We start from the raw sequence: 114,352 nt of genomic DNA on the forward strand, positions 1-114,352 counted from the left end.
CTGTCTATGACCAGGTGTTTTATGGAGAAAAATATTTTCATACATTAAAGTTTTACGGAAAAGACAACAAGAATAGGAGTAGCCAACAGAAACTATGTGTCCTTGGTTCTTGGAGTCTTGTGACTTATGGAGAGTTACTAAAGGAAAAGGTACGCCATCTTGTTAAGTTTGTGTGCATTAGGTGTGACAGAGACCAACAAACATTGAAAGAGAGCGAACGAGGTGCCGGTGAAATATCTGGCAACACTTACAGGCATCCCGCAAGAGTAGGTGGCTCCGCTTTAATATTGCAAAGACGATTCATTTCTCAAATGGTCGGGCAAAAAATAGATATAAATGCATGTACGATTATGTACGACATGTGCCTGGCTATTTAGGTGCTAGGATCCTGTTTGCCACCCTGTCTACGGAGCACACTCCGCTCCGCTCCTGTTAACTGAAACTAAACAGTACAAGCACGGCTGTCAACAACTGTAACATTTACCGCATGTCGTCCAGCTCGGCGCTGCATGACAGGACATGTTGTGGCTACTCGGGGCACCACACACAACTGGCATCCTTCGTCTCTCCTGCCTCGGTCCTCGTTTCATGGCAGTGATAATGCGTGTGTTCGTATGGTCGTATGGCCCTTTCCCTGGCCCTGGCCCTGGCCTGACTCAACTCCCAAAAAGGAGGACATACAGCAACACCGCTTGTCTAGCTTAATTGTTTAAATGCATTCTAAATTAGTTTGGGCTAAAATAAATGCTGGACCCTCCAAGACGTACTTGAAGTACACAACAGCCCAGAGGTCTAGTGGAGGATAATGAAGAGATTGCCATTTGATGGTTAACAAATTTTAATATTAATTTTTGAATGGAAAGTAAATTTCCATATCTCATTCCCACAGGAAAGTGGCAGCGCGAAGGTTTTGAAAAAGTCTGAAAAAGGCGGAAATTTCTGCAATCTGTTCCGAGATAACTAAGGTAAGTTCTCTTCATCTCCAGTGAAAGTATTCTTGACTTTTCTTTCAGTATTCCAGTATTCGCATAAGGGCTATGCGTGCAGCCTGGAGCAGTGGCGGAACGCTATCTGTGGCCGTCGCAAAGAAAGATGGAGCAAACGGAGGACAGGGCCAGAGTCTCGACTACCGTTACCGCTCTCGTTAGTTACTACACTACAAGCGAGCGTTGAACTCTAGAAGAGACAAGCAAGCCTCTTGTTTAACGACCCGTCCAGTGAGTGAGGGCACATACAAAATACACACATTTAGACACTCAGATATTGCTGTTGTTGCTGTAGCCAGTCAGAAGCAGATACATACAAACATACATACACACATATCTTCTTGTAATCGTGGAGCAGTTGCAATCAGTTGTGCTAAAACTCTTCATATCAATACATACATAGATGCAAGCTGATCTAATTATTTATTTCTGCTCTCCAGGAGAGAACGCTGAATGGTTGATTATATCGAACTTAATTATATTCTCTTGTCTTGAATGTCTGCTTTTGGAATGGACATGTTTGTTCTAGTGCAGTAGTATATAAATCTGATATCTTCTAATATTTTGCTAAACTCCTCCGAAATGGCTCGACCAATTTTCGTGAAATTTGGTGTGCTTATCGGTTAGGTGTGCGCATCGGCCAACATCTATTTTTTATCCCGATCAGACCACTCTTCGGGTACCTATGTCCTTTTTTTTTGGGAGGTCTTTGTTGCTAAACTCATCCGAAATTGCTATGCGCCAATCTGAGCCAATAAAACTTTTTATTACCCAAATGAAATCCCAGTAGGCCGAAACAAAAAACCAGTCCTGGCGCTCTAGCTCTAGCTCTCATAGTCTCTGAGATCTAGGCGCTAATGTTTTACGTTAAGCAAAGCCGGCTATGCTACGTGTGTGTTAGAGAGAGACACGGCGAGAAAAAATGAAATTTTTTTCTTGATGCTGGCTGTATTAATGATACGATCCAATTCAGATTCTGCAGTCTAAAAGATTCTCTACGATTCTGCGTTTTTGGTTTTCTCGCATCTGTAAAATTGAGGATTTTCGTTCTTTGTGGGGGCGAAAATGGGCGGGGCGAAGTTTTGAAATATTTTTGTATCAGTGCCATATCACAGAAGTCTGGATCCATAACATCGTTGCTCTAGTCCGTATAGTCTTTGAGCACTAGGCGCTAATAGGGACGGACAGACGGACGGACGGACAGACAGACAGAGCTCAATCGACTCGGCTATTGATGCTGATCAAGAATGTATATACTTTATGGGGTCGGAAACGATGAATTCTGGACGTTACACACATCCACTTTAACCACAAATCTAATATACCCCAATACTTATTTTGAGTATCGGGTATAATTATCTTTGAATAATTTTGTAAAATAAACGCAGTTCATGCTTTCACGTACGTTTGTGTAAGATATTAAAAATACACTGTATTCCTAACCTATGGCTAACGAAAGCCAAAATTACTATACACATTTCGAATTTTTAAGTCTTGCTCTATACTGAATATACTTCAGAGTGTGAAACAATCATCAACCAGACAGCCAGGGTTCGTTCGAACACTGATTGCTTGATTGACCACTTGAGGGAGTGGCAAACCTCAAACCACACAGAGATATATATGTATAAGAGATAATCGAAGTATAGTTCTCTTGTAGAGCCAGTTTGGAGTCGATACGGCTCTATGGTCACGGCTTTGGTTAGTAAGGTTCTATGCCCTTATAGCAGCGGCTTTTCTTTAAAAATTGGCCACGCCACCATCACTGAGAGCTTCCAATCTCCCAGTCCTAGCACCTCGTCGGGAGGTATACGTTCGCTCTTATCTCGATTCATAAATTAGAATTTGCATGCGATTGCAACATATGAATATGTGTATGTATTTGCTTGCTCTCTCGGTGTCGGTATATCAGTCTTTCTCTCTCCACTTGCGCCGGTTCTGCCGCTTTGAGCACGCAATTTATGGGATCAAAAAAATAACCGAAAATAGAAGAACAAAATATGTTTTTACCAATTTCTGGACGATTATCAAGAAAAATGAAAAAGTATGTTGGCCCAATTTTCAAAGTTTCTCTTCGTCGTTTTTGACCAATAAATTCTATAATTTATTGGCAGCAAATATCCTTATTTGCGATAGCAGCTGCAGCAAATATTTAATCAAAACGCTTCAGTTTAAAGGGAGCAAAAATGTTCGCTGGAAAACAAACAGAAAATTATTTGACAAACGACAGCCCCGACAGTACGCGGCTCCAGAAAAAGTGTGTGCCCTTAGGGGGCGCGGGGCGGACAGTGAAGTGTATTATCACCTCAAATATATGTAATAAAGTGCCGGAGAGGCCTCTGACACAAAGCAGATACTCCGCGCCCTCTCCACTCACTCCGATATACACACAGACAATGGCAAACATGACACAAAACGGTTGGGAAAAAGAATAGGTAGCATATGACAATGGGGGAGCAGCTTGAACCCAATCCCGAAACCGAACCGAAGCCCCAGCCTAAAGCCAGACCAGAACAAAGGCAAAAGCCAATGAAGTTATCATTGTGTGCCAGACAAGCGAACAGACGGCGCTTGGGGAGACGGCGGCACATACAAATAAATAAATTACACTTGGGCAGGAAATTCATCTACTTAGTCCCCGCAGGTGGATGACGCTATAGCCGATGTCAGTAACATATGTATGTATAAAAAGTTGAACTTGGAGATTATAAAGAAACAAAAACATGGTTTTGGGTGGGCCTTTTCGAAGGAGTACTGATACGAGAAGCATGTACTTTGGTACAATAAGTTTTTTCGAGTGGTATCGACTACGAAGGAATGTCATCCATAGTTTGATGCTCAAAAGCAACATTGATTCACAGCAAAATTTTATAATCCAAGTAGACGATGTCTATAATTTCAAAAACTGTCAGACGTAGTTCATTCCACACTTCACGAGAAGTATCGATAGAATAGGTAGCGGAAATCTAAACTATGTCGAAGCCAACAAGCATCAAGGACGCACTGTCCCGCTGGGAGGAGAAAAATAAACAGGAGGCCATTAGCGCCACTGATATTGGACTGCAATTCCAGTATCCGCCGATAGAGAAAATGGATCCTACCCTGAGCACTCTGGTGGCGTGCAACCGCCTGAGTCTGTCCTCGAACATGATCGAGAAGATCAGCGGGATATCGGGCATGAAGAATCTGAGGGTGTTGAGCCTGGCCCGCAACAATCTGAAGAACATCAGCGGCATCGAGTCACTGGGCGAAACCCTGGAAGAGCTCTGGGTCAGCTACAACATAATCGAAAAGATCAAGCCGCTGGAGTCGATGAAGGCTCTGCAGGTGTTCTACATTTCCCACAATCTCATCAAGGACTGGGTCGAGTTCATGCGCATTGCCGTCCCCCCGAATCTCACCGAGATCACGTTCACTGGCAATATTATCAGTGAGAACATGGAGCCGGCTGCCTTTGTAGCCGAGGCTATCCGTCGCTTGCCCAATCTGAAGAAACTAGACGGCGAACCAGTCATTCGCTAAAGACGCTTAAGGCCGCCGATGGCCAAGTGAGTGCTACATTTTCTGTGAGTCTAATTGTGAATTAATTGAGCTTATTTGCAGGAAAAGCGGTCCCAATATCGAAATGGACAGCAAAAAACACATAAACACAGAACAGAAACAGAAACAGTACAGAACACGGAGCACGGTATCCCACAAATAAGCAATGCAATCGAAAATAAAAGAGAGAACAATGTCTAACCCTTTGACCTAAGCCTGAATGTTTAAGCTGAATCTCCTCCGCCTTGTCACGCCCACAAAACAAGGCCAACGTCAGGGACCACACCACCACTGATAGCCTCTGTGTGTTGGGCATTTGTGCCAAACCATTTTTGCATTCAATTTCTTATGCTTTACAATTGAGAAGCAATGCGAGAATTTTCCAATTTTCAATGCACTTCTGCTGTAGCTGCTGATGAGCTCCATTGTTTTGCCAGCCTCCATTGATACGTCCAAGCGAAAGGGCTTTTCTATACCCTTTTCTCCATACCCGTTGAGGGTATCTCTACTCTACTCGCTTTACTCTCATTAGCTATTTTGAAGTATTTTCTTGATTAGAAACGAGTTTCATGTAGGCGGTTCGCTCGTTCTTTTAACTGATTTCCTTGAGGAAATCGCACATTTCCTATGAGTTTGGTAGAGTGTTATTTTCATCATCATACTTGAACTGATTCTACCGATTTTACCGAGCAAGAGAGAGACAAGGGCAAGTTCCATTTATTCAAGCTCCGGTGTACGGCATTGTTGTCTGAATATTTCCAAGTCGAAAAAGTAATGTGCCCATGGCTTTTCCTGCAACCTGCATCAAGGGGGCGTGGCCTGTAAGTTTACAGACTTTTCAGATTAAAGAGGGGGCAGAACGAGAACAGCAGTTGCTGTAATGAATTCAGTTCGAAGTTGTTGAGTTTTTATTAAATAAATAATTCAGAGTATTGGTTTTATTCAAATGCAGCAAGCATAGGCCACATAATCCATCAGCAAATAACAATAAATTTTTGATACCCAAACATAAAACCACAGATAAAAGTTCCCAAAAAGTGAAAACAATCGAAGACTCAGAAGTCGACTTGGATTTCCCTTCCGTCTGCCGTCTGCCGAACTCGTATTTATTTTCTGTGCATAAATAATCAACAAACACTGTGGAGGGAGATGGTGGACAGGGACAGACCGCCAGACAGATAGAGATTTTTGGCAAGCAAGCGACTAAACAAAATATATGAGAATGTGAGTTTTTCGTCTGCCAACCCAAAAGACACGAGATAAAAACGTTGAACAAAATCATAAAAACAGCAGCCAGGCAAAACCCAGCCAAAACACAAACCAAACCGAATCAGCCCAATTGCCAGACACCAAAGTTTAATGATACTTTTATGTCTTTTCGATTTAACAACTTTTCTACTCGTACTATTGTTGTTGGTGGCGGTGGTGCTGCTGCTGCTGGTGCTGTTGTTATTTGATAAACAACAATATTAATGTAAACATGAAGGCCTGGCAATAGTTCGACGTTTTGGCAGACAAACAGCAAACGAGACAATTGTACAATTGAATGCACACAAAAATATTTTCGGCCAGGCGCAGACTAAACGGTTGGCTGATTAGGCCAGCAGCCGAAAAAGAGAGAGAAAGAGAGAGAGAGATTGAAATGGATTTTGAACTTAAAGTGCATCGTCATTTAAAAGGTCTCCGTTCCTAAATCGCAATATGAACCAGTGAGATAAAATCAAATTTAGGGTATCATTAATTAAGTTAAAGGTTTCTTGATATCAATATATTCGATATTCGATAGTACTATGAAAAGAGTTCGACTATTAATTGCCCCCGTATAGATGTACTTATGCAACAGACCCGAAGAATGGAATCAATGCAGTCCACTTGAAGGATGAGCATACTTTCTTAGCGTTGGTCTTAGTTATAATTACGTTAGAGTTTCCTATAAGACGATGAATCTGCAAGACTTCAACAGTACTAGCAGAGCTCGAGGCTGGTTCTTGTTGGATTTTTTTTTTTGTTATTCCTCCTCATGGGATGGACTGATTCACTGATGTAATTGTTGCTATCAATGTTTCGTTATATTGGCCAAAGGCTTGCAAGATGTGATTTATATTAGAAAAATATATATGTAGATGCATTATAGTTTAAAAGAGAAATACATACATATGTTTTAATATGTTTGTCTACACAGATATCTTTGAATTCTAGAAAGACTTTGGATCCAGCTAATACTCGGATATCCAACAGATCCCTCAGTACGAAATACGATCCAAAGAATGTAATTTTTCAGACTGACCGCAAGGGCAATGCACCCGATGGCTTGCCAGATAAATGGCGTCAAAGAGACCGATTAAAAAGGATCTACATATGTTTTGTTGAATTTCCTTAATAATTTTAGTTTTAATTGGACTCAATAGTTTTCATTTATTTTTTGAAGTAACATATTCCCAAGAAAGTCTTTAATACGAGACTCGTACTAACATTTACATTATATATTGTATATTAAGAGCCGTTCTCCACATGTTCTCTTAGATTTAAAAAAATATTTTATTGCACAAATCTAAATGCCAAATGCCGAAGGGGTTGGAGTGGATGTGTTTGCGAAAGCTTATACCAAATTTACGTTACAAGTTTGTGCGGCCAGCCCCGGCTCTGGTTGTTCTTGTCCTTGTCGTTGGCAACTCTGGCCATGACAACCCCGAACCGAACTACAGCACTCGACTGCCCCAACTGTACTACCCAGCTGTACGGTACCCAGTACCACCCATGTGTGTGGGGAGTGGAGTGTGCTGGCGGGCTAGAAACTTGGAGTGGTTTTGCGCTGTGGTTGCGCAATCGTCTGTGTTTGTGCTTCGGTTCTTGTGTCCGTGTCCGTGTCCGTGCTCTGGCCTGCTCTTGGGCTTGTTTTTTTACGTTTTGTTCACTTGCTGTGGTCAACGGTTGTGTCGGTGTTGCCAAAGTGTTGCCATATATTCTAAATATGTTGGTAAGCCCCTCCTGCTAGCCAGTTTCTTGGGAGTGGGGCTCGAGCTCGGGTTCGACTGAAAATTGCAAAACGTAAAAGTGGCCACAACGACAGTTAAACGCAAAACGGTCGAAAAAGCCACTTGGCAAACTAAACGCGTGATTTATGCCTCACCGATGATAAGAGAGAGAAAGGGTTAGAAAAGCAGGTGCAAAAAAACGAAGAATGGAAATGGATATATGTAGATAAAGGTGTAGTTTCAGTGTCAGGCTGTTTTGAGGCGAAACGAGCTACGAAATGGTCAACGAAAAAAAAACTATTAATTCGTAGGTTTACTTACATTTAATTCTTGACAGACCAATTCAATATATTTGATATATTCCAGGGTATCCAAATCTTTTCATAGTTTCCGCAAGTAAATGCTCCTTCAAGGAAACCCACATACTTTCATTTGGTTTCCACACTCTGTTAGACACTTATAAATCTACACCAAGGTTACTTTGCTGGCAGTGGCATATCTTTAAGATACTTTAAGCCCAGCCATAGACACATGAAAGAGAGTGGCTCTGCCGATCTCTGGCATACGATTCCACATTCACATCTTGCGTCTGTCAAAGGAGCATAAATCTATTCAAAGTCTTTACGAAAAATCCAGACAAATGCCAGAGATTACAAAAAGATTTTGGGCAACATGATGCATGGGGCCTCTATTCTTTGAGCGGTAACATGTATGTGTGTGTGTGTGTGTGTGTCTATCCCGCACCACAAATGTAACCGACCAACACATACAAAAACAATTAAAGCCTGATTAATAGTTGCAGCCAACAGTCGCTGGAGGTCCTACCTTTCGCCAAGTACTCTCTCCCAACTGGCTCCGAGCCGTCCTGCCGCTGAGGCTGACTGAGGCTGAGTTATGACTTTTGCTGGCACTCGGCTCGGCCTGTTTAGCATACTTTTAGGCCTCAGACATTGTGGGCCCACTCTCTATTTCTCTCTCTTTTTCCCAGGTTTTGTGATGGGAGGCTCTCTCTCGCGCATAACTCAAATTGTTGTTAATTTTACAATGTTAACCTTTAAACCAAAATAGCGTCAGAGGCATAACATAAATTCATTTGCTCTCCCTACTCTCTCTCTCTTATTCTCACTCTCCATCTCCACGCACTCTGCCCATCTCCATCTCCATCCCCATCTCCATCTGCATTCCACTACGGCAACATAGTATAAATCATTAAATTTTAATGCTTCCCAGGAGATCAATGAACATGACCGCAAATTATACTGAAGCGTGCTTTCAGGCGCATAAAAAGATTTCCCTGCATAAAATGCATTTCATTCAAACAAAAAAAAGGAGGAATAATAAAAAACTTTTTGGTTTGGAGTTGCATTTTGTGCGGGTGTCTGTATCTGTATCTCTGGCTCCGTCCATCGCAAAAGGGCAACAGCTCTTTAAACAGATGCAAAAAAATATAATTCGAAATGATAATATACTGGATGACTGACTGTCTAGACTTTAAGCGTTAACAGACGTGGAAAAAATATAATTTATCTAAAGTTTAAACGGAAAACATTTAAGCCTCTAATATATGAGGAAAAAATAATTCATTTTTTTAAATGTATTCTTTTATATTTGCTCAAAAAAACCTTAGACTAGAATTTGATTCAGATAGACAATAACTTCATATTTTTATTGAATTAAATAATTGTGATAGTAAGATAAAATATTTACCTTTATATATACATATATCTGTATAATTTCAAAAGATATTTATATACAAATCTTTGTATAATTAGCAAAAAGAATAAGCCCAAAATAACCTTCATAAGAGATTGCTGTTATATGTGTATATCATTTTATTATAGATCTTTAAAAAAGTGTCATAAGAATGTTGATGTGTATCTGCAAGTGGCTTGAATGGGGGCATTATGAGGAAGTATTACTGTGTACTATTTGCATTCATATCAGAATATCATTCAACGCGTGGCGTAACGTGTGACCCGGTCGCTGGGGCTTATATCGTGCTGCTGACGGTTCTCCGAGTACAAGTCAGCTATATCTAAATTCATTGGTTCTTCCTAATGATTTGATAGGAGCGACCTGACCGATTGGATCAATTTTTCTACAGTTGGGGTTGGCGACCATTCATCCTCCTGTATATCTAGGCATAGGAACCCGTTCTTACTTTTGTTGCGGATGCGGATCGTTTGTCAGCTACTATAAAATGCAAGGCAGTCTTTTCAGAATCTCGTAATGATATATCACGGGGTATAGCGGAAGAATCTAGAGATATTAGGCTAACCGTGTTGGACAACCGGCAGAGTGTCCACTGCATTAAACACTACCTCATCTCTTTCGATGCTTAAGAGATCATAGTGTTTATTGTTATTCCTTTGCAGATGAGTTCGGTTCTTTCGGTCAAATATATTTAATTATATTTAATCTGAAAATTCTACTAAAGTTTAAGTTTGTAAAATCCAGTTGGACTTCCTTCAGCAAATGGCAGTATAAACTGCACTTCCGGCGCCTTAAAGCATGCACTACAAGATGCTACATGGCAAACAAACTCAAACATACACACAACGAGAGAGAGCACTCACACTTGTATAGTAAATCAAAAAGTTCTGGAGTGCCAAATAGAGGCGGGCGCATGGCACCCTCCCAGTCGGCTTCCACTTGTAGATACTTATTCCGACTGCATCTGCCAGACACGCCACGCCCTCTTGCAGGAAAGCACTAGGCACTTCCACCAGCGCATTTGACATGAGAAATCATAAACAAGTTGTGCAAACTTCTGCTCGCTCGCATACATAAAACTCCATTTTGCAACAGGAAGTCGCTGACACACACACACACGCACACACACACATACATATACACGTACACCCATACAGATGTTGTTGAAAATGTATAAATTAAAATTTTCGCATCGCGCGGCGGCCACCGAAAAGATGCGGTACGGTTAGAAGGGGGTAGAGGAAGAGGAAGGGCCATAGGGGCAGAGGAATGCAGATTTCTGCATTTGGCTGCGGGACAGGGAGATAAAGAGAGGACGAGAGGAAATCCTGACTGACGTAGGGTGAGGGTATTCAGAGTAATTCTCTTCGTGGACTGTAAAGGAACTTCGAACTATATAAAATAAATACGAAAATCAAAACCAAAAATCAAGAGGAAAATTTTTTGAACAATAAATAAATAAAATTTATTCAACAAACGTTGTTAGATTTTAGATAACCTTGGAAATAGTCTCGCTGTTTTTTAAACTGGATCCCAAATAATTAGTTTTGTGATATACTTGATTCAAAACGTTTCCTTCAGATCATATCGGTTTTATTTAAGAGTTATGTTTTCTTTTGCTTAGTTCCTTAACTATTTTTGCAGCTATTTGTGCTTTTGAGAGCATCTCCGAGCCATCAGCATCAGCCAGCATTTCCTATTTCCTTAATTTTCATTTTGTGTTTGCTTTTCCATGTGTTTGACCAGAGTTGAGTGTGTGTTTGTGTCTTGCTTTTCCTTCTTACATAAATAGTTTTTCATATTTAAATATTAAAGTTTTTGCTTGGTTCGGTTCTTCATCATCTTGGGCAGGACTTGGCTCCTCCCTACCGATCCCCAAAGTCCGCTGCCCCACCATTAGCAACTTGTGCTATGTTTTCTGCATAACAATTAACTTCCGCTTTAAGATGGTGCGGAAGGGGCTCGCAATCCTTCTGCCGCCGTATGGCGTATGTTTAATTTCCGGCATTGCGTATACTCCTTGTATACGGCATTCATGAGCGGCATTTAATTTCACACAATTTCGGATTAATTTCGAGAGATTTTCTAAGCCTTCTCGAAGCAGCCTCTCTTTCGCAATCCAGAACTATTATTAATACTGTGATTAATTGTTGTGTATCAGGAGCTGGCGAAAAGGACAATTTATTTTCACTGACAACAAAGTGTCACCGAGCTGATAAAGAGTCTGAAATTCGTCTTAGCCTGTGTCAATTTGATATTCTGGGCAAAGGCTTGGCCAATATTTGGATTTGGTTCTCATGGCATCAAAGCAAACACAGATTAAGAACAACCCGAACAGAGCAGGGGCCCAAAGGGGCAGGAAGATGGTTTGTCTGACAATTTGAGAATTGTGAATCTGCAGAATGCAGGCGATGGCGACTGCGAAGCCGATGGCAGCTGCTTACCACACAAATCTCTAGCAATAACAATCTTTCGGGTTATAAAATTCAATTATGCATATTCCCAGACACACGTGATACCAATGCAAACAGTATCCCTCGCACAGATACTCATACCAGTACACCACACATCTGTAGCTGTAGCTGTATGGAAACACTCGTTCTACGAGTATCTAGCTCTGCCTTTGCTGGAAATCTTGTTTGCTCATTCTCCGCCTTGCGGCTCGCCTGTGTGATTAGTGGGCGAGCAGTTTGATTTGCTTTTGGCCATCGAGCTTGGTCCTGTTCCGCACTTGATTTGCTTGGACATTCACTTAAGTAGTTTTCATAGCTTAGTCAAAGGGACGCCGTCCCTGCCGTCCGGACGGCAGGTTTTGAAGTAGCGAATATTATTCCACTCGTGGCTGACAGAAAGTGTTTCCATGAAATCTACCAAATTGAGGGAATGAGGCAAGGCGATAGGTATGAGAAATGCATATACATTCAACAAAAAGTCTTATCTTGATTTATCTACGTAAAATGAAAGGAAAGTAGATCAATTCTGAGTGGATCTTTGAAGTAATGTGGTTCTGACATTACAAAATTCTTCGCTCAAGTGATTTTCGTTTCAAAGTAAGAAAAATACTCTACTCTTCATAGTTGCTTTATTATCACTAGACTCTAAGTCGGAATTACAGTTTTAATTCGTATCTCATATATGTATGTAATGTTCAATCCATCATACAGAACTCCTCTGAAATCGTATTCCGCCATCAAACACCTACTTTTCCCGTTTTTCAAACACTTAACAAATTGTTTTTCTTTCGGACTTTTCCGCTGCCTCGTTCTGATTGCTTTTTATTACCCGCTTTGTCATCTGGTTGCGGGCACCCAACCGCCTACTTCCTTGTCGCCGGGCTGTTGTGCAACTTCCTGTTTCCGCTTTTTCCCTCCCTTTTTCCTCCCTCTCCCGTACTCTTCCCTTACGCGCTTCGCTGATGTGTAAATTAATGTCATTTTGGGCGCGAGATTTTTTTTTGTGGTGTTTTGCTTTGGTTTTAATAATTCTTTTTCTGTTTTTTTTGGGTTCAGGGCTTCCTGCCATTTGCTTCTGTGGCCTGATTGAATTTTTATGATGCCTTGCCTTGGTTTGGTGCTTTGCATATTGTTTAGCATTCCTCTTTTCCTGTTTTTTTTTTTTTTTTGTTTTGGCTGGTGTGCGAGCGGATGCAGAAAACATAATTAAGGTGATTCTATGCAGACCTCTCCCTCTGGCACTCGATATTATTATCTGTGTTCTCTACTCTTCTGCTGCTTTAATTGTTTTTAATTAATTTTTTATGATTAAGCGCTGGGCCAAGCATTGGTCCCGAGGCATTGGCACGTGGTAATTGGTGTAGGCGAACCCCAGAAAGAAGGCAGCTGATATTTTTCTGCCTTCTTCTGAGCCTCTCGGGCTGTTCCGGTGATTATTTTGTTGGAGGTGGTACTCGTACTCTTTTTTTCGTTTACACCGCTTTCGACTCATGTTAATTGCAAAACTTTTCTGTGGCTCTCCCAAAAAATAAAACAAAAAAAAAAAAACTATCCGGGCAGGCGGGTCCACGCCCACGGCAGCCCTTAACACTTATTTTGATTGTTGTTGGGCACTCGAAAAACAATGAAATGAAATTTGTATACTAAAGTTTTACTACAGACACAGCACACACAGAACACCCGGAATGCCCAGAACAGGGCGTATATCTGCAGCAGCAGCCGCAACAGCACAAAACTCATTTAGTTAGCATAACAAAAGGCCAAGTCGAAGCTGTAGCTGAAGCTGGTGGTGAAGTTGGGGAGCGGGGCAAGAACTTAATAACCCACTACCAAACACACTAATTTGCACTTGAGCCTAATAATGAGTGTGCTGACGAGTGCCCGAGTAGAGAGATGAGTGGCTCCGTAGAGAGATCTCGAGGAGGATTGGACTGAGGCGACTGCGGCGGAGGGTGCTTTATCAAGTGCTTTGGTCTGTCTAGAAGTGGGCTCTACCAATCCTCTCTCTCTCTCTCTCTTTCTGCTCTAGTGTGTGTGTGTGTATGTGTGGACTAATTTCTAATTTGAATGCTGATTTATGCAGTTTCAACGGGCATTGCTAATATGGTTCTCTCAATGGGGGTATAAGGTTTTTGTTTTCCTGAGCTTAGCCCCAGATAGGAGCCTGAACAAGAACTTGTTGCTGCTGCTGCTGCTGCTGCTGCTGCTGCTAGAACTAATTAAATTCCCACGCAAAAATGACACATAACAACATAGAATCAGAGCTTTTCAGGTTCCACCTTTGCGAATGGTTTCAACCCTTCAGAGCCATCAGATTTTGGGCTTAGCGGTGAAATTAAATGAAATACAAGCGAGTGACGTTGAAGGTTAATCTCCACTGCGGTCGTTTCTATTAAATGTCTGTTCGGGAATAAAAATAAAAATTATTGAAAAACCAAGGCAGCCCAGACCGAGCCCAAAAAAGGAGGACAGAGTGCGGATGACGGCCGAGGCCCCATAATAACCATAAGCCTTCAGGAATTAGTTGCATTTTCATCATTTTCATTTCGTTTCGGTTCGCATTCTGCTCTTAGGATTTCTAAAATGAAATGAAAGCGAAATGTGTTTTGTGGTTGGTTGAAAATGAAAAGGATACGGCTCAGCTCAGGTTCCCTTCTTGGTTATTCTCTTTTCTTTCCCCTACTTCCCTCTACGGTGCCCTTTTGTTGGCTCGATGCTGCTCCTGCTGCTGATGCTGGCGCTGCTTACGCTGCTGGCAGCAAAGATTTTCATGGCTAAATGAGATGGTTTTTGTGGTCGGATGAACTAAGAAATATTCTGATAAGGGGCAGTATGAAGGGGAGGCTAAGGCATGAACCTGACAGCTGTTGGCCTGGAAAAGTGGAATGTCAAAGGGCCAACCAGATATGCAGACGGGTCCAACAGCGCAAGCTGATGAAAAGTGAAACTTTTTAAAGCGAGAATAGTTCGGTCATACGTACGAGTATACATAGTTTAAGGTGTGGCTTTAAGATTACCAAGAACTAATCGGTGTCGGTGTTTTTTTCGGCTGAATTGGGGATCTAAAATGAGAGTGAATATTTCTTTGGTCGAGAACTCTACCTCTAAAAGCTAGGGATAATTATAGCCATAACCTCAGGATACTTACCCTCTTCTGGGATCCCTGATCACTGTAGTGTCTACCAAGCGGAGGTCATGTCAACCAAGGAAGCTCTGCAGATCTCTTCATGAGATCTCTTCTCCAGCAATTTGCTATCAGCCTTATATGGGTCCCGGGCCACCAATACATTGAGGGCAACTGTATAGCAGACGAGTTGGCCACTTCTGGTCCTACAATCCCCCATCTCCTAATAGCCCCGATGTCGTATAACTCGGCAAACATGGTCGACCATAGACAGGAAGAGCACCTCTGTGCTCTGCAAACTTGGCATAAAGAGGTGCAGCGCAGTCCTACGTTCCCTCACATGTCATTGGTTAGTAGGCGCCCACGCAAAAGGGATGGGTGCCGCATATAAGGACTTTTCCCGAAATTGCAGAGACGAAGAATAGCAAGGGACGGTGGAACACAAGTTCGGCTTCTGTCCAGCTCTCAGCAGAAGAAGGCTACAATATTTGGACTCGCCCTCCTAAACCGGCATTTCAGCAATGTCTACGCTGTACCCAAAGAAGATCGCAAGCTTTGTAAGAGCATCTGGACTGGGCCGAAACCGCCCCAAGTGTGACGTCCTGTAGAGCCTGGCAGCCGCCTCTACCTAACCTAACCGAAGTACATGACTATGATATAAATTCTAATTAGTATGGTCTTTTGCTTCAAATAAGACGAATCGGATTACATTTGGTTTTGATTACTCCTATACTAGAGAGCTACAAAATACACGAGATTTCAGAGTGCGGCTCTTTTATTGTCTTATTATTCTTAAGCGAAACTCAAAACTGCAAGGCCAATACTTCACCTTCATTAGCATCCGAAACTGATGGCTGTCAAAGCAGTTTTTCTTTACTTCCTTTCCTTGCTTCACTCTGCCCCAACTTCGAACTCATCCTAGATCCTGGGAAGCAACAATTTATCCAGAAAATTTTCGCCAAGCGGCAGAAAGTATTCTGCTTTTTCTTGGGAAACTAAACAAGCTCAACAACTATTTTAATGATAAGTTTTCCATGCAATGCCCAAACAAAGTGCAATTAAAAGTTTTGCGCAAGTCCAAAAATTTCGCCGACTGAAGCCCGGCGTCCCAGGAGTCTCTAAAAGCAGTCCACTACCACTACCCGACGGCCCTCGATCTATTTGGTTAGTTAATGCACATTTAAATATTTATAAATATTTTTGGAAGGCGGGCGAAACGAACGAAGAGCTGGTGCGATTGTTGGTGCGTGGAACCGCCGAGTGCAACCGCTGGAACCAGCGAACCGCAGAACGGGGCGGCAGCAGCAGGGATTTCGTAGAGACACGACAGGACATGTTGTTGCGCCGCATCGCGTCGCGTCGCTCCCCTGTGTGAATGCTTTTGTACTTTGCACTGCAATTTAGCAAATCGATTTGTTTTGCCTTGCCGCCTGTCCACCGCTAGTGCCGCCGCCATTCGATTTTTATGGCTTTCAAAAAGCCAGCAGACCCCAACAAATGACCCCGTCCAATGCGAACCACTCTGCCATCTCGCTCGCCCGCGATATGCAATCCAATAAAAAGCGCATGCGGCTGCCTACACGGCCAAAGTCCTGGCCATAAAAAATCGCTAAACGGCAATAATAAAGCTGGCGATGGCAATAAAAACTCGGATAGAGTGAATATTTTGTGTGACAAAGGCGAAGGAGTTGTACTCTTTCCTGCGGAAAGCTGACTTTGATAATGTGGCTTTCGAATGAGCTTACTAATCCTTCTCAACTGTTTTTTACATCTCTACTTTTCAATGTTCCGTTCTTTGGGTTCCGGAAGGACTTGGTTTCTTGAATTGCACGAATGTAAATGTGGACAGTACAGAGTGTTTGAAGAAGCTAAGCAACTGCTGGCGAAAGAACGCCTTCGATTGATTTTGTATCTTCTCGTTTTGTACTGTTTGTTCCTCTGTTGGCTGGGAGATCCTTTCCCGATTTAGCCGGCTCAAATTCACTTGTTGTAAGCGTTGCCTCAAATTGAAACCTACGAACCTTGCTGAAGGATATAAAAGAGACAGTAAAACCCGGGGCATCCGTGGCCCTGGCGGTGACCGGGCTATGTTGAAATTTAAAGCGCCTTCAGACACGTACGCTTTGAAAAGTTTCGTCCTGACCCCCACCATTGGATGTAGATCAAACGGCATTAATGCGATGGCTGGCTGTCTGCTCGGTGCTGAGAGGCGGTGCTCTAAGGTAGGGACTGTTTTGCACATTAGCGGTAACAATTTTAAGCTAATTTCGCATGTGAAACAGGTAGGAAGCGCATACGCGATGGTTTTTCACCCGTTTTCGGGGGAGCAAACGACTCGCGCAATTATTTCTCGACTATTTTATTTGATTGTGTTTGTGTGTGTATCTGTGCGAGGATACGTGGCTGGCATTTAGTTCGTTTGATCAAAGCCTCGTCATACCAATCAAACAAATTGAATTGAGATCGATTTTTGCTTGGGAACATTTTCAGTTTAGTTAAACGTTTGCAGTCTTTGGGAAAGTGGAGGTCAACAGAAATATATATTAGGATGAATATAGTGTACAATTGAGATATAAAAACATTTATTGGGTAAATCAAACGTCAATTGTTCTAAAATTTTCAAGTGTACCGAAGTCTGTTAATAGCGCAACCTTCAGGTTGATCCATTCTTCCAGTCATAATTGATAGCAAAAAGCAGCCAAAGAAATTATACTCAAAGGCGCAGTGCTGTCGTTCTTTGCAAAATATGAAAAAGGACAGAACTTAGTCAAACCATGGCCCACATTGCGGATGACATGCACCACATTGACTAACCTCATTCAGCGGACATTACTCATGTCCCACGCGCCTGTTCATATTTGCCATTTGTCGTGCCACATTCCGAGGCAGCAGACAGAGCCGGAGCCGCAGCCGTGTTGATCATTGTCATTGCTTGGCCCAAATGCACAGTGCGCATTAATCAGAGAAGGAATCTGCTCCATCTTCTGGCAGCAAATTAGTTAAAAGCCAAATGCAAATGCCGCGCAGCAGCAGAGGAACGGTGCAGGCTGGGAAGAGATAGTTAACAAACTGACAGCTGACTTGCCTAATTAGAAGCCAAGTGAAATAAAAATATTACACATACGCCATGTATGCCATGTTTCACTTTTTAATTTACGCCCCGGCTGTGGCTATAGATGGGATAGTGGCAAGGGAAGAGGAAGGGAAGAGAAAGGGGGCCCCAACTCGACTCGACTCTTGGCTGCATTTCAATTGACATGGCGAACGGCAGCGGGAAAAAAATACTGTCGCTTGTTGCTGCCGCAGATGTTCTTGCTGCTGTTGTAATGCGCATTCGAAATGAGCACACGCATAAGAATTGGGGCCACATTAATACACACACAAATACACGCCCGAAGTGGGTGGAGTGATAAGGGGTAGGCGGTAGGGGTAGGTGTAGGGGGGAATGTTAATTTAGAGCCCCATCCAAAAACAGCAAAATGCAGATTCAAATGTGCATGCAAGAGTCCTGAGCCGAGCGCAGGCGACCATGCCAAACCGAGCCTGGGGAGCTGCCCGTTCAGAATCAGAACCAGAACCCAGGCCGGGATGGGCCGCGCCGGGCCAGGCCCCAAACTCGAAACTAAAACTGCAAACCAAACCAACCACGAAAACCTGCCATGCAGGATGCTAGATGCTGGATGTTGGATGTTGGATGCTCCATCCTATATGTTGGCTCTGACAAAGCCCCATGCCCTCTCATCCAGCTGGAGGCCTCATCAGCATCATCGTCAGCCTCGTCAGCGTCATCATTATGGGCAGCGCTGCTGTAACTCTTTTCAAATAATAATTAACAATTTATTCCCCAAACAGAGCAGAGCGCACGCTCCCACTCCCACTCCCACCACCATACCACCGCCATACCACACATAGGGACACGCACATTGGAGTGTGTGAATGATGCTGTCAACGTTAGTCATATCATTAGAGGCAACGTGTTGCTAGCTTTTTGAGGCTTTTCAGGGAGAGCGAGAGCTTGAGGGAAATCATGCCTGCCAATGATGCACTGCAAGAAAATTTCTAAGAATCTCTGACACATTTTACTTTGGGATTCAATTGTAACTAAATTAGATCTGAGATCTTCAGTACAGAGGAGGACCATTAGTCCCAGACTAAATGAAGTTGTTAACTGACTTTTGCCAGACGGTTCGATGATTTTGTCAGGTGTAAGAAATATATTTACACTGACATGCCTCCCACTGCCACACTCGTGCACTGCTGTCTCTACGAGTATACGTACTCGTATTCCAGCAGGCGTGTTTCTTTCGTGTGTTTTTTTCAGCTATCGTGGCTGACATTTTGTTTGTAGGCGCTCAAAAGTACGAAACTATATTTGTGTTTTTGCGGTTTCCCTTTGTATTTGTGCACTGCACACATCAACACACCAACACACACACACACATACACTGGAACACTGACAGACTGCCATTGAGTAGAGTCAAATGCATGTGCAGAACATTCCACATCATGTCAAGCGGAAGTGAGTGTCTTTCATTTTTGTTTTCCCTCACCCTCAGCCAGCGCACTCAGCTTCTGCCCGGCCTCAGCCAGGCCGCCACGGATCCTTCCCTCCCTATGCATCCCTATCCATCCCTGGCTGTTTCTCTAGCCCTCCATGTTTGTTCTTTATTCCGCCGCTCTTATGGCTGGGACGCTTACTGTTAATTAAAAATGGGCGCCAAGGAGCAGGCAAGGCAAGGCAGGCACTGGAAGAGGCAGAGTGTGAGAGCGAGGGCGAGGCCGCGGCCGCACAGGGCATCGCTGGGCTGGGGCTGGCAGCAACAGTAGCGCCAGATGAACGCATCGTATGAGTATTTTAATTAGTTTGCATAATTATGTTCGCTCCCTGGCCCATGCCCTCACACACCACCGCCCACCTATAGACCCTTGGTGGCCACAACACAAAGTTACAAATTCCTTTTCATTCTTTTCATTTCCTGCCGCCAGAGGAGCTCCCTCTCCAGATTCGTTTTATGAAGGTTTAACAACTTTTTGATACAAATTTGGCTGCCTTTCTTTTCGCCTGCATGCCTATGCCGGCCTGCATCTGCGAGTTTTCGTTGATTTTTGTAGTCCAAGGACACTGCATTGTGGGCGTCAATTTTTTGGCAGATGTGAGAGTTTGAGGGGCTGTAAAACCTTGCCTTTTATTGGTAAAGATATTGAAATTTGTGATCAGTCAAATAGTCAGTGCCCGAACGAAACCTAGCTGCTAGATTCATGATTGTTTGACACTCTGGAATATTTAGTGCGACACTCGACTTGTAAAACATCAAACCGAAAAACATGATTAAAAGAATTCCAAATTCTACGTTAGTGTAGGTTAGTTGGCTTTCTTCAGACATACATACATAGGTTAAGAATAAAGTGTATTTTTAATATCTAACGTACGAGTAAGCATAAATTGAGATTATACACGATATTCAAGACAGGAAAATATAATTAATGTGGATCTATTCAACCTGTCAGCGCCCTTTACTATACAGCAGGTTGGGAAATCAATTCAGATTCAGATAACAAAGTATGTATTGATACGAAGAGTTTTAGCACAACTAATTGAAAGTGCCACGATGAAAAGAAGATATGTGTGTATATCTGCTTATGGAAAATAATCTCAGCCTACAATAGTGGGCGAAGAAGGAATTGTCATAGTCTCAAACCTTGGACGACGTACACATCATGCAACTTGTCATAGTGTCCGTTTAAATCTAACGCGCCATTTGAAGCCGAAGTTGTTAATCAACCCGGCTTCTATACTATATTAAGCTATGCATAAGGTAACGGCACCAAATTCACCATCGAACGGGCGCTTTGTTACACCACATAACAAAGATCATATTTTCCTTCAGATCTTTTTCGTTCGTGATTAGACAATTGAACCAGATAAGCGCTGTGCACTGAACGTGAAATGATAGATAGATTTTAAAATCTTCTGCATGGCATAATGAATTGGTCAGATTGTTCAAAACCGCATTGGATAGAATGCATTCCGATGGCCAGAGCAGACAAAAGACCCGCTGGAGGCCATGGAAGACAATTCCATGCTCCAACTATCAATGAAATCCCAGTAGTATTTGTTGACGAGAATGTGAAATCTCGCGATATTGTTCTCAGGTGCCTCGAGATGGTGGACAATTGCAACGCGTGTACGAGATTCTTCGGTTGTATCGTGTTGTGGAGAGGATGGCTATCACTTCAATATAAAGATGGTCAATCCAACGACAGGTTTGTTTACAAGTCATCCCTTCTTGGACATTACAATATATCCTTGTTTTATTATAGCTCTGGAGTTGTTGCTCTGAATTGCTGCGAAAGAATTAAGAGATTGCCCTAAGCAAATCTAGTTAATTTTTGGTATTCACTTTCAAAAGCATGTGAGTGGTTTTGTTTTATTTTTTTTAGTGAAAAATTAAACAAGAGGGTACTTTTTTAAAATAAAGTTCAGATAACCTTTCGACAACTCCTGCAAGTGATTAATTAAGTCTCTTATCGCCAACCATCTTGGCCGTACTTTATTAAAGCTTCGCAGAGTTTTTCAGCTGTGCAACGACAATTTAATTTGCCATGAATACCCGTTCCCATATTGTCTGATTTCCTCTCATAGATAAACAAATAAATTAAGCGCTCATTTTTTTGTATGTATATTTTTAGCAAATTTTTTCTGCACTGAGAAGTGCACAAAAGCTATGAATAAGGGGGTTTCTGTAATCGGCCTGGTGGCATATTTAATAATTTCAATGGCCCGCACATTTGATATAGGAAATCTTTATAATGCATGGGCTTATTCATAAAAGCATATGCCCGCCCTCTCTTTACACATGAACTGTCAAAGTGGAGAGGAAAAAACCAAAATTAACATGGAAAAATAGAAAACAATTGACCGAAAACACATAAAATTATTATAAACAGTCGGGCACAAAGCTACAAAAGTAAGAAATTATATTAAATACTATTAAAACATTTGCAGTAACAGAATGAAAATCGAAAAAATGTAGTCTGAACATTTTAGCAATTAACATTCGCCAACAGATTACCCGATAAAGCGAGCATAAATAATTCAGATCCTGTCTGTAGGCGGAACCCGATTTGGGAGGCATGAACCGTGCTTGTGTGTATGTACCACATAATTAATAGAGCATAAAGAATGACAACAAAATGCCTTTGACAAATTATTCAAATTGCGGCTAAAATATTCGAAAAAAAAATGCCATGCGCAATCCGAAATGAGAAAGAAATAATGGTGGAATTGTTGGTGGAAAAATAATATTTGCTGAAATGATCATCGGAAAAGGGAGCGCCTGTCCTCCTATCTCAATCAGTTGATAAATTATCAAATGTCGGAATTGATTGCCACTTCAGATAGATTTTCCCCTCTGCGCAGGGTCAAGTATTGTATATATTTACGGTCTAACAGCTACATATTCTGGTAACTTTGTTATCGAATTCGTATAAACAGGTATAAGAAGCTTTGGCTTAGATATCGATATTGTTTTTTATTGGATCGAGTAACATGCGATAACGACAGGAGATACTTACTTTGCATATCAGTTTCGATATATTAGTCAGCTTGGCTTTCTTTTACACTTTTTAGATACAAAAATTACGAAATAACTAGGGCGAATTGGCTGAAATGGCCAAAATCGACTTGTGGATTTGCCTAAAATATATGTATAAATAATATTTATATATATAATATATTAAATGTTCGTATGTGTTAGTGGGTCTTGAATTTGTGGGAGTTAGATGCAGCTATTGCTGGTCTTCTTGTCGATAACTGTGTCGATAACTGGGCCGATATTGAGGATGTTGGTAGGAGTCCAAAGCCTGATTTTTTTTATGGAGATTGTGCTTTTTATTGGTGACTCTAAGTAAGACATATTTGGGATTGATGGACTTCACAAAGTCATGCGAGAAATTAAGGCATGGTTGAGGGAATATTGTGATTTTAGGGTGTATAATTGCAGCTTGAGCTGGAGGAATGCCCAAATGGAACAGGATCATTGAAATCCAAGTGCCATTCAATTTGGGCATAATCTGAATCCTATTCCTGTTCCAGCCAATAAAATTTCGCCAAAAATGTGTCGTGTTTGGAGTCTGGGGTTTCCCCATATGTTATTCAATTCGTCAAATTATTTCTTTTTTTCTGAATTTATTATCAAAAGAACAAAATACATTTTTTGATATCAAATTCATATAATTAAAATACCTTTTTTTCCATGTCACACTTTTTCCAGGTTCATTTTAGTAATTTGACCAAACAAACGGAACAATTCAGTAAAGTAATAAAAACGATTTATTCAACAAAAACTAAATAGGTTATTTTGTTTTCTTTTAACCATTTTTGTTTCAAATTATAAAATAATTAATATCTTGTGGTATATTTGACCCTATTCTGGAAAAAATTGAATTTTCCACAATTCAACCATAGTTTTTGGATTCCATTTTCCAGCATATCATTTTTGGCAGTCATTCTCCATCGGATTGAGGACTTAGGATAATTTCTTGATACTTTTTTTTGACTTACTGTACCCTTCTCATTATTAATGATTCAGTTTTATATTAAGATATGCATCCCCATATTATAATAAAAGGCGAATGCTTTATGGTGGCAATGCAAAAATTTTCGGAATTGTAAGTATTCCCCTCTTCTGCGCCGAACTGTGCGGGAACCATCCAATGAGATTAAATTTGGACTCAACCGAGAATATGATTCGTGACCCCTCAGATTCACCACATTTGTATTTCTTTGTTCGCCAATTTAAGCTAGCTTTCTTCATGCAACTAGAAGTGACTTTTTGGCAGGTGTCCCTGCCATACATCCCATCTCCTTTATACGATCCTGAGTCTCGTTTAATAATAAGATTGGTACCACATAATATTAATTCATTACTAATAAAAAAAAAGTCTGAATTATATTGAATTTAGTATTAGTTTACAAGAGACAAACTAACTTATTGGAAATTAATGAATTATTTGGTTCTAAAACGTTGTTTTTCTACTTAATTTAATTTGTTCCTCCGCTGGTTCAAAAATACAAAAAAGCGTTATAAAAGTGTGATCTAAAAAATAATTTATTCTAAGTATATTACTATGACATAACAAAAAAATTAGTATTAGCTGTTGTTTGCAATCGACTTGGCGAAAAAGAGATAAAATTACAAGAGAAGTAAGAAAAACATATGGTTTTTCAGTGCCCCAATGTTAGTGCATAGGACACCTAGATCTTGATGATGCTTTTCGCATAATGTCTCCATCTTTTCTCACCAACATTCTAATTAGTTTTACTTAAACCTGTTGAAATATGACCATAGGCAAAACCTTGTCAAAAATAAAAAAGAGGGGACGTTGTGAGTTGCTGCTGTGGCCGCAACTCTACATTTATACCCGATGCATAGTCAGTATGGGTACATTGAACGACATCCCGTACGCACTACGGGAGATGGTATAACAACACCAGCCTTTGGCGAAAATTCGGCAAGTGTATCAACCGTAGTGAAGAAATCGTTCGATCTTTCCAATTGATTGAAATTTGACAAATTTATGGCAACAACAAATTCGTTTCCCAATACAATACAAAATTGAACGACTCACAAGATAAATGAAGTGTCGAGAATAGAAAATATAAAAAAATTTAAATTGAATACGATTACCACACAACCATTTCATATTTTCTTATTTTTTGAGTACTGACAATATCAAATTCCATTGTCATTGCTGTGAGTCCGCGGATGGGTGGACGGAGAAGATGGTGGGTGATATGCGTGCTTGACACTGAAATAGTCAGCTCTTTGATCTTGATGACATCGACAGGGATGTGGATGTCGCTTTCGATGATGATGATGACATTGCGCAATTTCTCACCAGCAATTTTAACATCATCAATTTTTTGTTATACGTCCTTTTGTTGAGAATGGTTTTTGTTGCCTAAGAACTTGCGTTACTATGTATTTGTCAACCTTGTATGGAAAATAAAAAGACAAGAAGTGGATGCATGAGAGCATCAAATAAGTGTGACTTTGCGGAAAATGGGACAAATATGAAAACTTGGAACAAAATTTAAGCAAATGTATCGAAAACTATGTCCTTTATATTTTATTCAAATGTGATCACAATTTATGAGTGGATGGGTTGATTAAAACCACTTGTTGAAATTGGGTTGTTTATATGTATGTGTCGGAGATGCATGAGAATGAAGGATAAAGAGATGTATAGCATTGAGAAACGGTAACAAAAAAGAAAGAATACGCTGTAGAGTTGAGTCTGTTATGCTTTCAATTCGTGTTTTGCTGAGAACGAGGCTGGAGAGCGAGAGAGAGAGTCGTCTCGGCCGAGTGTGGCGCGGTGTTGTTGCATTTGAGAGAGCGACTTCAAAAAGGAATTGCGGAAGGAGAGCAAGTGAATCTGGCAGTGCTGTTTCGAGCAATGCGAGAGCTGAGAGAAGCAGAGACAAGAATGTGCTCGACAGTTCATGGATTTAGTAGCGAGAGACAAAACCGCGACTCACTGCGCACGAGGCTAAAACGTAATGCAAGAAGAAGAGCCCCCTGTCCCTCAGCCCCCGACATATGTATTAGATCAAGTGTATATTATTAATAAATATAATGAAAAAAAATGAATGAAAACATACTTTTTTGAAGATCTACAGTAATACTACACATGTATTCTGTTAGTATTCTATTTAGTTTCTAGGGATGGCATTCTGAGAAAACATAGATTTTTTTTCCAACCATTGCTGAATCCCTTTCTTTTTATTTTTTTACCAGATACCCGACATACTTTAGATCTACTACTTCTCTTTATCGTGATCGACAGGAAGGTACATCCGGTTATGTACGGGTGTTCTGAACAGTTTCCTTTCATAGTTATCAGATGCCGTATTACGAGTTTGTGCACCACCACCTTGCTGGGCCAAAGCAACTTGCCACTCGCATAAAAGTGTGCAACATATTTGCAGTTTGTTGCAAAAGGCAGCCCATGATGACGGTGAAGACGTCGACGTTTGTGCAGAGTTGCGCTGCTCTGCGCTGCGCTCTTCTGCGTTGAGTGAATAAAGCAAGATGCTGATGAAGAAGAAGCGTACTTGGTGCTGGAGAGGGGGACGGGGAGGAGGTGGAAAAGTTTCCAGTTTCGAGTTTCACTTTCGTGCCCAAGTGATTTGTGTGAAGGTGTGTGTTCGCTTGAGGTGCACATAACAGTTAAGTAATGTCTTAAAACTTTAACCATGAACAAGGTAAGAGCATCCGCGAACCAAACTGGCCCAATCATACCCCATCCTCCCACCCACACACACAACAAATGTGCAAATTATGCAGCCTCTGGGAAAATGCTTCGATGGGTGGGCGTGGGCCCAGCCTAAGCTACTTTTACCACAAACTTTATTAGCTGGCCTCACCTTTTTGGCTTTGCTTTATGCCTTTTGCACAGCCATACCCCAGACCCCACTACCATACAAAAAAGTTCCCCGACTCAACCTTTACCCCGCTTAGCGGAACAAAGTTTAATCAATTTTCTAGCGTGGCCGCAGTGCACTTTAAATATTTTATACTCTGCATATAGTCGATGAAAATTAACCAAGGAGCAGCCTTTTTTGTGCCATCAACTTGTAATTAGCCAACAAAGTACTTAATTTTTGTCGACTTTTCTTGCTCGCTTTGAATGGAAAAAGTCCTTTTCCTTTAGAAAAAATATTTCAATACCGAAAAACCGGAGTTTTATTTAACCATTGGCTGTACGAAAGTTTACAGACAAGAGAAGAAAAGTTGTTCATTTTTGCGGGTTCATTAAAGGAAAAGAATGTCTAAGCGGTAAAACAGTTGCAGATGAACGGTTTCTTTGATCGGTTAAATATTCAACTTAAGGTGATAGAAAAGCTGATGATGAAAGCTTTTCTTTCGTCCGCTAGAGGATGACAGTTTTGAATACTATTGGATAAACACTATCTCCTGATTTATGCAATCCTGATTTTATTTCGCGTTTATTACAAGACTTTATCCTCGATGTCATTGCCATTACCAATATGAAAAACGTTGCTTCGTGAGAAAACTTTGACATAGTACAAAATCAAGTGAACCACCAAAAACATAAATTATCTCAGGTAAAAATTGTTTGAAATTTCTCCATTATTCCTCTTTACTCACAATAAAAAAAAAAATATTTCTGTAATAGCTTTCACCAATTTGGCGCTCAAATTCTCAAAGTCTTACAATTTTCATGGGTATTTAAGTACCCATTGACCCTTAATGTGTTAAATAAACCAATGCGATCAGCTCATATATTATAGGGAGAATATAGAGTCGAATTTTTCTGTAACTTATTCTACTTGTTAGACGTGCACTGCTATTGTTTCGATTAAATTTGAAATTTTGGCGTTCGAAAAGGAACGAAACTGTGTTCAGAAAAAGTGACACTTTACTCACGGTTGGATGATGGCGCGACCACAGATCATTTTTATTTTCTTTCACAATTCACATTACTTTGTCATTTATCACTGGCCGCGAAATGTAAGGCATGTAAAAATACGAAAAATTTTCAAGTAGCTGGCCTCGATTTTTCAAGGAGTTATTCCCCCCTGGTAGTGCCTTTTCGCTGCGCACACAGACGAAAGAAAGTCGCAAAATGGAAAAAGGAAACAACTTTTGTTATAAAGCGTGTCCTGTGGCAAATTCCGTTCGCCTTCCACACACAGAGACACACATACACACACCCGTAATTGCAGTGTCTTCTTCTCGTTCTGTGGCATGGCTTCAGCTGTCAATTTTTTTGTTCTTTTTCCGTGTTCCGCTTTCAACGAATTAAATGGCATGAAATTAAAAGTTACTGCGAGAATTTTTGTGCTGCATTTGCAGGAAAACGTGAGAAATTATAAGTACAAAAGCGTGGGAATGAAAAGGGAAGCGCGAAAACATGCCAAGCAAAAAAAGGAATCAAAAGGGAAAAGAAAGGAATGATAAAATATGAAAGAAAGCCGGAGAACGAGCGCCAGCCCCAGCCCCAGCCCCAAGCCCGTGCGCGTGTCTGGGTGGGTGGATGGTGAAACAGTTGAAAGACAACAGGCAAATCTACTTAAATATCCAGGCGAATAGTAAGCCTTTCTCTTCTTTTCCATTCTTTATGAATTACTCTCGCTCTCTGTCCTCTCTGTCTTTTGGCCCCCCATTCCCATTCGCTCTTCTGTTGGGATTTCCTTTGTCCCTTGGTTAAGTCCGTTTTGTATTTTGCTGGCCCCACGTTTGTACATTATGCAAGTTATTTTCGCAACCTTGTGGAAAAATATGAAATCAGCGAAATATATTTATGACTTATTTTGTTAGAAGGACAAAGGAGCGGACTCGTCCCACAGAGACAACCAGAGAAACCGAGAAAATGAAAGTTGATGGAGTTTGGCTTAGCAAATGAAAGAGATGGAGAATTCTGCGGCCAGGAGTGGAGTGGATTGCTTGAGATTAAGATACTTCAAATATTTTTTTTAACCTTCGGTCTATGAGTGAGAAAAGAGATAGAATAACTCGTATAAGATACAGCGGAAATAAATATATCAAGCAAGTGGTTTTCGGGAATGATACGTTTTCGAGTAAATTGAAATGGGACTACAGGAACTACAGTTTCTAAATTCAAAATTTTTGTATCCTTAACAATCTTCCATCCCTTTTCCTGTTCTTTTGTTTCTTAGAACTATTAAACATTTTCTGTTTGCCTTGTCGACTGCCTTGGCTGTATGTGGAGCAAACGAAAAACAATTTATGTGTGTCAATGCGGGTCAGGGCAGTCGTGTTTTGTTTGTTGCTCTATACTTTCAGCCCGATATTTGGCCGCTAAATGCTATCTGCCTTGGAACGTATTTGGTTTTAATGCCTCTCATATTTCTGGAATTGGTTTTTAGCGTTCTGTTGATTCTAATACTCTCACAGTTAGGGTAGTCTTTTTTTGTGCGGAAGCTTTCAGGATTTGAGACCCCACATTGTGGAAGTGGAACCTAGGTTTGAATCCTGGTGACGGCAATACTGTAATGCAAACATGCATTATCATGGAGTCGTGTTTTCTCTTAAATCTGTTTTTTTTTTTTTTGTTAAATATAATTTTCCTGATGATCCAGACGAAACCTAAATGAGAACACCGAGCATTTTATTTCATTTCGAATAGTTTCGTTTCATAATTCAGATATAAAATTAGATATAGCATACACAATTTTTGTAACTTTTTTGGCAAAAGTTAAGCATGGACTCCGGATTTACGACTAGTCATACCGAATCCGATGTATATGAAAACAAATATTCAAGAGATGAGGATAATATGGAAAAATTTTATGCAACTGTCGGGAATATATCCAGAAACATGCGTAAGGGAGATTGGACATATTTGCAACGCCATCCGGAAATTCGAGCCATAATACGTACCATAATAACTGAGGCCATTGAGAAGAAACCCATCAATATTTTTCAATTTGCAGCTAATCTATTTCATTGCAATAATGAATTGGAGTTAGTGCGAAAGGTTGGTTTGCCATTTATTGTTTCGATGAATTTATAATAACGTCGAGTTATTTCCAGATTAACAAGCAACTGAAATTGGTTAACCAACAGTTGAGGGGGGGAAACTGGGGACCGGCTGATGGGGAAGTGTTATTTACAGAGTCCAGTGATGTTTTTACGGAATTGAAAGCCGAGTGCAAGCCCAAATTCTTGAATCAAACAGTTGAACCGCAAATGAGAGAGACCCGAGAACCCGTGGGTCCAGAAACCTTTAAGCCCAGCTGTCCGGAAAATCTGGAGACCAAATGTTAACGCTTACAAAATAATATAACAAGCATTTCGACATTAAACCGCTCTTCTCTACCAATACTAATAGGCCGCCAGTGTTGCTAGAGCCGGTACACGGCGTGGTCCCGTTTTGCGGCCCATACCCATACCATCAGACAGTTAATTTCGCACAATATTAATTGAGTAGTGTTTAAAAACTTAAAAGTAGATATAAACATCCCCGAGTATTTTCGCTGTCGCACCCAATGTCGTAAGACGCAAGGCAACTTTAATTATAGCGAATAGTACAGTTATTCGGAGGTATGCGATATTTTGTAATACGTGAATTTATGCAAATGGATAATATAATATGTCCCATCCACATTGGAGTGATTTTCAATTCCAAAAAGGGTACTAAGAACTTCGTTCTGCGGACTCGTTCATCTCTTTTTCCACTTTTTCGATTTGCTTGTTTTGACTCTCCGTGCGTGGGAGAGAGGCTGGATACAAATTTGTTCAATCATTTACTGATAGATTTTCGCTGCTGGTAGTGGTGCTTTGCTCTACTGCCGCTGGTGTTGGAGCTTTATTGCTGGGGGCCATGGACCTGCCATATATGTGTGTAGTTTAAAGTGTAGTAAATATTTGCGCTACAACAATGTTTGCACTCGGTTGGAAATTTGCAACCATTTTTTATGAACCCAAAACCCCGCCGTTTTTGTGAATCCTTTGCTTGAAACCGAAACGGAACGGGTGGAATGATTTTGATTTTTGTTGGTGGGGGTTTATTTATTATTTTATAGCTAGATTGTGACGTGGATTTAGTGGAGCGATATTTGGTTTAGCCCGCTAAACAAATACTGCATGAGAGCCGCGAATGTTTTCTGCAAAAGTAATTGCACCCAATCGCATATGGAATATTTACGATTCGAAATGTCAGAGTTAAACTTTCAGACCGACCCTGCCCCCGCCCCTGCCACGACGCACAGTGCACACAGTTTAATTGAGTTGGTCCCGGGTGGAGTGGGAAGGGGAGGAGGAGCCTCGGACCGGACTTAATTGAATTTTCGCTAATCCAATAGATTAAGGAGCAGCAGCAGCAAGACTGCTCCCACTGCTCCATCTTCTCCCTCTGCTGCAGTGCTGACCCTGCCCTGCGCCTCTGTTGGCTGTAATGCAATGCAAAAACAATAACAAAATTATGCTGGCCAACAGCAGGGGCAGCTGACAAGGCTAAGCCTCGTCCCAGCGGGTCTAGGAAGATGACCTCAAAAGTGCAGCCAAAGTATCGCCAAGAAAGGGACAAGTCCCAGAGCCACAGCCCTCTGCACTCTGTACAGGCCTGGGACCCGTCTCCAAGGATGGCAACAGTGTCTTTGCAAGGGCATAGTTTTCTTTCATCTTTCAATCCTCATTGTTTGCGGACATTTTTTTCTTGAATATTTCAGCATTCCTCGGAATTTAATTAGCCCGGCCCGGACCTGGACCTCACTAAGCATGCCCTATGCTGAATTTAAATCATGCATAAATTAGCAAATTTTCCGCACACACAATTTCCGAGCGAGTCACATTTGCTTAGCGCATTTTCGGGGGCTATAACTAATTATATGTTGACATGACATTTATTTGACTTGCATAAATTAGGCAATTAGTTGATGAACGATGAACGTTAATTAAGTTTCTGGAAAGGCGCTAAGCCAGGTGTTGAGCTGTGGGCGGGAGGAACAGCAGGATAAGTACGGTTACCAAAAAGGAAAGTGCGAGGAAAATTTTAGGAAAATACGAGTACTTTTATCAATGTGTTTGAGTATGTCTTTGAAAGACAATAGTGTCTCGCAAAAGGATATCCAAAGAGTTGCTCTCTTAATTGAGGTATTTAGAATACAAGAACTGTTCTCATGAAGACTACTATAATGTTATTCAATATTACAACTATGTATACATATTAGATCATAAATGTACGTTACATGAATGTAATATGTCTCTAGAATCAGTCCTCATCTGCCCCAAAAGCTCTTCTTGCCTCATTCTGCTCATCTCAGAGGATCTACCCTTCATCTGAAGGGTATCAAACCTGAAGGAATGACTCAGGGGAGACAAATGTAATTAAAGAATATGTAGATAGGTTATACTTTTAGATAGAAATTTCGAGAGTATGAGAACGATGCAACTGTTTCGCGTACATTTTATCGTCTTCTCTCGGCCAAAAGGTGAATGACGCTGGACATAGAACATTTTCGACACATTGTGGCATCGTCTGTGGCAGGGTCCCACACTGACCTCTCTTTTTTCCGATTCTGCCGCGTGGCGTATACGCAATAAAGGAATGGTAGCCAAAAGCCCGGCCAAATGATGGGTTGAGTGCAGCCGACGGTTCCCCACTGCAGTTGGGCGACGCTTGTCATCATTAGATTAAAGTGCAACCAACAGAGAGAAAGAGAGAGCAATATGAGAGAGATATGTAGAATGAGAGGGAAGTTGCACACATACACAAGCGCATACAAAAGAGACAGAGACAGAGAGACAAAAATTAAACTATGGGGCGTTGCCTTGTTAGGATGTGCGTTAAATTGTAAAACAACAGAGCGGAGTGGGGAGTGGGAGTGGGGGCAAGTGGGTGTGTGGGTGTGTCAGTGGTGGCAATGTGTACTACAGGACTGCACCCATCTGGCCAGTGTTATCCTGGCTGTCATGCTGTGGCCAGCTCTCGTTTATTTTGCGTATTAGACGCTGCTATTTTGTGCTTATTGTTCCCAGTCATTCTCCTGCCCCACCCATTCGCCGTCTATCTCTCTACCCCTATCTATGTAGCTTCCCCTACCCACTGTATTTCGATTTCTCTGTCTGTCTGTCTGTTTGTCCGCTTGTCTGGATGTCGCTACTTTAGCACCCATTCCGTGTCCTGTTATTTTTCGCTTGTTTGGTTTCTTTGGTGTCCCATTGTCAGCTCATTTGTAATTTTTGGCACAACGATTTCAAATTAAGCAACCGGAAATGAGCTGACATTTTGTATTGCTGCTGCTTCTGCCGCTTCTGCTGCTCTTGCCGCTTCTGCTGCTGTTCGTTTCCATTTCGTTCCACGCTTCTGTCGTTTGCCAGCTTAAGGGCACTTTTGTGGCATATCATCATCATTGAGTTGTCCTTTAAGGACACACACACATTCACCAGCACTGAGAGAGATCTGCATTCAAGTTGTCTTGTCTATTATTATGACAATATTAATATTTACATTTTACAGTTATTGTCTAGCCAGAGCATCCTTTTGCACACACCACAAACTATCCATCTCTCGCTCTCTCCCTCTCGCTCTCCCTCTCTACTCCCGTCACTTCTTCTCTTTTTCCCTCACATGGTACACATGTATCCTTTCTCCGCTCTACTCTATTCTATTCTGTTTTGTTTTGCCGCATGCCGTGCCTGCTGGCTCCTATGCATTTGGTGTTTTCTTGCATATTGCTCTATGCTACACCCGCTGCCATTTCTGCCTCTCTTCGCCACTCCACTTTATCGTCGTGTTTGTTCTTGTCAATATGGCTTCCATTTTGTATGTTGTGCATTACTTCCGTTGGATGTTAACCACTTTATCCCTTGTCCATTAAATCATGTTTCTTTGTGGCTTGTTCCCATCACAATTCAACTTCTGTACGTTCTCGTATCATCAGATGGCACATGACATCTTCAAAGAACAGTTCTGCAAAGTGTGGCTGTTAACAAAGCTGTTAACCTTCCTCCATCGTGTTCACATTTTCCGCATATTTCCCTCTGTTGACTTAACATTTCCCTCAGTCGCTTAACATTTCGAAGTGGAGAGCTTTTGCCTCAGTTATTCTCAGTCAGTTGCTTCGCAATGGGGTCTGTCGCTCTCCCCCAATTACAAATTTCCCAGCAACACAGCAGCACTTCGGCTCGACTTTCGTTAAGTGGCGAGTGCGCTCTCACTGGCTGCTCCACCCGATGGCAGCCGAATCCTTCGGACTCTGGCAGCCTCCTGCTGCCGGCGACATCATCGTCGTACTGCTGCTGCTGCTGCTGCTGGGACTCCGGCTAGGGCCGACAGCTTCCTGCCGCTGAGGCTTCAGTTACGTTGATAATGTCAAATCGCTTGGTTCGCTGTGCTGCTGCCTGCGCTGCCGTTGCTGACACCGCTCACGAGGACTACGACCACGACCACGACCACGACCAGTGCCAGGAGCAGGTCCAGGACGACTATTACTACGACAACAACGGTAGAGACACGGGCTTGGGCCACGAGGACGATGGCGACGACGGCCAACGAGTAAATAAATTAAGCGACGAGCAACAGCAAAGTAAATAATACGAGCAGCAGAAAACAAAGCAAACCAAATGAATTAGCAATACATAAAAAGTTAGCAATCTAAATACGAAAAGCAAACACACAGCACACTTGCAACTGCAACTCCAACTGCCGGCTAAAACGTAAAAGGTAAAACGTAAAAAGTGTCAGAATTTGTGAAAATTAATATTTCACCAGAGATTTGAGTGCTTGAGTGCAAACAAACAAAACAAACCGAAAAATACCGAACAAAAACACAGAACAAACCAAACAGCAAACACATAACAGAGAACAGAGAACACAGAAGCTGAAGCCGAAGCCGAAACAGGACAAACTTTTCGGTTTACAAAAGTTTTATTTTACACACTTTGTTCACCCAGTTCCCGTGCTCGCGTAAAATTATGAAAAATATGTGAAAAATGTGCAGAATCCACAAAATACTCGTACAAGAAGAGCAGCAACAAAGGCGACACAAACGGCAACAACAAGAACATTAGCTGGGAGCCCGCCCCTGACATAGGTCAAGCCACTCCGAGCCGGAGAGGTACGAGGAATTTTTTCTGGTCTGTCCCGGAATCCCCTGACGTTTCTTTTCTACTCTGTGCGCGCCAGTGCCAGTGCCGGTGTTCGTGACTGTGTGCGGGAGGAGTAGTGCGGGAGTCCCTGTAACGTGCTAAAATTAGCTAATTTATTGCTCAGACTACAACAATCACAACAATCACAACCAACCCAACAACAAGAAACCAACAGGAACAACAAACCCTTGGCAGTCATAACATTTGCCGTGGCTGCTGGTGCAGGCCCCAAAGGTAAGTGGAAATGCTACTTGGCTGAGATTCTGTTTCCCTTACAAGGAAACGTAGTTGAAAGTTTGGGACTGAACGAGGTGAAGTGATACTGAGTGAAGTGTAATGATAGTATCTGAATCGTTTGAAAAAATATACATATGAATTACGCATTGCATTACTACCCAAAGCACAAAGCAGTCTCTTAAAAGACTAAGAGAGTGTATTTGTGCTTTCATAAAGTATGTCTACAGAAATATTCAGACTAATGTTGGTAAATAACTTTCTGGATATGATCATTAACCATCAATAAAACAAACAATTACGTGTGTCTGCAAGTGAACAGAGTTATTTTACTACCTACACTGATTCGTTAGCCAAATAAATAATGGAAATTATTAATAATTTGCTGTAATCTGTTCAATTAATTCAATTTTTATATTTATGTCAAAGTGAATTCTGTTTAATTTCACTATGTTCGTATCTGAAAACCGTATATGTCATTTGAATAAGGATGTTTTTGGCTCAGTTTATTTCTTACTTAATCCAATTGTGGCAGATTTACCCATTGCTCAATTAAATGAAGGATTCTGGCACAGGCCTTTTCACACTCTTCTAGACTGGGGTACACCTGAGGATAGCAATTGTCTCCCGGTCGTAGGGCCAAACATTTGTCATAGGCAAAATAAAATTGTTGATTTTTCACATCATAGCTGTGACAATTTTGAACTGCCGAAGCAGTCAAAGGCATAAAGCAAAAACATTCATTGCATTCGTAGAGGCCAGCAGCTGCAATTGATTGAAATCGGACTCGGAAAATTGTCAGGTACGAATTATGTTTTTCCTAAATTTACCCAATTCCAGTAGAATCAGCAGAGCTGCAGGCAGTAAAGCAGACATTGCAGGTCAGCAAATGGGAGCCAATAACGAAACGAAATTTAATTGGTAATCTCATTAGCGAAGCTGAATTGAAAGTCGTTAGTCATGCTCTAACGCTTTTCCCCATCGAACGCTTTCAATTCGGCTCTGTCTCCCAAGGCATCAAAATGGGAAAATCTATTCCGTAAGTTTTGTATATATTAGTTTTGAGCTAAGTCATTTATACTAATATGTGGTTCAGTATATTAGCTCTTCTTATTTTATGGGAAACCAGCTCTACAAATCAATTGAAGGCTGAATTTCCCTTTATGGCAAGGGGCATCGGATGTGCCCGAATCAATAAGACAGTTCCCGCTGTAAGTTATATCTTCAACACGACTAGCAGAATAATTCATGTAACTTTTGGCCAGCCCCACTTGGGCAGTGAGCTGTGGATCATTACCAGATGGATGGAAAACCAAAAAATGAAACCATTTAGATGCTTTCAGGACGATTATCCACCAGATATACCTGTAGCCACCCATCAAAGCGGTTTTCTGGGCACTGACAATGGCACCTTTGCAGTGCATTTGATTTGTTTAGACGGAGTTTCCTCGGAACAAAAAGACGACAAACATTATTGTAAGTTTCCGATGGAAGAGGAAATATTTGATTGCTCATCAAATTTTGCTTAGATTTGGTTCAAACATACTCAACAAAGAAAAAGCCTGCACAGTCCACTATGGATGCGATAAGGAAGATCCACGAGGCTCACGGTCTACCAATAAAATGGCTAAGAGGCTGCAATTAAAAGTAAATACAATTGATTTATTTTTGAGCTGTCGTCGCCATTTGTGGCATTAATATTTAAAATATTTACCTGCAATTGAGATGGAATGTGCCGAAAGCGCCGAAAAGCGCTCCACAATCCAACTTCACCGATATGATACAAAAAACCGCGACTAATTTGAATATGTCGCTACGCTTTTCCAGCACGCCGTGTTCTAAAAAAGTGTGTTCAATTGAACTGTCGCCTTCAGCTCGCTTGTATCTAAAAACTTTAAATCCTATGACCTACATCAGTACATCGCGTAACCACAAAGATTGGAATATTTTCACACGGATATTTTTTTGGTTTTAAAACAGTTTTTTGTAGTCTTTTCCGACGCAAAACCAAAACAAGCCATTTTCAGATTTTCCCCGTTTTCCCCCGCTTTTTTTGTTGTTTTTATTCGAGCCAACCAACGTAAAGTTTTTCATGTGCACTGTTTTTTGGGTTCTGTTTTCTCGCTGGCTAACAAAAGTTCGAATGTTAAATGATTTTCAGGGCGGAACTTTGGCATCCCTGAAAATGGAACCGAGCCATTTGTTAGGCTGTCAGGCAACAAAAGAACAAGCAAAAAATGACCATCTCCGCGTGACACGTGAATTTATTGCATTCAAAAATATGAAAAGTTTCATCAAAAGTGCAACAACAGCTAGGACAACCATGACGAGCGGGCGGGGGCGGAGCAGCAGGAATTGAGTTGTCGCCTCTGCCATCCCTAGTAGAAGGGTCCAAAGCAGCCCCACTCGAAGCAGCAGCCGCACCTGTTGGGCACGAAGTAGAAGGGCGGGGCACAGTTGCCGGTGCAGCTGCCGTTGCAGTTCATGCACTTCATGCACGGCAGGACGGGTCCGACGGGACCACTGGTCAGGGCGTATGAGATCACGGCACACGGCTGTTGGCAACAGCAGCCTCCGCAGGGTCCGCAAGGGCCGCAGGGTCCACAGGGTCCGCATCCTCCGCAGGGTCCACAGGGTCCACAGCCACCGCAGGGTCCACAGCCTCCGCAGGGTCCACAGGGTCCACAGGGTCCGCAAGGGCCGCAGGGTCCACAGGGTCCGCAAGGGCCGCAGGGTCCACAGGGTCCGCAAGGGCCGCAGGGTCCTTTACAGCAGGGCTTGCACGGAGCACAGCATTTAGGGGGCCGACAGCTCATCGCAAATGTTGAGTTTTTCAGTGACTGATAGAAGGGCCACCTGCAACCTGCTGCTTGCTCGTTTGCAAAAGACTTGGCGCAAAAAATGTGCTAAATATGCCGGGATAATTGGAAGGATTTCGGTCCGGTCTCAATGCCCCAATGTGGCAGATAAAGCACCTTTTTTTCGCTTCGTTTTTGCAAAATCCCTTCCAGAATTTATCAATAGTTTCCCAATAAGGTGTTGTGGCAAATAAAAGTGAGAAAAAAAGCAAGGCCCATTCGAGGGGAACCCAAAATTCACATCAAAATTTAGAATCAACATTGCCAGCCAGCGGAACAATTAAATTTCATTTTAAACTCTATTTACCCTGTGGTCCCATTTTTGGCTTATGCAGGATATGAATATCTTAACCAAAGCCACACGCTTCCGCCGTACCTCAGTCGTACGTACGTTTATTTGCAGTAAACGATGCGTGGCATGGTGTGGCCGGGTACTCTAGTCCCCTATCGTCCCAGCCCAGTGGTATTCGGTCACTGTGGCTAATGTAATTGATTGTCTGGGGATGGGACTGGGGCTGGGGCTGGCTGGACAGGGACTAGAGCGGAGTGTGTGGCAGATAGGAGTACGTACAGAAAAAAAAAAACGTTCACGGTTCGTTTTGTGTGTGAGAGATATTTGCATGCCAAACAGTGGGTTACATTCGAGAGATTTGGATTTCATGGAGTCATCCAGGCACGGGATAGCCAAAGGTTTAATGAAGAAATTAAAATCGATTAATTCATCGAAGTTTATAGAAGTTCATATGCTCCCCTGTATATCGCACTGTAATTTCTGTCTCACTAATCCCCCGGCCACTTCGTTCCTCTTTTGGCCAGACCTACGAAACGTTTCCGACCGTTTTCAGAAGGGCGGCGTCGACCAGACTGTCCACAGCTGTCAAAGTGAAAGCCCCTAAAGCCTTCACTTCCCATTTCAGTTCGTTGCCTACCTCAGACCTAGTTAGACCTCAGCTCTCGATTTTGTGCTATTTCCCGGCGGTAACGCGAAAAAATAAAGGAAAAAAAACCGTAAGGCTCCAAGATGTGTGGTGGCTGGGCCTGTTCTTCCTACGGACTTGCCTGCTGCAATGGTCCGTTGTCGACACTTCGCTTCACGGGACGGTGCCTGACCCCTACGCCTTGCGGAGCCTGCGACAGCTGTTCGGCCTGTGGCGGAGGCGGATGCTGTGGCGGCGGGTGCTGTGGAGGCGGATGCTGCTGGTAGAGTTTTCTCGGTATCGAATGGTAAGCAATTAGCATCAGAGAAATGATCCCCTGTTGGTCACTCCTATCCTAATTTCTACATGATCCAATAGGCCTTGGATATGCATTCTATCAACCATCCTATAAAAATGATGCCAACGACTGATTCTCAGACACAATCCAGTCGTTGTTATCATAACATCTAGAGTCCTTTACTTGGTAAGTTTTCACAAAGTTTTCCTGTAAAAATAAATTCCTCATTGAGACGTCTCTCGCCTTAGTTCCGTTCTCAACTCCATAGCCAAGATGTGTGGGGGCTGGGCCTGTGCCTCATATAATTTAGCCTGCAACAATCCGCCTCTGTCTACAGTGCGATTCACCGGCAGAGACCTAGTGCCCACACCTTGCGGGCCCTTCGACAAGTGTTGGGTGCGTGACACCAGTCGCCAGAACTCCAACAACTGCTATGTGCCACACAACATAGCTCCTCCCTGTCCCCCAGAGCAGGGAGGGCCGAAAAAGGAACCGCAAATATCCGAGTGCAAGTGAAGGACTCAAGAAATAATAAATTTACGTATCCATAGCCCAAACATTATGAAATAAATTTCCAAGTACACTTTGATGTGCTTTTATTTTGGAAAAATTATCCAGTCCGATCGGCGCATGGCCATGAGAGCGATGGAGCTTTAAGGAACTATATCCTTCATGGGGCTGTCCTTGAAGACTTGGAAAGATTTATAGAATCATCAGGATGATTCCTGATGTCAGATGCTTAATATCGGCACAGATACAGCTGCAGATCCAACAGAGAAAAAAGAAATTGAGATATTTTCAATACATTATTGTTTATTGTAGCAGCAACAAAAACTTCGCTCCTCTAATTGTGCGAGGTGTTTCGGCAACAGTTTGATCTGAGACGAGATTCCTTCTACTCCGCTCCGCTTAGAGTCTCAGTAGTAGGGCCCAAAGCATCCCCATTCACAGCAGCTACAGCAGCGGTTGGGCGGGCAGGTCCAGGGTCCGCAGGGAGGGCAGGGGCCACAGCAGCAGTTGGTGTATTTCATTGCGGGCAGGGCGGGGCCCACTGGACCGTAGGCCAGGGCGTACGAAACCGAACCGCAGGCAGAATTACACATCTTTCAGGAACGGAGGAAACTGAAAAAAAAGATTAACTGATTCACGAATAATTTTCAGAAATGTCAAATTTACACTTTGCCGTTTGCTAGAGATCTTTCGAAAAGATTCCAAAGTTTTTGGAGCGAAGAATTTGGTTTGCTTTTGTTTTTTACACGAAAATTTAGGAGATGTGTACGGCACGAGAGACTAAACTGAAATGAGAATGTTCTACACACATCTGATGTACGTTTATGGGATTCCATCCGAAGGCACACTTGATGTCGAAAATTTTAAATTTTAAAACAAAAAGATGATTCGGAAAAGTGGGAGCTGCCTTAAATATCGATCAAAGTCAAGTTCTTGCAGTTGTTTTTGTTTTTATTTGTTTTTGTTGTGGTTGCTGGTGCTCAGCTCATGGCGGAGTACGAATTTCACACATCAACGATTTAACATCGGAGCGACCGACAAATACAAAAAAATTGAATTTTTCTAACGACAAAACAGCAGCGCAACAGTTTCGCCCCTCTGGCAAAAATAAGAAATCATTGAAACATGTCTAAAAAGAGGGAAAAATAAGTACTGCGGAGACACCAGCAAAATGGGTGAGGAAGGGTGAACTGGATGCCAAAGGATTTTCGCAGGACCTGCTCTAAACTGGGGAAAAGTCGACGTCGAGTCGAGGCAGACATGAAAGTCTATTAGACTCAACGAAGCAACCTTAACGTCATTTTCCAGCTTCCTTCGGTTTCGTTTAGAGGGAGGTACATGTCGATGTGTGTGTGTGTGTGTGTGTGAGTGCGGGACAGGATATAGGACCTCTGCGTGTCTGTGTGGGTGCTGTGATTCACAAAAGCTGACAAGCTCATCGATCCCTGAACATTAGCTAAACATAAATTACACAGATGGCTGCACAACAATTGAGGCGTTTATTATAATGTGTGTTCACACTTGAGGCTTTCAAAAGATGCATTCAAGGCGATGGCAGGAGATGTGGAGACCTAGCAAAAGACAGAGACGAACAGACACACAAGTGAAAGAGGTGGTAGATTTATCTTTAGGAAACGAAAAATATTAATATAAATTAGGGCCTTGGCATCACGGAGCCAGCCTTCGTACTGGCAAGAGAATTTTTGCTTAATTCTCATTTGTCTAGATAATTAATTGTAGAAATTTGAGGAGTAATACAGATAGAAATCTGTGTGCTGTAATTAATTGAAAGTTTGTATCAAAATCTGAATTATGTTGCATAAATTAATAACAATTAAAAGGGACAAATTGATGAAACTCAAACCTGGAATAAGGTTCTCTTTTCTATTCAAATGATGTTCTGGGTGTTCAGCGAAATATATTTATAATCTCTTCTTGTTATTATTAACTCAGTGTTGAGAAGTTATAATGTCTCATCTACTTAATTTTTGTTTGTATAATTTTAAATGTTTGCCATGTTAGGCACCGCATTATTTATTCATACTACTTTCTTAAAAAGCACTACGCATCGATTTAGCGAAACACTCGACTTAACAGACCTTTTTTTATCTATAAAGACAAAAGACCGGAGACCCCCGGCTAAAAACTATTGCAAAACTCATTTATAGACGAAAAAAAGGAGCGAAACTTGAAGACTGCAATTGAGTACGCCCTCTCCTGTTTCTATAAGAAACAGCACCCCACTTAAGATAATCTCATTGGTGGCATGCCAAAAAGTTTCCCCCACACCCCTCCTCCTCACTCGCACACAGCACATAAAAATGTCACCGCAAAACAAAAAAAGAAAGCGGAAGGCAAAAAGAAAAACAGCAAAGCAAACAAGCAAGTGGAGAGGCTTCAACTAAAAAAGGTATTTCCTTTTAAATCAAATACAAAAATTGCTGCTGGGATTCCATTCCTCTGCTCGGAGTTCGCTTCCACCCCTCCCTCTCCGAACCCCTCTGTCCATCCCAACCTGGCGCTCTCGCCCTGGCCTTTTTACAAGTGGACACGATGGGCACTTCATTTCACTCCAAAAACATATTGAGCCGGGGCCTCTTGAGTGTGCGCCAAGAGATAAGCGCAATTATATGGCTTCAAGTGGCAGACCAGGACACGACTGGGGCACCGCAGAGACCACGGACAGCCACAGAGGTCGCACAGTAAACTGTATAAATTAGGTGAAAAAGAAAAAGGAACGTAACGTAACTTATGTGACACGGCCTTCATTGAGACAAATGTTGGGTCTTTAAGTGCATTTTTTCCGTTTCTTCAAGCACTTTAAACTTATATATTACGGATACGTACTACGTACACATACTCGTCTCGTATTGAAAATGTATACGGTATACAAAAGATGTGGCAAATTTTCCCGAACTTTGGCATCTCACATTTGTTTTCTCGTTCGGTCAAGTGCTCGTTATGGGCAATTTTTGTCCAACTGCTTTTTGTGGCCTTTTGTTTCGGTGGTTCCTTCTTTTTTGTTGACCACATGCTGAGTGTGGGTCTGGCCTGGCCCGTGGGCGAGGCGAGGCACCCATTGTGTGGGCCTCATTTTGAAGTGGCTTTGTGGCCGATCTCAAAAGACGAAACTTGTCTAGCATCGGTTTTTGGGGAAATGCTCACAAGTGACCATTGAAAAGTTTATACGATGAAGATGTCAATATGTAAGAAATGTCTTCGAGTGATGCTTATTATAGCTTGCGGAAACTTTTTGCGAAAATTCTGCCTAGGGGACAAAAAAGGCACGGCAGAACAAATGGAGAACAAATTGTCAGTTGTCGATATTAGGTGTTCTAGAAAAGTTTCTTCTACATTTTTAATCCAAGGGAAATTTACCAAGAGGTGTTTGGTAACTGTCAGTAAAGGAGTCAATTGATTCATTTAAATATAAAACTGTTATCAAGAATTTATAAAATTAAGAAACATGAAAGAAAAGCACCACGGCGCTGACAACACTTCAAACGAAACGAAACCATTAACATATTTGACAAAATTCACACCCAGGTATCGAACTTCGAGAACTGTAAAAACTACTCTTATTTATTTACTTATCCGTTGTTTTTGCTGCACAAAATCTTACAAAAATCGTCAGTACAAAAATTTGTTCTTATTTATTAGTTTTCCATTATGGGTGATCTCCAAAAAGACAGCAAGAAAGTCTCTTCTTATGTATCGAAAATACAAAAATACGCCCGCACCACTAATAATGGATTCCTCAACTTTCTGAGGGAATTCAAAACAAAATACGTCGGTCTCCACCCCAACATAATGGTGCAGTATGGAGCGCTGTCATGGAGAACAACGAGTGCCAAACAAAGCTTAAGTACAAAAATTTGACAATAACTAACAGGACTAGAGCGTCTAAGATGAAGGCTGATAGTCGCTGGTCGCTGTGTAGTATTTTTTAGAATAACAATTTTGTGTGTTTGATTTTGGATTTTATTTTTGAAAACTGTTCGTCAAGTTGTTATACAATAAAAGCATACTTTCTTCGAGTGAAATGGAATCCTATCCTACAAAAATGTAAGTGGGGGGTGCCCATAACTAGAGCGCGCCAACATCTAGAAAAATTCCCCTAATCACAAAATGATACAAGAAATTACGTATTATTGTGAACCAATTATGTTGCTCCGAATTGAGTGTGCGAATTGGTTTCAAATCTCTTGAAAACTGACCTATGTTTGATTTGGAGTGCATTACAGTGTGGACATTCTTTGGCCATGGTATCAACCAGCATTTTCGGATGAGCGGAATATTCACTAGTTGGTTCGTAATCGGATGCGAGCCGAAGAAACGAAGCGTATTTAAATGCTCGGTGTACTTTTGGCTTCGTCAACAATTTTGTTTTGCTTCAGTTCGAATTGTCGTTCGTCCATCTCGTGCCTCTTGTGATTTAGATTTTCACAACCTCGACATGCTCACAAGCACATTTTCGTTAAGGAAAGGTGAAAAATAGTTATAGCCTATGAGCATATTTATTTTACTAAATATTATTATTTACTAAATAGCATCGTGACACGAGTTTTTTATATATTAGATAATACTCATTCATTATAATGAATTAAAACGCAATATCCAGAGCAGATATAATTTTGGTCAATTCGTATTTATTTCTAAATTTCTTGTGTTTCTTTTTTCTTCTTCTATATTTCAAGCACAAAGTATACAAAGTCCTCCTTTTTGTATCCCTACGAGAAAATTGTTCAACAACAACCCATATATAACCTTAGTTGACATGGCTCAACCGAATTATTGAAATGGGTAAAGAAATGCCGGATTTAGCAGCGTCTCAAATCGCACACAAACACTCTCCTCTCTCTCCTTTTTAGCCACTTAATCTCCCAGATACTCTCAGACACTCGCACGCACAGACACCCAGTGCACATTCTGTAGAGAAACTCGAGTTTTGACTCTGGGTAAAAATTATGCGTATTGCAAAAATGTCCACCCTTCTCCCAATACCAGAGCTACGTCCCCTCCATAGACTACTTCTTTTGATGCGGCTGCTTCTCTGCCAATTTAACTACCCTGTAGTCATAGATCTTTGAAGTAGGTATTTTTGCTTTCCAATTTTCAGAGAAAAAAACTCTTCCTTTATCATTTCGTTGGAATAGTTGAATTTATAGGGCCCATTAAAATTTACATTTCAGTACAAGGAAATTCGTCTTAGACCACAAAATGCAAACTGATGCCGCAGCATTACAGATTCCAGAATATAGAAAATATTAAAAGAAAGAAATTATAACAAATATAATCAGTGTACAGTTTTTTGATTGCTGAAAATGAGAGTGTAGGGTGTTCCATAGTCGAGATATCGCCTACACCATTCAAGTTATTTTTGCAGTCTTCGTTTTCTATTTGAAGTACAAAATATTTTTCGTTTATTTGCGCAACGTTCCCCATACCTTCGTACACACAACTTTTCTTCGTCCTGGCCCATTCTTCTCCTTCGTTTTTCCCTCCTTGTCGACTACTTGGCACTGGCGTCGTCTGCTGGATGGAGCTTCTACCACTGCTCCTTAGAGCCACTGCTTTTTGGTAAGTTCTTCTCGGTTGGGTTTTCTGGATTTCTGCTCGTGCTTGTGCAATTTTTTTCTTCTGTGCGTTCTGCCAGGCGGCGTCAAACGTCGGGCGGCGCCAGCGCCAGTCCCCATGTGCGTGGGTGCGTATGAGTGATTCTTTTCCTCCTTGTTGCCTCCTCGGCTCATTCATTCCTTCATTCATTTTGTTCGTCTTGGGTTTGGTAAATGCTGCGAAACATAAAACATCAAATGTAAATTGAAAGTCGTTCGTGTGTGAAACTGAATGTGTCATCAGTTGAAGCGTTTATCATTTTTTTACTGCTTTTCGTATTCGTTTTTAGCTTCATCTGCCGCAGACCCAGACCCAGACCCAGACCCAGGCCCTGGTCCAACCCCAGCTCCAGAACCACTTTCTTAGGGGAGGCTTGCTTTAAGAAGTTTAGATTTTATTTGCAGGGGTGTCAAGTTGCCTTTAAACGATTCTGGGGGGTTCTCGGCGGGGCTAAGTTGTTTGCCAGCCAAAGGAGAGACTCCAGTTTTGGTTCGGTCTGGCTGGGGCATTGACTGCGCAATGTTTTGTAAAATCTTTTATTTCCGTCTCAAAGACACGGCACATGTGCTGGCTGGGGCATCATATTTCTCGTATTTATTGTTCGCGTTTGTTGCTTCCATGCAAATATGAATCCAAATTACGTTGGGCATGAATAACTCAACAGAACGAATAACATGAGCCCGAAGTCATAAGGAAAGAGTACTAACATATCTCCAAGTGGTATTATTGATCCGATTGATTGGTTCAAGGGGGAACAATAGCTGAGGGCATACATTTAAAATAAGAATAGTTGAGCCAAAATTAACTCCATTGGGTCCTTGAGAGTCTTTCTTAACGAGCTTCAAACGATTGAAAGCTTAATTTGTATGCAGATTGAAGATACAGATTGCTGAAGCTACGCAAGAAAATATTCAATAAATACCCCACACAAAATGCTTCATAGATTACATTTTATCCAACACTAAACTATTCGTCAGCGTTGCCAAACAGAAGATGTAATAATATTAAAGTTCAAGTTCAAGCTATAGTTGTGGCTTAAATTTATATTAAAAAGATTTTTACCATGCGCGACCCTTTTTAATACACTCATGGAAATATTCATTTCAAGTGGATAACACATGCTTTCCTACTTGTATTTATAGGTAAGTTCGTTAATTTAGAACTATCGTTTATTTGAATTTTAATGCGCATGTGCAACCAATTGCAGTCACCATCTAAGGGATAACCACATACACCCCCTTCCATAACTATAAAATAGCTATTCAAGACGATGTGTTTTTACAATAAAATTAGTTTAGATCCTAACAGACACTCCAAAAGCTTCAATGAGCAGCTATTGATCTGATCAACATTAAAATCACACATTGGGTAGCATGTCACAGGTCCCATGCAAATGTCGCAGAAGGCAGTTTTCTCTAACAGAAAAATTATTCAAAACATTCTTGATTTTTTAGTCTAGGCATGAAATTCATATAATTAATTGATTATTTATCGGCACCAGTATCTCAGTGCTTCTTATGATTGCCCTTTAAGTTTTTATATTACCTAATCTATTCCAGTAATATTTACAGCTTTACCACGTGCCGTCAATTCGATGCTATAAGCATTTAGAAACACATAATTTGATTTACAATAATTTGATTTTTAATTTATATGCATACGCAACCATGGGGAAACCCCTATTTGGAAGAAGTCCCCTCAGAGAAAAGATATCAAAATAATAAAGGAATATAAAAGTAAGCTGAGCTAGTTTTTTTTAGTTGTAAAACAATGTTACTAATTATTTACAATTTAATTGAAAATTACAAAATTAATGGGAGTTCTTTCTGCTTGCTTGTTGCTCCACTGCTCGGGGTTTCTCTGGGGTATTTTCTATGCAAATGTCAAGCTCAAACAGAACAATGGAGGGGAAACTGCAGCTGCAACAACATTTAGGACAACAACGACATCTGCCAGATGCCAACGAGAGAGCAGAGCTGTGGTTGCCTTCAGTCAAGTGGGGCTTGTTGTTGCTGCTGTTTTTTCGGCCGGGTGGCACTAACTTCATGTCAATCCTTTTGTGGCTTGCCAGTCGTTTAATTTGAATTTAAAATGTTATCCCGCCAAATGCAATAGACCCCCTCACTGTACCTCTATCCCTCTCAATCAAACTGTGTGGCATTCATTTTCCACTTATTTACAATTACCACATTTTATTATCCCCTTTGCTCTCCGGTCCCCTTCCCTACCCTCACCGCCCGACCCATCCGAATTGCATTTAACATTTCGCCATTTTATTTATACTCCCGTTTATATTTGTCACACTTTTGCGGCACACTTTGTTTTTGGCACCGTTCCCCCTTTTTCGTACAATTTTAACTGCATTTTTGTATGTCTGTCAAATCCCACACAGTTGCCCACACAGTTTTCCACCCAGTTTTTCCGACCCTCAACCTCCGAAACTCAGCTGCCCTTCACCGGTGGGCCAGACCTTGCAGATTTTGATTGTATTTTTGTTTATTTTGTTGCAATTTTAATTACTTTAATGAAAGTTTTAATTGCGAAATAGCAAAAACGCACCGAACGAGTGAGACAGCGCACGAAAAGAAAGACTCAGAGATGCTGAGAGAGAGTGAAAGAGAGGGGTACAGACCCAAGAAAGGAAGAGGAGAGGAGAGGAGACGAGTGGAACCTGTAATGAGTTTTTGCGGTCTAAGAAAGGTTGGCAGCTGCACGACAACGATGACATGAGAACACTGAAAACTGTTTTCAATGTTGCTGCTGCTGCTGCTTGCCTGGAAAATTTCTATTTCAGGTATGTGCCAGGAATGTTGGGAGTCCCAGAGAGGTGGGGTTACGGGTAGAAGGGAACAATGAACGGCAATGGTCTGATTGATCAATGGTAATGAGAGCTCGCATAGAGAGTCAATTTGTACAGAATCAGGAAACAAAGTCACTCGGATTATAAGGCACACTTGGTAATAAGGGAGATGCCTTCACTGCATGGGAAATAATCAAAGCAGTCACAGTCTCGGGAAATTACTGGGAAGCTGGGTTGACTTTCCCAGAGTACAGTTCTATTTCTAGGCAAAGAATATATTTCAATGATTCTGTGCTTCTGTGCCTTGGCAGAGAGGCAAAGCGGTTATTGAAGCATTTAAGTATCTCAATAAAAGGTTTGCCCTTTTAAACGGTAGAGATCACTGTAAGCTTACCGGTATCAAAGTCACCGCAAAATAAATCACAGTAAATCACTCTGGTGACCGAAAGTCAACATCCTTAGCTTCCTGCTCATTAGCATTCGTAATCCGAGGGGAACTCTTTGATCCGGTCGTAATTGCAGTTGGTGGTTGCATTCAGACACACATTTGCATATATATATACATATACTTTGGTATATGTATACTCCTAAAGTACTTTATATGCCCCATACATACATACATATATGCCCCACAAGATTTCCCTCTTGACCCACAAAACGAGGCAAGCAAAACGGCACAAAAATGCATGTCATACGAGGTCTCGTTTACAACTCCATTACCAGGCTCAGGCACCGAAGTTTAAATAAAATATGCAAACAATTGAGAAGCCACAAGGTATGGGCAAAATGAAATAAGTGAGCCGTATCCAGTAGAGTAGAGTAATAGAAAAGAAAAATAGAACCGAAATAGAAATAGAATGGAAATCAGAGACGAGTTGGTAACTGGCAATGCCAATGATGCAGAGCATAAAAGATACAAATGTATCTCCTGTTAGGATAGGAAGAGGGGAACTTTTTCTCCACTTTACAATACGTTACGTATGGCATACTTCATAGAATCGTTGGTTCATATAACAAATGTAGCACATTTCACATTTCTTTTCAAAGATTACCGCAGGCTGGATATAATGTCTTCGTTCAGCTATTGATAAATCTGTCTAGCTTAAGATTATGCTTTTTGCTATTTTGTCAATTGTTTATATACAATATATATATATATATTTGGAGTGATCTTCATTGGAAATTAATAATGGCAATTGCTTACGTAGCTTAATGTAATTTGTAATCTTAGAATACCGGATGCAAAAATATAACTAAAACGAGGGGGAACGTTGTGAGTTGCTGCGTACACCGCAACTCTACAGTTATACCCGATACTAAGTCAGTATGGCTCTCCTCCGGCAGACGCCGCTAATATTAAACGACACGACAAAGAATGCGTGCGAGAGAGACAGAAAATCAGTCTGAGCGTGACGTCGGGCGCTGCGTAGCCACTGCAAATTGATTTGTTCCTTTTGGCTATAAAAATTATCTGATCTGATCCAAATTCAGCAACCGGATAGATATAGTCATTCTCTATGATTCTGTGTTTTTAGTTTTCTCGAATCTGCAATATTGTGGATGCAACAGATTTTCGTCCTTTGTGGGGGCGGAAGGGGGTGGGGCAAAATTCTGAGATATACGTTTTATAGTGACATCTTAAAGGAGTGTGTGTACCCAATTTGGTTACTCTAGCCTTAATAGTCTCTGAGATTTGTGGTTGCCTCAGATTTTCGTCCTTTGCGGGGGCGGAAGGGGGTGTGGCGAAATTTTGACACGAAACGGTCAAGGTCCGATATCACAGGAGTGTGGATACCAAATTTGGTTGCTCTAGCTCTTATGGGTTCTGAGATCCTTGAACTCATATTTTGCAATTGGCAAAACCGACTATGAAACCTGTGTGTTAGAGTGAGACAGAGCGAGAAAGAGTGAAATTGTTTTCGTGATTCTGGCTGTAATAATTATACGATCTGGTTCAGATTTCGCACTCTAGAAGATATAGGTATCTTCTACGATTCTGCGTTTTTAGTTTTCTCGTATCGTCGAAATTGTGGATGCCACAGATTTTCGCCCTTTGTGGGGGCGGAAGTGGGCGGGGCAAAGTTTTGAAATATTTTTGGAGCAGTGACATATCACAGAAGTCTGGATCCAAAACATCGTTGCTCTAGCTCCTTTAGTCTTTGAGCATTAGGCGCTGAAGGGGACGGACAGACGGACGGACGGACAGACGGACAGACGGACGGACGGACAGACAGACATGGCTCAATCGACTCGGCTATTGATGCTGATCAAGAATATATATACTTTATAGGGTCGGAAACGATTCCTTCTGGACGTTACACACATCCACTTTTACCACAAATCTAATATACCCCAATACTCATTTTGAGTATCGGGTATAAAAATAAATAAATAAACAGTTGGAACGCAACTGTCTCTTTGAACGCTATTAATGCTAACTAAATGTCCTTTTAGTGAATGTTTTCAAGATGAAGTTTAAACCCTTTGTTGATATTGAGAGCAGGGTACTTTAGTGTCGCAATGCCTCAGGTAAATTAAACATTATTGGTACTTACATACCCACAACATCCCTTCCCCTAGAAACGCTTGCCCCTGGATTCGTCCGTTAGATAATTTTGGTATAAGACATTTCCAAGTTCTTTTTCGTTCCTTTTTTTATAGTTTTTCCAGAGCATCGTTAAAAGCATTCGCTGCCGCTGTCGGCAGTGGCCCATAAAATGCATTAATGCTTTGCATGCTGTGCCCCAAAAGTCCAAGTAAATATACATACAGATATATTTAAATGTACATATGTACGTATGTATGTATGTATATAGAGACGGAAAAATAAAAAGAGATACGCAAAATTGCATTTTTGGCAACAAGATTTTAATTGCATTTTGTATGTGCTCATTACCTTAAATGGAGAGTAAGAGAGAGGGCAATTCTCCTTCCAGCTTCCTTCTCTGGCTCTGCCATACTTCGCTTCTCCTCTCCCCCTGGGTCCATGTAGCCATCTCTCTCACTGTTTGGCATTGGTAGCCGTTTTAATGCCAAACTTGGCAAACTTATTTGGAAAGCGACAACTTCCTCCGAAAAAAATTCAATAAAAATGTTTCAATCGAAGCTTCGACCACCAGATATCCTCTACTGATGCTGCTACTGATTGTAATTTTACATATTAAGATGTTATAAAGAATATAACTAGTATTTTCTAGTTATATCTTATTTTTTTATTTGATTTTTAGGCCTTAAAGATCGCAACAATTTACATTTATAAAATCAGAGTACTCCCTTTTACCAAAAAACTGCTGGGTATACAAAAAAAAAAGCCAAAAAAAGGAACAAATTACAACCAGGCCATATTTAAATATATAAAAAAATCTGTGAGAAGGAACAACAAGAAAGAAGATTCCGCACACATCTGTGTGAGTGTTTTCACTCATGTGTGTGATGGTGTACGAATATCCATGTGTGTGTCACTTTTGTTTCAAATGAGTGGCAAAGTGGCAAAACGAAATGAGAACCAAGAGCAAAGAGAATACGAGCATGGCCAAAGAGAAGAAAAGGAAAACAAAAGCAAAAGAAGAAAGAAGAAAGAAAGAAGTTTTAACGACAAAAACAAACAGGGAGAAAGGGGAATGGCTGTGGCCCATGTGTGAGTGTATCTATGTAAATGTCTGTGGGTGTGTGCTTTTTATTTAAATGAAAAATAATTAAACTGTGGATTGAAGACTCTTTTTTTTTGTTCACCCTCCTTTTTTGGGCGTAACGGAAAGACAATTAGGAAATGGTCGTTTAAGCAGACGCAGTGGGTAGGGTGGTGGAAGGGTGGGCTAGTGGATCACTCGTTCGAGTTGGAGGGGTGGTAATGGGGCTGGAGATGGGGCTGAGTGAAATGCGTAGCTCTATCGGAGTGGAACTAAGAGTGGAACCCCTCCACCGCCACCCCAATGGACTCTGGTCGACTTGCCTCTTTACGATTATTCCTCTATCCATTCACTTATTTTCTCTGTTCATTTCGCGTCTTTCTTGGCAGTTAATACTATTATTTTTTCATCTGTGCAGTGCAACACACACGCGGATTAGTGTTGAAATTAAATCGATTTATAGTACATCCTCGTGTGTCTGTGTATGTGTTGCTATACTCGTATCTGTGTTTGAAGCCATTTTTTAATTAAAGTGCACCCGTTAATTGCATTAATCACTGTATTTGCTATGGGCGTCAGTCAGTGGAAGCGGAATCAGTGCGGAATGAAATGCATCGCTATGGGGAGGGGGAAGCGACCCTCAATAAAATATTCAAATGATGGTTGCTTTATTATTTAATGTGCCATCAGAAACCAACGAAAGTTAGTGCTGGTATTTTGTTATTCAATATAAATAAGTATATCCATGCTTGGAAAATAAAACTAAAATCAATATTAATAAAATTATATTTATATAATGACAATCGTTGCATAAAATAGTTATAAGGACTAGTACAAGCAGTACAAGCATACTATTCGAGATTATGTTGTGGATACGTGAACACACGAATTCCTCTCCAAGCAGTCCATATTCCATTAAAAACCGACCCAAAAATCGAATTTCCTGTCAAACTATAGATTGTTATGCCACAATTCAAATGTTCTTATAATTACAGCTCCACTCCAGGACTCTGAGTAGCCAGACTGGACGTCACTGAAGGAGGCAGATAGAAACCAAATACAATTGACATTTATTGGCCAATATATATTTATAAGGCCCGAACGGAAGTGGCCGAAAACCCCGAAAGGAGCGAGAGAATAGCCACACAGACTGGAGACTGGCTATAAAAGAGGAGCAAAGATACGAAAAATATATATTTCAATGCTGTCGAAGCTGCATAAAAACTGTCCAGCGACAGGCCGAGGGGCAGCTCCTCCCCCACGCCACATGCAAATGTCCGCAAGGAGAGCAGCAGCGAGTGGGAAGCGGACGGCCACGATGCCGTCGCACCGACAACAAACTGGGCGGGGCTGCATCTGCTGGCTGGCCGTGATCGGACTTCTCGTGCTGGTTCCTGGTAAGTGAATTATATCCCAATCGGGAATGGGCCAAACAATGGGTCATTGGGCATTAGGCATGGGGCATGAGGCATGGAGGCATGAGGCATGGGGAATTCTAAATCTCGGCTAATTCGGATGGCACAAAGTCCATGGGTGTAATGGGCGTACAAAAACGTTGATGAAATACTATCAAAACTTGGCCAAAGCCTCAAAATATAAATGACACTGACGGCCGACGGCGACTGAGAGGCCTTGGGCCCACTCCCCACTCTTGGATGATTCCGGGCCTTGGCGATAATTAATTTTTAAGCCGCGCAAAATGAAGCGCGGACAAGTGGCAGGAACGGGTGGCAAGGAATACTGGTGGCAGGGACAAGGGACAGGGACAGGGACATGGGCGGAAGGGAAAATCAATCGTTCGTAAAATAAACAAATCTTATTTTTCCGCAAACATTATTTCTCATCAACGGAGTGGAGCGGGATGCGGGAGGCGGGCGCGGACGCAGGGGGAGACATCTGCAATAATGGTAGCAGAGCATTGATGACAACAACATTTTTCATAAATGCGCGCATTCATCTGCATGAAACGATGACCAGGAGGGGGTGGCTGTCTCCACGGGGAGGTACGGTGGGGCAATGGGCGCCTGCAGTGGGTGTTGATGCCAAGAAAGTCGTTGTATATTGCGAGGTTTGCTCAGTTAATACGGGAGAAATACGAATACAAATACATTTTATTTTTTAATTTTAAATTTCAAAAAATTCAGATACAAATTCTACAACCCTAATCTATCAATAGCATAGATTCAAAACCTAAAAATATTTACGCACTAAGCAACTTTGGAGTATGTGATTAATGGAAAATGATTGATCGCCCATCGAACAGCTCGAGCTACAAAATTGATACGAGTAGAAGGATTATATATTTAATTTCCTAGCAACTGATTGGCAAACCCTCGCCTTAGAACTCAACAGTCTCGAATCATTGCGATTTCCTTCCACTCCACTCCAATCCAGAGACAGAGACAGAGCAGAGAGCCCTGCTCTAGCCCATTATCCACCCGAAAACGAAACCAAAATGATGATGTTGCAAAAGAAACTACGATACTAAATATCCATCCCATGCTTCAGACTGCCATTTTTGCTTTCCCATTCCTTCGAGTGATTCTGTCTGCTTTTTGCCTTTGTTTTGGCCCTGGCCAAAAGGCGCGAGCGGGACAATGTGCAAACAAGCAAAGCGAAAAGGCAACTTGACGGGATGGGTGGGGGATGGATATTTATGTATAAATATAGATATATACTCGTATAAACAACGAAAGCAATTGCTGCCTAGAGACAGAGAATATTTCATAATTTTTTGCGTGATAAAGTCGCATTTGTTGGGATTAAATGAGATTTTCTTGCAATTACCGAATGCGTGGGCTGGCTGGCAGAACTTTTATTTATTTTGGTCTTCTCTTCTGCTCTTCAGCTCTTCCGTCTGTGTGCTATATAGTAATTTTTTCTGCAATCCCCGAGTACTCATCGAAATTACAATTTCTGTCGGTTAGCAGCTTAGCCGAAAAGCATTCTTGTTGATATTGATTCGAAACTTTGGGCCTGGGTTTCGGAATGGCAATGCGAATACGAATACGAATACGAATTGGAAGAGTTTCGAGGCGAAAAAGTTGCCTTTTCAATTTCGCCACACAATGCGATCGATACTTTCTAATTTATGCTAAACACAAACAATGCAGATACGTATGCGGGGCCAGAGAAAGTGCTCTCCCTGACCATCCCATCCTTTTGGTAGCCGAACAATAAGCAATGCAATGCCTTGCATGTGGGGTCCCTCTAATACTCATACAAAGCCCAGCTCATCTCCTCCCAAAAAGCAAACTTTTCCATCTAACTTCGGCCTTACCCCAAAAAACATGCAACATGTTGTGTTGGCGCCCTCTCCTATCCTCTCGGCTCTCTCTTCGCTCCTACCACTTGATTTTGGCAAAACAAAAGCAAAAATTGGCTATATCCTTCAATATGGGCTGCTGCTGCTGCCTGGAAAAAGTTTGTTCTTTGCGGGAACTTCAATCACAATGGCTGGCAGCAGCCCTGGCCGAGATGCGTTTTCAATTTTCCCGAATGCGCAAAAGTCAGTTAGCCTTCTCGACTGCACCTTCCCTATCATCATTATCAACATCATCATCATCATCATCATCATCATCATCATGTTCTTAGCCCACATCACACAAACGCCGGGGTGTGCAAGAGCTTTACATGCCTGATGCTGCTACCAGGGGGCTTCTGTTAAGCATCTCCTATACGGGTACAGACACATTCACACACTCTATCTCCCTCTTTCGCTCTCTCCCGTATTTCTTCCCTTCGCACACACTTCACTTTGCATATCACATGAACTTGCACTTTGCAATTTTTCCTTTTTTTGGGCCAAGACAGGTGGGTTGTTGGTGGCTGTGGGGTGAGTGTTGAATCGTCTTTGTCTAGCAGACATTTACCGTTTACTGTTTTGACATTCCAACTTGGCTGCAATGCAGGCAGGCGAGTGACGTGCCTTTTGTCAGCATCCAACCATTGTGTGAGGAGTGCGGTTGATGTCAGTCAGTTTGTCGAAATTCCCATGTAATGGCGCCCTAAGCAGGGTGAGAAAGTGCGACGGAGACACAGACAGAAACAGAGACAGGGACAGATAAAAGGAGTAGAAGAGAGCGAGAGATAGGTACACCAGCAGAAAATATTCTTTTAAAAGCCAGTGGCCAATATGGTTCGGTAAAGGGTTTCGTATTCCTTGCAGTAGGCTTAATTGCAAGGAGAGTGGCATGAATGAAACCAAATGTGAAATTAACTTCAAAAAGCCAGGATTGGAGCCGAGCTACTAGTCAAGGTCGAGTCGATTTTAAGAGCGTGTTAATTGAAATGATCGCTCAGATGATTGGATAACAACTCATTCGTTGAAAAATAAGCATTCCAATTTCATGTTTGTGCTCTGCCTGTATCCAAAGTATCTTTATATCTGCACCCATTGTACATATTCTATCTTAGTCTTCGCTTCGACAGTATTAAAAGATCGAGAGGGGTATACATTCTATCAAGGACTCAAAAAAATCACTCTCTGCGCTAAGTATTCGTGGATCAATAAACATAATCTATCATCCTATTTTTAAGTCCCTGGCAGCCTCTGACGTAAAGACTTACTTAATTTAGAAAGTAATCCGATATTTCATATCTCTAAAGCTGCCTTTTTGTATTCGCATTCGTAAAGGCCAATTTGTAAAAACTTTTGTATAGGCTATACCCTTTACATCCAAAAGAATTCAATTAAACAGTCTGCATGTCTCACAGCAAAATGAAATCCACCGCAATTGGATAGCAGATCTCTCGTACACAATTGAAAATTAATATGCCAGCTCTCGTTTTGTAATCCTATAATATGTATCAACTATTAAGTGGCCTAGGCACGTCACACCACGCTGAGCTGCACTTAAAACGTTTTATTAAAAAATAAAAACAGAAAAAATTGTGCAAAATTTGCATTTCATTTGCAGCATATGTATGCTCGTACAAGTGAAGAAAAATTACCTTAAAATACAATTTGATATACGTCTGTGTATGTGAATGTGTGGAGGTAGTATTTGTGAGAGGAGCGGTGGTGAGAGGATAAAGGCTTATGAAATATCATCAAAAAGATGTGAAAAACTGGCTTAAAATCTCATATAAACTGCCAGACAGACCAACAACAGCAATAACATAAAAAATAGTTGACAACAACACGCCAGCAGAAACTACAATGAAACAGCAACAAGATGGTCAATGTACCCGTATAATTGTATTGTAAATTGTATGCTTCTCTATATACTCTTTCAGAGGATATTCGTGACTTTCCCCTGGTTCCGGCAGAGCAGAAAAGAAATCATTTCTGATCACATTATATTATATAGTCTTAGGCAAAATCAATATATAAAATGTATGATCTTTTTGACTGAGAAATAGAGGGGGATTCAGAGAATATATGCTGAAAATATTTAAGCAAATATCTATTCAAACATCAATAATTATCATTGGATCGATGGATCTGCAAGGGTATTTAAAGGTACGGTCAACGAAACTCTCTCTCCATTCCTCGTTTTTTGGGCTATGAAATATGAGTCAAGTTTTCAATGCATGCCGGATGCATTCATTATACCGCTGACGAGACTTCCCGAGAGAAAGAGAGAGACAGTAAGAAGTGTGAGGGAGAAGCACACATGTTTGCCATTATGCAGTCCGATGTGTGTGTGTTCGGGAGGGGGATTTTCTTTGAGTTTTTTTTACATATATGACAAATGCATTGCACTCACAAAATGCACATACACCCACGGACACAGTCACAATCTTTATGATCTCATGCATATGTATGCGTTTATAAATGCCACTATACTGAGACAGATACAGATGCTATAGTCAAAAAGATAGCGAGAGAGAGAGAGAGAGAGAGAGAGACAGACGGATAGAGAGAGAAAGAGATAGAGACAGAGACGGAGTTAACATTACTTTAAACCAAAATGGCGGTCGCTTTTGTGTTGGGCGATAAAAATCCTGTGGACCCAACATCCTGGCGAAAAGTATATTTTATGTAGTGAAAAGTTTGTTCTCGGCCAGTGTCACAAAAAATTTGAAAAATACTAAAAATAAATACCAAAAAGGATTAAATAAAAATTAATGCACTGCTTTTGACCGTCTCGACTAGCGAACACCCTATGATACTAGTAGCTGGTGCCTTGGTTTTAATGGTTATTTCGCGGATCATGTATAGAGAAGTCCGAATAGACACTTAACAAAAAGGATTTCCATTATTTTCAATAAATGGAGCATAAGTAAGCCTTATATTATTTACCATCTTCAAAGCATTACTTCTTGCAGCCCTTTCGAAATTATACTAAATGAAAATTTAAGCAGAATAGAGCATACTGTCAGGTGCACAACCGAATCAAATTGATTCTGATCTGTTTTTGATTTCCAAAAATTAAATGAGATTTGCCAGTCAAACAAATGGTATCCCATTCATTCGGGGATTGCAATAAAATAATGCATTGCATTCTCACAGGCGCGGGGAAGTCGGAAATTGAAGAGCGGAAAGAGCAAAAAAAGGTGTCGACAATGCCAAGTCACGAAAGGAGAGACGGCACTTTGCAAAAAGGCGTTTGCTAATTTTCTAAGACATCAATTCGAGGGGAGCGATGGAAGTACGTGTGACAATGTCTGGCTCTGGCTCTGGCTCTGTCCCCGACCTTCCATTTCTACCACCCCCATTCGGGGCTCTTTTTTTGCGCTGATTTTAGCACGCACACATTTTGCATACTGATCAGCAATCAGTGGCAACAATTCAGGGAGTTTGGGGGCTTCAGGGCGACCTACGTAGGAAGTGTCGAGTTCAAATTAAAATTCCACTTTGGCATTTGGGGAATTCAATTATTTTTGTGTGCCACTCCCTTGACTTTAGCGTCCTCTTCTGGTCATGCAAGCTGACAGTTTGTCTTCTTCTTTCGTTGACCACGAATAACCAGGAAGTACTCGAGGCCCCCTTCCACGATTTTAACAAATAAATACCAAAGCATCTCTTACACATGCCCAGATTTATTGCCTCCCATTCCACCGATGGCGATGACGATGCCGATGTCGATGCCAATTGTCGGGCAATGCAATCAGCGTGTTTATTGATTTGGAAAATTAAATATTTTTCCTTGATTACTCAGAGCACAGATGCAAAAAAGAAGTGGAAAAGCGTTTGCCAAAAGTCGCGTCGCGGCGCGGTGCGGCCTATGCCCATAAATTACCCAATCCGATTTGCCATTGTGCCCAGTACTTCGTTGCTTTATGAAACTTCCGGATGCCCTTAGAAAACATTTTAATTAGTTCAAAGTGGAGGGGTCTTATTTATGTCAAACTAAAAGAGGTTCGTGGCCGGAGAGGGTGGGTGATGGAGGGCCTAGGTGTGTGGTGTATGGGGGCACAGCATGGCCACATTGTTATTGTTTCCGTATAGCGTTCCGCTAAAAGCAAAAACATGTCGAGACAGAGCACAACAGAGAGGCAAAGAGGAGAGAAGACGAAAAAATATTGTAGGAATTTCGCTTGCTTAACGGAAATGTATAAATTGCATTTTGCGCCATGGCAAAGGGGCCTTAATGCGTAGCAGGTGGAGAGGGAGTGGGAGTGGGAGGAGAGGGTTGGGCTTGGCTGAAACTATAGCAGGTGCATCTGGAGGAATGTTGTGCTAAATTTTAACCACTACACACTGGCACACACAGACACAGACCTGGAGCTCCAGGATCCACGGAATTGGCGACAAAAGTGTCGCTGGCAATTTGAGTAGAAGAAGCGGTATTCAAGCGTTTTCGTTTTCAAATTGTTAACTGAAAAATATTGAAATAAACGATTTATACATATATTTAAATTGAGAATCGTATACGTTCATTGAGTTCAAGATATTTCAGATTGAACAAAGTGCACTCTAAGAGACTGACAATTAATTTAGAATTTAATTATCTGAATTTTTTGTATCGTAGTCATTCACCTAGAAACCTTTTCCGAACTAACTTCGAAATTTCAGAGCTCTCTCAAATTTGTAATGTCGGGTGTCAGGTGGTAAACGCTATACAGTCACACACATGCAGGCAGCCACCGCATAAAGGCAAAAAAAGGAATAAAAATGAAAGAAGGAGATGTGAAAAAAGATGGAAAGTGTTAAGAGCATTTTAGCTCTTCGTCTCGCTCAGCACACAATTCGCAGACATTTTTCACCGCCATTCTCTCACATCTTTTTCGGCGGGGGAAAAGCACTTTGCACTAATGCACCTGAAAATTTAAAACATGTCATAACATAAACATTTATCCCTGCGGCAACCATCATCGGCGGCAGGAAAAGGATGTTAAATCTTGCATTAAACTTAAAGTTTCTCGATTACATCACAAATGGGTGGAAAATGCCATGAGAACTTATTAGCATTTGCAGAAGACCATTCTCGATCTGATTAGTTCGCTTTTCTCGTGGGAAGCGCACAAAAAATTAAAGACCTGGTGGCAATGAATGGAAAATCAGTGTCCTCAAGAAGAGTTGGGGGTATTTGGGGGCATGTCTTTGTCTGCTGCAATATTCTTTGCTGCATATTCTCGTCCTGGTTGTAGGCCTCAAAAACAAATTAAATATCTAAGAAAAAATACGGGTAATCCCCAACATAAATGTATTCCACTGAATGTACTTGTAAAAATCCTCAGTAATCCAAACAAAGACTCGGCAACGCTCTACATTTAATAAGTAAGTAATTCTGAAAATTATGCATTTGTTTCTCTATTCAAATCAGGGAAAAAGCAAAACCGAGGGAGAGCTGCCATAAAATGCTTTCAAATTTGCGCTAATTGATTTTCCCAGCAAATAATAAACACTTCTCCCACCCCACATCCACGTCCTTAATATTGTCTCCTCCTGCTGCCTAGGCCGAAAACAAATAGAATAGAGAAAACGAAGAGCCCCCGAAATGCTCATAAATTCCCCAACGCCTCTAAAAAACAAACGAAAAATGTATCTAAGTGGCTCACAGAATGCTCTCGATTTTGGGGGCTTGTACGTTGGTTTGTGTGTGTGTGTGTTTGTATGGCTGGGCAAATATTTAATTTATTTCAATTTCACTTTTAATTTAGGCACTAATCTAGGCAATTTGTACACTTACACGCCATTAAGCGAGACATGGAAGGAGAAATTAGCGGGGATCGCGGATCCAAAACCATAATTAAAATACACTTTCCATGGACATCCAGGACAATGGAAGTACTTTGGTAACAAGAAGCTATAGAAGTGAAGTTTAACATGGAAAGAAGATATAGCCGATCCATTCAACCTTTAATATATGTTTCAGTATTTATTTGTGTAAAAGAACTTGGAATCCAGATATCTTAAATCTATTGCAAACAATAAATTGAATTCTCAAATTCTAAATATTGTGCGCTATAAACCAAAGCCTTAGTCTTACAAATTTGATGAGCCCGCCAATGTACCCTCTGCATATTAGACGTTTATCCCCTGGAGTGGATAAATAAGCAGCAGGCCCAAAGGAGAGACAGTCGACGCCTTGCTCCATCGCCTCCCAAGAAGCGAACATCATCCCCTGGACCATAAAATGCTCACGGAATATTTATTTGTTTTCATTTATTTTCAATAATTTCGAATTTCCATTACATTAGTTTCGGTTGCTTTTTTTCTTCGCTGCTTTCCCTTATGATGTCCTTTATGTCTCCGCACGAAAACAAACAAATTTCTGGAGATTTGGGGGAGCCGCCCCACCGCATCCAGCGGCACCGTCGACAAATTCTTGCTTTGATTACTAAACTAAATTTCACCCCGAAAAAGTTGCTACAAATATAAAATAAATGCCATCGGTCTGTGCCGGTCCGTGGTGGCCCTCCCCCATAACAGGCCAGGAGGCAAAAACTTTTCTCATTTCTACATCCACGGGCCACATCGATACGCGAACAGAAGCAACGGCTGCTGGATTCTCTTCTCCCAGGAATCCTTGGCTACTTTTCGATATGTTCTGTTCGCTGCTGGCCACCAGAAACCCTCGTACACAAATCCGAGTGACATTTGGCACTTGCCCCGAACAAATTTACACATCTTTTGAGTTGTTTTCGGGTTTCGTTTCATTCTTTCGCCTTTTACAGCTTCTTCTTCTTGTTTCTTTCTTCTTCTGAGTTGCTTTTGTCGCATGGCTTCCGTTTCCTGTTCATTTGCTCACATTTGGCATGTCAGATGTGAAAATTTTTTTAATAAAACTGTCAACAGTTGATGTAGATTAAGAAATTATGGCAGTTCGCAGAAAGTTTTCTCGCATTCGGATGTTTCGGATGTTCGGTTTGTTTTTGGGGGGTAGAGAATCAATCAGCGACAAAGTTCTTGACTCAATGAACTAATAATGTGAGTGCGTCGCCATATTCGAATCATCTCTTTTTCTCCGCTTTAAGATTGTCATGCCATAAATTCAAATGAAGTTCTCTTCTGCCCGGTCTCACCTCCTGTTTTTGTCGAGATATGCCACTGGGCACAGAAAACGCAAATCTACGGGGCCACTTATTGCATTTTGATGAGAATCCGATTTGGATTTCTTTGAATTTGCCTACCAGAACAGTTCCACCTCCCAGCTCCCAGTTCCCAGCTCAAAGCAGCCCAAGCTTATTGCCTCTCTATTCAGCTGCCAGGCTTCAGGATATGCCTTGTCCAGCTGCAGTTTCAGTGCCCATCCTTCCTTACCACACTGTCCGACCATTCCTTTCCTGTCATTGCTACCTCTTCTATACCACCTCCTCCTCTGGCTCGATTTTGCAGGCGATTGCGTCAAAATCATGCATAACTGCATTTTAAAATTACTATGAATGGGGACATGGTGTGGTCCTTCAGTGTGTGGTTAGCCTATCGTTTATCACCCTTCTGGTTGGAACCAGAGACTGGTACGAGAGAAGGTATTCGCAGGAGGAGTGCATTAGGTGGTCAACGCAAACATTGGATGAATTACGAGCCCTAGAATGTTTGCTGGCCGAACTGGCATGTGAGACATTCATTGAAATTCAAAACTCAAGTTGGTTTGTCTCTCTCCCTCTCCCCTACAACTTCTGGTTATTCCTAGTAATTAGTTTATACGAAATATCGATGCTTAATCTGACCAAATTGAAGGAGACAGGGATGTTCTGTGTAGCTAGGGTATGCTTTATTATAAATGTTACTTTTCCACTTCCATTTTGTTTAATGCCCAGCCACACTATCTCCGATTCGGCGCGATTTCCCGCACTGCTCATCGTAATCAGATTTCCACCAAAATATGCCTAATGCCAAAATAAAGACTCGTCTGACGCGGAGCCACTCGTGGATAACAGATACCCGCCAGACGATACAGTTAAAGCTTTTCTTGCTTATCAAAACCGAATTACAAATCCCCCACGAACCAAAAGAATGGTGGGAGGACGGACAGACCCAAGGGCATAAGCCTGCAGAGAAAAATGGGATGATTGAAAGGGCAAAGCCAAAGTCTTTTATCAAATGAATGTTCCATAATAAATGCGAACAAGACAAATGTGAGCAAAGAAACCGAATCGCCGAAGCCTTCTTGTTCTTGTTGACTTTAAGTTAGACAACTGTACGGGCGGACGGATAGATGGACGGATGGGTCCGAAGGACAGTGCAAATCTCAGTCACTTGAACATAATCACGGCCCGAGCTAAGGAAACAAGACAAATAACACAGAGCGGGAACAGGACCAGGATCAGGACCAGGACCAGGAACAGAAACAGAGGCAGAAAAAAACAAAGCTAACAAACTAATAGACAGAAGGACACACTTCTTGTTGTTGGCTGACTATTGATAAGCATCGAATTCATTAATTTATATGTTCGATGAGTATCAGGCGCAGAATCACACAAGCAGAAGCCGAAAGGAGTCTGCCTCCTTCGTCAGGATAGCTTTGTAATGCGAAACTAAGTGATTTGAGTCAGACATGTGTATATGTGGGAGTGTGAGGGTTAGAGGAGTATCTGTGTCTATGGTGTGATGCGGTGTGGCTTTGGTGTGTGTATGTCTTGTTGGTCTGTGCGTGTCTGTATATCTTCATTACAAATCCTAGCTGGCTTTTGCCTTGCGGATTTCAAATGAAATGTTCTGCCTGGTCTCTAAAGCTTCCATCCCATTCCCCCTTTGATAGTACAGTGGGACAATATACAGCAAGAAACCCATGCTTCATATCGTAATATTCCTAACGACTCCTATGGACTCCTATCTGAACAAATTAGTCAAGATAATACCCTTTCACCATCCTTAGCCACATGTGGCAATTGCAATGAACCACTGTGCAGCAGCTCCCCTCTCGACAGTCTTTATGGCCAGTGCAGGGCTGCCTTAGACAGCTGCCTTTGCTTTGCTTTGGGGTCGGTCCCTCTGTAGCTTGACTTAAGTAGTAAATTCAATCAATTTGGACGAGGCACAACACACAGACACACCGACACACCGACGCACCGACACACAGGCACACATATCCCATGGCACAAGACAAAGAAAGAAATCTCCTTCCGAGGAACGGAGAACAATAAAATCTCAACTTAAATATGTCACAGCAATTAATACAAAAGCAGACCCAGAACCCAACCAAACCAGAGCCCAAAATACCAAGAGTGTAGAACAAGGACAATGGGTGGAACTGGTGTCAAGAGGTCTTCGAAATGAAAGTGAACTACTCGTAGTACAGGAAAATGCTGTAGGCCTGTAGGCCAATTCTCGTTGTGGTTGTCCTGTGGGATGCGCTGTGTGGGGCCGACAAATGCGTCGTATGCGTAATAATGTCCAAGCCACATTTCCTTCTTCTCAGAGAAAGGTACTCACGGCAAAGCTGTACAAAATTTTGCATTTGACAGCTCATTTGTGGATTTCTTTCTTTGAAATTTACGATTTGCTTTTTGATCAATGCGTAAATGGTCAACTCAACTTCAGCCCAAACCCCGGGGTCAGATGATATATGGCCAATCGATGATCCAAGTCAAACAAAAACCAAAGCATTTACACAATTAGAAAATAGCCTTGCCCGCCAATAAATCAACCATATTTACATATATCAACGACAGCCCAGTCCAAATAAAATGGGAATGTTATAAATCAAGTCGCTACAATCAATTAAAATGGGAAAACAAGGCAAGGCCATGCCAAGCTTGTGGTTTCTGCCGGCTCCTGGTCCTTGGCTTGGAAAAAGGATTCAGCTATGACAGAGACATGCAAAGTTTTGTGCTGAATTTTGATATGAAATGTTAATGGAATGCAAAGTGAGATGGAAATCAATATGTAGGTTATTATGAGATTAAAATTGTCTGACATATACAAAAGATAGAACTGTAGTGGAAAGTGCATGAGATTGTTCTTGCTATCGATGCTTCACATATATTCTATATCTTCATCTGATTATTCACTCTGTAACATCTGAATATCCCCAACTCATCTGTAAACTTTATAATGTTAATGTCAAACAATCAACTTCACCCAACGAGCAATCAATAATCCCAAAAGATGCTCTATTTGAGTGGCGTTAGGAAAATATACAACATGCCTGAACAAAAAAGGTATTCGAAGGTACGAGTATCGTATCTATCTATCTGTCTGTCTGTTCCTGCCCTCAACATACATTTCCCTAGATTATAGTGCCCACAGAACCGAAAGATGCCAGCATGTCAAGTAGCAGCAGAAGCAGCAGCAGAAGCAGAAGCAAAAACAATGATAGCAAGGTGCTATAAAATGGCAGACAGCATCTCAAATTGCAGCCAGAACTTGGCATTAGGAGAGGCGTAGACTTCTCCCCCCACCACTCGGCAACATTGTTTTGTAATTTATTTTGTTTCAGACAGTTTTCCATACCGAACCGAAAGCTAACCGAAATCAACTTGCTACTTATGCGTCGTCATTGCATAAACAAGACGCTCCTCTCCAGCAGCAGCAGCAGCAGCAGCAGCAGCAGCAGGTTTCTGGTTTCGTTTCCTGCTTCTTCGTTTCGTTTTTTTGAAAAATTGCAGCATTACGTGCCACAGGAGTTCTACAGTTCTGAGCACTGAGGTCCACTCCCACTTCGCATGCTAGGCATGCACCAATCTCCTGGGCTCTGTTCCGCTGCCGGACTAAAGATAAATTGATATTTTGGGACTCTGGCAACCTGATATTTACCTCTGTTCCAGTTTTCCTTTTTCAGCTTTTTGGTTTTTTGGTTTTTTGGTTAGGCAATACGCAAATGGGTAAACTGTCCATTAAAAAAGGAGCAGTAACAATATCGACGGGGACAAAAAGGTGGACAGCCGACAGGAAAAAGTTGCAGTCCTTTATTGTTCATTGTCGGCCATGGAGCGGAGTTCTCTATCAGAATGCCTTAATTAAGAACGCTCAGTCTGGCCAAAGAGTCAGACTTCGTTTCGATTTTTAACAGCGCAGCTGTTACCAAAAGACCAGCCCCACCCCCATCCCCATCCGTATCCGTATCCCAATTCCAATCCCCACTTCATCCTGTCATCCTTTAGGGCTAGGGGTAGCAGAACAAAAAATGGAAGCCAACAATTTTCAGTTCACAGTTAAAAGCACAACAGAATACGATGCGACGCTACGGACAGAAGGTCCAGAAGGGAGTGCCTGGGACACGTTATTGGAAAAACACCGAAAATTGGTTTGTTTGACGTCCCAATGTCTGGGCAAGTAACAGAGCATATACCTATATGAATATATGTATATATAGAATACATCGCATATAGTTACCGTCATTGTAAAAACTCTCGGATGGCCACAGAAATGGTTCAGAAATGGAGAAAGAATCATTGACGGGAACCAGAAGAGCCACCAGAGGAGCGGGCCACCACCGATAGACAGCCAATCATGGCTTTTATACGCGCTCTTTTGTTAATAACTTTGTGGCAGTCCAGTCACAGTTTACGATTTCCATTTTCCACAATTCAGTAACGAACTCTGACACAAAATTTAAAATTTAATCAGAGGAGGGAAAACTTTTTAAGAGACAAGCGCGCAAGTTTTGGTAGCCAACTAAAAATATTTTCATGGCAATAAAAAGGTTGAAGAAGTAATAAATTTAATGCACTCAATAAGAAGTAGTTATTATTTTTATAATCGCAAAGGAAAAAGGAACAGACCTTAGATGCATAACCGAAAAAGATGTCATCAGTATTGACCTTTACCTTGGGTATTTTCGTTCTTTCCCTTTATCTTTTTTTTAAGAGAGATGGAGAAAACTTTCATTCGAGGCATGGTTGAGTAGTTTCTATGGGTGTTTAGTGAATATTTTAAGGAGCGTTTTTAGAACTACTACGCACATACTACGCCATGTAAAAAGTACATTCAAACAAATTGATTTTGTATCATTGAAATGCAATTATTTCTGAAGATGATTTTATTACGGCCTGACATTCCTTTTTCACTAAGTAGACACATATTTGAAGCTCCAATAGCCAGTCTCCGAAAAATGTCATTCCCATGTCCAATCTCTGCAAACATTTGAAAAAGTGGTTAGCAGTTGTTGAAGCATTCATGGGATCCCACTTGCAATACGAATTCTAAAAGTGCATATAGAAGAAACCGTTTTCCGCAGCAAATATTTACAAGAAATACGAGTTTTAATTTATGCAAAAGTCGAGGGGTGTGGGTCGGGATGGGGAATGGGGGATGGGGGCCAAACAAATCGATCCATCACCTGCAATTGCAGCTGGCCATGCAAGATTTCTGGTAACGGAAACCGAGCGGGGAAAGGCAAAAAGTATATTTGTATCTATGCATTTTGCATGCGGGCTTTCAGCAACTGTTGTCTGTCAGGTGGTGGACACACTCTCGCACACACACATGGGAGCACAGTCAGAGACAGACCGTTTATGTCTATATTTGCCACGTTGCACACTCCAAGCCCTGTCCACTTGTCATCCAGACCGCTCCACTCTACTGCACTCCCCACAACAGGCGGAATAAAATGGGAGAACAAACAGAAGCATTTTTAACTGAGAACCAATTGTGTTGGGTCACCAGGGAGTGAATGGGTATACGAAAATGTCACACCAAGTCAGACTACAAAAAATATACTCGTTCATGTGTCAAGAGCGACACGAATATCATGCACAAATGGAGATCTTGTACCAGACATAGCTATGACTGACATGGCTGCAGATCGTAATGAACGAATAGAATGTTTTAATATAAGCATATTCCATTATATTTTGAATTATTTCGGCGATCCTCTCAGTTTCCGGCATACCCGTTCACATGCAATAGACAAAGACCTTTTCAAAGTTTTACAAAAAAGTTCCCAATGACAGAAGAGCGTTAAGGCCTTCCGAAGCCATTGCCTCATCCGTAGCTCCCATCGTCCAGCGCCTGGCTCCTCGCTCGCTCATTGCATATCAATGGAAATGAGTTTTTCCCGAAAGTTCTTTGCGACCGATGAAGTGCTCCTGGGGGTGGGGGGTCGAACTTTGGGTCTTGTTGTTGCCATGTGCGATGGTGCTTCTGGCGACGCTTTGGCGGTCGCCTACAAATACAGGCACACTCGGAAGGCGACACACAGACACTCATGCAAAACCCAAATGAATGCCATGCACAGAGTCCTTACGTCTATACCCTGGCCTGCTTTTGTAGTCGCTCGCTCCAAACACCCGACCACCCAACCACCCAACCACCCATCCATCCATCCGCTCCGTGGCCGCCCTCTTGCTCTGGTCCTGGAGATGACATGTCAAATGCATGACCAAATAGTCTTTGAATTTTTCTTTTGCTCTCTCTTTGTTTGACAGGCTTTCCCTGAATTTCCTTTTATCATATTTTTCAACACATCATATCGTAGATATAGATTTCTTTCTGATTTGTCATTAAAGATCTTTTATTCTGCTGTTTCTCTTTCAGTTTTTCTTTACACTCGCATTATGATAAGTTGTTGGCCTGGTTTTCGTTGTTTGTAGTTTGATAAATGGGAAAATAATGAAGCATCCAGCCACATGGGGAAAATATACGTCATAAGGAGGAATATTACTTTTAATAAATTCATACACATAGGTATTACTAAATAATTTTAAGCTAAGCTTAGCTCAGGAGCCTTAAGTGGACTTCGAACTAAAAGATATAACTGACTTAATTATCAATAAATAGAAAAGCTGATATTATCGCATTTTGATAGTCCCTACAAACGAAATTTTTCAACATGCCAGTATTCATGTGGGATTGATTCAAATCCCTATCCGCATTTAAAATAACCAATTTGTAATATTAAAACATTTACAATTTCAGGAAGTATCTTAGACATAGATGATCCAATATCTCCCAACATATCCTTTCCGTTCACACATTCAATCCTGTTGTACGGGTATTTTCCAGTACCGAAACACTCCCTCCTATGATTGCCCCCAATGCATAAAGGAAAAACATGACAACGAACAAGTGTCATGAGAAAAATTGCACAGATTTTCATTTAACATAATTCCAAAAAAAAATATAGGCAAACCTGAATAGCGAAAACCAAGCAAAATACAACAAAAAACGTATTTTGGTTCGAAAAAACCAGACCAAACACAACAAAAAAGGGCATTTTGGAGGGCTGGAAAAGAGCGGGTATTGTCAGGGCTCGAATTCAATACAATAATAATAAAATTTGTATGCAAAATAGGCGTTGAATGCATGCAAAGATTGCAGGGGAGGACACGGTCCCGATACAATGGTTCTGTGGGTTGGTGGCTACGACTGATGCCGATTTACATATACAAATATGCAGGAGAGAGAGTGCTGCTGTTATTGGGGGTTGGTGGTGCAGGGGTGCAGGCGTGCAGGCGTGCGGGTCGGGGTGATGCCTCCCTTGTTGAAAAATCGTAATCAAAAATTGCGCAATAATTTGCATGTTTATTTAATAGCCCCAGCACAGAGCGGTTCGCCTGCGCCCACCCAAAAACACACATCCCCCATTTTGAAAAGCACCACAAAGTGCCATTTTCCTTTGTGTGTGTGTGAGTGAATTGCATGTGTGAGTATCTGTGTTAGTGCTTCGCAGTGCAGTGACAAACATTTTTGGGCATGCAGCAAACTGCGAAACTCTGTTTTGGTTTTCCCTGCATGGGAGTGTAGGTGGCTGGGTCGCCTATTTTCGGCTACCCTCATCTCTAAGCCTTGCCCTCGTCCTCGCCCTCGCCCTCGCCCTTGGCTTCACCCGCCCTCTCTGGATACTCATTATGTGAGTGTTTTTTCCAACTTTATTCCATAATGAAATCGTCTGCGGGCTCAGCTTTTGCATCTGTGTTTGTTTTTGCATTGCGGCGCAGAGACCGAAAAGTTTGCGGCACAGTTTTATGACACTCCAAAAACAAAATACATACAACCATAACATTAAAACAAAAGCCAAAACCAAAAATAAAAGAAAAGCCCAAATTAGCGGACAATTTTCAAGTTGGCGGTTCTGCGTTTTGGGCGTTTTTGATTTTGATTTTGATTCTGAATATCATATTATCAAATTCGCTTTAAATGTGCGACTCTCTTAGGATGCTCCGAAAGAGGGGAGGTGGTTAAAATTTAGTGTTTTTTTTAATAGCATAGCGGATTATTATTATTTTTGCATAAACATGAACATTATTTGTCTGAAGATTATAAATTTCAATAATTTATGACACAGTTTCAATTAATAATCTAGAACAAACCCAAATTAGAAATGCCAATTATTTATCTATTAAAGCCGAATTAACAATGAATGATTTTATTTTAAAATTCCCCATTCTCTAAATAGAAATTAAACACAACATTTTTCCATAGAAAACACTCCCTCCCACCCTCATAAAAGTGTTCAAAAAATCGAAATCCGAGACCCCCTGCTCTATTCAAAAAATGAAAGAAAATATTGGCCCATAGTCATATACGAGCTCGCACACACTAGAGCTGGGCAAACAGAGCACAATATTTTGACTGTTTCGTAATTTATTTGACATATTTATGAGGTTCATAAATACAGATACATATAAAAATGCGTTTATTTCTATTTGGCGATTTTTTAGTTTTTATGGCAAGCAAATAAAAAAAAGAACAAACAAAAAGCAGCAAAAAGTCAGCATCAAAAATGTATTTATACGTGCAAGTTTGGACTACTTCCAAGCCCAGGCAGCGTGTTACACAACAGCACCAGCAACACACAGAGTAGACTCCTCTTTCTGGCTGTTGCCTGGTCAAAGTTCCAATATCGAAACATAAAACATTTTATGTAATGATTTCCCTCTCTCACCATCGCTGCTTTCTGGCTGCTCCTTTTGGCGGGTCAGCTGCCCGAACTATTGACAGCTGATGATAAAAAATGGTTTAAAAATAAACCAAAAATATGGAAAAACATGGCCAGAAAGAGGGCGGGAGAAATGGGCCCCAACCAGAGTGTGGTTCCAGTGGGAGGGCAGAAAAATGGTTAGTTACGTTTGGTTTCAAAAAAATAAGACTTACACTGCCTTCATTTTGTGACTAGACTTTGACAAGTGGCTATTGGACCCATCGAAAGTGACTTTGGGCTAAGGTTCAATGGACCTAAGAGTGTATACAGATAGCTTAACTAATTTCCCTTGCATTTTATTTTTTCTTAGTCCACGACACATAGGCAATGATGTTCATACCTATCTTTATAAACGCAAGAAATCTATCACCCAATATGGTACATCGGTTCTCGGGTTTGATCATCATTCGTAGGGCGTATCCATTTATAAAGATTTCTCAAAATCTCCTCCCAGTTCTTGCTTTGGAAGCAACAGTCCCGCATTCAATATACCGAATTTATTCTCAATTGGTCCATTACAGCCCCTCCAGCCGATCCCTTCCATTTGAGTCCATCCCGACACATCCACTCACGCATTAAACATTTTTCGCCTTTACACTTTTAATTTATGTATTTACTTTTGGATTATTTGCTTTTCCTGCCGTTCTCCGCCTTGCAGACTGTGTACTGTGTTTTCGTATGCCTACCACCTGCGGCATTTTCGCTCGCCGAGACAGAGGCTCTTATTGAAATTCCAAAGTTGAAATGACTGCAAAACGAGAAAGGCATGGGAAAGGTGGTGATGGTGATGGTCGAGGTCTGGCTACATGTTGACAGCCATGTCAGTTACAACTCCCATCGTCGTCATCGTCATCGCCATCGTCATCAGTTGGTTGCTGCCTTCCCGTTCTGCCTCCCTTTCTGGTCGAGTTCTGTGGTCGCGTCTTGGTCTGGAGTCTGCTTTGAGTCTACCCTCTGCATATACATATATTTATATACATTTTTTGAAGGGCCTCGCTTTAAGCGTGGCAATGGACCACTTACGAGGCAACTTGGTGGAGACCTTCTTTTGACACCCTCCCATTCCCAATTCCCAGCTCCAGCTACAATCCCTACTGAATGTTTATCTGGGATGTCTGCCCAGGCACTTTGTTTGGCTGCTTAACTTTTGATCAGTTTTTAATATAACTTAATGCGCACAAATTAAATGCATTTTGTCTGAAAAGTTTTATTGCAAATATTTACTCTGGCGTAGGTCAGTGGCTTCGCCAAAAACGAAATCGAAACAACGAAATAATGCCAGTAAATCAGAGCATTAGATATTCAAATATGCAGGCATTAAACTGGATAAAAATCCGAAATTCAGAACAGAAAATGCTTACAGAAAATACAATTTTAATTTAAACAAAAATCCATTTTGGTGAACACACAAGTGATTTCCAATAATTATCCAAAACTCAAACTGATTTTAATAGAAATTCGTAAATTAAGAAATTATCCTACATCAATCTAGAAAAAACGAGGGGGAACGTTGTGAGTTGCTGCGTACACCGCAACTCTACAGTTATACCCGATACTAAGTCAGTATGGCTCTCCTCCGGCAGACGCCGCTAATATTAAACGACACGACAAAGAGTGCGTGCGAGAGAGACAGAAAATCAGTCTGAGCGTGACGTCGGGCGCTGCGTGGCCACTGCAAATTGATTTGTTCCTTTTGGCTATAAAAATTATCTGATCTGATCCAAATTCAGCAACCGGATAGATATAGTCATTCTCTATGATTCTGCGTTTTTAGTTTTCTCGAATCTGCAATATTGTGGATGCAACAGATTTTCGTCCTTTGTGGGGGCGGAAGGGGGTGGGGCGAAATTTTGAGATATACGTTTTATAGTGAGATCTAACAGGAGTGCGGATACCAAATTTGGTTACTCTAGCGTTAATAGTCTCTGAGATTTGTGGATGCCCCAGATTTTCGTCCTTTGCGGGGGCGGATGGGGGTGAGCCGAAATTTTGACACGAAACGGTCAAGGTCCGATATCACAGGAGTGTTGAACCCTAATTTGATTGCTCTAGCTCTTATGGGTTCTGAGATCCTTGAACTCATATTTTGCAATTGGCAAAACCGACAATTAGACCTGTGTGTTAGAGAGAGACAGAGCGAGAAAGAATGAAATTGTTTTCTTGATTCTGGCTACAATAATTATACGATCTGGATGAGATTGGGTATTTTACTAAAATAGAGTCAGACCTGAAGTGAGAGAATCGAAGAGAGGGGGAGCGATAAGCACGGATAAGCTTCTCTTTGTGAGAGAGTTGTGCTGGTCCACGAATCTATGTACTTTATAACAAATACTGACTCCCCGAACGCATCGTGAATAGAAAATGTTGCTATGATTTACATATCTTGAAAGATAAAGTTATATTTAATCTAGAAATATTCGGAGGAGATCTTAAAGTACTTTAACATCGATATAGAGAGAGATACTTAAACTCCAAGAACTGTAGGGGCTATACAAGAGAAACAAACTCCTAATCTTCGCTTGAAAGAAATACAAATGAAAAGTGCAACAAGGTTACGAAAAGCTTTCGATGCAGGGACAGGGAGAGCAACAAAAAAATGAGAGAAACCTATCCTTACCTACAATATAACTTAACTGCCAGGCAAGGGAGTATGCGTATGATAAGACTGGTCATTCCCATCGCCCATGGCCTGACTGTGGTGACCCTCTCTGTCACCCTTTGCCCAATAGACTCCACTTTATGTCAGTTCTGTTGGGGTTGGGGTTGGGGTTGGGCATCCCTCTAGCTAAATGGTGAACCATTAAAAGTGGACATTTGTAAACATAAACTGACAGATAAATACCGAAAGCAGACATGGAACTTTACCTGGCCGCAGCACCTCCTCACCTCCCGGATCACTGGGATGGTGAATAATACGAAGAGTTTCCCCTGCTACTTCTATTTTCATTTTCAGTGGCTTACATTACACTCGCAGTGGGGACGGGACACACATCTATGTATGTACGTAGAGAAAACCGTTAAAATACTTATCAAACGTAGATTGTAAAAGTTTTTTATAACAAAATAAAATGCCATGGACATGGTTGTTGTTCTTGCTGGGGTTCTTTGCTGGAATGGAATGGAGTGTAGGGCTTCGAATTGGGAGGTCAACAACAATGCTAAACAACAATGTGCAGCTGAAGGACAATTTTTTTCCACCTTCTGATCCCTAGTCCTTCGCATCATTGCGATAAATGCAGCCACATCGAGTGGGCCAGGAGCAGGGGCAGAAAATGTACATCAAAATGCTCGCTCGTTATATGGGTCAATAAGGGAAACAAGAGCATTGGGCAAAGGTAGAATCAGAAAAACAAAATGCAACAAAACCTGAAAAATCATGGCATTGAAGAAAATTTCAGCAAAAAATAGTTTCAAAGAATCTTGGGGGTTCGATGGCGAACTTACCTATAAACGGAATTCGAAAGAACCGATAAGAATCTTCAAAAATCAAATAGTTTTTGGGAATGCAAGAAAGAGTGAATAAAACGTTTAAATGCTCCTGGATCGAATCAATGCAACCTTGATGCCAGTCGAAACGGCTTTCAAATTAATCAAAGATCGCACACTAAACGATTATAACAACCAAATAAATTTTTTTATCGAGATATTGCTTCATCATGCCGAGCTCAAACACCCTGAGCGGAGCATCCGAATGAGAGGTGAAAACCCAGAGAAAAACAAAAGAAAAAACGAGAACTAGAGGGAACTAGATGACCAGTTCGGCTGGCACTTTGTTGCAACATTTTGTGTTGTCATATGAAGCATTGGCGAACGGAACGGAACGGGGCACAACAACGGAAGCCGGCGGTCGGGTCAGATGCTTGCTCGCTTTTCAAAGGCATGGTTGGAATAGTAGTTAGCATCCAATTGGATTCATGTGGAGGTAGAGGTGGATGTAAAGGCGGACAGGTTGGGTGGGAGAAGGTGGGGTAGTGGTGGCGGAGGAGAAAGGTCAATTTTCTAATCAGGACAGTGGCTGGGGTCTGTCGCTCTCCCCTTCGGTTAAGGTCAACTTTGTTATTGTACCATCACGAAATTGGTTCGGTAGAAAATAATAAAAATACGCCACTAATTGAAATGTGGAATGTTTTGTCCAGTGGAGATTTACGATTTTATTTACTCTACCTGACAATACCACATTTTGGAATAGTCCAAGCCGACTGTAGAGTGAATTTTCACAATTTCCTTGATGACGGAATGCCTAAGACTCTGCTTTTTTGTATACACCACAGTCTCAACTGAAAAATTGTGTCTTCGATTACTGAACTGAGCAGGGAGATGTCCACCTACTTCTGGGGTACTTTCCGGTATCGAGGCAGATATATTCCACCACATAGTTCTTGTCGTCAGTTCCAATAATTACCGAAAGCCTGTGCCTGTTCGACCTTCGTTTGATCGTGTCTGGATATTGGGACTTCTGACATACCCCCAGGTGGATGGGCACTGGATACCAAACGGCATACGTCACCAAGTTGCCTTTCAATTTCGTCTGCACGGATGGGGAAAATAATGGTTTTGGTTTACGAATTTCTTCAGCCGACCTGGTTGCAAACCTACACTGGGAATGGTTTTATTTGGCGTGCGGCAGATGGCTTCATTGCTTGGAAAAGCTAGGAGGATTATAACTGCTGCAAAACTGATTAAAATGGTTGAAGTATTAGAAAATTTATTTGAACCACCTACTTGAGCGTCATTACTGTTTGTCCCATAGGGAACAAAAATCTGTCATAATATAGGAAAAGGTATTCTAATTTTCTATGGAAATTGAGGGGAAACAAATGGAAAATTCAGCTTGAAATTAAATTCTCATGCGGTCCAGCCTTGCTTTGACAATATTTAATCTTATGTATAGAGTAGCTTCCCTGTGTGCCCGCACGCTCGTCTCAGTTCGTCGCGTTGCCAGCGGAGGACGGCGAGGACCCAAAACTCTTTTATGTAGTGGAGAGATTCTACGATTTGTAAAATTGTGTTTAAGAAACGATAGTTTCATCTTTTTAAAGCATCACAAGAATCATCTGCCTTATAAGTACGAGTGTCTTTAACTTGCAGTGTAACTCATTTTATTTTCAGATTTTATTGCGGCACTCAAGGATGTCTCCGTAATGATACCACAGGCAGTGAAACGTGGCAGTAATGCCTTGTTCACGTGTAATTACGATATGGAAAACGATACTCTATATTCGGTGAAATGGTATAAGGGTAAGCGTGAGTTTTATCGCTACACGCCCAAGGAGAATCCGGCCATGAAGGTCTTCGCCATGACAAGTGGTCTCAATGTTGAGGTGAGTACCACATGGAACACATCCCCCATGCATCCCTCTCTATCTCCATAAAGAGCACATGTTACTGCAGATGCGTGTAAATTATATCCATAATGGCTGATTGCCAGTCAACTGCCTCTCCCACCCTCGCACCCACCACGCACCATAACAGCATTTTCCCTTACTTTTTGCCCACTGCTCGCTGTAATTATGCCAGTCCATCCGTAGACGAATCCGTTAAAAGTTGTTGGGCGTGGCCAATTAGTCGCGCTTGCAATTGACTTGCGGCTCATTAAAAAACAATATATACAGATTGCATAAAGGACCAGCGACAAATATGGAAGAAGACCAAGAAGTGAGGGCTAAAAGATCCCACTTCAAGATACCCTGGCAGATTTGTGAAATTAACTCTTTTTTCAAGTGTTGAGTTGGAAGAAGATTAATGTTATCAACTTCGGAAACCCTCCCGCACAATTCCCCTACATTCAGATCCAAAGCATTGCACAGCATTTAAATTGTGAGTTGATTGATAAATATTCATATATATTTTATAGACTCAGATATTCATTATGTCATGTTGTGTGCGCTACCCTCTGCTAGGGTATAATGAGAGAGTTTTTAAGTTTAATTATTATTATTACGTGGAAATGCACACGAGCCAATTAGGTATCGGTGCCAGCAAATTGGGTTAAACAGCCAAGCGAACTTCAGGGAGTGATCCCGCTCCCGCTCCGCCCACACTAGCTGCTCTCCTGCAAGTGTGACATATATGCCGGCATATTAAACCCCCTGTTAAATGCAATTTATTAAATTTGATTTTTATTAAGTGAATTGCCATATGAGGTTTCATCATTTTCCACGGCAAAGATTAAACTCCAAGTACGAAATATTCCAATTGAGTATATGAGCAACTATTCCAGGGCTCAAGTGGAAGAGGATTAAGCCCAACACAAATTGTGGACAAGCGCATAATCAAAATGGATATGATAATGGCTTGGGGTCAAGTGAGGAATGTAAGGAATATTTAAAATAGTTTTACGAGAAAGAATCACCTTCTGCAAAAGGTTCGATCTTCTTCTATCAATTAATCTATTTGTTGGGATACATTTTTCGTAAGTGTTAGATCCATGGAAGATCCATTCGAAATGTTAAATAACATTTTCTGAAGAGGATTAAGCCCTTCGACCGTGAGATAGCCCCACTCATGACCACGAGTCAAATCACTTTGAGTCAAAGCAAATCTTAATCAAAGGCAGACGACCCCTTCAGCCTTAAATTCAACTCTTCACCTTTATACCCTCAATTTGCAGTCACTTTTCATCAGCCAGGCAGGACCTCTCCTCCTCCCTGCCCCTCCTCCCTGCCCCTCCTACTCGCTGTTCACTTCGCCATTCATAACCAAGACGAAATTCTTTTTTCTTTCGTTCCTTTTCACTTTTGCCTTGGCAGGTGGGTTATATTCAATTTCTATGCACCGCGTCCAGCCAATTTTCGCCCAACTAATTTTTATTACGTTCTTCATTTCCTTTCACGTACCTTTCTTTGCCATACCTCCACCACTTTCTTTGACCCTTCTTTCTCTCTCTCTCTCTCCCTCTTACTCTCTTTTCCCATACAGCGCAACCTTTCGAATCAAAGTCATGTCGTGCTGCAGTCGGTGCCGTTGAATATTTCGGGCAAATTTACATGCGAAATATCCGTTGAGGCGCCCACATTCCAAACCGCCATGGTGTCCGGCGAAATGGAGGTGGTTGGTAAGTAAAAAAAAGCCCCTTCCCATACACCCATAAAGGGATATGCAATCAAAATATGGATAGGGTTAAAAAGTGCAAAAAGGAGCCAGAAAGAGAAGGGAACCAGAAATTGCGGCCGTGGCAAGCAAATTAATTAGAACAAACGTGTTAGAACCTGGTACTGGGTGGCTTCAGTTTCGGTTCTCTCCTCTTTTGGCGCCAAAAGCAAATTTTACATTTCCGCTCCTTGTCTCACTCCCCACTCTCTCGAACACTCTTTGCAGAGCTACCGGAAGAGCACACCGTGGTCACCGGGATACAGGCGCGCTATCGCATTGGCGATTTGGTCGATGGCAATTGCTCAATTAAATACTCGAAACCGGCTGCTAATTTGACATGGACTATTAATGGTATTGTGGTAAGTTTTGGTTTCGTTTACCACTGCTATCCGGACGGCTAGCTGGACACGCCTATTTCGCCCATTCTCTTCAATTAGACGGCAAAGGAAAGTGAGCGTGCGGGCGGGCGAACGGGTTGATCGGTTTCAATTGATAGCTGGCAGTTTTTCAATTAGTCATTGGCCAAAGAGGGGGCCAAATTGCTGTGTGCCGACACTTTGGTTGGATTTCGCATTCGATTGGGGTATGAATTTACGGGTAAAACTCGTTAAACAGTACTTGCATGTAAGACAGTGTGAAAGATGGATGGACTGAACGGGAGGTTACTGGAATGTGTAACTGAACTATATATTTGTATTATTTGTAATGTATTATTGTGACGTAAAATGTGGTTATAAGATTACCTTAATTTATTAATGAAAATATTCTATGAATAACTATATTAAACCGGGGGAAGTTCTAGCACTTAAAGACATGATTGTTCTTCTTTCTAATAAAAGTATTAAATACTAGGCGACAAGCACTCGCTTAGCTTGATAAGTTTTGATCCCTTGCGAATTTTGTTCGGCTCAATCCACTTGTAGTCCTCACTATTTTACTCGATCATCAATCGAACAATTTCAAGAAGCCTGAAAAATGTACTTACATGAAAGTTGGAGCATTGCTTTCCCCATCTTCTAGCGTTTAGTGTGCGATTTTTCATTTCTCGTTTGTTGCACACTTTTTGGCACCTGTGTGAGTGTGTGTTTGTGGGTGTTCTAATTCTTCCTCCTCGTCTTCTGCAACTTTTTCATTTGCCTAGACTCATGCCCCTCTCTCTGCCGCCCTCTAGCTGTCTCTCCACACTCAGATATATATATTTTTTGATAGGCCGTCAGTTTTTATGCCTTTCGCCTTTGGTGCGCTGGATGTTTTATGGCCGCAACCACAGCCGTCGACTCCAAACGGAGGTCACACTGCCTCCTGCCAGTCCTCGCCCAGCTGCTGTCAGGCCGCTTCGCATGATTGCGCACAGGTGTCCGCAGAGGAGAGGAGTGTCCATGGAGTGGCTGTTGCTGGGGCTGGGGCTGGGGCTCGGGGAGCCTGGGGCAGAAAAGGCTGACATGTCCCGGCATTTTGCGTTTGGTTTTTCAAGAAACGTTTAGGTTGTCAGCTAGTTTTTCCTTTGCGTTTCGTTTCGTTTTTATGGGACAGAGCTGTGAAGTTCCTCCACCGGGGGCATTACGAGCTCCCCAGACTTTCGGCTGCGGGAAGTGTTATTGTTGCCCCTACTGGGTGGAAGAGGGAGAGGAACGACGAGGGTTGGCTGGCAGCTGGAGTATAGTAAATGCGTTGTCAATGTCAAGACCTCACCTCCAGTCATAACTCATATTTGTGGCCTCTCTCTGTGTGTGTTTTGGGAGAGTTTGGGAGAGTTTTGGGTGTTGTAAGTTGGTTGGGCTTGCCCATTGGGTCGAACGACTCGATAGAAAATGACGATCTGAGTTCAAAATCTGAGGCCGTAAACAAAGTATTCTAGTCGAACAAATTTGCATTTGATTGAGTTGAGTAATTTAATTGATTAATTATTTAATAATGAATCAAAGTATGAATCAATTTAAGTGTCAGACAGAAGAGCATATACATGCATACATGTATGCATATTTTCTAAAACATAGTATTTTCTGTGTACGACAGTCTCCGAGACTAACCAACTAGGCGCCCACCAAGATGGAATACTCTGCTTATTATGGTTTCTTCACAAAATTAAAAAAATAATGTATATATTTTTTTTTTTTGAACCAAAAACCCTGTACCAAACATTTTAGACCATTTTTGTTAGCCATGGAAGCGAATACTCGCAAATATTTTAGTTAGAAACGTCAAAAACGTCTCAACTTCAATTTAAGATTTAATCATTATCAAAACAAGCAGTCAGCTAAAAAATAGATATACAAACATATGTATGTATATGATAAAAATGCAGAGAAAACTAACACAAACAACACTTAAGTGTTTCCTACACCATGCAGTGGGTGCGGCCACTTGATCTTTTAGCTAACGAGCGCATTTCAACAGGAGCACCACTCTCCCCTCTACCCTCTCTCCGTTCCAACGTCACCAACAGGCCATCATGTGTGCTGTCAGTTGTGGGTGGATGGCTGGGTGGATAGATGGGTGGATGGATGGCTAGGTGGCTGGTCGGGTCAGGCAACGGTATCTGCAGAGGCACTTCTAACTAAACTCACCGCAAACAAAGTGGCCTCGTCTTCAGCACAGCTCTGCCATGTCCTTTGCGCCTTCCCATCATGGTGTATCACGCCATCATCATCATCGTCCTTCCATCGCCATAGTTCTGGGCTCTCTGCTCTAGTTAATCACTCAAGCGTAAATCTATTCATCATTCATAAGTTATAAATTTGCCTGTGCTGTGGCATGGTTCCCTTTCCTTTTTGGGCGGGAGGAATGAGTAGAAGTGTCAGCTTTTGGGATAGTTATTCCTTTCATATTGTGGGGTACAGCACACTTCATTGGCGGTCGGTCGCACTATCGAAGAGGCGGCTGCAGCTGTCCCATTGATAAATATTTATAAATTGATTTTGTTGGAAATTGGAGCATCTGCACGTTTGAATCGCACTTGACATTCTTCTCCTTGCGCTTGTGCTTTCACATAGGTGCCACCGCATCACATCAAGACGTATCAGATTGAGAAACAGGAGAATACCACACTGGAATCGGTTACAAGTGCCATACATTTCATGGTCACCACTCAGCATTTTCTCAAGGGCCAGATGAGGGTAAGAGCGAGACCCACGCAAGACACATTCCCCAATTGGTTCTGTTCAGACTCTAATAAAGTTTCTTCCTCTCTGGTTGTTAGCTCAAGTGCACGGCCAATATCTTTGACATCTTCAAGGAGGAAATGGAGAGTGTTATTGAGGAGGACAGACCCAGGATAATGGCCTCCGGCAGGTCGTACGATATCAACAACTATCCGCTCGATGAGCATACGAATGGCGAGAGAGGCTTCGAGGATCACAATGAATCATATTTGACATACTATTCGGGTAAGTAGTCGAATAATTAACAATAATTGATCCAACAAAATAATAGCCTATACGAGTAAATGTCCATTGACTAAAATCAATAATTTACTCATTTTCCTTGCAATTTGGGTTGAAAGAGATTCCTTTGAGGCCTATCTTTTAGTTATTACGTTTGACTGGAATTGAATATGATTTTATTGTACGATCTAGTGATTTGACTTCAGAAGAAGTACGAAGAAGTTGTTCAAACTTTCGGCCAGATTCGTGAAACCTAGGGGACTATCTTTTATCTAAATAGATCATAGATGGCATAAACCAATTCATATGTAAATACTATGTAAGCATTTTGAAAGTTTGTGTTATTTATTCCCCAGCTTCTAAGACGATGTTGCGAAATCATTAATATAACAGGTGAAATGCTGTCTCATCCTCACAAAAGGCATGCTAAATCGGCCAATTGTCCTTTTTGGTTGCAGCAGAAAATGGAGATTTCTCTAGTTTTTTAAATATTTTGAATTTTAAGATTTAAAATTAGAAGATATCTGATGAATATATTTCTTCCCCGTGCGTCTTAATCTCTTTCATCGAACGTTTCCATTACACGAGAGTCTTTGCACTGCTGAATTTCACCAAATTTGAGTAGTAAACATTGAGAATACATCGCAAATTCAGTTGCACCACAAAAAAGCAGGACAGCCTCAAGTATTCACCCAGACGGTGGCTCGAGTGGGTTCGTGTGTGTGAGTGTATTTGTGTGTTTAAAATGCATTTGCATAAAGTTCGGAACGGAGTACAAACTGGAACCGGGACATCCAATCTCCCCACTGCATCTGCTTCGGTGCTCCGCTCTGGCTCTGGAGTTCTGTTCGGGCGCTGCGTTTCAAAGAATTTTGCACACTCGCTTGCGCCCGAGTCCATGGCGCTGCCATCAGTCGCAAACTGAACTCAATTTTAAATACAATTTTCAGCTCAATGCGTTTACATTCATGTTATTCTTGGTGTTGATGCTTGGTGTTAAGTAAATGTTGCCTCAAGTAAGTGGCAACACTTCTCCCAGCCTCTGCAAGGGAAACCGCAAAGGAAAAATGCGGAAAAACAGGAAGAGCGGAAAAATCCCTCGTTGCACATCCGCACATCTGTGCCGCGGGCCCCAATCATCAGTTCCGTCCCGCACAGTCTGCCACAATTCCGCGACAATCTTTCATGTCTAAACTTAGTTTATACCAATTTGATTTGCCCACCATTTGATTCGATAAGCCTGCTCCGCCTCAGTGGCTTCCTCCGGTGCGGTGGCAGCCCGCAAAATGTTTATGCTGCACAATTGTATTTACATAATTTATATTGTGTGCCCTACAACGACAAAATGCAGGCACTCCACCAAGTTGGAGATCGTCCCATGGATTTGCGTGCGAATCGCAGCCAGAGGGGACTGCCCGACTGCCACCAATAAAACCATTTTTAAAATCTAATCAATCGATTTTTCAGAAAAATACATATAAATACGATTAAGGAATTTTGAGTTACAATCCGTAAAGCTACCCAAACAATGTAAATTGTACTTAGAACCTAATACAAAGAAGTACCAATCCCAGCTAGAATTGAAAATTATATTTCATCTGTATCGGACATACAGGACCGATATGACCGTAAGAAAAAGCAGTCACTAAAAAACGTCCATTCATTAGGGTAGCCGTAGCCCTCTATCAAGTAATTGGAGCCCTGGAAAACTGTAAATCCCTCTTATTACTTTACTTTTCACAAAGGAATCGAAAGAGAACGAACCAATAACGTTCTAAACCATCACCATCTAGGTCTGTCTCTCTCTCATTCTGTCTATCCATCTCTCTCATAGCTGTCTGTCTGTCTCTTTTTAGCGGATAATAGTGCATCAGGCGCTTCGACAGCTGCACATGAAATCTTTTGGCACGTCTGGCCATCGAAGCTCGGGGCAGCACTTCGGATCAGACTCCACATCAACAGGCAGCTGGTGGGGGCGTGGCCGTGGGACGCACTCGGTGCCTGGATTACGCAAGCAGCGGATCCAGGAGCAGCTACAGCTCTTTTGTGTCTGCTAGGGCTGCTGGCCCATCAAATTATCAACTGTCAATACACAAAGAAATCGACAGCGACAGCAACAGCGACAGCGACAGGAACATCGATGGGGCAGCAGCAGCAGCAACCGTTGCCAGTCGAAGCGGAGGCTGTGACAATGTCAAAGGCGGCCAAATCCGCAGCTAGAGCGAGCGTCAAATGCTTTTATAATTGTCAAATGGCAATGGCAATGGCAACATACAATCCCCATCCCCACATGAAAATCCAGGAGGAGAAGGATGATGTGAATGGAACTGGGACTGAGACTGAGACTGGGACCGTGGAGGGAGACGATGATGATGCGAATGTTGCAAGTGTGGCAAATGCCGGCGATGATTTAACTGCAACTGCAGCGGGAATGGCAAAGGCTAAGGGCAAAGAAAGGGGAGCTGCAACAGTGCCATCTGGAGTTGCCGTTAAGCGACTGTCAGCGACACTTGTGGGCGTGGCACGGCCCTGGCTGGATCAACGATTATTGATGACTCGACGACGGAAGATGTGGAAGCCTGTTCTGGGGGACTCCGACTGCCTCTCGTGCTGATGCCGAATTGATGATGAAATCCATTTCCAAAAGTAGCTTAAGGTGTTTGCCCACTTGTGCTACAGTGAAGCCTCTCTCTCCTCTTCTCCCTGTCTTCCTATCCCCACCCTACCATCATTTTCATGCCCTGCAAAGTGAAAAGTTGGAGGAAATAATTAATATATATGAATATTAATTGGAATCGCCAGCTGGATGGCTGGATGCCTGGGACGCTGTAGTTCGTAAGTGTTATGCATAAGGTCAGGGCCGAAGAAGGAGCGAGAATAATTAAGTATAGCCAGAAAGGGAAGACCTTCTAGGAATCATTGAATAATAACAGGAAATATAGTCTTATACGAGTATGTATTATTGTAAGATGATGAAAAGTTATATGAAATATGCATATAACTAGATGATAAAATCGGTAAAATAGTGCAAACATCGACCCTGGCACAACCCTATAGTTTGAGAGAAATGCGTGTGTGAAATTCAATTCAGAAAAAATACACAATGGTAACAGTCCCTTCAATCATTGATGGTATGTTACTCTTCGTGAAAGGCAACTTTAATATGATTTGTTTGGAAGTAATATGTGGGATTGCTTACGAATGATGACACCCTTTCATGGATTTGTATTCTGCAAATTGCAGTGATTCAAATGTACATATTCTACTCCGTTTGAGATTCAGTGTATTCAGAATTCAGCTGCATTCTCATAAGCAAATTCAGCTTGCAGCAAAGCTTTTAAAGCTTGAGTTCCAAAGGGAGACAGAGCAAGAATAGTCAAACCAACAACAACAACAACCAAAACAAAAAAAAACCTTGCTAATCGAAGCAACATCAACAACATTAACAGTTCTTTATGGTTTTCTGTGACGATCCTAAGTCACATATTAAGCTTGCATATTCAAAAAACAACAACGCTACAGTCGAATCTCGCTAACTTGATCTTGGCTAATGCAATTTGGTAAGAGTACATTATTTCGTCGAATGAGAAACCAGTTTATCATTAATCGACCTGTAAACGAATTACCTAGAAAATAATATTTCTTCACTTGTACATTCATCTGAAAGGTGGTTCCACGTAGCCAAGTTTGACTGTAAAAAGAAGAATAGCAATACGAAGAAGAGTGAAAACGAAACCTATACGATGTACAGCAAGTTGAATTTTGGACTGCACTTCGTAAGCTTCTTAGGCCAATTAGACAATGCTGTTGAAGACTGTGTGACACTTCAGACTCCAGCTACTGACTGGCTACATAAACCTTATGGGAAAGCGGCGTACTTAGAAGGAGATTAAACTATTGGTGAGATGGGTTTATACATCAAAATTGCTAAATTTTAAATGAATGGAATGAAATTAATTTAATAGGAAAGGATTACTGCTGATACAGACCATTTTCCAAGAGAGAAAATTAATTATCTCCCAGTCGGTCAGTAGAATCGAAAGTAGGTGTCACACAGGCCTAGAAAAACAAACCAAACTGTTTTTTTTTTCGTGATTATTCATTATGTAAATATATTTTTAGAAACTCCAGACATTGAAATTATTAATCTAAATATGATACATATGATATAATAGAAGCACTGTATAGAAAGGAACTTTTTACGGGTTTGGAAAAAAGCGAAATTAATTATGAAAACAATTGACATTGATTTGTAGAAGACAGAAAATAGAACACAAGAATACTAAAATAAAATTGATTTTCAACTTATTATTTGTCAATATATAAAATCAAAGAAATATGAAGATTATTTAAAAATTTTTGGCCAACAAAAATCCAGCGGTAAATAGTTCCTTTGCCTTGAAAATAAATCAATGTTAATGTAATTGGTAAACAAAAAAAAAAAGAGTACCGAAAATGTTGTAAATTGAATGGAAACCCCTAAGGGAAGCAAATATAAATTAAAGTATAACAAATAAAATAATAATTAATTAAAGCTAAGCCTACATTTGTACATAGTAACCGAGAGTATGGAGTACTCTTGAGAGGAACTTCAGGATATGTAAATGTTAAAATAAAAATAAAATATACATATTTATGTGGAATGCATGCGCTCAGATTTTTCTAATCAAAACGTGTTGTGAAAGTTGTCTTCCCTAATTTACATTCTCTGCTCAATAAATTGTTGGTAAATTCCATTTTTACCCTAAGTTCTCATATGGTTTCGGTTATGTTATGGTACATAATCATAAAAGAGGAGACATAAAAGATTGTAACAAAAAATTCATTTAGTGTACATAGAAATACGATTATTGCGCAATAAATGTATCTTCATTTCGATTGTTTTTCAAGCGAAAGAAAAATGCAGCCAAAAATAAATGTTGTTAGCTGATAAGACCGCAAAACTAGTTCTAGATTTGAAATGGTAACCAAGTGTAAGTAAATGGTAAAGCAAATGTGTTTTCCATTGAATATACAATATTCATATCCCAATCAATAACCGAACACGTGTAAAGCCAACATAGATCTAGAGACGCCCTAGAGCCGTAAGTAATCATACGAATAACAGTGATGCAGGAACGCAGAAATGAAATAAAATAGACCCTAATCAATAAAGCAGGCATATGATGTAATAATTTAAAAAAAAGAATTATTGTAAAAAGTCATTTGAACGCAGAATTGGAATATACTAATAGTACTTATGTATGTATGGCATTTGTTTGAACAATAAGCAGGCGAATTATTTATATATAAATATATATAAATAAACAACAATAAATATTGAATAAAGTGGTGTGGGGTGTGATTACTTTACATTTTCACTGTTCTTCCAAAAGGTTGCAGCGCCATCAGGCGGACTAGCGGCGTACTTACCGCTGAAAAGCTCTACTCCACCAAGTTCTCTTGAGAAAGCTTTCTCTCATTTTCATGTAAGAATCATATAGAATGCCATTTTCTGGTGTCTCCGACGACTTGTCGAATACAAATTCATAATCTGCATTAGAGCGATATATTTTGTGGCCATAAGATTATAATTAAAATGTATTAATTCTCTAAGGTCTATGGAGAAATTTGAGAAAATTCTTACCGAAAGCTCCTCTCGGCTCTCTTTGACGACAGGTGCCGCCGTTACCATTTCATCTCTGTGTAGGTGCCATGTAGCACAATGAAGCAATGAAATTTTTCATGTATCACTTTATTGTGAAAACATTTTTTTTATAAATACATAATTAAAATTCTTTTTTAAAAACGAACAAATCTTTTAGAAAATTTATTAATTTATCATATAAAAAAGTCTATATTTTTTGCACATCAAATGTATAACACTTATTTATATCGATCGTATATCCCTCAAAAATGCCGACTTGAAATATTTTTCTTAAAAATTAAATATTTAAAAATATTTTATAAATTATATATGCCTACGTATTACGTACTTCAATATATATTTATGCATATTTAATAGTGGATAAACTGCGCGTTACGTTTGCTGATATCTGTAACCCGTCACACTGGAGGATCTTCCCGGAGCAGGAAAAAAAGTTGGTGATAAGGGCTTGTGCAAAATATATTAATCCGAATGGTACTCCTTTGATCCATCCATTTGTGACAAACTGAGGGATTCTATGCGTCGTAGTAATATTAAAAGATATTCTATATATTTTCCGTTATATTATTATTTCCGTTTTTTTTTTGTATGTTTATATAAATATAAAATGTATATTTATCTACATTTCTACACGGTACGCAATTAGTAAGTTTGCGTTTCTCTCTCGCTTTGCTCCATTGGATCACGCACACTGCATGACGAAGAGTGTGTGAGAAGGAGTGAGTGAGCGCGTGGAAGTCGTTTTGTAGCCACTGAATTCACGTTTGTTCTTTATGGCTATAATAACGATCCGATCGGATCCATATTTGGTTATTTGCTAGATATGGTCCTTAGCTATGACTGTGAGTTTTCTTGTATTTTCGAAACTGTGGATGTGGTCTGCAAGTACGGAGGGGTGGGTACTTGTGCAGGGCAGCCGATTTTCAAGCCGAAAACATTTGTATGAAATCCTTTCTTCTTCGAAAATGCTATTTCGTTTGATTGGTTGGATAATAAAATATTTGTAAATATATTATCTGCATTCATGTTTAGTTTCTTAGTAACATGTACTAATTTAAATATGTATATAATACCAGCTTGAATTCGCAAAATTGTTTTCGATCCCCCATCACAATTTCATAATAAATCGTTTGCTGTGTACGTGGGTACATTCACAAATACATGCATGCATAGTTACTTCAAAAATCTTACCTTCTTGAAGTCATGTATGAAATACATAATTATTTTTATATTTTTTTTTATATTAAACAAAATTAGCAAAAAAAGGATATGGAATAAGGAAATGTCTTCAAGTGTCGTAGTCTATAATCAACAGTCTCTAATGCACACACCAATGTACTTCGACAGAGGCGTTGTAAAAACCAACAGCCTGGAGCCAGCTCTTAAATTAAGCAGAAATTATGGCGTTACTTATCTTACTATGTATTTATTGTCTTGCCTATAATTATTTTTGTTGCTATCCGAATTATAGTCAAATCTATATTATTTTTTTAAGGTGTTTAACATATATATGCATGTGAGAGCGTTAGAGTTATTTTTTTACATAGGCAATAACAACACAATTATGGGCATTCTTCAGCGTTCAAGTACAATGATGGACATATAAATAGGGAAAGTGAGAATATGAATGAATGTGAAAATATACAGGAGTAAGACAGGTGGCTAATTACTCAACACTGGTTAAGAATCAATCTATTGTTTTTTTTTTAGCTTGTATCAACTTAAACTTCACTTACAACGAAAACGAGAGTCCAATAAAACAAGAGCCAACAGCACAACGCTATCTAGTGAATTGTTTTTGGGAAGAGCGACCCTGACCTTTGACCAGACAACCAAACAATACCCAGACGCATTCAGGTAGATGACCCCAGTAGAAATAAAACGCATACTTTTTGCAATATTTTACTGGACCAATAAAACGCTGGACCCTTCCGCAATAAAATATTCAAATTTTATATATTATTATTATTTATTTTTCGTATGTATAACTTTTATTTGCGCTTAATCGAACACAAAGCATAATAATGCGAAAACTTGGAGCCCAGCATATTTAAAATATGTGCCATATTCAATATTTTATTGCCCTCTAGAATCAGCAGAATATCAGCAGCAAAGCATAGAAAGCCAAAACCCTGTTGTTTTTGATGGATGAAGTGCAGCTGCTTATCTCTCTTCTATCTGATTACCGTTCAAGCGCGCATAAGAGCTATTGGGCTTTTACTCATCTAAGTACTTCCCAAACGAGACTTAACTATTTTTGGAATGGCTAAATTTATAGGTCAGCGTCTATTCAAACAACTTATAAGTATGTCTGTTCAGTCATGTTTTGCAACTGAATACTGACTAGGAAATGCAGCACCATACATGCATATACATACTATATAGTAGGTATATGCAATGATCGTTTAGGAAGTACTTACATGCATACTTAAGAAAAAGCTTTCGCCAGAGCCGTTATGATATCCGACAAAGCACACGCTGCTAATGGATCGAGAACCGCTCTGGTTGCCAACTCTCTCTTTTGCTCCGCGCAGGTGAGCTTTCACGTGAAGGTCAGTTGGGACGTGGACCAAGACTGAGCTTCAGTCAACGCGCTTCAATGACGACCACAGCACGCCCCGCACTTACTAGGAGACTCCGTCGCATTGCCTGAATAATACTTGAAAATCTATGGAATATACTACCAATTACTAAAGCGCGTTGCACAATTCCCTGACTTGACCTTCGGACCGACCACCACCTGGACAAAAATTCATTTTCGCTTTTCATTCAATTTGCATTCCCTTTTTCTTTTGTGTTTTTCGCACACGTGTTTCTGTTCCTTCCCACACATACACACACAGACATCACTTCGGCAGTGACTTTTTTTTTGGGTTACATTGAAAAAAAAGTACTTCGACTGCCAACAAAATCCCATTACGACCCGACCTCTAATTTGACCAATTGACGGAAAATTAATTGCGCTTAAAATTAATTAACAAAACTATGCATATTTTTTTAACGTGAAACGAGCGTGTTATTTGTCCATCTGATTTTATAGTTGATTGTGTTTAAGTAAATTAATTGAGCTATTTATGTTTTTGTGCTTCGATCCAAATTCAATTTGCGGTAAGTCGTGTGTTTTTGGCGGGAAGCAGACTCCCAATTTCGTTCTCTCTCTTTCCTTCTTTTGGCGCCAAAATGAATGAAAATGTTGGGAAACATTTCGGGCGGACTGTAAAGGGACCGCGCTAGTAGCACCTGTTAACCTGTGCGGCGCCTGTTCAATGGGAAGAGAGCTAACATACTTTACTGTTAACGTCTCTGTTAACAGATGTGTGCTCGAATGCGGAAGGAAGAGAAGAGAACTTACATATGTTTACATATTCTATGCTGGCAACAATCCAGCAACGTTCGGAAAAAGTACGATTTGTCGGCCCCACTGGCTCTGCCACTGTCACTCTCTCACGCTCTCACTCTTTTGCGATCCAAGTTTTGTTTTGTTTTTGTGTCTCTCCTCTCGGTTCATTGACCCAGCAACAACAACGCTCGGGAGATAATCTCCCACTCGCATTCATCGCGACTACAGTTAGGATTTCCAGTGGTCATTCCAGGTCCCTAATGGGGGACCTGGCCGTTTTGCCCTCCCGACAGCCGCGTTCAGTTGCCTTCGAGAAGTCATACTTAAAAGTGGTAGCCCCGAGGAAAGCTTAAGTTTCGCACGATCTAGTCTGACGCAACCCCGTCCACTACCACACACACACACACGCACACACACAAGCAAACACGAAACAATTTGATACTGATATATAAACTGATATATACACCTTCGATCCACTGTGTAGATCACAATTTAAATGCCTTTCGTCGAGAGATTTCAACAAATACGAAATTTTGTTATGAACGTCTGTCTCGTGGAGGCCATCCAATTCGTCCAGGACTTAACGCATGCCATTTGCTTGGACTTTCAGGGATTGTTCAACCTAAAGTAGAGATCCCCGAGCGATCTCTCATCGGTAAGTCTCGCCGCAAAAAGTGAAAGTGACGGAAGAAGTGACAAAGACAGTGAAATTACTGTTTCTGTTCGTTCTTTGCCTCTTCTACGACTCTGTCCGTCTGCCTACTTTACATCATTTTCGTTTTATATGATCTCGCTGAAGGAAATGGTGCGACGAACGAGGCAAACCTCATGGCAGGTTAAAGCCTGCCACAATCGTCTTGAGAGGTTAGGTTCTACAAAATTAGGAGCAACAGAAAAAAGCGAAATTGAAACAAAGGTTATAAATTATGATAGAAATAATATACTGTGTGTTTTTCTTAATATTTAAAACAAAGGTATACTACTAAAGAATTAGGAGACAAGATATTTATGAAAAGTAAATGAGGAGGAAACAGAATATAAGAAAAGTTGAGTTGTACATTCAATCTGCAATCGAAAGAAATAATTTGGATTTAAAATACCATTTATTTAGAGCGTTAATGAAGTTTTTTGTTTGATAGGGTATTAAAAAAACATATAGTTTTGTATAAAAATTTTTCAATCAAAATCAAAATGAAAATTAAATTTTTTAAGAAATATTATATGACTCAAAAAATTAGTCTAATTTGCACTACCCTTTAAAAATATTTACATTTATTCATCTCTTTCTAAGTAGCTTTAAATCGGCATATCTGTGTGTACCAATCAAACTGGATAATGTCGATATAGGTCTTCATAGTCTTCATTGCCTTTCAAATTTCCTTCACAGCTCTCTTCATCAGTACACCTGTAAGCAATATTATCACATTACGCACCCCCTCGCACGCATCGCACATCGCTGACCAGGAACGCATCGACCAACTGGAGAAAGCCCACTAGAACCACCCCTGAGACGGACATTTTGATTGGTTTTAAAAACTAAACGACTTTTCGAAACACCTACACCCACACGCACACCCTCAACTATTGACCTCTGACCCTCGAATCTTTGGTAGAGCCCCGACCACCGACAAGCAACCGCCGACAAGCACGATGCTCTCCTGTGCCTCATTCAACAAACTGATCTACCCCTCGGCCGCGGATGTGTCCGCCGTGGCCAGTGGCAAGTCGTCCACCGTGGCCGTGGATGGCGGTGTAGGTGCTGGCTCTGGCGGCGGGGTCAATCCTGTCGGCATTGGGTCCCTGGCCAGTCTCCAGGCCCTGCCATCGGGTACCTTGGCCGGAAGCGGGGCACCCAGCGAGACCCAGAGCGAGATCTCGTCCGTGGACAGCGATTGGAGTGACATACGTGCCATTGCACTGAAGCTGGGCGTACAAAATCCAGACGATCTGCACACGGAACGTTTCAAGGTTGATCGACAGAAACTGGAGCAGTTGATAAAGGGTAAGACTGCTGCGAAAACTGCCTAATCCCAACTCCTGCTAATTGTAATTATAATTTCTTTCCAGCGGACAGCGCCATCGAGGGCATGAATGGGGCTGAGTATTTCTTTCATGATGTAAGTGCAGACTCTATATTACGATGTAATGTTATAAAGATACAATAAGATCCTGAAAAGAGATCTTTGAGAATAGAAAATTAATATAAGCTATCAAGTTGTACTTTTTTAAATGGAAAATGTAGTTTAGCTTCTGAAAACTTTATCCATAAGCCTTGTAAACTGTACAACTCAATCAATCAATACTCAATCATCATTTTCATCCTCTTCCACACATTCTCTATTGATTTCTGTTAGCTTTCCTAGAATCTGTATATAAATACCTCTATTCTCCAGCTCTTATGTTAGTATATTGTGTGGTAGTGCCCCCATTTAGGTTTATTGGATTTGATTAATTATACAATTTAAACATGTATTTATTGCATTTCGTAGTACAGCACTCATATTTAAAGTCTTTTAGATTTATTTTAGATTGCAATGATTCCAAAATGAGTTGTAGTATTTTTACCTACATCATTAATTTAATTGCTTTCGCATTATTATTTAGGATTTATTGGAAGAAAAAATACATTATAGAGTTCATTGAAAAGGATTTGCTTTAGATGTCATATTATGACTTTAGCTTCACTTAAATCTAAAACCTTTATCGTGCGAACAAAATTTTCAGTATCAATGGTTGTTTTTTTGGTAAATCGACAGTTTATAGCATACATTTTCAGTGAATAACGCAAAATTTTTAGTACCTTATGATTAAGGGAGAGAAAACTGATTACTGACGGACGATTCAAATTGTAATTATTTTTATTAGATCATGAACACGACAGATACGTATGTAAGCTGGCCTTGCAGACTCAAGATCGGCGCCAAGAGCAAGAAGGGTAAGAATATTACATAACTATACAGAACTATGGAATGTCTTCATTACGTATGTACATGATTATATCTCTTCTCTTTTTTGGGCAGATCCCCATGTACGGATTGTGGGCAAAGTGGAGCAAGTGCAGCGTGCCAAGGAGCGCATACTGAGCAGCCTTGACTCGAGGGTAAGATAAAGCGTAAACGATGAGGCACTACGTAAACCATCTAAATGTTGTATTTGATGGGTATTTGCAGGGCACTCGTGTGATCATGAAGATGGACGTCAGCTACACGGACCACTCCTACATAATTGGACGCGGCGGGAACAATATCAAGCGCATCATGGACGACACTCACACCCATATCCACTTTCCGGACTCGAACCGTTCGAATCCCACTGAGAAGTCCAATCAGGTGTCGCTGTGCGGCAGTCTAGAAGGAGTCGAGCGGGCCCGTGCCTTGGTCCGTCTATCCACCCCATTGCTCATCTCGTTCGAGATGCCCGTGATGGGTCCTAGCAAGCAGCAGCCGGATCATGATACGCCCTACATCAAGATGATTGAGAGCAAGTTCAATGTGCAGGTGTGTCCATCACTAGATACATACTTCTCATTGTGCACTTCATTCTCCGATCACTGATCTCTCCTCTAGGTCATATTCTCAACACGTCCGAAGTTGCACACCTCGCTGGTCCTGGTGAAGGGCTCCGAGAAAGAGTCGGCCCAGGTCCGTGATGCCACCCAGCTGCTGATCAACTTTGCCTGTGAGAGCATCGCGGTAGGTTTTACCCACTTTGCAACTGATCTTGAAAAATGGGGGGCGTGGTGAGTGATTTTCCTTCTTGATTGTTGCAGAGCCAAATCCTCGTCAATGTCCAGATGGAGATCTCTCCGCAACACCATGAGATCGTCAAGGGGAAGAACAACGTGAATCTGTTGAGCATCATGGAACGCACGCAGACCAAGATCATATTTCCCGATCTTAGCGACATGAACGTAAAGCCGCTGAAGAAGTCGCAGGTGACGATCAGCGGACGCATCGACGACGTCTACAAGGCGCGACAACAATTGCTTGGCAATTTGCCCGTAGCATTGATATTTGACTTTCCCGACAACCAGAACGATGCCTCCGAAATAATGAGCCTCAATACCAAGTACGGTGTCTACATCACGCTGCGACAGAAGCAGCGCCAAAGCACACTGGCCATCGTGGTCAAGGGCGTCGAGAAGTTTATAGGTAAACGAATGTCAATTGACTTCGAAATACTAGTAGTAACTAAATTATTGCTTCCTAACTTACGTGTATGTATGGGGTTTCTAGAAGAATATGTTTTTTAAAGGGCTCAAGGGAATCTTTCTAGTCACTGCAGGCGCCCAAGTATATTGCTTGATAATAGTATTTTGTTATAAATTAGACCTCCGTTTATGTCTTATTACCATCGCCGTGTTGGCTTCGATCACACTCTTCGCCATTTTCATAACGATAGTTTCTTACTCGATATGTGCTATTGATATCTGTCATGAATAACATCGATAAGGAGGGAGATACCGACGCGCGCTACATATTAATTGAATATTTGTTCACACTCTCGATCTTGTTTAAATGTTTCTACTGCCACTACATCACATTTTTCCCGTCCTTTCCTGTCCGTTTTTAAGCTGATTTTATGAGCTATGATTTCTCACCTTAGGACTGACGACAGCATTCATATTCATTTATAAGATTAGGCAGCAGTTTATATACACTAAGCAATCATAAAGCACAAATGACAAGAATGTTTGAATTTCCACTTCGATCAGTAAATTTACGTGAAATAATCTGTCTAAATTTCACTGCTTCTTAGACCGCTATATAAATATATTAAGATACTTGAAAGTATATTTTTCGATATTATTGTGTGAAATACTACGAACGAACGAAATGTACTACGAACGAGTAGCAGTTTGTCTTACTTACTTCTTTCAGATCTGTTATCGTTACTTTTTTGACTTCTATCTGATGAGATCCTAAAAATCTTTGACAGGAAAACTTCTTTATTTGATTTCCCATTTATGACCCAATTATGATTCAGTGGTCTTTTAATTACATATTTATCCAGAATACGTATCAGATACTGCATCCATAAAAATGGATTCATTCAAGTATGATCCACTACATTTTAGTATAGAAAAGTCGTGGGTAGATCCATCTGGCTATCATATGTATTATAGTTCCATTACTAACATTGTAATCTTTGATCATCGTTTGTTATCAACATCAGATCCTTATAATTCCCTTTTGTTGCTCTTCGCAGACAAGATATATGAGGCTCGCCAAGAGATCCTTCGCCTGGCCACGCCCGCTATCAAGCCAGAAGTCCCTGATCACTACTTCATGCCCAAGGACAAGGACCTAAATCTGGCCTATCGCACACAGCTGACGGCTCTTCTCGCCGGCTACGTGGATAGTCCCAAGACTCCGTCGCTGCTGCCGCCAGCACTCGCGGGACAACTGACGCCGTACGCCAACAACAACCATCTGCTGCTCAACGCGAATTCGGCGGTGGGTGGCCTGGCCACGCCCACCGGCATCTGTGCGCCCACCCAGAAGTACATGCAGCTGCATAACAGCGCTTTTCAGCACCAGCAGCTTCAGGGACAGGGGCAGGTGCAGGGACCGGGCCAAGGACGTCCTGGTCCTGTGCCCAACCACAACAACAACTATCTGCAGGTTCCTGGCACGGCTAATGCGGGTGCGGGGGTTGGGGCTGGAGCGGGCATGCTTAAGCCTCCTCCTCCGCCCTCGTCGGGTGTCGGCGGCGGAATGAATGTCTCGCCGAGGAACAGCTGCAGCCAGAATACGAGCGGCTACCAGAGCTTCAGCAGCAGCACGACCTCCTTGGAACAGTCGTATCCACCGTACGCCCAGCTCCAGGGAGCGGTGTCGTCCACCTCGTCGACGGGCTGCGGCAGCCGGGCCCACTACTCGCCGGACTCCACCTACAGCAGCGAGGCGGGAAGCATTGGCGGGGCCGCTCGTCTCGGACGGCGCCTCAGCGACGGAGTTCTTCTGGGCCTGGGCAACTCCGGAGGCGGCGGAGCCCACCTGCTGCCCGGTAGTGCAGAGAGCTATCGCAGCCTGCACTACGACCTGGCAGGAGGCGGCGGAGGTGCTAAGCACCACCACCAGCATGCCACGCATCGCGCTTTCGACTTTGATATGAAGCGCGCCCTGGGCTTCAAAGCCATGGAGCGGACTCCGGTGGCGGGAGAGCTTCGCACCCCCACCCCGGCCTGGATGGGCATGGGGCTGAGCTGCACCTCTCCGGCTCCGATCGAGACGGTGGACGACAACGGGGCTGCTGGCGGCGGTCAGGGTTGGCGTATGCCCCCACCGCCGCCAGGACTCAGCTCTCCGTACGGACTGAGTGCCACCACAGGACTGCTGGATGCCACGCCCGTGAACCGCCGGATGCAGTTGTCGCAGCACAAGGACATTCAGACACTGCTCACAAGTCTCGGCCTGGAGCATTACATCAGTGAGTAAATAGGAAATATATGGGATATTGGAGAAGTACGATTAGTAAAGTACCGTTTTGATACACACTAGGCACTGGTTGGGAAAATTAAACTCAGTTTTCAGGAGAGATATTTAAGTTAAAGCTTGACAAACAGGTGTCGCAAATGCGATGTGTACTGGATTCGTATGATCGGATCCCCATGTCAGTCACTAAGAGTCAAGAGGTGCAGAATTATCCTCAGATGAATTTACAACTCCATTCTCTCAAATCAGATGAACTTTTTTCAAGATGGGTTTAGAAACAATAGAAATACTCCCTTGATAATATTTATCTATATTAGTTAAGATCTATTATTAATCACTCGGTAAGATAATTCAGTTTCGAGTTACATTGCGATGAAATATGGAATCAATGTGTTTCTATAATACAATCCCCATTTTTACCTGCAGAGATCTTTGTGCTCAACGAAATCGATCTGGAAATGTTCACCACGCTGACCGAGGAGAATCTAATGGAGTTGGGTATCACGGCATTTGGAGCCCGAAAGAAGCTGCTGGCGGCCATACACACGCTGCTGGCCAACGAAGCGGCCTGCAGCAGCATGCCCAGCAGCAGCTCCTCACAGAACTCCACATCGCCGCGGTTCTCCGGCAGTGCGGCCCCAGGCGCTGAGCGCCGTCCCTCCAACCAGTGGTGATCGGCGATCGGTCATCGACTCCCGGAGAACACTCGTTTATTTATTATTCAATCGCACCCTATCATCCTTTAGTCATATTATTCTTAAAATACTTTTTTTCCTGCATGCAAAACTATTCGTTTTTTGGTAATTCTAGACTAAGAAAAAAAGATGGGAAACCATTCCGGAAAATGTTAAAAAAAATTTGAATACTTGTCAGAACCTTCCCTTAATTACGCCTGTGAGAAAAGATCACTTACACACACACTCACACACAGAGAGAGAAACTCACACACAAATGCACACAGATTGGCCTTGACCTTGACTTATACTCGTTTTTGTACTCAAATTCTAAGTAACAAAGTGCGCAGAGGGCTAAGGGCTAGGGGCGGGGCGAGTATTCAGTATCCCACAATTACCTATTTTTAAGCGATTTATTTATTCCGAAACCAACTATTTATAGAAAACCCTCCCAAACAAAAACATATTGTGAATTATTTATGAAATCTAACTAAACGAAGTCCCCCTATTGTAAGAAATGAATTTATGTAAATTAACTGAAAACGAAAGAAACCCATACCATACGAAAAGAAGCAACGGAAACAGCCACACATTTGATATGAATAAATTGATGTCATGGAAAAGCTATCAGCTGTTTGTTTCCTTTAATCGTGGATGAAAAGAAGGTGGGACTTTCTAAAAGACTATGTATGGTATGGTATCAAAATGTATAGTTAATTGTGAAAGTTTGTGTATTAGGTTGCTCTATTCTGCGTATGCTCTTCCAGATGAAATTATGATCGAACCATAGTAACTATATGTAGATCTGCAAGAGTATCAAATGTTTCAACCCCGAAGCAAGGCTTTCTTTTTTTGCTGAAATTTTTTTGCATTGATCTCTTACTATCTCTTAGATTCCCGTTTGGATACAATTTTTGTGAAATATTTAACACTTTCTGCTCCATTATCGACCAGTTTTCCGCCGAACTCTTCGTTCGAACTCGTTTCTCGCTTGGTGAATGGTGAGCCATTGCCTCTTGGCATCCGGGATGGGGCTAATGACTTTATTGTCTCCAGTTGCCTGCATAATTTGTATTGCATTATTCCCATCGTCATCGTCGGCAGAGTTCGAGGAAGCCCTGCCAAGAAAAATGCTCGTATCCTGAGGCAACAAAATCTAATGTGTGCTGCTGTCCTTACACGGAGCTGTGTCTGCATCTGGAGGACGGAACAGACAGCAGGCAGGAGGCAGGAAGCGGGGCTGGGCTAATGAACTGGAAATGTTTTGCTCCAATTGTGGGGATGGATGCTGGATGCTGCTGCTGCTGTACTGCGGTCATCAGCATAATTGCAAATTTTTATGATTATGACATTTTGGGGCCGTAAGTGTTTCTGCCAATGCCAATGGGAACTTATCCCAGCACCCAACTCCGTTGCCTGTTGTCTAGGGGTCATTTACATGGTCGATGCTCCACTTGAGGTTCGCATCGAGTGGGCTTTTTGCAAATTTTTGGCAGGCGGTTTGATTTACAATTATGCTGTATCCCAATCGGGAGTCTGATCCCAGCCAGAAAGACGCCTGCTGTGGCCATTCCTGGTCATGCACCAAAGTCGGCTCAGAATTGCAAAGATACTCGTAGGTGCATGCAATGGTGCTGGAATTTTGATTTACGAAGATTTTACATCGATGCAGCAGGGGTATTGTGTATGTTTAATTGTGGATAAATGTCGGCGACTTCTTTGATTTGGTTTCAATAAAGATACATCTCTAGATTTAAAAAAAAATTCACCATGCACATCAAAGGTATAAAGCAGTGCATCCGAAGGAGAAGTGTGGTGATTGTGTTAATGCACTGCTTGTGGAGGGGTATTATTAAGATGGTAAAGCAGTTCATGTATCAGTTCGTATAAAACGTGATGGAGAAAAATATACTGAAAGGAACGTAAAAATCAATAAAATCATTATATCTAGTAATAAGAACACCAAACAGATGTATTTCCGCATAAATATTCCCTGTTATACTTGGATCATAAATTTAGATTATCATTTACCACTTTAAAGCAGCTTCTTCAACATTTCCCCTTCTTAATATATTCAAGCAGTTTTTACTAGTTGAAATCACGGTTAATAAGCAGTTTACAGGGGTAAGCCGGGTGGGGCAACAATATTAAAGCAGTGTGCATAAAAGGGGAATGAGAATGACAATTTATGGTTAATTTTGTGGCAGGTCCTACGATAACTAAAAAAGCAAGAAGCAATATGAATATAATATGTACCGCTCGAATCGTTTCCATGTATTTTCATAAAAAATATACTTATTTAAAGCACACTGAGAGAAACATGCTGAAAGAGACAGATCCATACATATTTCAATAAAATATTCGGTCTTAAAATTAAAATACATATAGTTAAGTTAAAGAGAACTTACACCTTGTTTAAGAATAAATGCATTAAAAAGTATTTTTAATACAGACCACATATAATCTAACTATAATAAAATAACAAAATTATATAATATTCGTAGGAAAATATATTTAATTAAAATATGAAAATATTTAATTTAAATATGAAAGTATTTAATTAAAGTTAGTAAATACACTTTAATTGTAATAATTCCACTCTCGGTGCAGATATATATGTACATATTATTCATTTGAATCTGCGTATCTGGAAATTTGGTTATTTTTAAAAGAAATCAAGGAAAGCTCATTGTTTATAATTCGTCGTGCACATGACCTTGTTTATAGCAGCATTAAAAGACTAACAAAGAAATACTGTCCCACGAAACATTTTCATTAGCACATTTCCTGACATGTGTATAATTCTCGAAAAGGGCTAGCCCTGTGCAAAACGGTGTCCGAGAATGGTGTCTATCCAGTGGCTTAATTCTGACTACATTCTGCGGTAGCCCTGACCCTGCTCTTTGTTCTCCGGCTATGCGGTAGCCACAGATGATAACCGGCGACTTGGTCTACCCCGGAGAACCACAATACAGTAAAATTCTGATTGCACTGCAGTGCAATAATTGACGAACGTCAATTGCCGTGTCAACCCCAAGCTCAGCCCCTATGAAACCCGTTCGTCGTACCGGTATGAACTGCAAGTCACCAGAAAGCTCATTAACACTCTCAATGGAAATACGGTAGCGGCTACAGTAGTAGACGTGGGGGCACCTAAGAGATTTGTCAGATTTTTCAAAACGCTCAGCGTGTAGTAGGCAATTTCTTGAAATTGAAAAAACTTCACCTACCCTAAAGTTCGGAGGGGAAAAAGAGCTGGCAACCGCTGCAAGCAGTGTGGCGTTTCCACCACATTTGGCACTCTCCCTTCATGCAACGGACACGCTTCGCTCTCTTGTTGCCTTTCTGTCTCTCTGTTTCTCTTTTTACTTACTCCCCCACTGCTGGTCGCTCTCTCGGCATGCTTCGTCCTGGCCTCGTCGTGCTTCGGTCGTCATGTGCTCTGGTTCCCCATTCGCAGGATATCGCAGGATATGGGGCTCGGACTCGTGGGAAATCTGTGCCTTGGACTCGACGCTACGCGAGGCGACTCGGGCTGGCCGTCTGCTGCTGCAGTTTACATTGCGTTGTCTTTGCGTGAGGACGTGCGTAGATCTTGTTTTTCCCATTCCCATTACGAGCGTGCTTTTTCCGTCGTGCGTCGGAGTTGCACGGAATAAAAATAATAAAACCCAGAACCAGAACCTGAATCCGATTCCGAGTCCAAGCTGAAGCGAACAGACAGACCGCAGACAGCAGAAAATTGCGAGAATTCGACTGCTTCATTGTGCTTCTAAAATTGCATTCAAAGACCTGAAATCTAAATAGAAAAAACACAGGACCCACCAAGATCCGGCCGGGGATCGACCATAGCTGTCCTCTGTTACTGTGTGCGATGCTGTTGCTTCCTGTGTCCGTGCCAATGAGTGTGTGCGTGTGTGTGTGCAGTCACGTGTTCTAAGGTGATTTTAACGAGTTCCGTGATACGCGAAATGAGATAAGAAAAAAGCGGAGCCAAGGAGGAGAACAGAGAGAGGAAGAGAGAACAGCGCAAAATAAATCCCCTTGCCCCTGGCCAAACACACAGGATAACCGCTCGTTGGCGTTAGCTGTCGCCTCGCTGCCTCTTAAAGGATTCGAGGATAAATCACCCTAAAATTGCATAAAACATAAAGCAAAATTGTTTGGAAAACTGTGCAGAAAAAAGAAAACCAGAAACAACGGGAAAACCAAAACATAAAAAAGAAAAAATCTGCGACTTTTTATCAACGGCAATATATTGATCAACAAAAAATAACAAAATCTTAATCAAATACATTCGAAATATATGATCTGAAGGTAGGAACTGGATTTCATAGATATTATATTTTGGGTATAGTCAATAGGATAAACCGAGAATTAATAGTCTCATCATCTTGTTTTGAATTATCGTTAAGATTATCACATTAAACATCACTTACATCCAGTAACTGCTGGAGAAAATTATTCATCATCGGGGGGAAAAAACATCATACCTTTACGGTCCGTTAAAGAAAAGCTTAAAATGATCGCCAGTTCCCAAAACAAAAAAAAAGGCCACAAAAAAAAAATATATATATAAAACATAATCCATTTGATACATACTCCATAAGTTAATAAATAAAAAAAAAAAAACAAACAAAAAGACGACATTTAAAGAATTTTTCAAGAACATAATAATATAATGTTCCACCGTACAATGCACAGTCTTATTAAAATAAATCAAAAACGGCAAAATATATCAAATATTTATTTACTTGCCGCTTTATATGTTTTTGAGTGCTCTACAATTACATATATGTAGATATATATACATTTTTATTGTATATCCATTCGGAATGTATAATTTCGATCAAATCCCCAGCCAATTTCAGGGATAACCTTTCACATCCAAAGCAGACAGAGACCAAGATAGACAGACAGAGGGGCGTGCCCGAAGTTATCCGAAAAGCAAACAAAACTTGTCAATTGCATCGAGACGTGTCCCTCCCTCCGTGCTTTTCCATATACCTCTCCCCGTCTCTCATTGGGCACATTTGCCATAGTTGTTGGGAAACTACGACTACGAGTATGCAACAATGTCTTGGGCAGGCTCTGCTTCTTCCGCTTTCGTCCTTCTTTGTTGATGGAAAATGTCAAATGCCTAGCAGAGTTTTTCCCGCTTCCTCTTGCTTTTTTGCCTCTCCCCATATTTTCCTGACTAGGCAAAATCGTATTTAGTGGGACAATCAATACTGGCCGGGGGACTGGGGGTAGTAAAAACATTTATTTGATTGACTGATTGATATGTGAAATGATTTATTACTGCCGAGTGGGAAATGGCGGAGCCTTAAAGCAAACTGTCCACACAGAATGCTGGCCCAGAAAGACTTTCCAACCAAAAAAAAAAAGGAATTTCTTAACCCGTCGAGAAGGAACATTTATTTCTCTCTTTCTCTTTCTCTATCTCTTCATGCTTCTGTTCTTCTGTTTGTTCCTGTGTTCCTCTGCTTCTGTTTCTGTTTCAGTTCAGTTGCACTTTCTGGGAGCCGTAAAAATGGCTCCGAAAAAAGTTCTCCGTGCGCTTTATGTGAGAATAAAGTAAAATAATGAAAGCTATTTAGCACAGCCAAGGGGCGCATTAAGTCGTCGGCAGCGTTTGCGGATTATCCTTGAAACAATAACAACAGCAACAACAACGGCAACAGGCTTAAAAACAGAAGCGAAAGGAGGTAAGGTAGCCGTAGCCTGTGACAGCGTTTAATGAGCTGTGCCCCGATCTGGGCTGCGGATGACCCGCGGCCCCTGCACCAGAACGAGGGCCTGAAACAGCCAGGGTCATCCCATCCCGCTCTTCACCCAAAGACCGAAAGACCTGAGGAAATTTCAACAATTTTTTACTGCCACCTGCAACGGCGTCGCATTCTTCTCACGGCAAGGCATTTCTCTTGTAGCTCCTGGTCTTTTATTTCCCTTCTTTTTTCGGGTTAGGTCGGCTGTGGTTTATGAAAAAGAGTGATTTTCTTTTTTGTGTATAGGATTTAAGGCAATTCCTGTGAAAATGCTAACAAGAAGCTGAGCCAGGTGTTTTGGAGTGGGCTGGGCGTTAATTAGTTTTCGTCGCGTCGTTGTGGGAATATACATATTTTTTGGAATTTATGCCAAACTCTTTTTGGGGTATCTTGAACCGTTTGGTTCATAATTAATTTGAGTTCCGTTCAAAGGGGACTTATTTCAAAGAGAATGGGAATGTGTTTAACAGGCCACACATCCTGTGTGGGAAGAATTTAATTCATTATTATTTTTAATCAAGTTCAAGGTGCTCTTTTTTGAATCTGACTACAGAATGGGTACCATTTATTAATTTAATTATGGCAAAACCATATTTTGGTTATCATTTTCAAGAATAGATATGAAAATGGGACTTGAAGCATTATTTAATGGGAGAAATTGTATAAATAAAATGACAATTCATGATTCAAGCTTATTGAATAAATGATGCGTCGACTTATCTACAAATTATTCCAATGGAGTTCGCAGGTCAATTACTTTGAGCTCATTTGGTATGTGGTTGGTATTCGATGATAATTTATAAATGATTACTAAGCGGTCTGTGATAAGTTTACTACTAAGTGGCTTTTGACTTACAGACAGTTAGGTGGAAGAGCTAATAATTAATTAAACATGCATACCCACGATTAGGGGTCAGTTTAGGTATTCATTTAACATTTATCCTTAGTGCTACAATGTTTATTTAGGCATTAATTGATTAATATGTAAATAAGCTTAGATTCAGGATTTGATCTAATATTTTGGTGAATCATCAAATTTTGTAAATTCAATTGCAAATTTGATTGCAGTTTTTTTTTTCAAAGATTATTACAATTAATTCGAAGTTTTATTTTGGCTCGAAATCTGAATCATAATACAACGTGTCGTTTCACATTCCCTTGGCTGAAAATCTCAATATAAACAAAAATATTCGCTGATGCAGGTCCAGGTTTGGTTTAGACTTTATTATTTTTCATCACTTTTCTCAGCAATGTGTCATATCAGAAAAAAAATCGATCCAAAGAAAGACTACTGTTTTCACATCCACAGCGAACACTCCACTTAGAGCCCGAATCCATATCTCCAATAATATATGTATTGAAAACGGAAGAAACTTTACAAATTTTCTCCTGTCTGGAGGTACAACTTTTCTCCTTTCCAGCGCTGCTTGTGCTGGCAAAAAAAAAACTCATATCGAGGGAAACTTCGCCTCAACAAATACACATAACCACATGCGCAGGAAAAACCTGTGGGGCGATTGAAAAATATTTTCGTATGCAAATCTTTTGTTGTTGTTACTGGAATGGCCATCGGCTCTCTCCCATGGATATGTGGGTATTCTGCAAATAGTATGTGTGTAATTGTTGGTTCCGTTGCCTACTTTCAGTCGCCGGAGCACATCTCAAGTGCAACATTCAGCGAAAAGTGCTTTCGAAAAAGTCCCTATATGTATGTTGTATGAGTATGAGTATGAGTACCTAGAATATTTGTTGCTCTGTCTGTGGATGCAGAAATTTTGTGGCATGTGGAAATTTATTTCATAATCTCTACAAAAACAATCCCATGCAACGGAAAAAAGGCGAAAACTTTGTGAATTCGAGTAGAGGCCAAAGGGGGCTAAGAACTATGAGTAGCTAAGCATGTAATTTATATCCTTCTCCTCCTGTGTGTGTGGTATCTGCATCTATGCAGTTATTGTATGCGGCAAAGGGCGTAGGCATTACGATTATCGAGGGATCGTACGAGTACCTGAATTTTAAAATGATATTTTTTAATCGTCGCTATATATTTTTCATGCCATTGCCTTACATGGAAGTCAGAACGATCTGCCAAAATCTGTAGCTATAATTCTTGCGCAAAAATACATTTCGTTTCGTTGGTTTTGTTCAGCTTACGATTATGTTTGGGCTTTCCTACAGTCCCCAATTAAACAACAAATATTCCTGCCTCAGTTTCGGTAATCGGATGTTTTTGGTATACTTTTTTTTACGAATATTTCACTGTGGACTCCCCCCTCTGACTACGACGCTGCTCGGACTGCATATATCTTTTATTTTTATATTTCCTGCTGGCTGAAGTTTTTGCCAGTATTCTGGTATTGGTTTGAGCAGCCATAAATTTGTTTCCGTTCCTGTTGTAGCGTCTGGCTCTTCGGCTGCTGCTGCTGCTCCTGCGTTAGCCTTCGCTTTTAGCCAGCTCCACTTCAGTGCTATTTTATTTGACCACATAAATTGTTTACCAATTTTCACAAGTTTGGCTCAACCCTGCCTCCCATTTCCCCTCCCTGTTTGTGTCTGTGTATGAGGATTCACGTTGTTTGCTCTCAGTGCTAAAAGCGGTTTAATAGGTCTCCTTCTCCTCCTCCTCCTGGAAACCCTATTTTGATTTAGCTCTCAGAGCCGAGCAATCTGTCTTGGTAGGCAATTTGGGCATCCCTTTGTTCTATCGCTGGCTTTGTAGCTATTTTGTAATTGAACAATCTGTGAAATGCCGGAACATCAACAGCACAGCAGCAGATGTCAAGCCAGTCCAACCAAATGATCGGACATATTTATTGGAACGGAATGTTTGCTAATCGTCTTCGTCGATGGGAGACCGACTAATTTGATTGGAAGATGGTTGATGGATTTATGATTTATCGGAAACTTTTTAATAGATGTTTCCACTTTGTTCTATGAAGTTTGACAGTCTTTAGTGTTCAAAATAAGATCCAATTGTATGCCCCCTTTTATAATTTAAGCAAAAGATTAGCATACAATTAAGTGCGATTAAGCTATATATTGAGTAATTTATGAATTTCTTTTTTGAAATGCTTAAGTCTTAAACAAATATATTTCCACATTTTACACAATTCGCTGCCCAAACTATAAATAAATCTCTACATACTTAGCAGCAATTTAAGGATTTAAGAATAATACTTCAGTGAAGTCCATCATTTTCACAGCCTTGCTTTGCTCAAAGGACGCATAAGCCTGTTTACAAGTCAGTCCAGTCCTTAAGCTCCTCCCGAACCGAGCTCTGAACCAGATGAAGCTTTCTGCAGACCCCCTTTTTGTGGCGGTCAAGTCGGGTCAAAGGAACGATTTACGAATCAGTTCCTTTCTCTCAGTAGCTTGCTGAAGATGCAATTAAAAAAGAGTACTGGGGACGGCGAGTCGACGTTTTCTATTTTGTTTGTTTTTTTCCGGTTACGGTTACCCTCTCTATAGGGGCGATAGTGTCTGCCCCACTGAACTTTCTCTGCTGCCGCAGGAGTGTCTGAGAGTGCAGTTTTTGCGGCTTATCGCATTGGGAACAGACTTGGCTCCTTTGTTTGTCCTTCTGTCCTGGTGTCCTGCTATCCTTCTGCCTGGCCCCGGTACTAGCTCGGTCCCAGACCAAGTCCCATTTGGTCGCTTAAGTTTGTCAATGCATAAATTAAAAAGTTAAAAGTTTTTACCCAATTCTCCCTTTTGGTTTTTCCTGTTTTCGGTTAGTTTTGTTCTGACCTTAATGAAGCCCAAGCAATTAAGACAGGGTTCTGCAAAGTTAATGGAGTATACACCAAATAACCATTCGGCCTCCATGTGAGGAACCACAATGGGATTCCGCTTCGGAGATAGTCCTGATCCTTGTCCTGGTTTTGGTCTTGGCTTTCGCCTTGATGCAGAAATACAATTTGCTGCCATAAAAGATTACAACTTGTTAAAGTTCTTCATCGCTGCTCCTGAAAGCCCCCCGCAGCCCGATCCTTTCTCCCATATCCTGTTGACCGTTATGGCTGACCAGGGGATTATTATAATCCGATTTTCAACTTTAAATGTGCACCAAAAAAGGGAGAAGAATTTATGGAAAAATGTTATACTCATGCTCGAGGAGCAACCGAACATTTGATGTGCAGTTTGGCAACAATGTGTTTGCCAGCCCCATCCTCTCCCTTCTGCTTCCTCTCGCTCCTTCCCTGCTTCCTGCTAATGGAAAACTTTTCACTCAAAGTGTTGGTGTGTGTGTGCGAGGGGACGAGGAAAATCGCTGCAGTTTTCTTTATAGTTATTACTTTATAGAGTTTTTCCTTGTTCTTTTCTTTCTGATCACAAAATTGCTTTCAATATTTTGCCCAAAAGCTGGCAGTCAGTGAGTGTGCGAGTAGGACGGCATTTGGCCTGGTGGAGGTAACAAACCCACTTTCGAGCACCTGCCCGAAGGAAACGTTGCCCCGTTAAATGCAGTGGGCCTGGCCCCGTACAACTTGAGCTACGTGTTGCAGCAAAAGTTTGACGCATTAAGAACCAATGTTGTGTCTGCCCTGCCCGGTTGTAGGATGGGGTTGTTGTTGCTGCTCCTGGTTTTATTGTTAGTCGGAAAAGGATGTTTCTGAAGACCAGATAAAAATACAAGTCTGATCACGCTGGAAATAAGTTTGCTTTGACACATCATGCTTTCAATTTATTAAAGCTTTTAAAATTAGCCGAGCAGATACTTTTGATACCTTTATTTCTCTTTTGAAACACTTTCTTGTAATGATTAAAACTAATTATCTCTCTTATCGAAAGTCTCTCCAAATCAAACAATCAAAACAATATTGTTTAGTTCAATGCGTTGTTCTCTAACCTGGGATATTCCGATCCGCGTTAAATCTTAGATCTTCAATTAGTTAAGTAGTTTTTCAATAAACCAAATATATATCTTGTTTCACTCACATCAATCAAGCATTGATTTGTGTTGAAAGTATTTATTAGAATATGTTAAAAGCCTTCGTTCTTTATAGTATGTATATTATCCGTGAAACTACCCAGAAAAAGGTTGAATATTATGCGACCTTCTTGAAAATTCTTGACGACTGGTTTTCCAAACCTCTTTCCAACCTATTCAGTAATTGAACATATATTTCCTCTTTTTTGCAGAAAATAAAAGTGAATTTTTCACCATGCGGTTTCCCCAAGTAGTCTATCAAATGGCCTTGACCACAATCCTTCTAACAATCACGATAGGTAAGTTAAATGTACATTTTCCAGGAAAACATTTGCTCTCTCGACGTGTGTAGAATTTCTCGCAGCATCAAAAGAGATGTTGATAAAGTGAATAAGTATTTTTGGAGCACATAAATTACCGGTCAATTACGGCTAGAAGGCAAAAAGGATGAAAAAATTTTACATGTGACAGAAGAACAGACCGACTAAAAAATGGTAACAAAATAAATCAATGAAGGCCTCACCTCTGGTCAAATTAACAAGTTCAAAGAAAGGTCAAATAAAATGATAAAAAATCAATGCACTCCATTAATTCTTAACATAAGCAAACACTGGAAAATATTAAATGAAATTTGTGGGAAAACATTAAAATGCCATTATGATTGAGAGTGCATTAAAACCCATATTTATGTGTGCTTAATGATAATTGTATTTCCTTTACGGAAGATAGTGAAAAATTGCTCACTCGCCGAACACTAATTAGCGGCAATTAAATCCGATGTCATAGAAATGCGGCGCGATTAAAATTTATGTGATTTGGTCAATGCGTCAATGCAGATCAAAAAATCAATTTAAATATTTGTTTATTTTTACAATATATCCTGATATTTTCCAGTAATTAATTACGAATTGGAATATATTTATTAATAAAGGAATGAAACTGTATTATTTTATAGAACGTTTATCTTGTTGCAACATTTGCAGTGAAAGGCAGGTGGAAGAGAAACGTTTGAGGCGTATTTTTTATTATATATAAATAAGTCCTCCATACCAGGTTGACATTCAAAATTGTTATTTAAGATACATTAAAAAGAAAACTAAACAAGTCTTACGAGAAGTGAGTCTTCATTCTTAGTCCTTCATGGGTGTTGCCACATCATGATTCTCTAATCTCATTTGGGGTGTGACCACCACATTCAAATCATAAAACTTCGAGCCAACAACTCATTCTGTCAGCGTCTTCTACTGCGTTTATATTCCCGTACTACGGGTCGTATATACGAATATGTAGGTCTGGCCATGCTTTACACACTCTTCAGATTTTTATTGCCTCGTCTTTGCGGCTTTCGCCGCCATTGGAGGTCTCAGTATATTTACCGAGAACATAAATTTAAAAACCGCACGCACACATACATAGCTACATATACACTCGTACTCGCACTCGCACTCGCTCTCGCACATGTAGATATAAATATTTGAGCATCTGTTAGTTGGGTGGAAGTCGGAAAGGGGAGTTGTAGGGGAGACTCGCTCCCAAACTGATTTATTCAATAAATCACACAAGTTGCTGCGGCTTCCTCTACCTATTCCTGCCTTCAGCCTCACCTGCCTTTAACCCGGGAGCGTGTGGCGGAGATTTAAATTTGATCTGCATCTCCCGACCGTTGAATGAGTCCCGGGCCTGCGAGACCAGATGGGCAGAGCAGGACACATGTCAATAAAAGGGGGAAATATGTCACTTAATGCATTTACCCTACAGACGTAGGCGTTGACTGTACCTCTATCCGAGGTATTGGGATTGGGGTAGCGCGAGCAGATGGAAGGGTTTGAAATGGGAAAGTGGGGGATAGAAAGTTGATTTTTCTTCCATCTATCGCTCACTCTATCAACTGAAACTTAAATGACAGAGAATACATCAAACGACATTCAATCCTTTCGCGTGACTGAAGTTTTCGACTCTTTGTCACTCCGAAAAAACCATCCCCAGCCCAGCCGTGTCTCACGGGCCCTCCTTCTGTCCTCCTTCGCAGAGTCTCTCGTCTCCTCCTTGTTAGCAACACGGCATCTGTGTGTCTGTGTATGGGTGTGGGCGTGTGTTCGCTTGATAAATGTTGCTAACGTGCCTGGCATTTGTTTTGTGCTGCCTACCTTTTTGGGCTTTATTTATATTCTCCACTAGGAGCACACACATCTATTTGTGGGGGGCCCAGGCCCAGACTATCCCCGAATGCTGTGACAAGTGACTGCCGGGCTTAGTTTTTATTATATTCCACGCAGGCTGAAGGCAAAATAAAAACTGCTTTAAGTTGTGTTAAAGAATGGATTACAATAGACTTTACTTTGAATACCGAGAATATTTGTTACACTCGTAGCTAAATAGGGAGCAAGGGTAAATAAAATGAAAGAGAAATGGTTTGCCGAGGGGAATAGAAACTGTAGGCAATATATTTCAAAATATTCCAGGGCAATGGAAGGCAAACGCTCTACAAACATATTTTCTTTATCTAAGAAAGCATTATTTGCGTTATTTTAATTCTATGAAAAAACTTCTCAAATATCGATTGAACCGTTATACGCTCTGATATACCTGAACCCTATGCTTTGCGAAGTTCAGTCATCCCACTTCCATGAGTCTTGGGTCAGCTCCCACATGAGAAAGAGGAGGAGGAGGAGGAGGAGGAGCATTAGCCATGCAAAAAATACTGCCCATACCATTCCGTCTGCCACTCGTATGTCTCGCCATGCGTTCAATGTCGCACAAAAACGTTTATTAACCTGCCATTATCGAGGCGAACCCCAGTGCACTCAGCGTAGACGACATTGTACGAGTGCTATGAGTTCGAGGATCCGGGGACCTTCAACCTCCCACTCGCACCCAGGTCCGTGGAACGGGGACCGATACAAATCTCCAACACGCACAACAATCACACAACAGCAAAACGTTTTCACTCGAAGGGTCTGGTCGGGTTGGGGTTGGGGTTGGGGTTGGGGTTAGGGCTGGGTCTGTCGAACAATGCGACAAATCCCACACACACAAGTGCCTAATTAGTCTGGGGTCCTAGGTCTGGACTTCGTAAATCGGTCGTGCACTTGATTTACTTTTAATAACCACATGGTAGAGTCGTGGCAGCCCTGATGTGCTTGCAAATTTGTAACAATATTATTTCCATTTCATTTTGTTTGAAACTTTTGTTAATGTCTTAATGCCCGGATTGTATTGCTCGAATTGTTTGGGGAAATGGACATTTATTTGGGCTTTGGTTGAGCCTTGAGGTTTGTCGGGGGAAATTAGTGGCTATCATGTATAATAAATAGGCTATAATTTGTGTGAGTCGTAAATGTGAATTAAATTGAATGGGCAGCCAGGTCAGGTCAAGGGAAATGTATTGATTTCTTGCACTTCATTTCAATGATCAATTACCGGCGGGGTGTTCGGACTAATTGACATGACAATACAGGAATACGACTACAGTACCTAGATGGTATCCCTATCTTTGTGTATAATCTGGCAAAGGATTCAATGCGTCCAAGTGTCTCTCCAACGCTAAATAATCATCCATCACTTTAAACTGTCCTCATATCGAGCCCGTCACCATCTGCCCTCAACGATTTCTTCTTGCTCAAAGCCCAAAAGACAACGAACCTAGCATAAACGAAAGCCACCACAACCAGGTCACAAATTGTCACCTGAAGTGACGTTTACCTTTGCCGGCTGCTGCTCTTCTCCTCCGCCCCCGCCTTTAATTAAATCCTCTGGAGCAGAAGTGCTGGGTAAAATCAATCGCTGTATATATTATCGAACCAATTACAGTGCATCCAGCAGCATAGAATTTTTGATCTCACAAAACCACTCTGGCACTCGAGACACGACACGCCACGCCAAGCCAGGGCGCAGTCCCCTTTCAACGATGCTTGACTTGACTTCGCCTTTCGCTTGGCGTACTTAAAACTAACAGGCAAATCAATGGGGAACTCGGGCCAGGGACTCGGCCTGGAGAAATATGAATAAAAAAGAGCTCTCGCGAGTGTTGGGGATCAGGAATTCGACTCGTTTCCTCGTTTACTAAAAATCATAACCAAACGCAAACGCCAAACACCAAACACCAAACGCAGACCAGACCAAATCGAACCGATGGGTACCCCCGAACACAACTATTATGGATGCAGGGACCTGTGTGGGAGGGGGAGACATGCGGCAGGGGGATCGTTACATAAAATGCATGAAAATCTCGATTCAGCTAAAAGCAAAAAAAAAAAAACAGGAAAGAGAAATGGGGAAAAGAGGAAAGGGAAACAAATTGAAGCTTTAGCCACGACTGACAAACTGCAGCTGTAACGGCCCAAAGTTTTTGGCCATTTTATTTTTCATTTTCGCTTCGTTTTCGTTGTCAAGCGGATGGGATGAAGCTTAACAATTTTTATGGGGATGCACCCCAGAGGAGCATAGCAGGGCACCGAAAATATGGCTCGAGCGAGGAGAGGGTCAAGCCCTGGGTTAAGCGGCTTAATTGCTCTGGTAAGGTCAATTCGGGGATACGAAGCCCTCCAAAAGGAAAACTATTTCCATGCCATGCTCCCAGCCGGAAAGTGCGGGTAGCAGCCATCAAGGAATTTACATAATAACAGGAAACAATTTCGTTGTGTGCGTGCCCGATGCGACCATATTGGGTCCCATCTGGCAATGGCCATAGCTATAGCTACAGCTATTGCTGTGGCTCGCTCGTAGTATGCACCGGAAAATGATGTGTTAGTTCGATAAAATGCATCATGAGCACAAATTACGGAGGGGGAAAGGCAATACGAAATATCTTCAGATAAAATTCCTAGATACATGTATATTATATTTTTATAGTTTGCTTTCAAATCAAAAGTTAAAATACAGTCAGTACTCAGGCTTTTGATGCTGCCAATAACCCCCATGACCCTTAAAATTCCACTTTGAGAAGCTTGACAAACTTAACCCCTAGTTATTCATGATATAAACCTAAAATATTAGTCCCGTTTTAATTATTGAAAAGAAGAGGAAAAGTGATGGATTTAAATCTCATTTTCCAAACATTGCTTTATCATACGGAAGTGCAAAAGAGAACTTTATAATTTATAACATTTGATAGCCCCCTCGGCTCGTTATTGTTTTAAAAACACACAATTATCTCGCCGCTCTCGGGGGCAAGACAGACTTACATATCACACTGTCTCTCATAAATACACACATGTGTATATATTTTGTATATGTATGTGTATGGTATAAGCTCCTATGCCATTATCTATTGTTGTTCCTCGGCGCTGCTCGTTTGCCGCGCTGGCAAATAGTTAATAATGATTATTAATATTTACGCGGGCGAATGTCAGGCGTATAATGGCAAAACGTTGCACACACGCCACCCGAGACACCGACCCGGCCATTTGCACCTTCGACATTCAGCAGCCATAGCCACCCACTGAGGCGCAGCAAACGAAACATCCCGTCACCCCCTCTGCCATTCTCCACCACCCGCAAAAAGAGCATTATATGGTGGCTTCACCTTTCCTGATTTTCACTACCTATAGTTTTCCGGTCAAGCCGTGGCCAATGTGAGTATCACATTTTTCCATTTTTAATATGTCTATCGATGCCATGCCAACGTGCCAATGTACAAGCATTATGAAATAAATTAAAACCTAAGACAAATTATGTTGTAAGAATGTATTTGATTTAGATATCCTCGTTATGCTTATCGAATCCCCTATAAATATCCCCGTGAATACGATTTCTCTAAGTTACTATCTAACACTGTTCAATGTGTGCCATCAGTCGATTTATGGAAGTTTATCTATTGAACTATTTTTATATACCATATTTAAAATTGATAATTGCAATAATTAAAAGCACTTAAAAATTGTAACTTAAAATTATCGTCCCGAGTGAAATTTAATTGTGATTTGTTTTTAGCCGTTAAAATATTCAGAATATTCGAGAATTTAGACGCACCAGTACGAACATATTGTATATATTTTTTGGTAGAAAATAAAACAAATTTAAAATTCATTGCTTTCGGTAGCTCAAATGAAGTGTCGAAGTTTAAATCGTTTGCTCATTGTACATACTTTGGATATTAAATAATAAATGCGCTCCGGCTCGCCGGACTTAATTAACAGTTTTGTGCGAGGGAGGAGTTGAAGTGGTCGCTTTAAACAATAGTAGAGCTATTTCGTGGTATTTGAAATAGAAAGAATTCTCAGGAGAACTCTCGAAATATGCACATATTTAGTTAGAGCTGGTAGCTCTATTTCGACTATTTATTTCACATAATTACTCTACAGCCAATTTGGTTTTTTGCTTTATGACTGCCATAACAAAGAGCGAACATTTTCACCGCAGCGGAGCTCCTTTCCAGCATTTTCCGTTCGCTACAGTCTCTGTGGTGTTTTTTCTGTGTGCCACCGAATTCTTTCTGTATACTTCTACCCATTTTAACTGCCACTACCAAATGCATTGCAATTTATAGCCAGTAAAGAACGCGAGAGAAAGCCCCGGTGGGAGTGAGAAAATTCTTGGGAGGCAACAGTTCAATCAAGGGTCAGTACGGGACTTTTGCATTTCAAGG

At 41.3% G+C, this 114,352-nt stretch overlaps 10 protein-coding genes and 1 long non-coding RNA gene across 12 annotated transcripts; 8 read left to right on the forward strand and 3 right to left on the reverse strand.

Moving 5' to 3' along the window:
- The first annotated feature begins 3,930 nt into the window (after positions 1 to 3,930).
- Positions 3,931 to 4,740, forward strand: LOC6602432 (dynein light chain 1, axonemal). Its single transcript, XM_002027431.2, has 2 exons — positions 3,931 to 4,534; positions 4,590 to 4,740. Exon 1 carries the CDS (start codon positions 3,960 to 3,962, stop codon positions 4,506 to 4,508), a length of 549 nt encoding a protein of 182 aa, XP_002027467.1. The 5' UTR covers positions 3,931 to 3,959; the 3' UTR covers positions 4,509 to 4,534; positions 4,590 to 4,740.
- A 24,286-nt stretch (positions 4,741 to 29,026) lies between these two features.
- On the forward strand, positions 29,027 to 29,879 carry LOC6602431. Its single transcript, XM_002027430.2, has 2 exons — positions 29,027 to 29,320; positions 29,377 to 29,879. Exons 1-2 carry the CDS (start codon positions 29,045 to 29,047, stop codon positions 29,608 to 29,610), a joined length of 510 nt encoding a protein of 169 aa, XP_002027466.1. The 5' UTR covers positions 29,027 to 29,044; the 3' UTR covers positions 29,611 to 29,879.
- A 4,275-nt stretch (positions 29,880 to 34,154) lies between these two features.
- On the forward strand, positions 34,155 to 84,233 carry LOC113565557. 2 transcript variants are annotated; one of them, XM_026987870.1, is made up of 9 exons: positions 34,155 to 34,403; positions 34,472 to 34,668; positions 52,292 to 52,693; positions 75,605 to 75,816; positions 77,414 to 77,549; positions 77,813 to 77,946; positions 80,581 to 80,703; positions 80,787 to 80,973; positions 82,827 to 84,233. In XM_026987870.1, the coding sequence occupies exons 3-9, from the start codon at positions 52,498 to 52,500 to the stop codon at positions 83,582 to 83,584; spliced, it is 1,746 nt and encodes a 581-aa protein (XP_026843671.1). In that variant the 5' UTR covers positions 34,155 to 34,403; positions 34,472 to 34,668; positions 52,292 to 52,497; the 3' UTR covers positions 83,585 to 84,233. The 2 variants fall into 2 exon arrangements, with proteins under 2 accessions (XP_026843671.1, XP_026843672.1); XM_026987871.1 differs by lacking the exon at positions 82,827 to 84,233 and adding an exon at positions 81,327 to 81,377 and having other exon boundaries at positions 34,155 to 34,668.
- LOC113565558 lies at positions 35,794 to 36,320 on the forward strand. Its single transcript, XM_026987872.1, has 3 exons — positions 35,794 to 35,879; positions 35,934 to 36,144; positions 36,198 to 36,320. The coding sequence occupies exons 1-3, from the start codon at positions 35,832 to 35,834 to the stop codon at positions 36,311 to 36,313; spliced, it is 375 nt and encodes a 124-aa protein (XP_026843673.1). The 5' UTR covers positions 35,794 to 35,831; the 3' UTR covers positions 36,314 to 36,320.
- On the reverse strand, positions 36,915 to 37,690 carry LOC6602451 (keratin-associated protein 5-2). The gene has a single exon (XM_002027428.2). It carries the CDS (start codon positions 37,482 to 37,484, stop codon positions 37,047 to 37,049), a length of 438 nt encoding a protein of 145 aa, XP_002027464.1. The 5' UTR covers positions 37,485 to 37,690; the 3' UTR covers positions 36,915 to 37,046.
- LOC113565559 (keratin-associated protein 17-1) lies at positions 38,416 to 38,883 on the forward strand. Its single transcript, XM_026987874.1, has 2 exons — positions 38,416 to 38,750; positions 38,822 to 38,883. The coding sequence occupies exon 1, from the start codon at positions 38,548 to 38,550 to the stop codon at positions 38,728 to 38,730; it is 183 nt and encodes a 60-aa protein (XP_026843675.1). The 5' UTR covers positions 38,416 to 38,547; the 3' UTR covers positions 38,731 to 38,750; positions 38,822 to 38,883.
- On the forward strand, positions 38,860 to 39,330 carry LOC6602450. Its single transcript, XM_026987873.1, has 2 exons — positions 38,860 to 38,927; positions 38,990 to 39,330. Exon 2 carries the CDS (start codon positions 39,015 to 39,017, stop codon positions 39,255 to 39,257), a length of 243 nt encoding a protein of 80 aa, XP_026843674.1. The 5' UTR covers positions 38,860 to 38,927; positions 38,990 to 39,014; the 3' UTR covers positions 39,258 to 39,330.
- LOC6602449 (male-specific sperm protein Mst84Dc) lies at positions 39,535 to 39,992 on the reverse strand. Its single transcript, XM_002027426.2, has 2 exons — positions 39,918 to 39,992; positions 39,535 to 39,863 (listed from the first exon to the last, which is right to left on the reverse strand). The coding sequence occupies exon 2, from the start codon at positions 39,842 to 39,844 to the stop codon at positions 39,659 to 39,661; it is 186 nt and encodes a 61-aa protein (XP_002027462.1). The 5' UTR covers positions 39,845 to 39,863; positions 39,918 to 39,992; the 3' UTR covers positions 39,535 to 39,658.
- Positions 74,607 to 75,158, reverse strand: LOC113565560. The gene is made up of 3 exons (XR_003408673.1): positions 75,092 to 75,158; positions 74,825 to 75,023; positions 74,607 to 74,772 (listed from the first exon to the last, which is right to left on the reverse strand). It is a non-coding gene; the product is annotated as an uncharacterized LOC113565560 (long non-coding RNA).
- A 6,039-nt stretch (positions 84,234 to 90,272) lies between the features above and the next one.
- LOC113565538 lies at positions 90,273 to 91,408 on the forward strand. Its single transcript, XM_026987836.1, has 2 exons — positions 90,273 to 90,612; positions 91,345 to 91,408. The coding sequence occupies exon 1, from the start codon at positions 90,454 to 90,456 to the stop codon at positions 90,586 to 90,588; it is 135 nt and encodes a 44-aa protein (XP_026843637.1). The 5' UTR covers positions 90,273 to 90,453; the 3' UTR covers positions 90,589 to 90,612; positions 91,345 to 91,408.
- A 193-nt stretch (positions 91,409 to 91,601) lies between these two features.
- On the forward strand, positions 91,602 to 97,695 carry LOC6602424 (protein bicaudal C). Its single transcript, XM_026987835.1, has 9 exons — positions 91,602 to 91,959; positions 92,025 to 92,074; positions 92,823 to 92,892; positions 92,978 to 93,057; positions 93,128 to 93,454; positions 93,524 to 93,649; positions 93,727 to 94,108; positions 95,166 to 96,389; positions 96,821 to 97,695. Exons 1-9 carry the CDS (start codon positions 91,608 to 91,610, stop codon positions 97,066 to 97,068), a joined length of 2,859 nt encoding a protein of 952 aa, XP_026843636.1. The 5' UTR covers positions 91,602 to 91,607; the 3' UTR covers positions 97,069 to 97,695.
- Positions 97,696 to 114,352: the final 16,657 nt, after the last annotated feature.

Source organism: Drosophila persimilis, unplaced genomic scaffold (genome assembly GCF_003286085.1).
Source record: "Drosophila persimilis strain 14011-0111.01,24,50 unplaced genomic scaffold, DperRS2 tig00000124-arrow-pilon, whole genome shotgun sequence".
In the NCBI taxonomy this organism is placed as follows: Eukaryota; Metazoa; Arthropoda; class Insecta; order Diptera; family Drosophilidae; genus Drosophila; species Drosophila persimilis.

What these genes read in the sequence shown, in the direction of transcription:
- LOC6602432 (XM_002027431.2), top strand. Translation starts at nt 3,960, where the DNA reads ATGTCGAAGCCAACAAGCATCAAGGACGCACTGTCCCGCTGGGAGGAG.
- LOC6602431 (XM_002027430.2), top strand. Translation starts at nt 29,045, where the DNA reads ATGGACTCCGGATTTACGACTAGTCATACCGAATCCGATGTATATGAA. An exon ending in AATTGGAGTTAGTGCGAAAG is followed by an intron (nt 29,321 to 29,376) that starts GTTGGTTTGCCA and finishes AGTTATTTCCAG; the next exon opens with ATTAACAAGCAACTGAAATT.
- LOC113565558 (XM_026987872.1), top strand. Translation starts at nt 35,832, where the DNA reads ATGGCAAGGGGCATCGGATGTGCCCGAATCAATAAGACAGTTCCCGCT. An exon ending in TCAATAAGACAGTTCCCGCT is followed by an intron (nt 35,880 to 35,933) that starts GTAAGTTATATC and finishes ACTTTTGGCCAG; the next exon opens with CCCCACTTGGGCAGTGAGCT. An exon ending in AAAAGACGACAAACATTATT is followed by an intron (nt 36,145 to 36,197) that starts GTAAGTTTCCGA and finishes AATTTTGCTTAG; the next exon opens with ATTTGGTTCAAACATACTCA.
- LOC6602451 (XM_002027428.2), bottom strand. Translation starts at nt 37,484, where the DNA reads ATGAGCTGTCGGCCCCCTAAATGCTGTGCTCCGTGCAAGCCCTGCTGT.
- LOC113565559 (XM_026987874.1), top strand. Translation starts at nt 38,548, where the DNA reads ATGTGTGGTGGCTGGGCCTGTTCTTCCTACGGACTTGCCTGCTGCAAT.
- LOC6602450 (XM_026987873.1), top strand. Translation starts at nt 39,015, where the DNA reads ATGTGTGGGGGCTGGGCCTGTGCCTCATATAATTTAGCCTGCAACAAT.
- LOC6602449 (XM_002027426.2), bottom strand. Translation starts at nt 39,844, where the DNA reads ATGTGTAATTCTGCCTGCGGTTCGGTTTCGTACGCCCTGGCCTACGGT.
- LOC113565557 (XM_026987870.1), top strand. Translation starts at nt 52,498, where the DNA reads ATGCTGTCGAAGCTGCATAAAAACTGTCCAGCGACAGGCCGAGGGGCA. An exon ending in GGACTATTAATGGTATTGTG is followed by an intron (nt 77,947 to 80,580) that starts GTAAGTTTTGGT and finishes GCTTTCACATAG; the next exon opens with GTGCCACCGCATCACATCAA. An exon ending in ATATTTGACATACTATTCGG is followed by an intron (nt 80,974 to 82,826) that starts GTAAGTAGTCGA and finishes GTCTCTTTTTAG; the next exon opens with CGGATAATAGTGCATCAGGC.
- LOC113565538 (XM_026987836.1), top strand. Translation starts at nt 90,454, where the DNA reads ATGCCTTTCGTCGAGAGATTTCAACAAATACGAAATTTTGTTATGAAC.
- LOC6602424 (XM_026987835.1), top strand. Translation starts at nt 91,608, where the DNA reads ATGCTCTCCTGTGCCTCATTCAACAAACTGATCTACCCCTCGGCCGCG. An exon ending in ACTGGAGCAGTTGATAAAGG is followed by an intron (nt 91,960 to 92,024) that starts GTAAGACTGCTG and finishes ATTTCTTTCCAG; the next exon opens with CGGACAGCGCCATCGAGGGC. An exon ending in CGGCCTGGAGCATTACATCA is followed by an intron (nt 96,390 to 96,820) that starts GTGAGTAAATAG and finishes TTTTACCTGCAG; the next exon opens with AGATCTTTGTGCTCAACGAA.